Below are 102,050 nucleotides of genomic sequence, written 5' to 3'. Positions count from 1 at the left end.
CCAGTGGTCATTTTTCTCTCTTTCTTTAACTAGACCCCAGTTCCATTGTCAGTCCACATGTGGTTGATACTGTTTTGTAGGAAAATGTGCTGGTTTTCTATTCAAATTGGCTCTCTTTGCATTAGCAACCCATACGTATAAAATATCACCAATAGAAACCTTTGCTTCCAATTGTCCAGTCATAGAATTTCTTAAGAATTTGCTATATAAAGAAAAAAAAAAAAGACTAGCAAGAGGCCTTATGGAAATACTCAAAATTTAGAGAGAGATTATGAGGATCCTTCAAAAACCATTTATAACTTGATTTTATTATATATGACATGACTTTGTAGTTTAGTTTTCAAAGAATACATTATTTAGTCCTAATTTGAAATATGTCTGGAAGAGGGAAAGTTTGTATCCATAAGCCCTCATGGATAAAATTGTACAGGAAATTGCTAGAAATATGCTGTATTAAAATCCTACAAAGGTCCAAAGACCTTGTAAATCATCCTGTGAAATGCTTAGGAGAGAGGAAAATGGACCAAACTTGGGACACCACACTCAGCAATATCACAAGCACAAAACATATAATCTGGATGTAAATAAGGGAAGTTGGTGACTCGTTGTGGGAAAAGAAAAACTAATTCTCTTAAGGCTAAATCAATGTTTGTTTATTTGTTTCTTCTTAAGCTAAAAGTAACATAGGTATTTGGATATTCTGGAAATTTTGGGGAAAAAACAGCCAAAGAGTGAAAGTCAGGGTAAGAAGTTGGTTTATTTCTGTGTGTGTGTGTGCTGTTGCTTTTCGAGTGCTGGGAATCTAACCCAGAGCTTCATGCATGCTAGGCAAATGCTTTAGTACTAAGCTACATTCCATTCTGAGAAGTTATTTCTTAATGGTAAATAGAGCAAAAAATGCACTCCCTTCTGCAGATCTCAGCCTTCACTTACTAACTTATATTAGGTTAATTTGATTATGCAATTAAGAGGTAGAATCAGTATGTGCATTGTCCCTGTTGTCCTCATGCCTATCAAAGAGTAGGCATCAATACACAATGGTTGAATGGCCAAAACATAAATGGAAATTATTTTGATAATGCCACTATTTACATGGCACTTTATAGACTGTAAATATCTTATGGAAATAACTTTTTCTTTCAACAACCCTGAGATATGTATAGGATAGATGAATTCTCATTTTTTTCCTTGACAAAACCATGATCCAAAAGAGTATCGAATGGCATACCTAATCAGAGTGGAACTCAAAGATTTTCTGCTTTACACCCCATTGCTTTTAACACCTAAAAGATATAACTGGAACTACTATTCATTTCAGAATTGCTCTCTTTTAGGTTGACTATTACATTATAAATTAGCAATCTTACAATATTGTGGGGAAGGTAAGATAATAAATATGCCAATAGTCATTCTGGAATGCAGAAAAATTTAAACATCAAACTTCAAAGGATATGGGATAGAATAGCCACTCCAGCTCTTTTCTACCCTATTTGCTCAGTCTCTTTAAAATCAGTACACTGTGACAGTATATACAGTATATTCCTTAATGAAGAGGTAGCATCTGTGGAAGGTTCTGAGAAGATTTCGTAGAAGTATCATCTAATGTGGTCCACGAAGGAATGAGTAGGATTTGGCAGATGGAGGTCCAGGAAAAAAGAAGTTCTAGGTACAAGAATGGAAGCAGGAAAAACAAAAGTGAAACAAAGAAAAGTTCGCATCTGTTTGAGGAAAAGGAAGCAGTCTTGTCTGACTCAGAGTCTAATGTAAGCATAAGGAAGAAGTCCAGGAAGACAGATTAGGATGAGATGTGTCAGAAGCTATTGCTATAACTAACTCATTAAGAACAAATGTCCTGTCCCAGAAAGTCACAAGGCTGACCAGAGCACCTGCTCTTTGCCTTTGTCCTCAGACCACAGACTACCATGCCTCCACCAGTTTCCTTATTTTTCACTTGGTTCTCCACTCTCAGATTGGTTTTCCATCCTCTAGATGTACACTAGCCACAAAGGCCTACCCTTACTGGACTTTTCTTCTGCTCTTAATCACTTCCTCCCTCAATCACACTTGATCTTTCTGTCAGGGCAACTAATCCTTCATCCTCTTCCTTGACCAACATTCTTCCTTCCACTGATGCTTCTTGAAACAGAAATAACTATAACTTCCACCCATTTTCCATATGGCTCTGCCAGTCCCACTCACAGCCTGTGACAACAAAGGGCCTTGAATGCTAGACACAAGAGTCGGACTCGAACAGCATATTAAGTCCCCAAGCAGCACTGCCATTAATTTAGAATGGTATACCATTGAGCACTGAAATAATTTAATGGTTTAAAATAAAATCAAACTGATATTTGAGAACTTTTTTATTGACTATCATGAGATTTTTAATTAGTTTTTTAGTTATACATGACAACAAAATCCATTTTAACATAATTATAAAAGCACGGAATTTATCTGGTTCTAATTCAGTCTCCATTACCACTCCTTCCCCTTCCTTCCTTGCAACTCCATTCCCTTCTCTCAGTTGATCCTTCTGCCATTTACCCATAGTTATTATTCTTAATTAACTTTTGTGGATGTACATGATGTTGAGATTCACTCTGGCATATTCATATATGCACATAAGAAAGTTATGTCAGATTCCTTCCACTGTCTTCCATTTGCCCAAACCCTCTCCCTTTCCTTCATTGCTCTTTGCTTGCTCCACTGAATTTCTATTGTCCTCCCACCCTTATTGTGGGTTAGTTTCCACATAGCAAACACTTGACCTTTGGTTTTGCAGGGATTGGCTTATTTTACTTAGCATCATAGTCTCCATATTCATCCATTAACAGGCAAATGTCATAAAACCATTCTTTATGGCTGAATAATAATCTACGGTACATATATATGATATTTTCTTTATCCATTCATCTATCGGAGTGCACCTAGCTTGGATACTTAGCTTAGCTACTGTGAATTGTGCTGCTATAAACATTGATGTGACTGCATCATGGTTATGATGAGATTTTTAAGTCAATTTTTAGGACTGGAAAAAGTCTTTAATTAAGCCAATTTTTAATCTCAATTGTAGGAATAAAACTCAATTAAAATAATATTTATCTTGTCCTGCCAAGATCATAACCCCCCAAATAAGGAATAAAACAAATCTAAACCCCCACCCAAAAAAAAAAAAAAAAAAGAAAGAAAGAAAAGAACAAAGGACTGTGAGTTGGGCTGGGGATGAAATTATCACTGCTGAAGGAGAAAAAATTTTGTTCTTTCTGTGACCTGGACATTTCAAGGAGACCCACATATGGATCCACTTTCTCCAAACTACTTTTTCTTTGTGGTTTTGGCTTGTCCCAGTCTAAGCAACTGGTTCAGTGCAGAGGAGTTGATGAAAACAAGGCTGTGCTCCAAGACAGAGGAGTATTTTTAGGTCTTATGGAAGTTTTTTTTTTTTTTCCCCTGAAGAAAGGAACGGCAATGTCATCCAAAGTACTATTCCTCTGCAAAACCTGAGACTGGACATGTATTGGAATACGGCCAAAGGTCAAGCTTCAGAAAGTCAAAATCTAGAGACCTAGTCGTTCTTCTGAACCAGCCGTCTTAAAACCTTGACAATAGAAGTTTTCACGGAGTTTTCTAATTCCTTGTCCCTTTTATAAACCTCAGTGAACATAGGCAATTTTGCTTTGTTTTGATTTCTCTGTGGGAGGCTCAAGCTCTATGTTCTTTGAGCAAAAAGAAAATAAACAATCACTGAAACCCCCAAAGGTATAGCATATTCTTGAGGGAAAATTCAATCTTGAAAATTTTTCAAAGCAGAAATTATGTGAAACACTGATGGACTGAAGATCAAATGCCTGGATGTGTACGTGTGGATGCCGTGTGTGTTTATGTACCATATTTTGAATCTGAAATGTTCCCCAAAGATCCATGTGTTAAACACTTGATCCTCAACATGGTGCTATTGGGAGGTGGTGGAAACTTTAAGAGTTGAGGTTAGAGGGAGGTCTTTCAGTCACTGGGCCTTGCCCTGTAGAGGAATAGTGAGGCTTTGCCCCTCCCTCTTTCCCTCTTTCACTACTCTGTCATGAAGTGCATGTGCTTGATGTGCTGCCTCACCACAGGCCCCGAAAGATAGGGACAATCAATCATGGGATTGAAATGTGCAAAACTGAGCCAAAGTGAACCTTTTCTCATAATAAGTTGATTATCTCAGGTGTATGTTACAGTAACAAAAAGCTGAATAACACAGAAGCCCAAGGACTCATGCATGTGCTTAACAGAAAGTGCGCTGTGCAGTTAGAAGGACAGGAATGGTAGAGCTACCTGTCTTTCTTGTATGATTCAGATCCATTATGGAGTAGCTGCATGTTTAGATAGCCCCTCTCCACTAAGGTTGTACGCCAGTAATTCTAAGTTGGCATTTAGAAAAATAAGTTAGATGAAATAAAAGTATTAGATTTCTGGGAACTGTCTTCAGCTGAATCTTGTGATGTTGGTTGAGTTATTCAGGACCTGTGGGCAAAGGTTCACAATCTAAAAGATTCTGTCCATGCATAAAGATTATGAAATCCAGCCACCTCTCTGTCTGAGGTCTTACTGATTCTTTTCCTCTGGAGAACCCTAACTAATATAGTGACAATATCACAGATACTACTAGTACTTGGGTTTGTTGCCCATGCTGTATTACAAAGAAATAAACTCCAGGCTAATTTTTCCTGAATAACTTCCTGTTTTCCCACAATGTGTCTAAAGACTGCTCACTTTCTAAGACTCAGTGGACTTCTGGTCTCCACTGAGACCCCCATATTTCTGAAGCCTTTGTGTCCATACAACACTCAGCAAGGCTCTTCAGTTGCTCATGATAATTTCAACTTTGTGTTTCACCACCACTATCTCAATGCAGCTTCCTTGGAAGCAGGCTCTGGACTCGTGCTTATTTTGAAATTTTCTGCATCACCTGCAACCAGCACAGTAATGGGCACATGGTGCTTCAGTGTCTCTAAGCCCTGGACATGCATCAGAATCACCTGCAAGTGCTTGAGTTCTTTATCCTAGTCCAGCAGTTTTCAAAGGGTGGTCCCCTGACCACCAACATCAGCATCACCTGTGAATTTGTTAGAAATGCAAATCATTGCTGGGGATATAAGTCAGTGGTACAACTCTTGCCTTATATGCATAAGGTCCTTCTTCAACTCAGTACCGCCAAAAAAGAAAGAAAGAGAGCCAAGGAGAGAGGGAGGGAGTGGGAGGGAGGGAAAAGAAAAGAAAAGAAACAAAGGAAAAAAGAGTACAAATTATCCAGCCTCACCTCCAACATACTGAATCGGAAACTCCAGGAATAAGACCCAGAAATCTGTGATCTTGATATGCATTAAAGTTTGGGAATCACTCCCCTTAGAACTATGATTCACATAACACAGGATAAAATTCAGAGGACTGAGAAAAGTACTGTTATTTGGTAAACTCCATGAGGTCAAATGTAGGTCCAATTTAGCTCACTGTTATATCTCCAGTCCTGCCTCAGTCCTGACCCATGGTCTGGACCCCCCCAAAATGTGTACAATAAAAGAAAGAAATGTAATTTTTGAGGCCCACATATTGAGTAATGTGCAATTATATTTTTCAGTGTCTGGTGACTTTTCAAGGAATGAACTGCAACAAGTCCTTTGGAAGATGAATATTCCCTTCAAAGATGCCATTTATTCCAGACATCAATTATTTAACAAATGATGCACTTGTGCTTCATTGAATAATAACTCCAGCTAGAAATTTGCCTGGCGAGAGAATTTTGAAAAACAAGCCAAAAGGTCAGAATTTAAAAACACTAATGTCTTCACCAAATTATATTTTTTTTAAAAAAATGTTTTTCCCCTGTTAGGACAGTTTGCCATGTTGAGCTCATCAGGATTTTGCAAACATTCTGACTATAATGAGAATGATCTGTACTCTTTCACCCTATAGGATAAAATAGGAAAATCTGCATTTCACCTTTAAATAGAGGCAAACTAAACTAAAACTACAAATGGCTGTGATTTCCAAAATACCATGATTTATATTCAAATGAGGAGGGTACTTTGCTCTTTACATAGTGTGTCACTGATGTGTTGATCCTACTAGAAGCAAATCATTTAAGAAAAATCAGGGACTAACAAAAGGTATTCCTACTTTCAAAGAGCTTACAACCCAGAAGAGAAATGAAAATAGGCAAGACAAATAACTATAATCCCTCCTTGCCCTCCTGAGTGCTCAACAGAGCCCTTGTCCAATATATCTTTTATTATTTATCTGCATTCTTGCATGTAAATTTATTGTCTTTCCTTCTTCCTAGAACCAAAGCCCAAGAGATCTGGTTTGCTGCCATATTTGACCAGCATTGAGGGCATTTCCTGGTACATGGGGGACATAATAAATATTTCTTGGAATACTGATGAAGAAAGCACAAAGTTAAACATGTGAATTACTACTTTTCAAAAATTAGATTTCATAATTCAGTGTTCATTTTCATGTTTTCTGAGGAAGATCCATGCCCTGGATTCAAATGGATCTTAAGGATTCTAGTTTTTCTGTTGAAATTTATCATCATGTGGTTTCTACCACACTGCTTAACTTTTGAAAGCCTCTGTCACCTCCTCCACTGTAATAGTGTGACCACTGAAGGACATAATGGAGATAAAACACTTGGCATGGTGCACTAAGGGTTAGCTGTTATGGAATCAGAACATTTTAAGCCTCAAAATCTCTAACTGATCCCTAGCAAGAAATGATCATTGAGGATGGAAATAGAGGCATCCATTGGCAGTTCAAAAGAAATCTTGAAGGAATAAGGGGTTGTTTACTAAGGTGCTTTGAAAAGATATCAAAGATGTCCTCAGGCACTTTTGAGGAGATAAGATGGCCTCAGCTAGCCCTCACATCTTGCTGGAAGAGAAGAAACAGATTAGCACATTTTACATAAAATTTAAGGGATACCAACAATTGCTCTGCATTCTCACCTGATGTTTAATATCTCTATGTTGCTTTGTCAAGATGAGCAAAGAAACTTCCTGCAGTATTATGTTTTAATAGTTCCAAAAACAGTTGACTTATAACCTTGAAGCTATAAATGATTTTATGAAAAAGTATGTATGCTAAATGTGAGCATTTTTAAATATTGTTGTTCTTATTGTTTGCAAAAAAGCTGTGTTAGCCTCCAGTCAGATTGACAATTATAAAGAATACATGTAACATAAATGTTGGTGAGAATGTGGGGAGAAAGGTACTCACATTATTGGTGGAACTGCAAATTGCTGCAGCCTCTATGGAAAGCAATGTGGAGATTTGTTAGAAAATGTGGAATGGAACTATGATTTGGCCCAGTTATCCCACTCCTCATCTATACCCAAAGGATTTAAACAGCATACTCACCCCAATTAGAATGGCGATTATCAAGAACACAAGCAACAATAGGTGCTGGAGAGGATGTGGGGAAAAAGGTCCACTCATACATTGCTGGTGGGGCTGCAAATTAGTGCAGCCACTCTGGAAAGCAGTGTGGAGATTCCTTAGAAAACTTGGAATGGACCTACCATTTGATCCAGCTATCCCACTCCTCGGCCTATACCCAACGGACTTAAAATCAGCATACTTCAGAAATACAGCCACATCAATGTTTATAGCGGCTCAATTCACAATAGCCAGACTATGGAACCAACCTAGATGCCCTTCAATTGATGAATGGATAAAAAAACTGTGGTATATATATACAATGGAATATTACTCAGCTATAAAGAATAATAAAACTATGGCATTTGCAGGCAAATGGATGAAATTGGAGAATATCATATTAAGTGAGATAAGCCAATCTCAAAAATCCCAAAGAGGAATGATCTCAGTGATAAGCGGATGATGACACTTAATGGGGGGTGGGAGTGGGACAAGAATGGAGGAAGGAGGGACTGTATAGAGGGAAAAGAGAGGTGGGAGGGGTGGGGGGGAAGGAAAAAATAATGGAATGAATCAAACATCATTATGTAAATTTATGAACATGCAAATGGTATGCTGTTACTCCATGTACAAACAGAAACAACATGTATCCCATTTGTTTACAAATAAAAATAAATTTAAAAAAATAAAAAATAAAAAAAATTAAATTAAATTAAAAAAAAAAAAAACAGCATACTACAGTGACACAGCCACATCAATGTTTACAGCAGCTCAACTCAATAGCCAAGCTATGGAAACAACCTAAGTGTCCTTCAACAGATGAATGGATAAAGAAAATGTGGTATATATACACAATGGAATATTACTCAGTCATAAAGAAGAATGAAATAATGGCATTTGCCAGTAAATTGATGGAATTGGAGAATATCATGCTAAGTGAAATAAACCATCCCAAAAACCAAAGGCCAAATGTTCTCTCTGATATGTGATGCTAACCCCAAACAAGGGAGGGCAGGGAGAGGAAGAATAGAAATCCATTGGAGTAGACAAAGGGGAATGAAGGCAAGGAAAGGGGGAGGGAATAGAAAGGACGACAGTATTAATCGACATGACTTTCTTGGCCTTGTATTTGAATACATGACCAGGGTAACTCCACATCATGTACAACCACAAGAAGGGGATCCTAAATAGAAAAAGTTATATTCTATGTATGTATAACTTACCAAAATACATTCTACTGTCATGTATAACTAAAAAGAACAAATTTTTTAAAAACTCTGTTAGCTGACCTAAAGTGGTAAACTATGTTTGTCATAAGAAGATAATTTTACCCAGCGACCTGTGATAATTAGCTCACTGTGACTTCCAAATATAAGTCCAATGTGCTCAAGCAATATTAAAGAACTTTTAAAGTTAAAGGAGTACAGCTAAAGGGATTTACTATTAAAATTTAAAACATTGAGAAAACTTGAAGAGCCTGGCAGAATTTGATTTGATTTATCTTGACAATACTGAGTACTGTCATTTATTTTTTCTTTTCTTTTCTTTTTCTTCTTTTTTTTTTTTTTTCTTTTTGGAACAGAGGATTGAACCCAGGGGCACTTAACCACTGAGCCACATCCCCAGGCCTTTTTTACATTTTATTTAGAGACAGGGTCTAAGTGCCTCGCTAATCTGCTGAGGCTGGTTTTGAACTCATGATCCTCTTGCCTCAGTCTCCCAGGTTGCTGGGATTACAGGTGTGTGCCACCAAACCCAGCTTATTGTTTATTCTGTTGAAGTAATTTTTAATTCTTTTTATTTAAGCATCAGAAATTCCAACAAGAGAAATTTATGTGTAGGTATAAATATATGTAGTATTCATATATTCCACTAAATGAATATTTTTATAATCATGCCTTTCTTTCCATTGCTTAGATGAGATGATCCTTCCTATGTATATTTCTAAAGAAGCTGCAAAGTTATCTCTTGTGTTCTGTGAGGAGTCCTTTCTTCAGGTGAAATGCCTAGATAATCCTGAGACCAGGTAAGAGAACTGTAGTCAAATCTTGAAATTCTAAGCTTCTAGTGTTCTATATGTAAGGTCAGGATAATAATACTTGTCCTGATTTAAAAATCAAATGCAAAGTTATATATACGGGATTTTGTAAATACAAACATATTTTCTCTCTTGTCTGTCTATCATCCATCTGTTTTCTGTGTTATTGCTGATTTTCTTTATTGGCTTGTTACTGAGTGATCTCAGTGACCTAGTCATTACCTATTCATTCTCTAAACCTCAGTAACATTGATTCTGACTTCACAAATCATCATGTATAAAATCACATGGAGCATTCTTTTCACACTTTATCAGGACCTTGCTTTCCAATTTTTTTTAACTCTTCTTTTTCTTTATCAAAATGCAAATCAGTAAACACACACTAACCCTGGAGCTTAGTTACAAGAGTTCCCTTATTCCTGGACAACTATTTCTTACTGGGGAACTCAGGCCTTGGATGGCAAAGAGACAGCTCTGGCCGGAAAAAAACCCCTGCTGGCCAAGAAGGATCTGGCACAACCTAGCTCTAATGACCCTTCCCTTAGGAGACTCACAGACTTGGTAGAGCCCTTCCCCCATTGCCCAAGGCTTCTTTTTTAGCTTTCTTTCCTAGTGCTGTTTATATGGTAGTGAAGTTTGTTAGTCTCTTCATAAAAAATAATATATTGCTCTATACACTGATAAACTTAAGTATACAAGTCAATGGAGTTATAAAGTGAAAGTGTTTCCTTTCTCTTCCCTTTATTCCACTGTTAGCAGTTTAAAGCATAGCCTTTCAGATCTAATTGTAAGTAATTTTAATAGGCATATGAAAATTTTATACACATGTTTTTATTAGCTCATTTTAGTTATACATAATATTAGAGTTCATTTTGACATCATTATATAAGGGTGGAATATAATTTACTCTAATTCAGTCTGCAGTAATAAAAATTATTCTGTACATTTTGTTCTACATTTAAAAATATTTTCATGTCACAATATATATTAATGTACCTGTTCATACTATGTTCATACTATGAAGATGTATTATTTAACTTCTGCTGGTCATTCTTTCTTCTGTCTGTCTCTGTCTCTCTCTCTCTCTCTCTTTCTCTCTCTCTCTCTCTCTCATTATCTTTGTTGACACTGGGTATTGAAACTAGGAGGGTTGGGTTATCACTGAGCTACATACCCAGTCCTTTTTATTTTTGAGACAGAGTCTTGTGGAGTTGATGAAGAAGATCTTGATAAGTTGCTGAGGTTGGACTCGAACTTGCAATTCTCCTGCTTCAGCCTCCTGAGTTGCTGAAATTACTGGCATGTTCCATGGCACCTGACTCTCTCTTTACTATTACAAACAATGCTTCTGCAAACATTCTTGTATATACTCATGTACACACACCTTTCTGAAACATACTTTTGTAATCTTGTTTTAAGTAATTTTTAATGCAGTTTATTTTTATATATGTGATAAACAAAATCCAACTTTAAAAACACAGATAAGTTAGTTCCCAGTTGTTTATTGAATGCGATTATGACTTTGTATCTAAGGGGGTATGGATTCAGGACCCTCACTGGATATCAAAATTGGTGGATTCTTAAGTTTCTTATATAAAATGTTGTAGTATTTGCGTGAAACCTTTGAACATCCCACTATATACCTTAAATCATCTCCAGATTACTTATAATACCTAATGTAAATGCTATGTAAATAGCTGTTGTTCTGTATTGTATCCAGAATAATGATGAGGAAAATGTCTGCATCTGTTTGTTACAGATACAGTTCCTTAACAAAAAAAATATTTTCCGTTTGTGATTAATTGAATCCACAGATGCAGAACCACGGATAGGGAGGGCTGACTATAATCCATCTTTTCCCATTTGGTCTAAAATGTTAACTTTATCATAAACAAATCTTGCATATATACGTGCTTCTAATTCTTCCAGTGATTTGTTTGCCTGTCTACAGAGTTATTTGTTTGTACTAAAGCCATGCTCTAGTTAGTATCCTCTTAGAGAATGTTTTTAATTGGTACAACAGGTCTTCAAACACAGAGTCTTTTTAAAAATTTATTGTTTAAATGTTTTTGTTTTTCTTGCACATTTTTTCTTCTGACTGAATGCTAGTATTACCTTGTTAAGTTCCATTTAAAAATTATGGTGAAAACTTTAAACAATTAACATGTAGTAAATTTGATCTTTTTTGGATGGGAATGCACAGTTCTGAGTTTGAGCACATGTATATATTTGTGTAGGTACCACCACAAATTAGGACACAGAACGGTTTCATCATCCCTAATCTAACAAACAAACCAACCCTCTCTTGTACTATCACCTCTTTATTGTCACACCTTTCTCAACCCTAACCTGTCTATTCTGTCACTTTAGTTTTTTCTTCTTGAGAATGATATGAAATGGATTCATACCATATATGATCATTTGAGACTTTTTTCCACTCAACATAATGCCCTTGAGATTCATCCAAGTTTTTGATTTTTATCAGTACTGTGTTCCTTTTTATTGCTGAGTAGTATTCCATTGTGTAGACCTACCACAGCTCATCTCTTCTCCCTTGTTAAAGGGCATTTGGATTGTTTGCAGTTTGGGGCCAGAGCTGTCATAAACATTCATATACAGCTCTTTGTGTGAACATAAGTTTTAATTTTTCTTCAGTAAATACCAAGGAGTGGAAATTTCTAGGTTGAAGGATAAGTGTAGGTTCAGCTTTGTAAGAAACTGCCAGACATTTCCAGAGAGGCTATACCATTTTGAATTCCTACCAACGGCATATGGAAATTTCAGCTCTTCCATCTCCATGCCAGCATTTGTCAGTACTTTTTAACTGAAATTATTCCAATCAGTGTGAAGTAGTATCTTGCTGAGTATCTCTCTAATGGCTAATGATATTTAACATCTTTTCATGAGCTTATTTTCTGTTCTTATATTCTCTTTGGTGAAGTATCTATTGAAATAATTTTCCTGTTTTTAAAAGGCATTACTTGTTTTCCTACCATTGAGTTTTGAGAGTTCTATATAGATTCTGGACACGAGTCCCTTACTGGATATCTTCAAAGTGTGATCTGTGCAGTCACATGGGTCCTTCGCTCAAAACCACCCTATGCTTCTTTTAATTTCAGCTGTTGCAGTCTCAAAATTCTTAATTTTTCAACAAGGGGTCCTGTATTTTCATTTTGTATGGGGCTCCATAAATTGGTAGCTAGTCCTGTTGGCTATATGATTTGCCAGTTTTTTTCCTAATCATAGCTTCTTTTCATTCTCTTAACAGTGCCTTTCTCAGAGCAAAGTTTTAAATTTTGATGAAGTCTAACTTATCAATTTTCTCTTTGGTGGATTGTACTTTTGGTTTCATATCCAGGAACTCTTTGTGAAGAGTTTCTCTTTTGTTATCTTGTAAAAGCGTGGTACTTTTATTTCACATTAAGATATATGATCCAATTTGAGCTAATTTTTATATAGTTTATGAGATTTAGGTTTTTACATAGGAATTTGATTTGCAATATATTTAACTTATAGATTAATTTAAGAAGAACTGACATCTTTGCAATGCAGTATTTTTATATCTGGAAACATGATGATGCTTTTTTTCATTTATTTGAATCTTCTTTCATGTCCTATAAAGTTTCATAGTTTTATTCATATATATCTCACACTTTTATTACTTTATTTGTGGGTATTTCATAGTTTTTATTGCTACTGAATGAGGTATGTTTCCCACTACAGTTACTAATTCATTCTAGTTGAAAAATTAATGTTGGAAAGGAAGAATTGAAGATGAAGAATTGAAATTGAAAAGAAAGCTCCTGTTTTTGTAAGTCTTGATCTTGTATCACAACTACATACTGAGAGCATCAATTGCTTTGAGTGGATTCCCAAAGAGAGGACTTCTTCCTCACCTAAGTGTCATTCCCTTAAGTGAACTAGGGTTTGGGAGTGGGTTGGGGGTTGGGCTTGTGAGTTATGCTGAAATGATACCTGTGGGCAGCACTGAGGGTCAGGAACTGCCTCTAGTTGCTGTAAGATACTTAGTGCTATTGTTCTCAGCTGTGGGTTTTAAGAGCTAATTGCATCAAACAAACACATTTTATCAGTTCACATTTATTCAGCCACAAGTATAAGACTACTTAACTGACATTTGCTTTCCGGAATGCTTTATTTTTCTCACATAACAAGAACATTTGGAGGTGGGCCATTGCTGGTATTGGTCCAGTGTTTAAAAATGTCATCAGAAATCAGGAATCCACTCTTCTTTTTCTTTCAGACTATTTTTCAAAACAAACCCTTTTATTTTAGATTCACAGAAAAGTTGTAAAAACCATACAAAAAGTGTTTGCAAACTCTTCACCCAGTTTCCTCTCACTTTGGTACATTTGTCAAAAGTAAGAAATTTGTACTGGTACATTGTTATTAGCTAAACTACAATTTTTCATGGGAATTTCATCAGTTTTTCCACTAATGCTCTCATTCATTCCAGAATCCAGTCCAGGATACCACATTACCTTCAGTACTCATGTCCCCTTGGGCACCTCTTGGCTTTGACAGTTTTTCTGGTTTTTGTTTTTCATGACTAGCATTTTTTGAAGAGTACTAGTCAGGTATTTTGTGGAAAGGCCCTCATGTGGAATTGGTGTGATGAAGCCTCCTAATTAAATTGATCTTATGTGTTTTTCGGAAGCAGGGATAACGTGGAGGTGGAGTGTCCTTCTCACTGCATCATATCGAGGGGTACGTTATTTCAACGTGGCTTGTCACTAGTGATGGTAACCTTGTGATAGTCAACAGGTAATGTTAAACTTGATCACTGACGCAGGATCTACCATATCTTTTAGTCTTTTTATTATGGAGAATTTGAAACATGCACAAAAGTAGATGGAATAGTATAGCTTACCCTTATCTGTATCTAGGATCAACAACGAGTGGTCTTATTTCATTAATACTGCCTTCTACTTTCCGACCCTTACTGGGCCACTTTGAAGCAAATTGGAGACATCACATTTAATCAATGACTATTTCCGCATGAATCACTAGAAGATGAGGATTCCTAGAAAAAGCCACATGTCATTAACACTCATTAAAAATTTGACCACAGTTTCAAGTCTATTTATATTTTCCTGTTCTGCCCTCCTTTGTAGTGTGGTTTTTTTATATTTGCTGTTCAACAGCTCACCTGTACCAGCAGACTTCTAATACGTTGATTGGCCAGAACTGTGTCCTGTTGCTACTATAGTATTAGGGGAAGCTGGAAAAGCTAACATTTGACTTTCCAACCTCCCAAATTGAGGATAAAGTAGAATAATGTGACTGGGAAAAGAAACAAAGTGAATCAATATAGAATCCCTTTCACACTAATTTGGGGGAAGAGAAAGACTTCACTTGACACTTCTATCCATTCTTTGAAACTCATTGTTAGGACTATGAGAACAGAGTGAGATTGGCAGCAAGAATAATTGAACTGCAGAGTCATGACTAATCTCATGTTTCTCCTGCCTTTGGTTTAGTGAGGCCTTATGGTTGGAACCTGGCTAATCCTGTTAGTGGACTCTGAAGTCCCAGCTATGAGGGCTGTACAAACATTGGGCTGGAGCCAGACAACTATGTTAATTTTTTTCAATGACTCAAAAGTATAGTTGTTAAATAATGTCATTTTGTAGCACATGAAACTAGAGTAGCTGGGTGGTGCATGCCTGTAATTCCAGCAGCTCAGGAGGCTGAGGCAGGAGGAGGATAGCGAATTCAAAGCCAGCCACAGCAACTTAGGGTGGCCCTAAGCAACTCAGTGAGAACCTGTCTCTGAATAAATATACAAAAGGACTGCGAATGTGGCTCAGTGGTTAAGTGCCCCTGGATCCAACCCCCTGTACAAAAAACAAACTAAAGCAAATCTAGATTGCCCAATAGGCCAAGTATGTGCTGCAAGCATAAAGCAGGAACTCAATAAAAAATATTTAGTTTTGATAACTTTAGCAAGGATTTATATATATATGTATATGTATGGCATATATACATATATATGTTCATCAAAAACTAAATATATATATATACTTAGTTGTTGATGAACCTTTATTTTTTTGATTTATATGCAGTGCTGAGAATTAAACCCAGTGGCTCACACATGCTAGGCAAATGTTCTATCACTGAGCTACAGCCCTAGGCCCTTTAGCAAGTATTTTGCAAGATAAAAAAAAAAAATGTTTAGAAAGAAGCTACCAATTTTCAATGAATCTAATGTTCTGTTATTGCACATACTTCACAGAAAAAAAATTCTGCTAATTAAACTACTACACTGATCTTAAGGCGTGTCTTAATGTCAGAAATGTTAAAATGCAGGGAAAATGTGTCTTAATATTGATGAAATATGGTATCTCAATTATGTAAGTTTTGGATTTCATTTAACAATCTTTTTAAAAAATTATTTTTATTGAATTATATTCAGATCAATTAAATTCCACCTATGTATACACCTAGGTAACCACCACCCAGATTAAGATATAAAGCATTTTACCATCTCAGAAAGTTTCCTTGTGTCTCACTAAGTTGCTTACAGTCTTGCTAAATTGCTGAGGCTGGCTTGGAACCTATGATCCACCTGCTTCAGCCTCCTGAGCCACTGGGTTTATAGGCATGTGCCACCACACCCAGCTTCATTCAAATTTTTACGATAATTTTTAAAAATTGTTTTGTGAAAAAAAATCCTGTCACAGTGGCAAGTGACCCTTACCTGGGGAGGAAAGCCTGAATTCAAGAATTCCTATTTATCTACTGTTTATCATACTTTTATTTATTTATTTATTCATTTATGTATGTATGTTTGTATTTGGCAGTGCTAGAGATGAAACCCAGGACCCTAGGCATGTGAGGCAAGTGCTTTACCACTGAACTTCATCCTCAGCCCCAAGATTACTGTTTACAGCCTTTTTCTCACTTGTGGACCTCAGCTCTAAGTATGCATATCTGCTGTATTAAGATTCCCCAGAGACTTCATTCGTGTACAGTGTGGCAAAATGCATTTTACTGCCATGTATAGCTAATTAGAACAAATTAAAAGATATAAAAGAGAAAACAAAAAAAGAAAAAAGAAAAAAAGATTCTCCGGGGGAAGGGGAAAATATATGTACATATATACATATCTCTATATATCACACATATATATGTACTTTAGTTATTATTTCTATGAAACAATATATTGTCATAGTAGCAAAATGGGGCATACACACACACAAATACATACATAAGCCAGGGAATGATTTGTTTTTTTTTTTTTTTTTTTTTTTTAAGGACTGGCTCACACTATTGTGGGAAGCAAATCCCCAAACAGCAGAACAGTGCCAGCAATCTGGAGACTCAGAGAAGCATTATTGATGCTGCAGTCTTGGATCCTAAGGCACTTCTTTGGGGACCTCCATCCTTCTCTTGAGACCTCAAATCATTTGATGAGGCCCATCTATTATGGAAAGCTTTCTGCTTTCTCACAGTCTACTGATTTCATCTAAAAACTCATCTAAAAAATACTGATACATCAGTGTTGAGACTAGTATTTGACCAAAAGCTGGGTACCGTGTTCCATCAAAGTGGACATATAATATTAACCATCCCACCTAGGAACTCTCAGAAGACACTTTTTATTTATAGTTATGTAGATTCATACCATTGGGAGCTATTCCTTTAATATTATCAAAATTATTGATTTGTTGAGTTTATTTACTTGGAGAATTTGTGGATAGTTGCTGACGGACCAGGCTATATTTTTTTAATAGAAAAGTTTTTTTCCTCTGAAGTCTATTATATTTGAATATTCCTCATGTCTTTTTTTGTAGCATGTCACTCAAAAAAATGGGTTTTCCTATAAAGAAAATTTCACAGTGATTTTCCTCTAGTTTATCTTTGGAAATCAAAATAAATAGAACCAAGGACTAGGGAGGCATTGGCTCACCTCATTTTCCTTTGAAATCTTGGGTTTATGTTTAGATAGACACAATGGAGGAATCTGAAGTTTCATATCAGTTTATGAGCATATTCTTTGGCAGAAAAAATCAACAAATAACATGGTGATAAAGATGTAAGATAAAATAGATCAATATCAAGAAAAATGGCATTCTGACTTTTGATCTCAAGCAACAAGCCCTTTCTGTATGTCCCAGGAATGAGAGAAAATGACATATTTCAAATCCAAGTTAATTCTTGAATAGTCCTTTGATCTATCAAGAAAATAGTCCTTTCTTTCCCTGATCTTCTATTTTTAAAAGCAGTGGGACAATTAATTCTTACTACTGATTAATCTGATAATATAAAGTCTTACATGTACAGACCCCAAATTTAGAACTTCTGATAAAGATCAGATATTCAAAGGGAATGTAATTCATCAATGATCCCATTTGGAAAATGATATTTAAAAGCTTAGGCAGTTCTAATTAGGTAAGTAAAAGATCATGGGAGAAATGCTACATTAGAAGAAAGAAGTTTTTTTGTTGTTGTTGTTGTACTGAGGATTGAACCCAGGGTCTCATGTTTGCAAGGCAAGCACTCTACCAACTCAGCTAAATCCCCAGCCCAGAAAGAAGTTTTTGAAAGGGTAGAACAATTTGAGAGGATCTAAGGATGGATTAATGCATGAGAATTGAGTGGCTTATGCTAATGGCCAAAAGAACTTCGAAAGACACATTTCAATGTGTCAATGGTGAACGATGGAGAAGGTATGGGAGAAAGGGGAGCTGGGATCTCTTTTACAAATACAAAGGATTTTCCTTTAATAGAGAATGATCTAAAATGTTGCTCAGGTAAATGGGAACCTGTTGAATTCAATTAGATCTTAAGTCCCAGGAAAACTCTTTGGTCTTGGCTGCATAAACCACAGACATCACTGAAGTCCACAAGGACAGAAGGATGTGAAGAATGCAGAATATTGGAGACGTGAATATGCAGATCTAGTAGACTGAAATGGAAGAGGACAAGTTGGAGATTAGAGACAAGTGAGACTCCCAATTCAGTGCAAGGGCACAGCGGAAGAGAGAAAAAGAATCTGAAATAGTCTGAAAGAGTAAGGGCTCATGAAGAGGAGCATGATAGGCTAGATGCTGTCTTTGAGTTTATTTAGTCCAACCTGTTACCTGATACCATCCTCCTTAATTCAACAAACGCATTTTGAAATGGTTTCTTGTACCGATGTAGCTAAGTGTCCACTGGGTTCTCTCACCATCCTGTTAGAAAAACTGAATTCTCTGAACTATCAGATTTACTATATTGCCTCTTTTTGCGTTTGTCCTCTCCAAAATGTCCCTACAGCATCATGAATCTTTCTGCCAACTTCACCGTGGGCAGCCATCCCCATCTAAACCTTGGAACTACCAACCCCTAATCAGGCCAACATCTCCTCTCTTGAAGCTCTGGAGAAGATGGAATGGAAATAGTTCCTCCTTCATCAATCCTTAGCCACCCACTTCCTCCATCCTCCTCAAAACCAACACACTGAATATGATCTCTGAAAACTGTTTTATTGAACAGTTAGAAAATAAAATTATAATGTTATCAGATGAAAAGCTAATAATAGCTAACCTTCTTTAAGTACGTATTATATGTTTACATGGGTACTATGACACTCAGATACATCAGTACAAGAAAACATCTCAAGCAATCCATAAATGTAAAGGGGGAAACAATGGAAGAAGATGTTTTTTTTTTTTTTAAATAGAGTGCTTGTATTAAAGGGCAGTGGGGAGGGAGCTGAGTTGAATTGCAGTCTAAAAGTCCAGTTGAGACATCCTGGGGGAGAAGGAGAAGGGAAAAGATTTAGACAGATAGACAAACAGTGGGTGTGTGACTCTGCAAGTAGGCTGTGGCAACTGGCTCTGCCATCTCAAATTTGAACTGCCTGACAGATGGACGAGCACAGGTGTTTACCTCAGGGCAGAGTCTCTTGGGGATTGCTATGGCCATGGAGCAAGTTTTTTCTGCAAGGTCTAGCCACGTTCCTACCTGCCAAGCTACTTGAAAGCTAAACCCATCTGTTATGATTACTAAAAGGATTTTGTTGTTGACTGGGCTCAGATATGTAGCAACAACTAAAAATGTACTTCCAGGGTACAAAATGAACTTACCCTTTCTTGGTTTCAAGCAGCAAGCGTTATAGTTTAATCAGATACACTATTATTAAAATATATCTAGAGATGCCTGCATCTGCTGTATCTTTTTTCTGAGTATAGGGTATCAATTTAAAAAAAAAAAACTCTTTAATGAAATACGATATGAACACAAAAAAGCCAACATCACAAGATGATAACCTGATGAATTTTCACCAACTGAATACACACCCAGGTAATCAACATCAAGGTTAAAAATTGGGATATCATCGGTGGCACCCCAGCAGCCCCCTTCGGTATGTTTAAGCTTAATACGATTTACAGATGATGCTATCAATGAAATATAGTCTTCCTTTGAAATAATATGATGGTAATTTTAGAGTAAGCTGTTAACTTGGTTATGCATTTCATTAGTGGCAGTCTTTGATTTCAGAAATACTTTGCTCCTAAAAACCACATCTTCAAGCAAAAATCTGAATTGCCCATCACAATAGTTTTCATCTTTGGTATATCAGCAGAATGTGTTAAATGAGCTGGTAAATTGGTGAGAAGTAGAGGACATGGATCTTTATTAAGCAGCAAATGGGTGAGCAGAAAAGCAAAATATTAGGTACCAAAAAAGCAGGGTCTGAATCTTAGTAATATAATTCAGGAAACTAAATGCATACTCAAAATGATGTTTATGTGTTAATAGATTTTCAAGGTGTTTTACTTTGTAAAGATAATTATCAAGGAAGGGACTTGTCTTCTTTTTGCCTCATTTTATACTAGTAATATTGTCAGTGCTTTTATATTTTTATAGTACATTGATATATTTGTTGTGTTATTCTAATTTTTTCCTCTTATTTGTATATCTCTACAGAGTTACATCTCTATATACATATATATTGGATTTATATACAGGTAGATATAGAATCCGATATAGATTTTGAATCTGCATAGATAAACAAATAAAAAGATATGTATATATACATATACACATATATATGCTTATATAAATGGACTTGAGTTGAGGGTGGGACATGTAAGTATGGAGCTGGTATAAGTTTTTTAAAACACCAGTATAACTGTGGTTTTATAGTTCCCCCACTCCTGGGGTAAGGTAAGAGATTGGAATAGGCAGGCATAGAATAGGGAAGGGGATACTGTAGAGGAAGGATTGAAAATTAAAAGGTCATGGGAGTTTGTTCTGCTGGAGTTGTCTATCAAACCAGGGGACCAGATGGCAAGGTTGAAGTAGGAGGGCCTGCTTCCGGTGTCCCTGGTTCTTTTGCCTGTGCCTGACCTCTGCTAGACTGAAGACTAGGAGAGCGCTTACCATAGGCTTGCCTACTTCTAGGGCAGTGGCAACTAAGCATTTTCCTGTTCCCTTTCCTCCAACTATACATTGATCCTGGGGTTGGGTCATGTGTATTCATAAGTGTATAACCTCAACTCAACACGTATGGACTTGTCAGACATATAGCAAACACTGACATTTGTTTGGCTGAATATCATGAGTAACCAAAGAAATCTGGTAAAGGGTCAACTTTAAAAAAAATTGTTAATTATTGTAAAGACATCCGTTATGGTTTAGATGTGAGGTATCCCCTAAAAGCTCATGTGTGAAAACAATACAAGAAATTTTAGAGATGAAATTATGGGGTTATGAGAACTTTAATCCAATCAATGAACGAATCCCTGATATGGAATATCCGAGTGATAACTGTAGGCAGGTGGGTTGTGGCTCTGGAGGAGGTGGGTCTCTGGGGGTATGCTTTTGGGGTTTATGTTTTGTTGTAGAGAAGAGAGCTCTCTCACTACTTCCTAGTGTCATGTCCCCAGCTGCTTTCATCTGCCACACTTCTGCCATTGTGTCCTGCCTCTGGAGTTAACTGTGGATTAATACCTCTGAAACTGTGAGCCCCAAAACAAACTTTTGCTCCTCTAATTGTTCTTGTCAGGTCTTTTGGTTACAGCAGTGAAAAAGTTGACTAAACAACAATCTAACATGAGATCTACCCTTCAAATGTACAATATAGTATTATACTCTTGGCATGATGTTATAGAATAGATCTCTGGAACTTACTCATTTTGTATAACTGGATCTTTCTATCCATTTAATAGCAACTCCCCATTTCTCCATCCATTCAGTCTCTGGCATCCACATTTCTACTCTCTAATCCTATGAATTTGACTAATTTGGATTCTACACAGAAGTGAGATCATATAGTATTTGTCCTTTTGTGACTGGTTTATTTCATTTAGCATAATGTTCTCAAGGTTCATTCATCTTGTCACATATGATAGAATTACCTTTTTGTAAGACTGAATAACATTCCATTGTATGTGCATACCACATGTTCTTTATCTATTCATTTTCACCTTGTAAATTTGTGAATAATGCCACAGTTAACCCAGGAGTACAAATATCTCTTCATGGTCCTGATTTCAATTCTTTTGGACAAATACTCAGAAAAGGGGTTGCTAGATCAGATGGTAGTTCTGTTTTTAATTTTTTTGAGGAAACTCCATACTGTTTTCCAGGTAGCTACACCATTTGTAAATAAGTAACTATATCATTGCAGTATGGGTCATCATGGATACAATTTCCATTTCCCAAGAAATACCTATTCCAATTGTAGTAACAGCCTAAGCTTTCAACTTTTGATAGGAAAATGATTTGAATGTAAGAAAGAAGTTTGAATACTAGCAGGATCTTGCTTTTATAATTCTATTAAAGATGGTTTAAATCTAACATTTTCCCCCTTCCAAATGTGATTTAATTTTAAGTTTATTACTTTTCTTTTTCTTGCATGCTAGGGATTGAACCCAGAGCCTTGTACATGCTAGGCAAGCACCCAACACTGAGATACACCCCAGCCCAGATTAATTATCTTTTGCCTTAATTTAAATTTTCATTCAGAGTAATTGAAATGTAACAGATAGCCTTTGACCCCTTGCCACTCTGTCAAAAAGGACTATTGGAAATACAGCATCTCAAGGGGAAAATGTCTGTGTCCACAGCAATAGTGAGATTGTTCCAGCAGTCTGTGAAAGAGAAACACAAAGATTTGGAAGCTCCAAATTGTAGGTTACTGACATGTGAAAGTCAAGAAACATTACAATGTGCTTCTGTTAGTGGAAAAGTGTGAGGGTGACTGGTGATTGGAGACCAAGTAAATTATGGAGGGAGGAGTTAAGGCAGCAGGCTAGAGAAATTAGAGGGTGGAGACCAGTGGGCAGAGAGGACAGTGCAGATTTTAGGAAGAACACTAGTGGTAGTCCTGTAAGACCTGAAGAGTGGAAAGGGAAAAGGAGGCGAACAGGAAGGAAGTGGAGAGAGTGAAGCAGATGAGAGATGGTGTCTGGAATATGAGAGAAGAGAGAAGAGACCTTAGGACACTGTGTAGGGATGAAAGGAGAGCTGAGACCAAGGACAGCAGGGAAGATATAGAAGGGGGACGGGAACAGTGAAATTAATTTCCAGTAAACCCAACAGCATTCTACCTGCCTGTAGAATTTTGGCCATCAAATAGCTCCCATGGGAAACTAGCATGTCTAGAAAGGTAACTGAATACAGAGCATCATCTGTCAGTTTACTGAGCCTCGGAAAAGGCAAGAGCTTGATTTCCTGACTTGTGAATAAGCAATTACTCAGCTAAGAAAAATTAAGGTGTTTTGTCTCATCCACTTGAGTCTAAGTCAGAGAACTGAAGGGATGGCCCTGCATCAAACCAAAGTGAGTCCATTTGTTTAATTGGCTTGAAATATTTTCATTTTTCAAGCATCCCCAAAATAACACATGAGAATATTAGTATTGTATATTTTGCTATCAACTAGTAATAATTATATTAGACAACTATTTTGATATAAATAAACATGTGCAGAAATTTCTTCTTTATTAATTAGTTCATCAAAGTATAAGACTTTTAGCCAAGGACTCAAAGATAGCCCTGCTGTGCAATGTTACCTTCCTGAAAGAATGAAATAGGTTCATATGAAGGAGAAATACTTGATTTTAAGAAATGAAAGCTATCTGCTTTAATGAAAGAAAAATACCCTTATTTCTACTGGGGCTTTACTGTGTCCCTTCTCTTTACTGAGGTACGTCCTGAGCACAGAGTGCTAAGTAGAGTGTTGCCCTTGGGAGGCTCAAAATCAGCCTGGTGAAAGATGACTTGTGTTGAAAGACTAACCACCTTCATTTGGGTCTTGTAAATCTGAGCTGAGGACACATTTGTCACATAGCGACCTTGAAGTAAACAGAGTAGCTCCCTGCACCCACCAGAACTAGGATTTTCATTTGCCATTGGAGTTGGATTAGAAGATCTTTCTGGTCTAGTATGGCTCTAGCCCTCTGTGGCCCATGCCTCTGCCTCTGCCTTTTAAAAGTGCCTTTGGAAAGGGAATCTCAGACAGGCCACATTTTTAAGAGGGCAATTTAGGAGTATCTAAAATGCACAACATCACTTAAAATGCACAAATCATTGGGCAAACAGTTCTACTTCTAAAAATTTAACTTGGACACTTAGTTACACAAGTGCACCAACATATACAGTCAGGATTTATTGCAGCAGTGTTTGTAAAAAAAAAAATAACAGAAAAAACAAAACCCTATAATACTCATCATTATGAATATCAATTCAAAGAAATATTAATCAATAGTTTAAAATATGAGATAGATCTGCAGCTGTTCTTATCTGCATGAGGGCATATATTTTTCTTACCCTGACCTTCTGCATTTAAAAAAGTACTTTGGCACATATAGGTGCTAATAACTTTTTTAAATGAATAAAAGGATAACAAACGAGTGTCTCTCAAATGAGTTTGATGATACCTATTATAAATTCTCCAAAAGACACACTGTATTTCCCAAGGCCCTTTTTATAATTGGATCTTTGGTCTTTTCCAGTTGCAATTGAAGGACGTATGAATATTTTATACTACCCTGACCTTGAAGAGTAGATGGTTTTGGTTAGTGGCAATAAGGCTTAATCCCAAATCCTACTGTCACCCCCTGGGGACACAGGGGTGGAGGCAGGGAAAGAGCTACTGAATAGACACCTGCAAACATGATTCACAGTTAAAGCATTCCACAAACTATGCTCAAGGCTACAGGCAGCTTTGACTCTGCTTGAAAAGTGAATATGTGGGAAATTACCAGCTGTTTCATTTAAAAACATTTTACTTGATTTCTTGTTAGTTTTAACATAAACTCTTTAGCTCAGCAAAGTTCACTACTTAAAGAAGATGAAATCATTCCAAAGAATATATGTTTGCAGTGATCATGATGGAATTATACTTTTTCTTATCAGGGAGTTTGAAAATACTTAGTGAAAAGAGCAATTAAAAAATGTTCTTTTCCCAAATTAATAAAGTGAAAGATTTCAAATTCTCACATTAATTAATTGTTATCCTGTATTTTGATAGGTTGGAAAGCACAGTTTCATTTCCCTTTGCTAGTTTATTTCTTTGCCTTTACATATATTTTTATTTTCCATTCTGTACATTTAAATAAAGCACCTGGGGGAAAGGGTTATCCTCTTACAGGATTATGAAATTTATAGCCTCACACAAGTCCTTTATAGAAGAAAGTATAAGGCCTAATAAATATAACCACACCTGTTGGTTAAAGATACACATGCAGAAAATAAAACCGTTGCTCATTTTCCTTTGCATGTTCGCAAGAGCATTTAAGGATTTGTTTCAAAAGAACTGCTGAAAATATGGAAACTTGACATCATCATAAAACTTGCTGAGATGCTGGGTGCTGGATTTCCAAGAACACTCCCTCAGCACCCTAGATAAGCCAAGTCTTGGCAGTTCCTCTTACCAGTGAAATAGGTATGACTCAAGTATGCTCGGACTTAGAAACTTATATGAGTATAGCTTCTGATTGATAGATATAAGGCTGTAGAAATCATGCTACTGAAGGCCCTACAGACTTCTTATTTGGGGGAACAGGTTTGAAGGAGATTATCCATGTCATTGTTTACCATTAGTAAACAATCTCTTGTGATTTTTGTTTGTTTGCTTGCTTATGAGTGAAAGGAATAGGATTTGTTCAAGTGAGAAGAATAGAGACAGAACTCCCACAGAGCAAGAAGGGACTAGATAGGGGTTGACCTCTATGTGTTCTAAACAGACTGAAGGGGGAATATTAAGAAACCTATTGGAGATTTGGACTTTCTCATGTGAATGAAGCCCCAAACTTCTCCTGTCATTTAGGTTATTCTATAGCAATTTTTTTTTTGCTTTCTGCTTTCTAAGGCTTTCAGACCTAACATATTTTGTTTTTAATAGACTATTCTTTCAAAGTTTTAGATTTACAGAGAAACTAGTAATACAGGGAATTCCCATGTCCTGCACCTAATTTTCTCAATTACTAACATATTAGTATAGTCTATTTCTTATAATTAAAAAACTATTTTGGCCCATTATTATTAATAAAAAGTTCATTTTTTATTCAGATTTCCTTAGTTTTTTCCTGATATTCATTTTCTGTTCTGAGGGCCAATCTAGGATATGATATCACATTCGTTGTCACATGATTTTAGGCTTCTCTTGCTTTTGATGACTTCAACGTTTTGAGGAGCATTGTTTTTGTGTTTTATAAGATAAACTCTCATTTCCTGATATTTTTCTCATGCCTAATGTTACAGACTTTGGATACAAAGATCTCAGAGGTGAAGTGCCATTGTCATTACATCAAATACCATCCATATGACTTATGATCGTTCATGTTGACTGGGACCACCTGGCTGAGGTGGGATTTGTCAAGTTGTCCAATATAATGTTACTCTTCTTTCACCCTTTCCATATTGAATTTTTAGAGGGACGTCACATGGACAATGCCTCTTAAAGGAGTGGGAATTTATACTCCCATTCCTTGAGGGCAGAATTCCTACATCTTATTTGTAATTCTTCTACGTGGGAAATTAGCCTCTTCTCCACTGTTTATTCATTTATTCAATTATTTATTTATATGAGTACAAAGTCATGGATTTATTTTTTATTCTTTGAGTTGTAATTCAATTCTACTTTGCTTTTTTGTCAGTCAAAATAAGCATTTGAGCTTTTTCTCAAAATTTTCCAACACCAAGAGCTCTTCCAGTTGACTACACTGCCTCTTTTACATTCTCCCATTATTATACATTAGGGTTGTTTATTTCTTTGATTTAGTCCTTCTTTACTTTCTGGCATTGCAAGATGTTGCAGGCTCATCTTGTATAGTTTCTTTCTCAGTTCTTAATTCAGCTATTTTTCTAAGGAACCCTAGTTTTCTTTATTGAATAATGATTTTAGAAACTAATGTCTGGGCACTAGATGTGCTCATTGCTACTGGGTTGTCACTTCTTTTTAGGTGACTGAGCAAAGAAATATATGTGTGCAGACTAATGTGATTTTTTTGTGAAGTTTCATACATTAAGGTTCACTTTTTGTGCTACAAGCTCTGTGGATTTTGACAAATGCATAATGTCATTTATTTACCATTAGAATATCATACAAAATAGTTTTACTGGGTTAAAAATAACCCTTGTTTCACCAGCTCACCCTACCTTTTCTTAAAAGTCCCTAGCAACCACAGACTTTTTTCACTGTCTCTAATTTTGCCTTTTACATAACGTCATATAATTGGAATTATTCAGTATGTAGCCTTTTCAAACTTTTTTCTCACAATATGCATTTAATTCTCATGGCTTAATATATTATTTATTTTTATTGCTCAATAATATTCCATCTTATGGATGTACCAGTTTGTTTACACATTCAATTATTGAGGGACATCTTAGCTATTTCTGCTTTTGGTAATTTCATAAAACTAAACATCCATGTGTAGGTTTCTGTGTAGACATAAGTTTTCAGATCATTTAGTTAAATCAATTCCTTTTTGATGTGAAACTCTCAGATTATGTGAATGTTTTTAATCTAGTGGTAATGGGGAAGGAGAAATCATTTTCCAGTGGTTTACAGCTCTTTTAGCTTTTACCCAACTTCTTCAAATGGTCATATTATCTACATTTATTCTATTCTTTGTTTTAACACCAAGCAGCTATACTAAAGCATTCAGCAAATGGCTAGGAATAGGAAATTTTCAATAATATCGATTTGAGTATGAGTACCTCAAGCATGACTGCCAAAATAATCCACAAAGTGGTCTTTTTCTAGCTACCTGAGCAAAACCTACCTGCTGCAAGGAGCATCAAATGAGAAATTCCCCAGTGAAATTTCAACCTATTCTAGATTTCCTGTTTAAAGGGTGAAGGTCTAAGTGCTGCCTACATTTTTAGCCCAACTTTTTCAGTGTTTTCCTTGTCCCCAGAGAGTGCTTTCATCATGTCAGCAGTGAATCTTCCTCTAAAAACAGACATTAGGTATGTTTGGGGCAAGAGAATAGAAATCCTTAACATTAGTTGAATTGTGATATCTGCCTAATGCTGTCTATTGGAGAGGTGAGACTGAGGGCCACCAGGTCTATCTGAGGACCTTTTCAATGCTCAGAGGAAAGAGCCACTTGCAACAAAATGCCAAGAATTCAAGAAGAGAGAGTCACCATGTAGGAATCCAAGAATAAGCACTGGGGAGTATCAATTGCTTTTGTAAACTCATTTCCTCTTTTTTTTTTCTCTAATAGTCTCGCTGTTTGTTATAGATCATGGTCATTATGGTGGTAGGGGAGGAGATAATTGGGATTGGCTTGTGTACTAATGAACTAGGTTTTTACCTGTATGAACCTCTGTCAAAGTTCCCTCCTTCAGCGTGTACCTGAAATGCTCATTGCTAGTCCCAGGATGTCAGCAGATGTCATATTGTAAGAAAAGCTCCCCCCAATTTTTTATATCAGACTCATCATAATCATCTGTTAACTTGAGACCCCACAGAAGCCACATCCATTAATGAAAGGCTGAAGATCTTGCAATTCTACTTTGAAAGCCTCCATTCCAAATCTATATCAGAGTATGATTTGTATTCTGCATCTATAAGCATGTAATTTGCTAAATCACTTTCTTTTTAAATACACACACAGTATTCAAAATTCCCTTTGTAAATTTATGCAATGAGGTAAGTGTTTGGCAAATGTCATTATCCTTGTTATATAGGAAATTGCAACTGGATCATTCTAATAATGTTACATTTTGACTGAAATAATTGTTTGATTCATTTTGAAACAAGGGCCTCTGTAAACTGCCAGGCTGGCCTAGAACTTGAAATGCTTCTGCCTCAGGATCCGAAGTGACTGGAATTCACTTGGGAATTCCATACCCAGCCAGAGCTGTGGACCTTCAAAATGGAAAGGAACCTTCTATACTTCATGCCAGGGCCTACAGAACATACCTGACTTTCCTTGATGACTCGGCAGCAGGATTTGTGCCTGCTTCTACTGATGCCTGATCCAGTGAGCTTTTCCTTATTTGGCAATAAAATGTTATTATGCCTTAAAAAGCAAAATTCCTTATTTAAATCCTTTAGTTTCTGATAAAGTAGCCATCAAGAAACTGAAGGACATTTTAAATAATATCATATAGTAGCCAGAAAAGCATTGTATGTATAAAAAGGAAAATTTTAATATTTATTTTTAAAAGGACCATCTTTCAAGTCAAAGTAGACATCTAAGGATGATCTACAATGATTCTCTATTCCTTTTCAGCTGATAAAAATGTTTCTTTTTTCTATCCTTAAAGGGGCAAAGACCCTAGGATTCATTTCTCATTGTATAATGAAGGAATAGAGGTGATTTCTAAATACCGGATATTATGACTCTGTGGCTTTTAAATAGTGACAGATTCTATCAAAGAGCACTTAGAATTCCCTATAGCCTGGTGGGACTCAAAGGTGGTCCACGGGCCAGCAACATGAACATAACCTGGGAGCTTGTTGAAAATGCAGCAGCTTTGACTCTGCCTTAGGCTGCTGAATCAAAATCTGTATTTAACAAGATCCCCCAGTGTTTCCTATGCACAATAAAGCATTTTTTCCTAACTTTTCCCTTTACTCTGAGGTCCTAAGTTCATATTTAGTGCAAAGAAGATTATTTGAAAAATGTGAGACTCTCATAAGAAAATAAGAATAGCAGAAAATGGTTTTATTTCCTGACATACCACTTCATAGACATATAATTAATGCATCCCCTAAAGTGGGCAGCCAGTCTCTTTATGCTTATCTCCCCCCACCCACCCCCACCACACCATCTACTTAAAACTTAAAGCTGTCCTGAGGCAAAAACCTCGGTGTACAGACCAGTCTTACCTCTTTTCTTTTTCAGGCTTAGAAAGGGATCAATAACCTATAAAAGATGGGGATTACATCAAATGAGCTCATGCCACCTTCATTCAGTGTCTTCATTAATGACAGCTTTGAAAACAGTTATAAAATAGGAAAGTATATTGAGTCAGCAGAGCAAGCCTGAAAAATGAAATGCTATTTAGTGTAACAAAAAGTATGAATCTCTAAAATTAATTCCTATGTATGGATTTTTGGTTGTCACTCATATGTCAACATCTGAACTGTAAATCGAGAGTTCCAAGGATAATGACCTGTCAACAGAGTGACTAGAGGAAACAATACATTTCAATATATTTTAAATACACTCTGAACAAGATGCTATAGCAAAGGAAACAAAGTTACTTTGATCTCCCTATTCCGGGAACATCCTGGGCACCCCTGGCAGACTAATTTTTTTGTTGTTCTTTTTAGATATACATGACAATAGAGTATATTTTGACAAATTATGCATACATCAAGTATAACTTCCCTTTCTTGTGGTTGTACATGATGTGGAATTACCTTGGTTGTGTATTCATATATGAACATAGGAAAGTTATGTCTGACTCATTCCACTGCCTTTCCTATTCCCATTAACTCTTGTAACAGTAAACCTGTGTCTTGTGGGATGTTTGATAATGTCCCTGGCCTTTGTCCCTAGTGGCAACCCTCTCCCCTACAATACTGCAATCACAAATATCTCCAGACATTGTCAAATGTCCCATGAGGAGGGGAATTGCTCCTGTTTGAGAATCACTGCCCTATGCCAAGGTAATTAATCACAAAAAAGAAAATGTCTGTTCTTTGGTACCTCTGCTGAGACCATGGTCACATGTACTGTGCATGGGGCTTCTACACAGAGGCTGAGAATAATCAGGAATGTTGAAGTTTGAAGATAACATCACTTCATACATGAATTTGATTTCTGATACATCAGCATTCATGGATGCTTGATGCTGTCTCTGACATGCACTTGTAACTCGTACAGCAATTTCTTGGAGAAGATGGTGGAAACTGTTGTTGCCTTCAAAACTTGGAGCTCCTAGGAGACAGAATCACTGGCATACATGGAGCAACCAGTCCCCAAGAGTGAAATAGAGTAAAATGATAACTCTAGTGCTTTACAAGCACAATGACCCTTGATCAAATCCTCCCTGACCATATCCCTAGGCTTCTTCTGGTCCTTGGAGGGAGATAGTATCAGGCAGCAAATTCCTTATCCCCAGCTAAGTCTTAGCAAGTCCCTCAGTTAGAGGGGTGAACTATAGGAAGAAACAGTGATAGATTAAAATTCGATCATCATCTTAAAATCCTCCCCAACTCTTAAGATCCTACTTCAGATCCAGATGTTCTCTCTTGCAGAAAGCCGTATGATAGTCCCTAAAATGGCCTCTGAGGAGTTCGCCCTCATAAAGCAGGGTCACTAATAATGTCATCTTTTGGCTTTTGAAATAGCTGTTTTATTTCATTTTGAAACAAGGTCTCTGATAAATTACCCAGACTGGCCTTGAACAGGCTGACCCCTGGAATCCATTTATGCACCAATTCAGAGTTTCTTCTGCCATCTTCTCAGTGGTCCATGCTTCATCCCTTTTTTGAGATACAGATACATTTAAACTTTTAAAATTAATTCTTAGACATTAATTGGATCACTTCTTGTCCCTTTGTTCCACCACAGACCCCTTCAATCTTGTGAGTTCAGTTATTTTATTTGCCTGCCATTTCTGCTCTCGACCTGCTGTCTGCTCAAGATCTGTTTGGTTTTAATTTGTCCAACTGCTCATGCCGTGACATCCACTGTTTTCCAAGTTACTTAAGTGGAAGGGCACACCATCTCCACCAATGCCCCTTCCCTCCCTTTCTGATAGTATAGCCAAGGTTTCTGGTGATCCAACTGTGAACACCGATGTCACTGTCCCCCTTTCCAGAACTCTGCGCCTCTTGGGTAGGGTCTTCTTCTATCCACAGCTCTTCATCCTCATTGCATTTATTCTTCATCCATCTTTCTTAATCATGGCCTTAATCATTTTCATGAAAGTGGGAAAATTATAACGTCTAATGTTTGGTGTTTATATCCTCTTTATTTGTGGATTCCATATTTGCAAATTCACCTACTTGCCAAAATTTATATGTAAACCTCAAATCAAAACTCACACACTTCTGTGGTTATCCAAGGACATGGTAGAGAAAACTTTGACTTGGCAAACTCACACATTCTAAGCTGAGGTCAAACAAGGTGATGCTTGTAACGAATCTATAATACATATTAAATAAAGTGTCTATAAATAAAAAGATACATAAAACAAAGTTATGTGTTGGTCAGTTGGTGAAAATGTTGTGACCAGAGGATTACAGAAATGAAATTCTGCATTTCCAGTAAGATCAATGACTATTTGCTAATTCACTATTCACAATGACTTTATAGAACATAACTATAGCAAAAATAAGAAATAACAGTATTTATGTAGGAGAGTCCCTTAAAAGATATATACAAAACTGGTAACACCAGTTGCTCCAAAGAGCAAAACCAGGTGTTCTGCAAGTAGAAATGGAAAGGCACTTTTTACTATAGTGCCTTATGCATTTTTGTGCTGTATATTTTTGTATCCATCAAAAAATCAAATATAAACTTCAAAACCAATGCAAATAATAAAATGAAAAACAATTAATCACATTTCTCTCCAATCTTCAGACAACAAACCAACGCATACCAAAAACCCAATCTATCAAAGGATACCTATATATTCTTGCTGATGTACACTACCCTGCCAGAGCTGTCCTCTTGCTTGTCTTCTGTGTTGCTTCTCACTATGCCCTTGGGAAACATGCCAGGTTATCCATCTGGTCTACTAATTGCTCCTGCAGAGTACTCAGCACTTCAGTTACTTTGTTGTTGCTTACTTCATGTTGTTCTCCAGAACCATCTCTCTTCTGTCTACCTAGCAACATTCTGCTTTTCTTTCAAAATCTTCAAAGATTTTCCTATCTAAGCCACTCAAAGAGATTGTTTTCTTTTACTTGATGGACCTCCTTGAAGTTCTCTATCACCTCCAGTTTTAACCACCTGATTTTATAAGTTGCCTTTAAGTTTGACATCTCTTCTTATCCATTGAAAGTTCTTGAGGGTGAGATCAGGGTCTTTCTTTGAACTCTTCTAGTGACTTGCATGTAATAGACATGCAATAATATTGAGTGTTTATCTTTTATCCTTTGGTACCAAAAAATATTTTTTATTGCAGTCTTTCTAGGCAAATTCCAGTTATGTAGACGTGAAGTAACCTGGGCAATTAAAGTTTAGCAGTAATATGAAAATGTGGTTTAGAGTTATGGGGAAGTCTTGAGTAATCTATAGGACAGGTGAAAGTAGAATTATTTCATCAGTAGGGGGCTGGAGATGGAGGTGTCAATCCAGAAGCTATAATCTCAAATCACAAAGTGAGGAGGGATTTCAGTACAGAGTTGTTGAGTTCCTACCAGGCTGGTCACCATCTATGGCACCTAATACACGTTGGCATTTTACATAAGCCTGTTAGGCAGTAATAATGAGGTCCATTTCATAGATTAACAAGTGGAAGCTTAGTCACTAGCCTATGCAACTGGTAATTGCAGAATTGGGATAAGAACCCAGGTCTGAAGGTCTACAACATTGCACTGCCCCAAAATAGAACACAGAATAAACATTTTGAACAAATGTCAACTTTTCCAGGGGGTATGATATAAACTCACAGAATTGTGCCTCTGAACAAAACACAAGGAAACAAAGCATTGTACAGCTAAGATATGCTGCAAGAGAGAAGGAAATAGAATGAAGGACTTTGTCTCCCTCCAAATCACCTAGTATCAGCCAGCAATGGTTCTCAATTCTGACTGGACATCAGACTCACCAGGGAAACTTAAAATATCCTGATAGAAAGGGCATCCAATGTAATGAATCTGGGGGGGGCGGACTGTGAGGGGGACAAAACCCTACAGAGGAGTCTATTGTTCAACTGGGGTTGGGAACCATAGACATAGGACAATTGAGAGGTACATGGACCAGGCAGTTTCTCCAGCTCAGTGGTTTTAAAATCTGGTTCCTGGGCCAGATGCATCATCATCACCTTGGACATTCTAGAAATGCACATTCACAGGCCCCATCTAGATTCACTGAATCAGAAGATCTGGGGAGGGAACCCATCAATCATGTCTTAAGCCTCATGAATGATTCTGGTGTGCAGCAGGGTGAGAGAACAACTGTCTCTCTTGGGACAGACATTCACTGCAAAGGAAATACAAATAGTCAATAAACACATGAAAAGATTCTGAACCTCACAGCTAATGAAATTCAAATGAAATAACAAAGAAGTACACTTTAGATTAACAAACTCCAAACGATTAGTAATAGTTATTGTGACAAGAGGAGATAGGAAACAAATGGTCTTAGAGACTACAGTAGAGCAAATTTTTGAAGGGAGATCAGCAGTTAAATTAAAAATTTAAAATGCATATCACGAACAGTTCCCCCTTTGGCTTTTCTGTTAGAGTAACACTTGTACTGGTTCATTGAATGACTCATACAAAGATATTAATCATTCCAGTGTTTGTAAAGGGAGAAGAAACAACCTAACTGTTCATCAATAGAGAAATGGCTAAGAACACTGACCACAGTCTTACTGTGGAGTACTATGCAGCAGGTGAAAAAGATGGAGATTCATATGCACACATGTGGAACTATCTCCACACACTGTGTAATGCAAAGGCAAGTTGCAGACATGCATGGAAAATGTGGTACCATTTAGGATCATAGCACACACTCAAATGCTATATATTTTCTATGTGTGTAATTATGAAAATATAAACAAAAACATAAGAATTATTACCTCTGTAGAAAGCAAGAGTGAGGGAAACATCTGGAACAGGGGTATGGGCAAAGAGACTTTAGCCTTTTCACTAATTTTGAAATTTATCTTAAGGTTATGCATTCAAGTATTTCTTAAGCAATAAAACATGATTTTTTGAGAATGAAAAATGTCTGTGGAAGTAATATACCAAAATAACTGCTCTTAATAATTTTTTGGTTGGGGACCTCTAGAATCCAATGGAAGTTTTCCCCAGTACGGTCGTACACATCTGTACTCTCAGCAACTCAGGAGCCCAAGGCAGGAGGACTACAAGTTCAAGGCCAGCCTAGGAAACTTAGAGAGACCCTGTCTCAAAATAAAATTAAGAGAAAAAAATCTACAAAGGCATGAAAAATTTTGTTCAATTTCAGGGAATCTCTGGAAACCCTAGACCCTACTCATAGACCCGCTACAGCTTCTTGACCCCAGTTTTGAGAGTTTCTGAGCTGTGTGATCTTTGAGCATTGTAAACAATTTTACTTCTCTCCCCTGGGCTCCATGGCCTTTCTTCATCATGGTGTCCCAGAGGAGTCATAATGTCTGACAGCTATTTTTATGAGCGTCAGCAACTCTTCTCCCCCAGATTAAATTTCCCCAGAAGGTAGATTTTCGCTGACATCTTAATACTTGGAAAGGAGCAGATGACCCTTGAGGAGTGAGTGAATACAGCATATGGTTTGCTGAGCTGCAAACAGAAGCTGATCTGTGGAAAGGAAGCTTCAAGGGTTACACATTTGCTTTTAGACATCATCAGGTTCTTTTTTAAGTTCTGCAATGTCATTCCCCCTTCACTTGCACACAGAGCATTTGCAGTGTTTTCCACTTGGCTATTTAGGCAGGGTTTTATATATATATATATATATATATATATATATATATATGTATGTATATATGGATATATGTATATATGAAATGTATATATGTATATATGAAATGAACAAGAAAAGTATCTTTCAGCTGCTAAAATTTAATTCAATATTCCTTCCACTATTCCAAAATGACTGCAGAACAAGGTTTTTATTTGCCCCCCTTTAATCTACTTTAAACTGTTTCAAATGGCAAAGCCAGTCCTCATAAAAGTGAAGCTGCTTGGTAACCTACTTTTTATTAAGTCCCAGAGCTACCAATAGATTTATGGTCCTTATGTACTGAATCTGATTAAATGTGATGCCTACCTTTGCTATGAATGCCTTGCATACAGGGAAGCACTGCCAGCCTCATCTCTCTGTGCCCACCCAGTCCCCATTACTTCTCACCCCTTAGCAGGTTTGAGAGAGCCCTGGGCAAGTTACCTATGACTAGATTTATTTCTCCTTTCTTTAACTTCCCTTGCATGCACTTACATTCAAAATAGGAAAATAGAGGCTTAAATGTGAAATAGTGTTGTCTAAGAAATTTTGAAAGTAATTTTTAAAAATGTGATAGATTTTACTCAGTAAGAATGCAACTGGATATTCTTGAGTCCTTTCACCTTTTGGAGAATAATTTCTGCTGCTGGCATTGGAACTTCTCCATGGGCTGATCTAGCCTGTCTTGCAGGCTCATCTCTCACTGCTTGCTCCTAAACTCTTGCTCCCAGCCACACTGGTATATTTGCCCTTTTGAAAATCCTTTCCTGCCTCTGAATCTTTGTTCATGCCCTTCTACCTGCTCTCATATGGCCCCAACCATGTTCATCTTTTTGATTCATTATGATCCAGATCCAAATCTATATCTTTTCAGAGAATTCACTGATCAACCCCATCAGTGGCTCTCAGCCATTTTGAATGTTTGTAAAACCTTATCTCTTCCACTCATAAGGTCTTCTCTGTAGAAGGTTGCATTGGACCTGCCCTCCATAAACATGTCTTGAGCACTTACTACATTCCAGGCACTCTTTAGATTTTGAGAATATGAATAGCATTTTATTCCTATGAGTGTGTATTCAAGTGTGTGAGATGGGAAAAGCAAGTAACAAATACACACAGTAATTTCAAAGATGAAGAAAACAAACAAGGTGATGTGGTAAATGGCTAAGGAGGAGAAAGAAGTAACATTAGATATAAGATGCTCAGTGAAGCACTCTTTGATGGAAAAGCATTTGAGTTGAAATCTGTATGATAGATGGTGCAGGTGCCAGTCATGCAAGCATTGAGGGAAAGAGAATTCCAGGCAGAAGGAACAGTAAGTGTAAAGGCCCTGAGGCAGGAAGGAGCTTGACATGTGGGTGATTATAGGTTTCTTCCAGGGTAAAAGATTAAAATAAAGAAAAGAAAAAACGTCTGTATGTCTCCTGCAGCATCTAGCACATAGCAAGTCAATCAACTGCTAGACTCTGAGTGCTATGACAGGAGATTTCATGCATACTTACCTTTCTGTGACTGGCATAGTGAATGGTACATACTAGGTACTGATATTAATGAATGAGTAAATGGGTTTTCATTGAGTAACTGATTACCATGTCTCTGAACTGACAGCACTTTTGCAGCCAGAATGAACAAGGGAATACATCTCCTGAATGTGAGTCTGTGCTGAGCTAGCTCCTCTCTGGTATCTGTGATTTAGTATCACCATTCATTCAAGGGAGTAAGAACAGGGTACTTCCTTTCTAGAGGAACATTGTACAGAAGAGAGCAATATCGTACAGGAAATGTTTGGAACTTTTAGAAGCTGTTCAATAAACTGGAGCAATTCCTATAGCTTGGCTCAGCAGGTGGGAAGCCAGCTGGAAGTCACCATATTTAAATTTTACCTAAGTAACTGTGGGGGGGAATGCAGTGTGACCAGTCCCTGCTGTCCCCATTGTAGTATTTCCAAAGCTGATACCTCTTTTAAGCTTTAGGAATGTAGATAAAGCATTCCATCATGTTAGCAGGGCACTATTTTACCTCCCCTGCTGCTGGGTTTATTGTTGTACTAATTCCAGGGCTTCCTTCTGGCTCTTCTCTTACATTCTCTCATGGAGAAGGCTATATTAAAATCATTCAAAGTAATCCCTGCTGGGGTGGTGTCTTTAGTGTATGGAAGAGACTATCCATTCATAGAAATAATCCTGTTGTAAATTTTCTTTCTTGTGTTGGGGATCAAACCCCAGGGCCTCATGTATGCTAGGTCAGTGTTCTGCCCCTGAACTATATTCCTGGCCACAAGATAACTTTTTGAGTATATAAAGTTTAATAAAGAATATGATCAAAATGTTTCTTAAAATAATGAACCCCCATAAAACCTCACCCCTCAAAACCACAAAAACAATAATAGTTGAAAATATACGTTTACTTTAATTTTCAGTGGAAATGTAAGAAGCATAAAACTATTTTTATGTGTCTTGAAATGTTTACATATAATTTCTCCTTTTGATGTTATGTTGGGAGATTGGTATATAGAACTACAAAATAGTAGAGATGGGGACCACTTTGTTCAAAGGGAAAAACCATGATTGAAGGGAATGAAGCAATTTCTCCCAATGCAACTACACATCAATTCACCCTACCAAGAGGTCCAGTTGTTTGACCTGTGATACTTTTGGAGTAGATGTTTGAAGAGTTGTATTTTTTTTAAATTCTGTCAGTGCTTATTTATTTCCAATCCCACTCTGCTGCTATTGCCACTTCTCTGACAGTCCAGACCTAAATACATGTGCAGAGAACATTCCTGTGCTAAACACTTGTCATGTGACTCATGAGCCAACTGAAATTCACAGCTATTTGTTTTTGCAAAGCTGAATTTATTAGCTAAAGTTTGTTGCTTTTATCAATCAGCTTGAAATATTTGTTTCAACAATGAGCTGGTGCAATGACTGGAGTGTCCACACTGTCTGGTTCAGCCCCTTCTTGCCACGTCACAATTAATTAATAAGAGAGCAATGCCTGGCATAGAGTTGGAGCTTAGACAGACACGTTACACTGCACCTAATCATTTGATGCAATTTTTTGTCAATGGAATTGACAAGATTGGAGGCTGAATTCCCTGAATTTTAGTTTCACGAATCATACCTTCAAAGCGTTGCCCTAACTAACACCATAGGGTCTCTAACCTCTCAGAACCCATAGACCAGGTGGTTTGTAAGCCAAGCAATCAATGAACCTTAGTATAAACACATTCTGCATCTTCTCTGGTTAGTATAGAATCTGGTTTGGGACAAATGGAAAGGCAGTCTTGGCACCATAAAGGCATATCCATAAGGACTATTATTTACCAAGCAATTAGAATAAAACTTATTTCTAGTTGGTTTCTATTCATTTCCAGAAGCAGTTTTCCCTCTCTTTCAAGTGGTCCCAGGAAAGGATGAGAGTCCTCTTAAATTTTACTGAATCTTCCCATTAGACCCTTATGTATCATCAAATCCAGTTTTTAGGATATACCTCCATCCTAGACCATTTTTCATTTTAAAAAATTCACAATTAGGAGGTTACAATCTAAGGCTGAGGGTTTGCCCAATAAACTGACACTCGTTCTGATTTAGCTATGGCCTTTTCTTCTTTTGTGATTTGGGTAGTGTGACTCTCAGCCAACAATCATGAGCCATAGAGTCTACAGTGCAAACTAAATCCTTCTCTACCATTCATCTTCCAAGTCCTAATTGTATATTTTGATTTAACCTCACTGTGTGCATTCATTCATACAACAAATATTTTCTTCACTCAATAAGTGTTTAGTACAATGGTGCCAGTACTTACTGTGAAGATAAGACAGGGCAAAGGTGAACAATGATTGCCTCTACAGAGTCCAGTGGGAAAGAGAATTGTGGACAACAATAATAAACAGCAATATGGTAGGAGCTAGATTTGAGAGTCTCCCACAGTGTGGTGGGATCATAGGAAAAGTAATTCTTACAAGGCTACGAAAGCCTTCCCTGAGGAGGGGACAGCAATGCAATTTATTTTTCAAAGAGGAATTTGTCCAACAAAAATTTAGGAGGTGCATTTCCAGCAGGTGAAAGCACATGACCTGTACAGAGGTTTGTACAGAGGTCTCTGGAAAAGCTTAGGAAGACTGGAAAAAAGCCAGTGTCCGGGATGGCCATCATGTAGTGTAAGGCCAGGAGAATAAATGCCGAAGAATCTGGAGAGAGTGGTAGAGGTGGAAAAAAGGGGTCTTCAATTAGTCCAGTTGTGGATGCTGTAAATCAAATAGAATCCCTTCTAAAACCCAAAGCACTCTATTCTTCATCCTAATGCAGATAATATACTGAGACACAAGAGCAGGATGAAGAAGGAAAAATGTGGGCTTTGGTGTATGCCGTACTTCAGTGTTTTCCTGAGCTCTCAAAAACTTAACGTATTGGGGTTGTAGCAAATTATTTACCCTTTCTAAACCTCAGGTTTATTATCTGTAAAACAGAGATAAGAATAGAACCTACCTTTTTTTTTTTTTTTTCTTTTGGTATCAGGGATTGAACCCAGGGGTGCTTAAACCCTGAGCCACATCTCTGATCTTTTTATTTTTTATTCTGAGACAGAGTCTCACTACATTGCTCAGGTTCTTGATAAGTTGCTGATGCTGGCTTTGAATTCATGATCTTCCTGCCTCAGCCTCCCCCCAGCCACTGGGATTGCAGGCATGCAGCACCATGCCTGGCTAGAACCTATTTCTTACGTAAGAATAAAAGGGTAGGCGAATAGATATAAAGGACTCAGTACTATGACTGGCACACAGGAAGTACTCAACAAATGTTGAGTTTGTAATAATACATGATGAATAATAATATCTGATGGATAACATGATTGATAGTAATGTTTCCTTGGTCAGGGTCAGAGGAGAAACCCAGGGTCAGGTAGATCAGTTGAGGTTAGGTGACCTATCACTTGGTTTCTGAAAACAGCCCTGGTGAGATTTGCAGCTTTGGTCCCATCTCTCAGCCAAATTTGCAATGTCGGAAGGACAAGCCTGGCAGGCTCATTCTGTCCTCAGATTTCTTATCCCATGGGGATCAAGGAGGAGGAGCCCAAGCCTTGGATTATAAAGACATTCTTGCATCTCCCTGTGTAAAATGATAATGCCAAAGGATCCTGGCACCAGGCAAAGGAATACAGCCCCTATCCAAGGCTCCTTGTCCCCACATGATTACTAGGTGTCTGCTGATATTAGACTCTGGGGACTGTCTTAAAAGTCCTTGCATCTTTCTTGTGATTGTCTTTGCTTAACAGCTGTGTTGTACAAGTGAGTATGGTGTGTAATTCTGCCTCCTGGGAGTGATTGACTTGAAAAAAATGCTTTAATACACTTTGCTTTTTTTAAAACCATTTTAGGTTCACAGCAAAACTGAGTGGCAAGTACAGAGCTATCCATATCCCTCCTCACCCACTCATAGCCTCCCCCATTATCAACCTCCTGCATCAGAGTGGTATATTTGTCATCCTCAACCCACACTGGCACATCCTTATCACCCCAAGTCCATGCTTCACATAGAATTCACACTTTATTATATACATTCCATGAGAGTTGTTGACTTTTTACACCAGCAAATGTCCCCTGAGGAAACACATCCACATGATCTGGGGAAAAGTTAGCAATGCTAATCTATTTCCAAATAAATATGTTTTTTGGAGAAGTGTGTTTAAGATTCGGTAGACATATAAAAGAAAGAAGTTGAGTCATGGAGGGAGGAAAAAAAAGAGAGAGAAGAGAAAGGGCCATCCACTCGCCCAGGCAAGTCCCACCCCTAGTCTCTGAAATCTTTGAGGGTGAAAGTTAGTGAGAGTTACTGCATAAAATGTCCAGACTCCTCTGTTCTCTAAATCTGCTTCTACCAACCTGTACCCATTTCTAGGCCTTCCTCTTCCTGGAGAAATGGGACGCTGCCTTTGAATCTTTTCCTTGTAGCTTTCCCCCTGAATGCATTCTGGGGGATCCCCCTCACCCAAACTGCAATAGAGGAAATTTTTTGTTTTTTTGAAATGGAAATCTCAGGGGAGGACGGGGGCTATTCTGGAAAGACTTTTTTTTTTTTTTTTTTTTTCCTCTCCAGCAACTAAGATACATTATTTTAATTGCTGTTATAAAGTTCTTGTAAGGAATTCTAACCTCCTACTTTGACAGATGAAGCCTTCTGGGAAGTTGGCTGTCCTGGGAGCCCAGGGCAACACTGAAATGCCCTTCCAAACAAGGACCCAAACAGCTGAAGGGCTCCAGTTACCCAGGAGGTGAGTGACATGGACACTTCTTTTGCCAGTTGGAGAAGGGGAAGGAGTGGGGTGAGAGAGGTGGGGAAGGGAAGGACAGAGGAGAAAGGACGGACAGGACAGGAGGGTTGAGGAGCAATGAGCCAGTAGTCTGGTGGAAGGGAGTGGAACCTATCCCTGACCATATCCCTACTGTACTCTGGGGAGCCAGGGTTGCCTCCCTACTTTGAACCTCAGGGTGATTCACCCACCCCAAATTTTGACTACCTTTCCTGACAAGTGACTGTTGTGAATAAAGATAGTCACTTGTGTACTTCAGCTGGTGTTTGATTTGGGATTTAAATATTACTAAGATACTGAATAAAAAAAAAAAAATGCATGCCCATAGTTTTTATTTTATCTTGATTTTGCTCATCTGAACTTTGTGTATTTTTCTAAAATGACTATGGATTGATTTGACAATAGCAAAAAAAAAAAAAAAAAAGTGGACTGGGGATATAGCTCAGTTGGTAGAGTGCTTGCCTTGCAAGCACAAGGCCCTGGGTTCAAACCCCAGCACTGTGAAAAAAAAAAGAAAAAGAAAAAAAATATATATATAATTTTTTAATTTTTTCACAAAAAATGGAATCAGCTTGAAAAAAATTTGCAAAAACGATTTTTAAAATGTTTATAGAGTAAAGGATAGAAGACTGCATACCCAATTGTTAACCTTGGTTAACTTAAAGGGTCGGTGATGGAATTGGAAAGAGAGATGGGAGATTGTCAACTTCTTTAACTGTCTCTTTATTGCTTGACTTATTAAAATGAGTGTATATTATTTTTGTCATTTTTAGAGTAAATTCAAAAAAGAAACAAAAAGTAAAAGAAAAACCTTTTGCATTTTGTTTTTCTAAAGCAAAGCTGTTTTAATGAAGCACTTTTAACTCACTATTTTTTAACTGTATAAATTTTTTAAGTCGAACCATATTTCTTTAACTCTTTAGCAGGTCTTCTCTGCCAATTTTATGTGTGTCACATAGCATGACAGAAGGTGAGTTTTGGATTTGTTCCCCAGGATTGAAAACCACAAACCATTCCATCACAAATGGGTATTTCCACCCAGTAAATTTGTATATACACATCTTATTCAGAACTTCAATAGCTTAAACAATTTGTTTTTAAACTATGAATTCTTAAGTTGACAGAGAAGTTTTGGAAATTTTTTTTTTTTTTTAATTTTGAGACATAGTCTCATTAAGTTGCCTAAACTTATGTGATCCTGTCACCTCAGTGCCCAAGTCACTAGGATTATGGACATGTGCTACCATGCCCCATCTAGAGAATAATTTAATAAATATCCATTACCATCTAAGTTTAACAAATATTCTTTTCATAGTTCCTTCAGCTCTTTAAAAATTATTGCAAATAATTGCCTTCATACTTAGTGGCAACAGTTATCCTGAAGTTGGTGAATATCTTCCTGTTCAGTGTTTTATAGTTTGCTATTTAACTCTTCTTTTTTTGAGACACACATAGCTCTAGTTCCTTTGTTTTCATTGCTGCATAGCATTCCATTATTTAAGACATATCTTCTTTTCTCTATTGTAAAAGTTGCTGCATATTCATGTCTTTTTGAACATCCATATTCATGTCTTTTTGTGCACTTGAAAGAGAATCCATCCAAGGGATTTTCCTGAGAGTGGAATTACTGAGTCCATTGAAAAACCTCTTAAATGTAGAGTGAAAGAGAAAGAAATGGACAAAGTCTTGGGTTTTTCTCCCAGATAGTTAATTTCTGGGATAAGAATTCCATGTCATCTCACTTTACTGGAGGATGGATTCTCTAATTCCTTTCAACCTCCCTTTTTTTAATCCCAAATTTGAAAAATTGGGCACACCACTTCATCAAAACCCTGAATATGAAGAATTTGTTGACCAAAACTAACTCATTCTGAAGCTGAATTGAAGGGGAGACAGGTGAATAAATCTCTTTTTTCCCCTCTCCTTTCAGAATATTGTGCATCAATTTAGAACATATTAAACAAGATAGGAAGATTAATGAGTTTATTCAAAAAAGAAAATAAGTCTTGGTAAGTAGAATGATAAATTAAAAATCCTGAATCTTTATGAACCCAAAAGGCTAAAAGATGGCATCGAATCTAAGCTGCAATCTGTGATATTACTTTAGGAGCATTCTCTCATAATATTTTTTCCACCTTCTAAATCAATTTCAGCATGTTCGCATCAGCAGATTTCAGGTGATGTATAGGTAGCTTCATTTTAATAGTCTGTTGCTACGTGGTGACCTGTGGCCTCTCCAAAAGAGGTAAAATAAATGTTTCCATTGTTACCTTCTCCTATCTCACTCCAACCCCATCATTAACCAATATTCATTTGAATGCCATCAAGGACTGACAGACTCCAGGAGGATCCAGTTGCTGCCCAGTGTCTGTGGTCACTACAGTTTCTTCAGCCCCTTCTGTGAGTAGCTCCTGGTAAAAGTCTACAACCTGCCTAGACCTTCCAAGGCCTCTGTGCTCCCAGTTCTGCAGTCCTCTGTGTCCCAAAATGTGATACATGATGCAACCAAATTAAGATGGGCTAGTGCTAAGTCCATTGCATTTTAATAGTTATTAATTTTAGAGTGTGTTTCGCAGGTCTTACTATCAGGGACACTGTTTAAATACTATTAAGTTGAAAAAAATCATTCTTTTAAAAAATTATTAAGTATGCAGACATGCACATGGCTATGGCAAATATGATAATCAAATGTGATGACTGGATTCAGGAGAAATCGCCTAAAATTGTGGTCTGCCTTAAAGTGCTATAAATCACTGAATTGATGTAAGCGTTACACATAGAAAATGTAATTTGGGTCACATTCTTTCTGCTATCAGTTTGCCTATCTAGAAAATACAATGGTTAAAACAGATCAGGGATTTTCAGCCCTGTTTTTATTTTTTGATCACTTGGACAGATGTAAAAATTAGTGAGTGATACCTGGGATCTTCTTTCGACTAATCACTGAATTTATTCTGTAGGTATAAGATTAATTGATCTTCTGATTTCATGAATAGACTATAAATGCAAAGTAAATACAGATCTTGCGATGATGGAAGAGGCTCCTTCCTCCCTTTAGGAGCAGCTGTAACAACTGTGATATTTGCCTACTCTTCAGGCCTGAGTCAATACTGGCCTGGAAGCTCCCTCTGCTCTGTTTGTGTTTTTCCAGTTCATACCACAGTGCTTGATACACAATAGATGCTCAATGAATGCTGGATGAAATGGTGACAGAGTGAAGTTCTGGAACCTGGATTTGATCAGGGCATCTAGGATTAATCAAGTGGTCAGAAATTGGGCCATACTAGCCCAACCTACAACTGATTTTTAGCATAAGAATTCTGGAGAACTCTTCTAGGTCCAAGAAGTAGAGCTAATCTGTTTCAGAGTATTCTCTCCCTTGTAAACAGGATCAGAAGATCATTTGGTGTATTACTCAGTTTTCTGTTACTGTAATAAATACCTGATAATAATAATAAATACCTCTTATTTATAAAAATAAAAGGTTTATTTTGCCTCACAATTTTGAAACATTTAGTCTGTGATAGGGCAGATCCATTGCTTTTAGGCCTCTGGCAGTAGGGAGGGGCGGGATGTCATGATGGGAGTATATGGCAGAGCAAAACTGGTCACCTTGTGGCCAGGACGGGAAAGAGAGTAGAAGAAGAAGGTATAGGGGTCCCACTGTCCCCTTCAGGGACATACCCCCAATGACCGGAAGACGTCCTCCTAGGCCCCACCAAATAAAGGTTCCACCACCTCCTAAGAGCAGCACAGGCTGGAGAGACTGGGTCTTGATGTTGATTCCAGATCCAAACCATAGCACTTGGTGAGCACAGAACAAATGTTGAATGTTCTTATGTTCTATTTACATCCAATTCTGAAAGCTTAGCCTCCTTTAAGGTCATTTTTATGTAAAGGTTAAGGATCTTTCATCCATAATCTGAGTGCCTGTTGGGTCTTCTGGTGACACATTGATAGATTTTCATCTTCCAACATTCCCTTTCCAAATATTCATGCGACCACCACCTCGTGGTTTACTCTCCTGGTTACCACAACACACTGTTTCCTAAGTGTCAGATTGTTTTGCTGCTTGCTAATGACATACCAGGGAGAAGCACATTAATCTCCTCAGTAAGGTCACTCCAAATCACTCTGCAAGATGGGTTACTTCTGGAAAGCTGTCCCCTAGACAGCTAATCCCATCTTTCTTACAGGCTTGACTTACGGAGATGGCATCTGCTGACCTTATGTTTTTGAGAGCCATCTTATTTTGAGGGCTGCTGCACTCTGCTCACCATCTACAATTACCTTGACTAAAAATACTTTGGAGGGTAGTGAGTCTTCAAGGGGACTTTGAGACCTGGACTGTGTTCCTCCTGTTTTCTGTGTTGAATTGATGTTTCTGCCAGACCAATATTGTACTTCACATTTGATCAGAAGTCATTCTTTATGCTGAACCTTGTGATTAAGTCTCCTTTTTCCCAAAAATGTGCCCAATAGTGATTTTTCTGGTAGCATCATCACCTCTTAGCCACATTCCCTGTGCATCATGCCAAGGCTGCACTTTCCCCATGGAAATGTAAGCCTCCATCCCTGTGTGCTAGGTATGATCTTACTAAATGGCACCTCTGTCTCCCATCCCCAGTAGTATAATTTAAGAGTGTCCACACAAATCTAGAATCAGAGCATGGGAGATTATTATGCTAAGTGAAATAAGACAGGCACAGAAAGACAATTACTGCATGATTGCACTTATATGTAGAATCTAAAAAATGTCGATCTCATAGAAACTGAGAATACAACTGTGTTTACCAGAGGCTGAGGAGAGTAGTGGGTGGGGAGTTATGGGAAGAAGTTGCTCCATGGGTCTAAGTCACAGAGCAAGAAGTTCTGGTGTGCTATTTCATAGTAGGATGATTATAGACAACAATTATGTATTGAATAGATAACAAATACTGTATACTATATATATATATATATATATATATATATAAAACAATTATGTCTCAAAAAGCTAAAACAAAGGATTTTGAATGTTTTTACCATGCAAAAATGATAGATGACTGAGAAGATAAACATGCTTAACTTGATTTAACCATTACACAATGTACACGTATATTGAGACATCACATCACATGGTGTACCGCTAGTATGTATGATTTTTGGTTTTTTAAGTATTTTTAGTTGTAAAGGGACACAATATCTTTTAAAATGTATTTATGTATTATATGTGGTGCTGAGGATTGAACCCAGTGCCTCATAAGCACTCTACCACTGAGCTATAGCCCCAGCCCGGATTTTTGTTTTTATGTAACACTTATTAATTAAATTAAAATAAATAAAAACCTGGGATCAAAGAAACAGAAATGTATTTGCACTATATAGGAGCTGGTGATTGTCTACAGCACAAGAAAGTGTGGGACATGCAGTGGCATGTCCAAATGGGACTGTGTGTACTTATGTGTCTTTTTAGCCATGGACACTATGAGTTGCATGAGTGTCACTTAGAGTCACCCACATGTTCATAGGTGGTCAGCCCTGATTTCAGGTATGAATTTGTCAAGGCTCTATTTCCTAGAATATTTAAATTCAAGGAGGAGTTTCTACCATTTAAAAATCTAGAGTAACTCTCAGGATGTACTCTTATACTAATATTCCTTAAAATTAATTTATAGTTTTTGTTCTACAATTTTAATCTAACTGGACTGTAGGGAAGTGTGTGTGTGTGTGTGTGTGTGTGTGTGCATACCAACATGTGCATGCACATGAATAGAACATTTATGGAAGAAGATATAAGAACCTGGAAAGAGTGGTTACTGTAGGGAGTAAAGCTGATGAACTGGGATATGAAAGAGACTTTATTTTCAGTTCCAAGCCTTTTGTGCTGTTAGACTTACTTCTTCATCCATGAAATAAGAGATCATATCAGAATGGTCACATGATCCTCTGAGTTCCTTCTCTAAGAATCTGTGATTCTACTGAATTGGGGGTATGCTTTATACTGTCTTTCTCCAATCTCTTTACTTTACTGAATTTAACTCTGTTGATTATATAGAAACACCTCATTTTTCCAGTGTGGCCTGAGAAGGAAATTTTCCACACTGAATTCTCTAGGTAAATAAATCTAATCTCTTTATAATGTTGAAATTTGGAGTAATTTCTAATAGAATATTTGGAAATTGTTTTATATATCTTCCTGTCCTCTTTTCTTAGAGCTTTATTGAGCTATATTTTACATGCCATAACATTCATCTATTAAAAATTCAGTAGTTTTTGGTATATTCACAGAAATGTGCAACCATCATTGCCATCTAATTTTGGAACACTTTGACACCCCCAAAGCAAACTCCATACTCATGAAGCAGTTACTCCCCACTATCCCTTTCCCCCATCTTCTGGCACCCACTCATTTTTACTGTTTCTGTAGATTTGCCTACTGTGGGCACTTTGCATAAATGGAGTCACATAACCTGGGTTTGTTTTTGTTGTTGTTTCTATTCTATTATCTTAAACAGTACACAATTTGTAGTATTTAACTTTTCTTGAGGATTTAGGCATATTATTAATAGTATACCATGCTCATGATGATCTCAAGAAGTATTTAGTCACTGTCATTTGTCTCCAGGCGCTATGGCCCAGTGTATGTGATTTTGTCAGGGCTTTATTGCTGGAACCATCAGGTGACTTCTTGAATACATTCTCTTGTGAAACTTAATTCATTTTAGTCATTTCTTTCTGGTCTCCCTATTTTGCATACTTGGTCCATCAGTTCATAAATTAGACTAGGCCTGAGGTCTCATGCCTTTTCTTGACCCAGGCTCATAATGTAACTCCACTGTGAACTTCTTTGGTTTCTCTCTTTTTAAAATTTCCTCATTTTTGTTGATGCACTATAGCTGTACATATTGATGGGATTTCTTGTTACATATTCATACAGGCACACAATATAACAATATAATTTGGACATTGTCACTCCCCAGCATTTCCCCCCTCCCGCCCTACCTCCTACTCCTTGGTCCCTTTCCTCCACCAATCTCCCTTTGGTTTTTAGGAGATCCATTCCCCACCTTTGGTTTTCTTTTTCCTCTCTAGCTTCTATGTATGAGAGAAAACATATGACCCTTAACCTTAACCTTAACCTTCTGAGATTGACTTATTTCTCTTAACATGATGGTCTCTGGTTCCATCCATTTTTCTGCAAATGCCATAATTTTATTTTTATTTATGGCTGAATAAAACTCCGTTGTGTGTATGTACCACATTTTTTATCCATTCATTGGTTGATGGACATTTGGTGTCTCTCTTTACCCTGTAGTGGTTAAATAGGTCAAAATATTCCCTTCTTCTATTGCTGTCTTGAACATCTTGTATCATTCAGTCAGCTAAATTCCATCTTAGTGATAAATCCCCCACAAGGATTTGATGATCTCTCTAGTTTAAAGGTGCTAAAACCTTTGATTCCTTGTATCCTTCCTCTCCCTTTTCTTAAAATAGTCTGTAGCCCTCATGTGAAAGACCCTATCAATTCCTTTTCTGTATAATTGCATAATCATACAAGAACATTTTTCCTTTTTCCCTTGAAGAGCACACATAATCAAAACATTCTTAAGCGAAAACCTCGAGGTAGGGTGGTATGTGAGCAGTCCCTTAGTCAATGGTGCATGTATCTGCCAAGTCCAAGAGCATTTGAATGTTTAACAGGGAGAGAGGATATTTGACATCACTTGACATCCAACCTGTTCTGGAAAGTAAAATCTCTGTAAGTATTTTCTTTACTTCTTGGTAGGAGTGGAGTAAAGGGGGTAGAGTCTAAAGCAATGTCACAGTTCTGAGTTCTGGTTGCAGTTGTGGGGGTTGTTTGAAGTTCGAGTGAGCTTGAACTTCAGGGAGGGTATTGTCACCATTCCAAATTTGGCTCAGGAAGCATAGTAGGGTCCAACCTCGAGTATGCTGTGGGAATTCGAGATCTTGGGGCTTTTCATCTTAAGCTTGTTGTCAGGAGAAGCCCAAAAGTATAGGCACCTTGCTGCATCCCTGAGTAATTCTGAGTCTGGAGAGATCAAGAAAGTTCAGCCTGTAAGGGATATCAACCCTGGTGGGGCCTGTCTTGGGCTTGGGAAGGGATGGCAAGTAGAACAGTGCCTGTTACATAGGTGCTCATAAATAACTGCTGAATACAAAATCTCTGATGTCAAGTCTGAGCAGTTGATAGAGATGCTGAGAAAGACTCTCAGGCAGGCATGGTGGGAAATGTGGTAGTTTATGACTAATGTGCCACTTCTGCAAATGAGCAAGTGGAGAGGAACAGTTAGGTTAGTTACAGGGAGAACCAGTTGTGGGACATCAGAACAGAACCTGAGCTTAATGATGATGAAGTGGACTTAGATTGCAGATGGGCACTGGGAAAGAATTCGGGTGCGTCCACCTCTACATAACCTGACACCTGGGGGTTCTGTTGAACTCAAACCTGGGTAGACTAGCAGGCAGGACACCCCAGGTTACAGCCGGGGTGTTTACAATTGGCAAAACCATGGCATCTCTGCTGAATGGACCTACATTTGACCAATCATGATGTCATCCCCCTCATAAGTGACCCAGCACTGCCCTCCTGTGGCAGTTTCTATCAAATGCAGCTTGGTTTAAAAAGTGGGATTGGAAGCTTCTTAGTGCATATTAGCAGATACCATTAGCAAAGGGCTTCAGGCTGATTTTATTAACCCACATGAACCCAATCCTGCCTTGATGTGAGTATAACAAGCAGGAAAGCCAGTGTACTTCATACTTCCATCTGACTTTAGCAACTGTCTGAGATAATTGAGTTAGACTTTGGGAACTACCATTACTATCAGACAGTAAGTACCACACTAGGCTCTTTATGTCATACAATTAAACCTTTAAGCTAGGTACAGTAATTATTCACATGTTACATATGAGGAAACTGAGGCTCAGAGAGGATGTCTCACTGAAAATATGATATTCAGTTCTGGGTGCCAGCAACCTCAAGGATGGTACCTCCTCCCCACTGCCCTGCCCCAGACAGTAGAAGTAAGAGAATGGACTGGGCATGGGGCATTTCTATTTTATAGCTTATAAATATATTTTATTATGAACATACATCACTTCTATAATTTAAAAAAATTTTTAAAAGTCTCCCTGATGAAAAGATATTGCTAGTCTCACACATCCAGAAGAAGATAACCAGGAAGGAGGGAGCAAGTCAGAGGAATGGAGAATCTTCCACCTTGAGAAGACATGGTTTCTGGTAATATGGTGACTTTCTGATGAACCTTGAAGAACCAAGAGGGTAATTTTATTTCACATGTATCTCCAGTGCCCAGAGTCAGGATCTGGGGAGCCAAATTCTCCAGGTGGATTTCGGTGGCATGGGAAAGCATCTTGTTGACCACTGGTAGATAGAGTGGACCAGTGGAGGTGGGACATCTTGGGAAGGGTTTGAACCGAAGGATCACTGGGAAGTTTATAAAGGAGAATCTGGAATGGGTAAAAGATGAATTCTCAAGCCTAAAGCCTCTGATGTTTGGCTGTCCCTCAGTCTGCCATCCTACCACAGGTGGCAGCACACACACATGCCTATAGGTTCAATAGAGCCCAAGTCTGTTTAGGGTACACTGGTTCCCACTGGTTGGGAATTGTTTTAATCTGAAAGTTTGGAGATGTTACAAACTATTGATGGCCTGGGGACTACACACTAGAGATTCTGACTTAATTGATTTGGGGCGTGGCCTGGGTATTGGCATTTATTTATTTTTTTCTTTTATCTTTGTTGAGACAGGGTAGGGTAGTGTCTTGGTCTGTTGCCCAGGCTGGTCTCAAACTCGTGGGCTCAAGTGATCCTCCTGCCTCAGCCTTCCTAGTAGCTGGGAGGTATGTGCCACAAGGCTGGGCTATGGGCATCACTGAAAATTTTAAAAGTTCCTCAGGTGTTTCTCAGCCTAGGTTGGGAATGAGTGAGTGCTTATGGATTCAGTGGGCAGCTTGTTTTGATTCTTTTTCTTTCACTTTATTTTGCTGAGGGATCCTGGGTTCATATAAAGAAAGTAGGACCAGGAGCTGGGGGTGTAGTTCAGTGGCTGTGTGCTTACCTAGTGTGCATGAGGCCCTGTGTTCAATCTTCAGCACTGCAAACGAAAAAAAGAAAGTAGGACCGTCGGTGTCACATGAAGGCTACAGAGAGCACTAGTTTATTATAGGAGAGAAAGTTAAAAGGTCCCTCTCAAAACAAGAAGAGAAGAAACAGGCTCTCAAACATAGCATGTGAAGGAGTCATAGCCATTCCATCCACTTTGGGAGGTGAATTAAATCCAGCTAGGCAGTGGGCAGGGGAATGCCCTAGAAGGCAGAGTGATATTCTGGGCTGAAGGGATGGAGACCTTTCTCTCCCACTAGCAGGTTCTTCATCATGTGGCCAGGTGGTAGCACTCTGGGACCCAGGACTGTTTGGGGATACGGGCCTGGAGAAGTGGATTCATAAGGAGCAGGAATGGCCTGAGGTGACTCGGGTACCTGCTGGTGAGAGTGAACAGATCCTGCCCAAAACCTCTGTCCCCAGAAATGGTGACTACCCTGAAAGGTGCCCCAGCTCACTCAGTGTCTCCACCTCAAAGAATAAAAGGAGCATTCACAGAATCAAGAACAGCCATCACTGTAATGCTTTAAGATGCCGGGGCACAAATCACACTGCTGTAGCCCATACCCAGATGAGGGGGAGGCGGGTGAGCCCCCCACTGGTGTAAAAACTAAGAGGGGGATCCAAAAACTCAGATGAATCATAATGTATTGCAATTAAAAAAAAAAAACAAATTTAAGCAACTATGAATATAGCTCAGTGGCTTGTCTAGCATGTATGAGATCCTGGGTTCTAGTCCCAGTATCCCCCCAAATGTGTGTGTGTGTGTGTATTTATATATACACATATATTTATGTTTATTTTAACATAACACTTATTTTTATTATACCTATATATGTATCTAATACATAAACATATATAATAAAATAATAAAATAAAACAATGCCAAAAAATCCATGATGAACAAAATTTCAAATTAAAATTGTATTACCAACTTTCCTTTTTCTTTGCCTTCAATATGGCACAGCACCATTCTGAACTTCTCTAACAGATGTAGGCAGAGAACCGAGGGGAGCCTTCTGCTTTTCACCCACACCGCCAGAGTCATGGTCAGCTCTTGCATGAGCATCTTTTAAATTTTTTTAAATTTTTATTCATTTTTAGTTATGCATGACAGTAGAGTTTACTTGACTTATTTTTCAAACACGGAGTACATCTTATTCTAATTAGGATCCCAGTCTTGTGGTTGTGGAGATTCCCTGGGAACTGTGATGCTGGCAGAGCAGCAGTGCCACCTAGTGGGGGACTTCCATGTCAGGGAATGAAAGAGGATGCCAGGCAGAGCAACAGGGACGTCCAGGAGTGATTGAGGAGAGAGGACTGTCCTGGGAGGTACCACTTGGGAACTTGCACTGGGGACAGCTGGGAGACGGCGTAAACAGATGGGGCAGGAAGTAGGAAAGTGAGCACACTGGGTATCTTAGGGCAAGCACTAGCTCTGTTGTAGTCTTAGCACAGACAGACAGATGACCTGAAGTGGTCACTCACCTTCTAAATAACCCTACCCTTCAATTTCCAGTGCTCGAGTATCAGTTCTGGGGATAAGTGTGAGAAAATCAGTTTCTGAGAGTAACAAAACATACTCCTATCGGGAGTTCCATGCAGCTTTCCAAGCAGCAGTGCAAGACGCAGCATCTCCCATCACAGTATATCCAAACGAAGGCAGGGGAAGGAGGAAAGGATTTCTCAGTGTGGGCGACCACATACTACACCCAGTAGTTGCGGCTTCCTTGAAACTTTTACAACAAATTCTGTTGTGTCAAAAACTTGGCATTTAAATAGTTAACCAGGTAATTAGTTCATAGAATCATACACACTTAGGTTGGGTGAATAGAATTTTACAAGTGCCTGAGTAGATTAATACGAGAAAGGGAAAAAAACAAAAAAAGTAGAGAGGTTTCACTCTTGGAAGCAGAATTTTAAGAAACACTTTAGGCATGGTTCTTAACGGGTGGTCCCTGAACCAGCAGCAGCTTGTCATCAAGCCCCGCCACGAACCTAAAAATCAAACTGGAGGGTGGGGAATCAGTAGTGTGGTTTGCCATTAGCAAGCCCTCCAGAGTACTCTGAGGCATGCTAACTTTTGAGAACCACACACAACGGCGCCATGCTTCTCAAATTCTAATGTGCTGCCAAACACCAGAAGCTCTTGCTAGAATTAGATTCTGATTCAGAAGCCCAGGAAGGTGCCTGAGATTTGGCATATCTAACAAATTCCCAGGTGGATGCAATACTTTTGGTCTTTAGGCTTCTTTGTGCAGCACAGGTCTGGCCCTGTGTCCCCCAGATCTACTTTATGATAAAAGTCACCTGAGTTTTTTGTTAACTGTACAAGTTACATGTCTCTGCCTTGGAAATTCCCACTTGATAGATCTGGCTTGGGACCTAGGAATCTGCTTTTTAAAACAACTCCTCTAAGAGTTTATCTTTAACCAAATTGCTAAAATTGCCAGGGAGTCTTTAAATACAGATTCCCAGTGTTTAACCCAGGCTTCTGAGTCAGTCTCAGGATAGAAACTTAAATTTTGTATTTTTAAAAATATCCATTGCTGGGCACGGTGGAGCATGCCTGTAATCCCAGAGGCTTGGGAGGCTGAGGGAGAGGATGACGAGTTCAAAGCCAGCCTCAGCAAAAGCAAGGTGCTAAGCAATTCAGTGAGACCCTGTCTCTAAATAAAATACAAACTAGGACTGAGAATGTGGCTCAGTGATCAAGTTACCCCTGAATTCAATCCCCAGTACCAAAGGAAGAAAAAAGTACCCATGCCCAACTCAGTCTAGGGATCCTTGTGATAGTGCAGACCTCTCCTTTTTTAGGTAAGGAACTCCAAACCTAGAGGGTGCGCTGCTCAGGATTATGAAAGAAAGTGGAGGCAAAGTTAAGACTGGAACCCAGATTTCCTCACTCTTAATCCAGTGTTTTTTCATTATTTAAAATGTGTGTGTGTGTGTGTGTGTGTGTGTGTGTGAGAGAGAGAGAGAGAGAGAGAGAGAGAGAGAGAGAGAGAGAGACAGAGAGACAGAGAGACAGAGAGAGAGATCCACTCCACGGTAGGAACTGATAGGGACAGTAGAGGGAATTTAGAAAGTACATGATGGATGGGGCATGACCACTTGGGGATGGTGAGGACCAAGAGAACCTCAAGTATGTCAAGATTTCAACAAGTAGAAGTGACCTGTGGTGTGTTGGGTTGGGGAGCAAAGGAGAGTCATGTTTGCAGGTACGTGTGGGATTCAAATTGAGGGTCAGTGCAAAGCGAGTGTCCTCAAATGATAGGCTGAGGGGCTACTGATAGTGTCGGGTCAGAGGAGTGATGGGTCAGAATCAAGTTTCAAATAGGCCTAAGGACAATTCATTTGTGTCAAGTAATTTGGACTCAGCTGTGACATCATCCTCCTTGAACACTGTACAGAGGGTACCTGTCTTATGATGATTCCATTTACAGTGGTGGGAAAGCTTATTCAGCAGAAATTGTATTTTGAAGTTTGAGTTTGTATCTTTTTCCAGACTAGTGATTTGCAACACATTCCCTGCTGATGCTGGGCAGCGGCAGCAATCCAGGGCGCCCAGTCAGCCATGTGATCACAAGGAGAAACAACCAACACTCTACAGTGTGCTGTGTGGCTAAATTAGGATGATTGGCAGGTTAGGTGGATTCAATGCGTTTTACACTGATATTTTCAACTTATGATGGTTTCTTGGGACAGGACTGCATTGTAAATCAAGGAGCACCGATGTACTCTTTGGGACCAAATAACTTGTGAACCATGTGCTCCTCACATCACCAGATAGTCATATCACCAGCCTTTAAAATCCAAAAAGGGGTTTCAATGAAGCCATGAAATGCAGTAGGAGATCTGTCAAAATTGCTTCTTCCTTTCTTTTGAATAATGATTAATATTCAAGCTTTTTATCTCAGGAGCTCAAGATGATTTAAACCATAGAACTACTGTTAATATTTTCTTACACAAATGTCAAAAACCACTAAAAACCCCACATTTTAGACAATGAAACAAAGACCATAGATTTCTCAGGATTACAAGACAAAACAGAATTTGAAGGAAGGCAGGGAGGGAATCAGGTTGAGTGAGCATTAGCTCTGCTCAGCCCCAGCTGATCAGACAGGGGAAATGTCTCCGAGCTCCAGGTCAGGAAATTGAATCCCAGTCTGGGGAGCTATTCTGGGAATAGAACAGAAAGAGACCTGTAGAAGTTGGAGTCTCTCATTGCTGAGAGCACCCAGGCTAGGTTTAGGGACAGCCTAGCAGGCACCTAAAGACCTTCTCTCTAAGGTGGGCACAGAGGAAGCTGGGGAAGAAACAGGTGGCCAGGAAGCATGCTATTGAAAGCTCCCTCTGCTTGTAATAGGACCTAATGAGGTCACAAATGAAATGCTGATTGTCCCTAAGGGAGTGACCTTATTCTGTGATATCTATGGAAACTCTCAAAAGATTAGAATGAGTCCCACAAAGCTGTGTACCCTTGTCCATGTCAGGTCAGTGGTGGCCACATCAGATCTAATCACTGTGTATTTATGGACTGCTCATTACATTTAAGACCCAGTTATGATCAGGATTTACTGTGGGACTGAAAGCAAATCATTTAAAAAGGTGAAAATTCATGTCTTTTTAATCTACTTTTCAACAAGGAACGTGGTATTGGAAGACTTACAACATTTGCTGCCCGTGGCATATTGGTAGTTATTATACTAGTTTTAGAAGAGTGTCTAAAACTGCCTGGCAGCTTGCAAGCCAGTTCTCCGTGACTGGATATCCTTGTCACTCCTTTAGGTGCCAGGGATGCTAAACCTTGGGGTGGTGGCAAAGGCAGTCAACCCGTCTGCCCCTCTAACTTTTCTCCTTTGTGGGCTTTTCACATCAGGGTCTGATATTTACTTCTCTCCTTAGGGGTTCAGGAAGAAATGCATGTCCCAAACCTATCCTCTTCCCCAAAACTTGCCAGTGGCCCTGAATACACCTCTGAGATGAGGCAGAGCCAAAAATGATCAGTCCCTAGGAAACAGAAAATTGATATTTCTAGCTGAAGACAATTGAAAGGTTGGCTTTTGCCCCTGGGAATGATGCTGGGATGCCCACAATAAAAACATTCATGTACTAATGACTGTTCATCAGGTCTTAACACCTGTTGCCCTTGGGGCAGAGACCCCAGGCTCAAAATAGGCACAGCTGCTGCGGATGCTCATCTCGCCCAGGGCTGAGACTGGGTATTTGGAAATGTGCATCCCTCCACCCACACCCCTCTTCTCTGAGCCTTGGGGCTTTAAAACATGGGCTCCCTCTTTTCTTGGTCTAGCTTGGGGATTTCTGCTTCTCCTACTCATGATTTTGGGCACACATACAAGGAAGTTGGTAACTAACAGATTCATGAAAACCTGTGTAAAGAGACATGTGCTGAAACTTCCAGTGGCAAAACTTGAAGGACTGGAGGCTCTGACACTGGGCTCAGGGTTGAGGATCTCTTACCTTCACACTGCAGCGCCTTAGCCCCCAGGGCCTCTCTCAGATACTTGATCCTCACTTCAGGCTTATAAGGCCCTATGAATTGCAAATAGCCATGCTTATTCCTGTTCTTTCGGAAAACCAAAAAAATCAAGTTCATGGATAGAACTGTCCCCAAATTTGTAAAACCAAACAATAATAAAAAGCCACTTCTGGACTTCTAGGTTGCTATTCTCTCTTTGTTACTGATGTGTGGAGACAGAGAGTTGATTTGGAGAGAAATTGTTTTCCCCAAGGGTAACAGATCTGTTACAGATCTCCCTCCTTTTACTGTCCCTATTAGGAATTTGATTCAAGCGTACATTGAGCATGCTGTATATACAACTCGGTGGTCATTGCTAAAACCATGGACTGTGGTTTTGGTTTTGACTATAAGACTCTGTCACCCTGTCACCTGTCTCAATTACCTACTACTCTATGGTTTGTATTTTTTCTTATTATTTGGGTATTTATATTCCCTTTACTGTCCTTAAGATCTGAGGTTCTAATTTACTGGTCTCTGTGTCCCTGGGTCACTGTGATGACAATGCTCTATTTTTTTTTTTTTTTTTTTTTTAAATTTAAGTTGCTCTTTCCCTCAATAAGGTGGTGTCAGGGTTTTCCACGAGGATGGTCTAGGCAAACGTCTATCACCTGCTCTCCTAATCTCCTCAGGACTCCTGAAGGAAGGTCTTGTCTCATTCGCTATAGCATGGGGTAAGTCCTCAAGTGCCCAAGAGTTGAAGCTTCTTGTTCCCCACTGTCATGGAAAGCACGCGACATCTTAGATAAAAATAATCAGAGCCATCTTCAGTCCTCCAGAAAGAGAGCCTGGGAGCCTCTGGAATGTCTCGGCATAGCTGAAGGTAACAAGATCACTGAGGCACCTCTCAGCCTCCGCTCATTTTAGCAGTGGGATTATTGGGACGAGTGTAAATAGACCTCTGTATTCTGGGTTGCTTGCTCACCCCCCATTCTGAGGCACACTTGCTTTATTAAAACTCTCAGCTGTCGTGGTGACCCAGGCATGGAGAAATGAAAAGCTGCCCTCACCAACTGGTGGCAGGCTGCAAGCTGCAGCCCATTTTCCCCAATAAGGACATGTTACTCCTATTAGAAACTGTGTCCCTCATGTCCTTAAGAGGGGGACACCTGCCAGTCATAAGTGAAGATCTCATCTGTTCCAAATAAAGAAGTAGCCTACCATCCTACTTGGCAGTCCTTCTATGGTTGACAGATCTTTCTTGAATCCTATTCTTGAGTATGTATTTCTTGTACAATTAAAATATTATAAAAGGTAATACAAATGGAAATCCATTGCTGGGATTTGAGATTGGAGACTCATTATAAGGAATTCAGAGGATTGGGGTTGTGGCTCAGTGGTGGGGTGCTTGCCTCGCACATATAAAGCATTGGATTCTATCCTCAGCACCACATAAAAATAAATTTAAAAAAAGACATTAAAAAAAGAGTTCAGAAAGTCAGAGGTTTTCGGATCATATGAAGATTACAGGAAAAGAATAAATAATACCAGAAAAAAATAATAAAAGAGAAGGATGTGGCTATTTATTTAAGAAAGGGAAAAATAATGGAAATGATTACTAAAATTTGGAAATGGGGGATCCCATACTGTTGGGAGAAATCCTAAGTCTTGGTTAGCAGCTGTGAATGTCTCAAGTGTGTAAGGAAAACCTTCACACATTCATGCCTGTCAGGAATACCTATGGAGAGGTACATTCCGCTCTGGTCACTTAGGAAAGTAAACAACTGTCCCCAAATTTACCTAGTGTTACCAAGGGAACCTGTATAGGAGCGTGGTGGTCTGATCCCCCATGGCACATTGTGATTGGGTTAAAAGTCTAAAAATGTATGGTTTCTCCTGCAATAAATGAGTTTGCAGGTTGCTCACCACAAACCTGCATTTACCCAACTCCTGGGGTCTGGGTTATGACTCCATTGGCTCTTACCTGCGCCTGAGCTAGCCTGGCACAGACCCCCTACACCATACAAAGAAGTACACTAGAAGAAAAAGTCCCTTCACCCTTTTGCCATTCTGTTTTAGGGTTCATGAACAAAAGAGCCAGAAGACATCACAAAGAAGCTAAAGGTCACCCATGTTTCTATTGAATGGTGGAATGGACTGTCTGAGGGTAGACTATCTGAGGATGAGGTGGGCCAATTTGGTAGACAAGAAAAGGGTTGTAGTGGAATTCCCAAAAGATGTTAACAGAAATCATCATCAGAGAGAAAAGAAGTACACTTTGGGTCTTGTTAGCCCAGTTTTGACACGTCTTTGTCCCATGATCTATCTCCTCAAGATGTTTCTTCTATCTGTTTGGTCAGCTGCCCAGGTAAATAGTCAGTGCTTTGTAGGGTGAATCAGTCTTGGAATCTAAAGCTCTCAGCTCTGCCATTTTGACCTTGAACATATTACCTACCCAGTGTTTCAGTTTCTTCTTCATCTGTAATAAGCAGGTGTATTAAGGCAAATTCATCATCATTGAGCCTTTATACAGATGACAAGAGATAGTGTTGCTGAGTGCATACGGTAAGGGTCAGTAAATAGGGACTGATTTCATCTTTCTCCTCACCATCGCCCGATAGGACCTTTCCTCTCTGGCCTATGTTGCACAGCATTTCTTTATTTGGAAGGAGCTTCCTACTTTCATTTTTCTCTCCTCAATAACAGGGCTTATGATTTCATAATCATGGGCATCTTTTACTATATGGAACACTGGTAAAGTTCATCTTAGTAGTAACTCTTAGAAAATGAACTTTTCTCATGTGTATCCTTCACAAAATCAAAGCCTAATAGAGATGGTCATAGGTAACTTCCAGAATCAAACTTCACTTCATCTCCTATGTGTGACATGGCACATTTTGCAATAAGTGAACACTGTCAGGTCCCATATTCTCGAGATTTTCAAGTTTCAGGCCCCATTTTGTATAAAATACATCAGAAGTCTCTTTTATTAATCCTTTAAGTCTTAAATTCTGTAAAATAAGTTGACTTGAAAGATAGTTTGCTCACTTTACCTTTCTTATCTGTAAATATTTTAGCATGTACTTTTAAAAGATAAGGATTGTTTCAGAAAACATGATCACAGTACCACATACCTTAAAAATGAACAAGAATCCCTTATCACCTTCAGATATCCAGCCCATATTCAGATTTAACAAAATAGAGTACACATATGTATATCTATGTTTTTACACTTGTTTATACAAACCAAGTCCTTACAGTGCAATTGGTGGATATGTCCATTACATCTCTTAATCTATTGTTCCTCTTTCATTTTTTCTATTATTTTTTATTTGCAATTAATTTATTGAAAGTACTAGATGATTTGTTTCATCTATTTCCCTATATCCTAGATTTTATTTATTGCATTTATGTCTCCGTCCCCTCTATTGCTTCCAAATTGGTGGTAGTCACATCCCGAGGCTTGATCAGATCCAAGATAAGCTGTTGGGCAGGCATTCTTTGTAGGTAACAGCTTGCACTTCTGTCAGGGGACATATCATATCTAGCTCCCTATTTTCTTATGATACTAGTAGTCATAATTCATTAAGTGTTCCTACTTCTTATCAAAGTGGTGATATTCTAGTTCTTTTGTCTCTAATTTACTTAATAATTGGAATACCTTTGCAATGAGAAACTTTTTTGCTTTCTCTCTCGCCGACTTTCCATGGAAGGCAATCTATAGCAGTCTTCATAAATTCTGAGAGGAATCTGAATGACCATAGCCCTTTGGCCTGGGTGTGGATCAGACTTGTTCACATTGCTGTGATTTTCTCTCATGAAAAGCTATCACCAGAAGAATAAGTCACTTTTGTGTCACAGTGTTGCTGTGAAGTATTGAAAATAAGTCAAAGTGACATGGTCTGAGAAACAAAAAGATTTGAAATCACTGACAGGTCAAATATGACTCGATAGCAACTCCCTATCCTAATGGCAAATTTCAGGAACTGCTAAAATTGGTGTTGAGCACTGAAGAGAACTCCCCTTGGACTGTAATTCTCACCTGAGTCAAACTGGGTCATTTCTCAATCTTCTAGAATCAGATAAAGAAGGGAACTTGGCAGCTCTTTCTGATGAGTTTAATTATGACAAATGATCCCACGTTAGAAGACACTATGTCCAGCAGCAGGTCAGCAAGATAGTTATCCTGACCTCCTGCTGTGTTTTCCTAGATAAAGACAGACCCACCCTGAGTTGAGGGATGAGGTTTTAGGTTGTGCAGCTCTGAAATACTGAAGATCAAGTCAAGATAACAGGACATTAGGGAGATCTAGACTGAGCTCTTAAAGGGACCTGACACTATTTTATTCATCTGTGTAGTCCTACTGGCACAGTGCTTGCAGGGAGCAACTGCCCAAAAAATATGGACTAGATTCCAGATATATTTCCCCAGTAGAATATAGAGGAGGGCAATCTGATCCCTTGTCTTATAACCTTTTGAACTTGAGTCAGAGTTTTTCTGAACCAAACATATATGTTTCCCTTATATCAAATAAGACATGACTTTTTTGAAAAACTCCCTTCTATCCCCTGCCAAAGCAATGGGCTAACCTAATTGTCATTTTTTCTTTTTTATATAACCTCTCAAGTTTAAACCCAAAGCAGTCTCTCCCTCCCATATGCACAGATCAATTACATTTATGAAGTCATGTGCTTACTGAGATTTCAACATTGGGCATAAAAATCAACTAATGAGGAATTATTTACAGGTTGGGAAGAGGAAGACAAATACAATGAAATGCCCCAAACTGAAAACAAGATAAAATTTATTGCATGTGAAAAGGAGTCACATGGAAGTTAAGCGTTGGTCAGGAACCATGAAAATATACATTTTGCATATCTTCTGTCCTGTTTCAGCAGGGCTCATTCACTCTTCACTCTCATGAACTACCATCTAGAAAGAAAGTGGACACTTTTAGTCAAGTAAGGTGGCAGAGACCTATTACCTTCATCCTTCCTCCCAGCAAGCATCAGGGAATTATTTGTATATTTTGGTAGGACACAGGGTACTTTTTGGACCTTGGGCGGATGTACCATTGCCTACATGAAGTCACCCTATCACCTGAGAAACTGGCCATCAAATAGAGCAAGCCCCATACTCTGAGTAATAATTCTCCTACTTGTGAAGTGACTACAGACAAGCTCATTTGGCTCTGTAGGGTATTCCCGCAGCAGTCTGTCTTATGCCAACAGGGGGCGCTTGCTCACTAGGCGCCCCTCATTCCTTTTCTGGATTATGTTTTTTGTATTGTCAACTACTGACCCGAGTAGTATAGTGGGGTTTTAGTGGGGCTCTGCTCAGCTCAGAGATTTGAAGCAAATTCCTTTTCTTCCAGAGTCTGAGATTCCCCAGCCATATAGAAAGGGTTCCCTATGGCTCTTTCCACCTTGAACGTTTCTGCAATCATCATGGGTCCCACCCAGGTCAATAGCTTACCCTGCTAGAAGTGAAGTCTCGGGTCTTGGCCCGAAGCTTATTGACTTGAGATTCTGCGATATCAGCACGTTCCTCAGCCTCCTCCAACTCATGCTGAGCTTTCCGGAATTTGGTGAGATGAACATTGGCTTGTTCATCCTGAAACCAAAGAGCCCAGCAGGTAAGATCCTCTCTCCGAGTTCCCTATAGGAACTGGACCAGGCCACCATTCCAAAGCTACACCCTTCCCTGACTTACAGCCTCCTCAGCCTGCCTCTTGTAAGACTTGACTTTCACTTGAAGTTTATCAACCAGATCCTGCAATCTCAGCACATTCTTTCTGTCCTCTTCACTCTAAAAATGAGAAAACAGGAATGTCACTAGAGAAGAGGGAACAGAGCTACACAAGGCCTGGCTAGTTTTCTGGTTCAGGTGTTTCTTCCTATATGCAGGCGGAGAATCCAAGGTGGCATTTGCACCTTACTGAGGAAATGCCTGTCAGGTCTTCTTTCCACCTACCTGGTACGTGAGCTCTTTGACTCGCCGCTCATACTTCCTTAGGCCCTTCACAGACTCTGTGTTCTTCTTCTGCTCCCCTTCCAGCTCAAACTCCAGCTCTCGAATCTGAGGGAGATGGTCAGGAAATTAGTCCGGGGCTGTAGCATGAATAGGGAGGCTGCTAGGCCCGGCTTGGCCAGGACTCCTTCTGCAAGTACCCGAGTCTCCAGTTTCTGGATCTGCTTCTTGCCACCCTTCAGAGCCAGCTGCTCAGCCTCGTCCAGGCGGTGCTGCAGGTCCTTCACTGTCTGTTCCAGGTTTTTCTTCATCCGCTCCAGGTGGGCGCTGGTGTCCTGCTCCTTCTTCAGCTCCTCGGCCATCATGGCAGCCTGAAAAACAAAGCGTACCCACAAAGATGAAAACAAGGGGTCTTGGAGCTGTTGAAACCTGGGTGTCCCAGAGGACCAGAGGCCAAGCTAAAGTAAAAGGGTAATAGGTAGGACAACTAGTGAGCATGTCTTCCACATTGGCAGGAGTAATACACACACACACACACACACACACACACACACTTGTGTGTTAATAAATAAATAAAAACTGTTTAAGGGGCTGGGATTGTGGCTCCGTGATACAGCACTTGCCTGGCAGGTATAGGCACTGGGTTTGATCCTCAGTACCACATAAAAATAATAAATAAAATAAAGGCATTGTGTCTATTTACAACTAAAAAACTATTTTTTAAAAAGTTAGTTTATGACTCAGTTGGTAGAGTGCTTGCCTCGCAAGCACAAGGCCCTGGGTTTAATCCCCTACACCGCCCCCCAAAAAACAATATTGTTTTAAAAAATAAGGCTATAAGATAACCTAATAAATGAAATCCCCAAGGCCTGGTTGGGAAACAGTATTCTTGAAACTGGAGTTCTTGGGATTTTTTCCCCCTCCAAGAATTCTTTCTTTTGTTAACACCAACATATATTTTCAAAGAATCCTGAGACTTGAAGAAGATTGATTTAATACCCAGTATTACAGATTGGGAAATTAAGGGAAGGCGTCTTGAGAATTAAGGTCCTGCATGAACAAACATACAGGAAAGCAAGTTTTGAGGTAGTAATTCTCCTGTCAGGCAGCAGGTGGCACTATTGGAGCTTCTAGGATTCCCAGGAAGTTTAGATAGTCAGGGAGGGGAGAGAAATGTTAGAACAGTGACAGCAGAGGGTCTCATTCCCATCTCCGCAAGAAGTCAGATATTGAAGGAAAGAAAAACATGCCTTTCCGTGGGCAGAACAAGCATTTTTTTCTATGTCCCACTTTTAAATGTGCAGTAGATTACAGCTGAGTTTGAGGGGAGGTAGGAGTGGTTTGGGAGCAACATGTACACCATATGTGTTCTGGGGAAGACCCCGCCTGTCTCATGGGAATATCTGGAGGTTAGGAGGGAACATAAGGCTTTAATGAAGCATGGTTCTGACAGCCCTGCGGGAACAGGAAGAAAAAGGCTTACATCTGTGATGGCCTTCTTGGCCTTCTCTTCAGCATTCCTTGCATCCCTGCTGGCATCTTCCACCTCACTCTGGAGCTGGGTGAGGTCTGTCTCCAGCTTCTTCTTGGTGTGGATGAGACTGGTGTTCTGCAGCAAGAGGACTGGCATTACACTGCTGTGTCTGAGGCTGAACCTTCCCATCCTGTCCTCCCTGCCCTTACCTGGGTATGCAGCAGCTGCACTCTCTCATTGGAATCCAGGAGCTCCTGTTCAGCCAGTTTCCGGGCCCTCTCGGTCTGCTCCAGTGTGGCCCGCAGCTCCTCCACCTCTGCCTGCAGCAGGTTGGCTCTGCGCTCCACGATTGCCAGCTGCTCCTTCAGGTCCTCCTGGCCCCGGAGAGCATCATCCAGGTGCAGCTGGGTGTCCTAGCCAGAGGGAAAAGGAAAATTCTATTTGAAGTGGCAGTACTAGGACCAGGAGTCTTCTCTACATCTTTGAGTATTTGAGGACAAGAAAGGTCTCTCCCCACCCCGCAAGGGAGCTCTTTCAACCTTTAGCTGCCCCTGGACGCTCCTAAGGTGCTTAAGGGTCTCTGCAGCTTGGCGGTTGGCATGGCTCAGCTGGATCTCAATCTCATTCAAGTCTCCCTCCATCTTCTTCTTGATTCTGATGGCTTCATTTCTGCTCCGCACTTCTGCGTCCAGGGCACTCTGCATCGTCTCCACTGTCCTCTGGTAGTTCCTCTTCAGCTGCTCGATCTCTTCATCCTTCTCAGCAATCTTTCTATCAATTTCTGACTTTACTTGTGTAAGTTCAAGCTGGATTCGGAGGATCTTGGCTTCTTCATGCTCAAGAGCAGCCTTTAAAAAACAAAAACAAAATGAATGGTATCTGTGCCTCTACAAAGTCTGCTACAAGACCTTTGGGGTAACAAAACTTCAATGGAATATTCCTAAATCTAACTCTATACTATTCAAAGTTACTTTTTAAAAAATCTCTAATTTATCTTCAGAACAAAAATAGAATATGTTTCACTGCTATTTGTTTCAATTACACAACCACACAATAATAACACTCATTTTAATTTCATGGTATTGGGGGATTCTACCACTGAGTTACATCCCCAGCCCATTTTATTTGTATTTTGGGACAGAGTTTCTCTGAGTTGTTGAGGTTGGCTTTGAACTTGTGATCATCCTGTCTCAGCCTCCTGAGGAGCTGGGATTACAGCCATGCACCACCATGCTCAACAGTCACATTTAAATCATCATATTTCCCAGGATCAGGAAGCTCTTTACAGATATTTGAAATTCACTTGAGATTTTGTAAAAGCTCATTCTTTAAATGTAATGACTTTGTCCAATAAGTGCAAGATAACTTGCAGGTATTATTTTGTTCAACCTCAGTTATGCTCTTAGATGGGAAAAGGAAAGGCTTTAGGACTGTAATTTGCAAAGGCAAAAGCCAAGACACAGAGTGGAGTCAGCTTGCCTCCCAGGCCCCGCCTCATTGTCTCTGCTGCTGCCTCTCCAGCATTCATGCCTACCTCTGCTTCCTCAAGAGCCAGCTGGATATCAGCCTTTTCCAGCTCCATCTGCTTCCTTGATTTTTCCAGCTCATGGATGGTTTTACCATTTTCGGCAATTTGTTCTGTGAGATCAGCTATCTCTTCTGCAATGAAATAAGTTTCAATTGTACTTGGATGCCTCTGCACGGGTTGCCAGGCATGCAAAGCACCAACGCAATGCTTTTTCACTAGTTTATTGAAATTCTAAGGACTCCTGTTTCCTAGAGATAAGATGTAGCACAGAGAGACTCAAAATAATGCTTGGATGGTGAACACTTTCTGAGGGTGCATCAGTAGACGTGTGTAGGGATCTGAATAACAGAGTCACGCCTATCCAGCACACTAGCTATGGAGTGTGAAGGGAGGTTTCAGACCATCTCATACTGTTTGGAACAGCTTACGCTCTAAGTTCTTATTTTCACGCTTCACAGTTTCAAGTTGATCTAATGCTTCCTCATAGGCATTTTTCAGCTTGAAGAGCTCAGTGCTCAAGGACCGGGACTCCTTTAGAGATGCCTCCAGCTCTGCTTGGCTCTCCTCGCACTTTGTCTTCCACTCGGCTAGCACCTGAAACACCAAGATGGAAGGGATTTCTGTTTAAGAGCTCTCCTCCAAGCTTCTAACTAATTATTACCATAAGGCAAATACTCTGAGTTAGTGCTAAGTTTGTGGTGTCTGGATCCTTCTTGATTGTTGCACTAACCAGGATTTTATTCCATAAATTTACTCAAGGTAATCCATATTGCTATCTCCAAAAAGCAAATGGATCTTTTAGGAATTAGCTCGGCTAAATTGCCCTTTTCCTAACATGAAAATGGCCCTGAACTTCAAAGTACTTTGTTAAAAACATTGGTTCAGATCATCCTTATCTGCCATACTGAAACTTGTTGGGACTAAGTTAGATTACCACGTATCAGCCACCTTGACACATCAGTACAGGGTGGGGGTGCGGTGGAAGGAAAAAGGCTTGGGACTGAATAACATGGTAGGAATTGGTTCATATCCACTGACAATGTTGGAAAGGAATTTTCACCCCATCCCATTTCCATTCTGTTTCACAGATGAGGAAACACATCCTAGTGAAGTTCAGGAATTTTTCTAAGGCCATCCTGCCGAGAAGGGGAAGAGTCAGGTATGGGACCCAGTCGCATCCTTCCATGGCCATTAGAATTTTCCCCACATCGTGGTGTTCAACCAAGATGAAGCTGATCCCACACCTTGTCAAAGTTCCTCTGCTTCTTGTCCAGAGCAGCGGCCAGGGAGTTGGCTCTTTCCACATCAACCATCAGATCCTCCACCTCTCCTTGCAGCCTCTGCTTGGTCTTCTCCAAGGAAGCACACTTAGCATTCACTGCCTCAACCTGTTCCTCAGAATCTTGAAGGCGCTGAGCAAGTTTTTTCCTTAAAGAATATGAAAGAGAAGCAGATGCTATTTAAGTTTCAATCTTCTTGAACATCACTGTTCATCAAGTTGGAATCACTAATCTAAGTGATTCAAACACCCTTGTGCTTTCATAAGCCCAGGAGAATTCCCTGTCTGCTCGAAATCTGTGGTCAATAATCTGTCTTGTCTCTAACTAAGATCAAAGTTGTTTGTCTTAATGAAATTTGCTAACAGTAAGTTCCTCTAATGGCACAGCCCTATATTTAAAGGCACGTGCAACAGGGAAACATCTAGTAACAAAAACAAATTCATCAAATTTATCCCTGAGTAGTTCTAAAGTCCTATGATCACTTAAGGTTTCTAGTTCTTCTAAAGGCAGAGAGCTGCATACTTGGCCTCCTCCAGCTCCTCTGTGCGCTGGATGGCATCCGTCTCATACTTGGTCCTCCACTGGGCAACCTCACTGTTGGCCTTGGACAGCGCCCTCTGCAGTTCGGCTTTGCCTTCCTGCTCCTCCTCATACTGCTCCCGAAGCAGGTCACAGTCATGGCGGGAGGACTGCAGGGCGTGGGCCAGAGCGTTCTTGGCCTGTGGGAGTTAAGAAAGAGCCATCAGTCGACTTAATCCTATGTGCATCATACAATCTAGGTATGCTCCTGCTAACATTACCTATGGAATAAAGTCGCATTTTTGTTTGTTTTGTTTTGCTTTATTTGCAGGTAGTATATGAAAATTAAACCTTCAGAGAAGGTACCTTGCTCTCTTCTTCCAACTGCCTCTTGAGCTCTTCTATTTGTTGAGTAAATGCTTGCTTGCTTCTGGAAAGTTGGGACACTATGCTTTCCTTTTCTTCCAATTGACGACTCAGCTCACCTGTGTCCAGAAGGAAATACTTTCATTTCATTCATTCATTCACCAAGTTTCTACTGTGTATAAGGCACTGTACTAAGATCTGGGGAAAGAATAAATGATAAGATGTGGGCTCTTCTTGAAGAAGAAATGGAAAGCACAACCTGACAAGATATCATTGTAAACTACTGGAGCTAGGAGTGGTTTCTAGTGAGAAAACCTAAAAAGAACAATTATAAATTGAAGCATTACCAGCAGTTCTTAACAACTCCCATCAAACCTCCCCATTGGCTGGTATTTCCAGCTGTTTGCTGGTTATTAAGAGAAATACTTTGGATTTATATCTCTAGTAATGTGAAGTTAAATTTTTGGGTGAATATGGTAAGTTCAGGTTTATGTGCTTATACAGAAGTCAGAGAAAAAAGGGTGGGAATTTATGACTCCAGAGGTGAACCCCCAAGGTTATTACAGAAGTGACAACTAGCTACACTTCTTGTTTTCATTGTCTTGGCTATGGATGCAGCGAAAGATGGATTCATCTGTGATGAGAGACCAGTTCTGGGTGGAGCCACGTTTTCTATGTAAAAGCCTCAAACAATGTTCCTTTATATTTTTATTACACACCAAGACCCTGCACAGATTGGCCCTGCTTCACTCTTTATTCTCTAAAACACTCGAATGTACATGATGTGCATCAAGAAGTAGAAAGGCCATGAGTCAGTTTCTAGTCCTATTTCTGCCAATGAGATTTTATCTGAAGCAAGATGATATATTAATTGTGACAGAGCTTAAACGAGGGGATATTTTGAGTCCCTTCTTACTCTCTCTGTTTTTACTAAACTCATTATTCTCTTCCGTCAGGATACTGTGGACAGTCTCTTTTGTAGGTTATTTTGATTGCTCCTTTCTTGGAAGTGTGCTTTCCTAGACTCTCCCTCAGACACACGCACTGCCCCTCCCAGGCGCTGGTGCGTTTCAGCCCTTTCGGTTTCCTCACATTGCTCACCTGCCTCAGTCTGAAGCCGAGACTTCTGTGTGGTCAGCTCGCTCAAGCTCCTCTGAATCTCTTCATTCTTGCCCCGGGCCTCGCTTAACTGATCCTCCAGAGTTCGACATATCTTTTCCAGATTGGCCTGAAGGATCAGGAAAGGAAGAGAAGTCGGGCAGTGGTCGGGTATGAAGGGTCACTGGTGCAATGGTGTCTCCCTATGGAAAGCTGGGCTCCGCACCGCCCCACCCCATCCAAGCACCTTAGACTTGGACACGCTCTCCACGCTGCTGGAGAGGTCGTCGATCTCGAGCTTGAACTCGCTCTTCTCCTTCTCCAGCTTCTGCTTGACCCGCTGCAGGTTGTCTATCTGCTCGCCTAATTCGGCCGCGCTGTCCGCGTGTTTCTTCCTCAACGTGGCCACCATGGCTTCGTGCTGGAGGGTGGCCTCCTCCAGGTCCCTGCGCAGCTTCAGAAACTCCGCCTCCCGCTTCTTGTTCAGCTCAATCTGGGTGGAGGTGACGCCGCCCGCCTCCTCCAGCCGCTCGCTCAGCTCCTCCAGCTCCCGGGCGTAGTCGCTGCGCTGTTTCTCCGTCTTGGCGCGGGTCGCTCTCTCCGCCTCAATTTCTTCTTCCAGCTCCTCTATGCGAGCCTGTAAAGAGCAGTCATTCACTCCACCGGCAGGCAGTTCCCTCAGGGTGACTCACAATGTCACTATTCACAGCAGCTAAGACACGAAATTAACCTGAGTGCCCATCCACCGATGAATGAATAAAGAGAAGGTAGTACATACACACAACGGAATTTTGTTCAGCCATAAAAAGAATGAAATTCTATCATTTGCAGTAAAAAAGACAGAACTGGAGGACATCATGTTTAGTGAAATAAGCCAGGCACAGAAAAACAAGTATCTTATGTTCTCGTATGTGCATGTTAAAAAAAAAAAAAAAAAATCTACCTGAATGTGGAATAGTGATTACTAGAAGTTGGGAAGGATTGGGAGTAGTATAAAGGCAGGCTGAATTTGATCAGTGCATGCTGTATGCATGTATTAAAATACCACATTGAAACCGTTTCATGTGTACATTTTAATACATGTTAATAATAATAAAAGAACATGTTAGTTCCCATTTCTATCAGACAAACCCATTTATGAATTTTCCCCCAGAGAAATAGGAATATTGCTAAATTTCCTTTCAAATGACTTTTTCCTTTACCAGCATGGTCATTATCCCTGCAGTGACCAACCCAGGATATTTTTTATTCAACTGAGTGTTGGTCCGATTACTTTAACTGAATTTATTGCGAAGTATGGGAATCACTGTTAATCACTGTGGAGTCAGCCTGACAAGAAAAGAATCTGTGAGACAGGCAGCCCCATTGTCCTGCCCATTTGTTCTAAATGGTTTAGAGTAGACAGCCCCTGCACACTGAGTGAGGGACACCACATATGAAAGAGAAATCCAAAGCCTCCCACCTGTAATTCTTTGATTTTCTTCTGGAACTGGAGGCCCAGAGTCTGTTCGTCTTCCACTTTGCTTTGTAGTTGACTATATTCAAAATCTTTCCTGGGGAAGGAAGTGTACACTGCATGAAGACAGAATCCCCAGTAACTTACAAAATTGAAACCAGTGCTTTTAGGACCTACTTCTTGAGCCTTTCATCCAACTGTTGCTTATCATTCTCCAGATCTAATATAGACTCTTGGGCAAGCTTCAAGTCTCCCTCCAGCTTCCTTTTGTTTCTCTCCAGGTCTACTCGAAGCTTCTTTTCTTGCTCTAGGGAACTTTCCAGCTGAAAAAGGCACCATTTCCTTTTAGGAACAAAGGCTTCGCAAGAGGACCCCTGGGTGCTTTCAACCCTGAAAGGTCTACTGATCCTGATTACCATTGTTTACTTACATCATCCACTTGCTGTTCCAGCTTGCTCTTGATTTTGCTCAAAGAATTGACTTTGTCCTCCTCTGCCTGCAGGTCATCCAGAGTCTGCTGGTGGGCCTCTTGGAGGGCCTTCTTCTCTCTGGTTAATTTTGCAATTGTTTCATCCAACCCAGCCAGTTCCTCAGTAAGGTTTTTAACCTAAGAGGAAGCCACAAATAATTATAAGAAGAAATAAAGTGCAGATTGCAATGACGGCATCAAACAAGAAAGACCCACAAGAAGAGTACCTTGTTCTCCGTGGCATGCTTCTCCTTTTCAACCTTGGCCAGTGTCAGCTCTAGGTCGTCAATGTCTTTCTTCAGTTCTGAGCACTCATCCTCCAGTTTCCTCTTCTTGGCGGTCAGCTCAGCATTGATCTCCTCCTCATCCTCAGCTCTCTCAGTCACCTCCTTGATCTTAGCCTCAAGCTGGAATTTGGCTTTGATCAGCTGGTCACATCTTTCCTCAGCATCCAACAAATTTTCACTTTCCTTAAAAAAAAAAAAAAAAGAATCATAAAAATAAAAAATAAACCCAAATTATCTTATTAACAAAAAAAAGAATCGCAATTCCCTTTAATGAGTTAAGATGTGTGATGTTCCAGTGTTTTGTTCCATATGAAATTCTTTATAGACTATCCCAACCAAAAATTGTTAAAAATCCCACAAAGAATCCAGCTTTCCTAAATACATAAACAAATCTAGAAGGAGATTTTTAAAAATGAAAGAAAGAAAAGATTTCTAAAACACATACAGCTTGTACTTGGAGCTGCAGGTCATTCTTCTCTTGTACCAGAGTCACCAGCTTTTCTTCTAGCTCCTTCCTCTTTGCCTCTGACTTGGCAAGTTCATCCTTGGTTTTCTGAAACTCTTCCTTCATGGTGGCCATCTCCTTCTCAGTCTCCGCACTCTTGAGGAGGGGCTTGATCTTGAAGAAGAGTTTCATCCAAGGCCAGTGCTTGACGTTCATGAAGGAGCGAATGTTGTATTGGATGCAGAAGATGGACTCCCTAAAAACACAACATTGTTTATTCCTAAAGGAGACTCCCCTTTTCCCCAAAGAGTGCACATTTGAACAAAGACCCTGCTCTACCTCCTTTGCACCATCTTCTGGAATTCCACACGCATGAGAAACCCTCTGCACACAGCTTGTGTCCTGGTGATCAGTTTGGCCAGGCGGTCATCCCGCATCTCTTCCAGGGTTCCCAGCAAGCCAGCCTTGAAGAACACCTTATAGGGGAGAAGACTGACATGAGTCAGTTGTCTGAAGAAGTTAACAAGACACAAAGGTCAACATCTTTTGGAATTGATGCATTACCTTGGTATGTCCAAATTTGTACTGTGTGTGGTCAATATCAATGGATGCCAAGAGTTTTTCGCAAGCTTTCTTGCTGTCGATGAATTGGCCCTCTGGGATTGCACTGGCATTCAGCACTCGATATCTGCCATTGTAGACACAGAAATAATTATAGGCTGTTGACAAAGATAAAAACCCTGGAGACCAGTCACTTTAGGTCCCTCTTCCTGTGGGCAAGAAGACCAAGTTCCCAAGAGCTGAAAAAACTGGATCATAGTCACACTGCTAACTGATAGTCTGAATCTAGACCCTGGGACTCCTAGGCTTTAGCTTTTTCTGCCATGCTGTGTATTAGATCAGTTCCAGAGAAAAACATGAAAGAAACAAGTACGTTTACCTTGACTGAGTGGGAGGTTATTATTTTATATGAAATCCTACAAATGTTGTTTTGAAATTTTTTTTCATGCCAACATTGCCCTCAAATTCCAGTCTTCGTATATCTCATCAAGAAGCACATAGAACATTTTTATTGCACACCTTTGTTTAAAATCCCCATAGAGAATCCTATTTGGGAATCCTTTCCTGCAGATGCGGATGCCTTCCAGCACACCGTTACACCGCAGCTGGTGGAGGACAAGGCTGTGTTCCATCGCCCCTGAGAGCAGAAGCAAGACACATCAGCTTCACACAGAATTTCCTACAAACTGAGCGCCCTCTAGAAAGCCATCGGGTGCCTCACCTGGGGTCTTGGTTTCATTGGGAATAATACAGCGCACAAAGTGAGGGTGAGTAGTTCTTAAATTTGACATCAGCTTGTTCAGGTTTTCCTAAAAGAGAAAGATTAATTTAACAGCCCACTGAAGGCTTTTACAAAGACACAGATATGTTGCCATGAAAAATAAGTTAGGTGTTTTAAATTTATCATGAATTCCAAAAAATAGTAAAATGAACTCTTTCCTTTTTTGGTCCTATGGCTGGAAGTATAGGCAAATAACTGATTCACAGGTTGAACATTCCTAATCTGAAAGTCTGAAATTTAAAATGCTCCAAACTCTGAAACTTCATGAGTGCTGACATGACACCTGACCTCATGTGATGGGTCACTGGCAAAATGCAGGTGCACTACAAATATTATATAAAGTTATCTTTAGGCTGTGTTCGTAAGGTATCTATGGAACTTGAATGAATTCTATATTGAGACTTGGGTCCCATTCCCAAGAAATCTACTTGTCTGAAATCTGAAACACTTCTGATCCCAAGTATTTCAGATAAGAGAAACTCAACTTGTCAGTCTTTTACCTCCCAGTGAGTCAAAGTATAAAACAGTTTCTGAAATCAACTTTAAGGCTGTGTCATGCTTCTCCCATAGCATGAGCTGCTGAAGGTGAGTTGCCAGAGTTGATGCTGGGAACTCGCCTCCCTAGCCAGCCAACCCAGCCAAATGCAATACAATTGACAATGAAATTCTGGTCCCACAAAAACATAATAAAACTTGTCCTTCAAAAAAAAAAAAAAAAAAAGAGAGAGAGAGAGAGAGAGAGAGAGAGAGAGAGAGAGAGAGAGAGAGAGAGAGAGAGAGAGAAAAGGAATTCTGGTCCCACATTTATTGGCCTTTATTTATATGTTATCATATTGTCACTCAACCTCAGTGATCAGTTTCAGACAACATTACTATTCTCAAATAAATCAGGTTAGAATCTCTCCATTTCTCATTTTTATATGACTTAAATGAACTACAAGCAAATAAATTTGTATTTTTCATACCCTGAAAAGTGCAGAGACAGTTTGGAAGGAAGAACCTTTTTTCTTTGCAACTTTCTTCTTCCCACTATCAGCTGAAAGAAACAAGAGGGCAGGTGCTGTTGGACCTACAAAGTCTATTGGGTACTCTGGGACAAAGGGAAGATCATGTGAGGACAATACCCTCCTTGTATCTGGAGTCTCTTACCATCTGCAGTAGCGAAAGTGGCATAGAGGTGTGCCAGGAGCCTGTTGGAGGACTTCTGGTACAGCCCAACCACGGTCTCATTCAGGGGGTCTTTGTTCTTCTCCAGCCAGCCTGAGACACTGTAGTCCACAGTGCCTGCATAGTGGATCAATGAGAAGTGGGCCTCAGTCTTGCCTTTGACCACCTTGGGCTTCTGGAAGTTGCTGGACTTGCCCAGGTGCTGGTCATACAGCTTGTTCTTGAAGGAGGTGTCTGTTGCCTTGGGGAACATGCACTCCTCTTCCAGGATGGAGAAGATGCCCATAGGCTGGATTGAAAATGAGGTAAAAGGTCATCTGGGTGAATGTGAAAAGCAGAGTACACAGGCAGAAGGGACCGAGTGGACAGAGGAGGATACCTTCTCGATGAGCTCAATGCAGGCAGCCAGGTCCATCCCAAAGTCAATGAAGGTCCACTCGATGCCTTCCTTCTTGTACTCCTCCTGCTCCAGCACGAACATGTGGTGGTTGAAAAACTGTTGCAGTTTCTCGTTGGTGAAGTTGATGCACAGCTGCTCCAGGCTGTTATACTGACACCAAAATATAACATTCACGTGAACAGTCAGACTACTTTCAAAATCAAAGACCCACTGGCATCCCTGCTCACTGCCGTGGACCTTCCCCAATTCATTCACTTTCTGAGCAGTCACATTCTTCCAGGCTCTGGCCATATCTGCTCCATGGAGTCTGACTTCTCCAAACTTAAAACCAGAAGATGTTTCTCCTTCTCCTGAGTTCCCATAGTCTGGACATCTCTTGTGCACTTTGTTTTGTGGTCACTCTTCTGTGCACCTTATTGACTTGTGTTTTTCCTCAGCTATGCCACAAGTTCAGCATACACACGGTGATGACTATCTCTAGGCTTTTATGCGTGGAGTCAGTAGAACAATTATACAAAATATTACATGATTGACTTACTACTATCAAATTGTCTCTTTTTCTTTCTGGTTCTTCTTACGTCACTAATAGCATTTTTTTCTTTTAAGCATTTGGCAATATCCTTTAAAATTCCACTTTACAGAAGTCTTCACTTCTCAGAATAATACAGACCTTCCCAACATGCTCCTTTTACCTGATCTACTTTATCTAGCTTTTCTACAAAATGACCATTTGATAGCGTCCCTTTAGGATTATGAAAAATAAGTTCCCCATACAAAGATATACAAAAGAATGAGTATAAATCATACATACCTCAAAGATTTCAAAGCCTGCGATGTCCAAAACACCAATGAAGTGTTGTCTTGGGAGTTTGGTGTCCAGTTGCTGGTTAATGCGAGTGACCATCCATAAGAACAACTTCTCATAAACGGATTTGGAAAGGGCATTCACAGCATGGTGAACCTATGGGGGAAACATCAGCTGATGAGTAGGAAGACAGTGACCATCAGGGACTTCGATCCCTTCCTGGTCTTGAGCCAGAACCTTACCTGATCCACAGTTTGACCTTTGGTGACATACTCATTCCCAACTTTCACTCTGGGGAAGCACAAGGCTTTCAGGAGATCTGAGGAGTTCAGGCCCATCAAGTAGGCTGTTTTGTCAGCCACTGGTAAGAAAAGAAAGATGCTGTTCATCAAGGCAGGAAAGACTCTGAAAATCATTCAGTGGTTCAAATCTTGACTGAGTTCATCTCGGTGTGCCTTACATTCCATATCATCCAGCTGCTTATGTGGGGAAGTCACTTAGAGAATATGATGGGAATTTTCTGAAAAGGCAGACTTAGGTTTCAGAAAGCCCTGGTTACTTCTCATTGCATCTGAAATAGGACCATTCTAGGGATTCGGCAAGGTGGAAGGTGATGGTGCTTATAGGCACCTGAGGCCCAGAAAAAGGTCTTGTACCCTTCTAGGTAGCAGAAGTAGAAACTGCTTTCAAGAGAAACATCAAATGGTAAACAACCTCCCAGCTCTGACCTATGGCCTGCTGTGGGGTTTTGTACCTTCTGTGCCGTCTGGCTCTGCCTGCTCCTCTCGCTGCTTCTGCTTGAACTTCATATTCCCATAGTGCATCACAGCCCCTGTCAGCTTGTAGAGTCCAGATTTCTCTTCTGGGGTGAAGCCCAGGATGTCAATGGCACTCTGACATGGAAAGAAGAGCCTGTCAATCCATTGCCCCAGTGATGGAGGAGGAATACCCCACATCTTTTCATCCATCCCACTTACGTCTGTAGCCAACAGCTCCTCGGCATCATCTATACTGGCCACCAGGATTTCCCCTTGGCTGATGAATGGGTAGTCATAAGGGTTGGTGGTAATGAGCAGCAGCTCTGAAATGACAATTAGTTTGAGGAGATTCAAGGAAAACATCACCTTGTGGATTAGAGCTCTTGCATCCTGGCCTGGAACTTTAACTGCTGGAGCCAAATTAAATCTAGAGTTAGTACCCTCAAGAAAGCTTCACAATACAAAGGCTATGACTAAAAACAGTCCAGGGGAGACTTTGCAATCTCCCATGCAATGTAGATTAACAACCCTAGGATGCAGCTCAATGGTAGAGCACTTACCTAGCATGCCTGAGGCTTTGGGTTTCCATCCCCAGCATGACAAAAACAAACAAACAACCCCTAGAGAGAATATTTAAATTTTCTTGCTTCAAATATGATCAGTGCATGTCAATGTAGGTTGGGGAAAGCTAATAGGGAAAATTGGTTGAATGTAGGTCAAGACAGGAGCCCATCCTGCCTGCCAGAAGCACAGGTTGTTTGGTATAATCATAGGCTTTTAAAAATCTGTTGAAAAGCTGCTGACCAGAAGGATGAGCAAACAGCCAGAGAGCAGAGAAGACAGTGTGCACGGATGCCTCTGTTAGGTACTGAACCAAAAACAGGGTGACTCTCCACAGGCTGGCTTGTTCATGTGGTGCATGGGCCTCACAGCATTTGATGAGAGGTTGGGTTCTGTGCCAGAACACAAGGGGGCGCTCAAGGGCAATTAAATGCTTTGTTATTCAGAAGGTTTTGATAAGCCAGGGCTGAATTCAATGGTGATTTAATCTTGTTACTGACCACCTGATTATATTTTTCAAATTGGCATGTCATTGCCCAAACAGCCACATCCTGGTCCTAAAATAAATGTCCTCCATTGGATGTAGAGATTCACAACCCCTGGTGCATGAAAGACCAACCTGGCCAGTGACTTCCTCACCTATGAGCTCAGGCTTCTTGTTGGAAAGAATCTGGTAGAAGATATGGTAGCTTCTCTCAGCCTTCAGCTGGAAGGTGACTCTTGATTTTTCCAGCAGATCTGGAACACATACAAAGCTCTGGCTTCCAAATTGCTCCCCAATTGCTGAGACCTTATCTGATCCCAGTAGATCTACTTACAAGTTTCAATATCTGCTGAGGCCAGCTTCCCTGTGGTACCAAAATGGATTCGGATGAACTTTCCCTGCACAGGGGGGAAAGAGAGACCTGCTCTTAGTACAGCTCTAAGGACTCCTCCTGGTTTCTGGGGCAATGTGAATGGGAGCCTTTCCCTCTGTCGTTTGAACTTAAATATATCCTCCCACTTCTCCCTTCTTCTCTTTCCAGTGTGGTGTGCCTCCTTTGCTCCTGTTCCTCGTTGTCTGTGCTTCCCCACCCATTGGATGTGTCCAGACAGCAAAGCAACTAGACTAAGTTTTTCAGCATGTGCATCAAACCACATCACTATTCTGCTTTACAGGATCCTTCAGGAGCTTTCTATTGTACTGGGAATAAAATCCAGATGATTTCTTGTGGCTTGTATCCTCCTCCATGATCAGGTCTCTTCCTCCCTCTTTCCTATCTTAGACAACCTGCCCACGTACCTCACAGATCCTCTTTAGGTCCCTTTAGTACCAAGCCCTTCACCATCTTGGGGATTGTGTGCTTGCTCTTCGCTTTGTCCTTACTCTTCCTGGTGACTTTCAAGCCTGGCTCCTTTTCATCCCTGCAGATCTTGGGTCACGTGTCCAAGAACTGCCCCTCAATGAGGCTTTACCTACCAACCCCATCTAAAGCACACCTGACCCCTAGTTATTCTGTCACATGCCCTGTTTTTGAACTTCATATGAAAGTATCTTATTTGTTTAATTCTCTCATTTTTGCTCTCCACTGGTCTCTAAACTTCCCAGGACAGGCATCTTTCCTGTCTTGTAGTCTGCAAATAAGATTCAATTGCAACCAATTCAGTCTTACAAAGCGGGAGGAGTTGTCATTCCTCACGGTCTTGGCATTCCCAAAGGCCTCCAGCAGCGGGTTGGCACTGATGATTTGATCTTCCAGGGTCCCCTGATGCACGAAACCAAGGGAAGAAGGAAGATTTTCTTTTTAAGCCACAAAATGACAGTAAAAACTGTTCACCAGCTCTGTGTCTCCTGCCTAGCAGCTCTGGTGAGGCCTGTCCCTCCCTTTCTGACTCACCAATTTGAGGACCAACCAAATCAGCAGCATGCCCTTCTCAAAACACTTTTGTCATTCCATCATATTTGACACTAGCTGGGTCTTCTGCTTGGACATTACTAATGCTCGATTCTCCAATTCAGTTAGGTCGTCTGTATTCATTTCATACTATGGCTACACATTTGGGTTCAAAGGCAAGTATGGGCTACTGCTCTTTCCAGTTACTGTCTGATTCTTCCACAAAAGGACAGGCATCCTGAGCTACCCCCAATTTCATCCTTCTTCGTTAAGCCTTAGAGCCTTGTTTCCTAAGAAATCACAGGATCTGGTCCTGTGAGATCTAACACACTGTGTTGTCTAAGATGACCAGCTGGCCTTCAAGATTTTACATCCTAGCCTGCCCTCCTTTCCTTGTGGAAAGAAATGTGATGACACTTGACCTCCTAATTCTGAAGTTAAGACAGAGGTTAGAAGTAGAAACTGAACAAGCCTTTCTCCCCTTCATACTTTCATTTTGGAGTCCTTCTTCTTGGCAAGGTCTCCAGTAGCTGCAATTGTTGCAAAGTACTGGATGACCCTTTTGGTGTTCACAGTCTTTCCTGCCCCGGATTCTCCGCTATTCAGAGCGACCAAAAGACAGAGAAAGAAAAAAAGAAGAGGAAATAAGTCCTGTTAGTATAAATAGATGTCACCCATCTGGACAGCCTGAACCACATCTGATACACACCCATCAAACAAAAGTGAGCGGCCACTTGGAGAGACAGCTCCAGGCAGGAGACTTCATAGTCACTCGCTTAGTTGACTCAAAGATCGATAATTCCCATTTTCTGAGGTCTTATGCATGCTTTCTTGCCCATCCCAAACCTATTTATTCACCATAGACTTTGCTCCAAACACTTTTTAATGAACTGAATAAAGCAAATAACACCTTTGGCCACAACTATGAAACCACTCTGTTCCTTGGATACTTACGTGATCAGAATGGACTGGTTTTCACGATCTGCCAAAGGAAAAATAAAATAGAGTTGATGGCAATATAAAAAAGAGCTCCCTAATTCCATTCTATCAAGCAGTTAAATTGTATACTTTCTTCTCCTTTAGTCCACCCTCCCCCCTCCCTCCAACCCTCCCCCCCTCCCTCCCTCCCTCCCTCCATCCCTCCCTCCCACCCACCCTCCCCCCATCCCTCCCTCCCTCCCTCCCTCCCGTCCTCCCTCCCTCCCTCCCTCCCCCCCTTCCTTCCTTCCTTCCTTCCTTCTCTTTTTCTTTCTTTCTAATCCTAGGGGAGAATTTGAAGAGCATCCTTCTTGAGAAAGAAACTGCTTAAAACCATTGGCTTCTCAGCAGGTTAAACCATAGGAAATTGTCGATCTTTGGTCTTAGCCCACAAAAATGTCAGTTTCATGTGGTTTAAGTTAGGGAGAAGTTGATTTAGGCAATGCCGTCCATCACCTTAGAACAATTGTCACCCCATGGTCACTCTGACCCAGAACAAACATCAGCCTAACCTAAACCCCAGACAATATCCTGTAATGAGAATCGTTGCCTGGAGCAGAAATCTAGAGAAACATCCTGTTTGACATGGAAGAGTGACTAGCACAAAGAATGATGATGACAATGACCACAAGAACCCGTCCATGACAACCCTCCAGTGGTGACCAAACTGCAAAAATTCCCCCACCCCTTCACTCCCCTATAACTTCACTAGGCTGTACGTGGAAGATGGGTTCCAGCCTCTGCCAGGACCTGCCTCCCCAGATTTGTCTGGAATAAACCTGTATCACTGTTGAGTGACTTCTCCTGTCTCTCTCTTTATTTCCTTTGTCTGTTTCTTTCCTTACATTAACCAGTTCTTGCGTTAAAGGCAAACTTGTCCTGGTCCACAAGGCTCTAAATGGTCTGGCCTCTTCGGGCTCCTCCCCTCCCTTCCCTATGCTGGACGCCAGGTGGGGGCAGGTCCGGCACGCAGGGACTGCTGCCCTGAGCCTGGTCACCACTCGTGCTCCTTCCCAGGTGCTCACCAGTCAGCATGAACTGATAGGCGTTGTCGGAGATGGAGAAGATGTGGGGCGGGGCCTCCTGGCGCTTTTTGCCTCGGTAGCCATTCACCACCTCTGGGTTGTACACCGGCAGCCGTTTGTAGGGGTTGACGGTGACACAGAAGAGGCCTGAGTAGGTCTGTGGGGGAACCATGTACTGTATGTACTCATGTGTGTATGTATATCTAAAAAAACTTTTGCCTTTATTATTTGTGTTTCTTTCTGACAAACTCGTTAAGGAGGGAAGGTATGGTTTCTACTTACAGATGAGGCAACTGAGTCTCAGGGAGGAGGGTGGCTGGACCTCCCACATGCATTAAGTGACAATGCCAACCCCACCTTGGCCTCATCTTTCCTGCTCTCCCAGCTCTTCTGTCCTCCTCCCACCTTCCTTCAACAACCCCTCTTCTTCCTACACCCTTCATCTCCTGCTTTCTCATTTTTTTCTCTTCCTCCTTTTTTTTTCTTTTAATTTCCCCTCAACAGCAGGTCAAACACAGATCTTTCAAAACCTCATCACCCATGCAAACGTCTTCACCTCCACCCCCACTCCCCCCCATGTCAGATGTCCCAGGAAAGCCACTGCACCCATCACCACCAACATAGATCATCCAGGATGTGTAGCGGTCCTTGAGGTTGTACAGCACTGCGGGCTCATTCAGGTGCGTGAGCATGGCCATGTCCTCAATCTTGTCAAACTTGGGGGGGTTCATGGCATACACGTCCTCTGGTTTCACCACCAGGGTCTGAAAGGGGAAGAGTCCCGAGGCTTAACTCCTGTTCTCCGTGTGTTGCCACTGTAGGTGTCTATCACCCATTTTATTTATGAAAGCAGGGTGGACATTGGAGAACACCTGGCTGACAGCAAGGGAAGACCAGGTTACCGGGCAGCTTATGATGGTGATGGTAGAATATGCTTTGTTTCTGTTACTTGGGGACTTTGTCCTTTTCCTCTTTGGCAGACCAGAGGGAGGGAACAATGACAGAAATGACAAAAGAGGATCTCTGTGCAGGTGTGGAGAATGGGAGCAGGAGTGGGAGCCATCAGGAACCTTTTCAGCTCTGAAGTGCTGACTACTCAGAAATCTAGCTCCAGCAACTGATAGGGTTTTGCCTACCTACTCAGAGAAAATGGCAGTCCACAGGCAGTCCTGAGGCAGGGACAGAAGAGAAAGAGGGAGGTCGCATTGGATCCCCAAGTCGGTGGCTTCTGAGTTAGCCAAGATTCGGAGTGCTCTGAAGGCAGCTGTCCAGCCCCCAAACCCCACATCTTGCCCCCTTTACCACCCTCCCTGCACATGATCATGGAAGATCCCCCATCTCACCTCTCCTGGCCCTTTCTGCAGACACAGGGTTACAAGCCATGTAAAGTGTACCACAAGGCAGATGCGGTGGTTCCGGGCAGTGCAGTGCCTCTGCACTCCTCTCTTCCCCAAGGCCCTCAGGCTTCAGGGGTGCAGAGCCTCAGACACTCTTGGTGGGAGCTGTCTTCCTCTCCCCATCCTGCCCCCACCTCCTTTCTTTGTGTAACCTCCTCTGAAAATGGCCACTTTTCCTTGTTGTGTCTCCAGATAGTGCAAGTGGAAACCTGCCTGTTCCCTGCCTCCGAGGAGGAATTCATCCACGCCACTCAGGACCATCATCCTCCTTGCACAGGGCTTTTTACATGGTCCTAGATTATCATTCATGAAATCTAGCTCTCATCCTCCATTTTATAAGCCCATTCTTAGCTCCTTTATCTGAATTATGTAGAGAGCCACCTTCTGGGGACTTCAATGGTTGGTAGCACTAGTAGTCAAATTTTAATGCCCTTTTCCTTCATCCCAACTCAATGACATCATTGCCTTTACTTGTCTCTCAGGTTTTATTTTCCTCACAATCTTTTTTTCTCCCTCCATGTCTCTCTCTCTCTCTCTCTCTCTCTCTCTCTCTCTCTCTCTCTCTCTCTCTCTCTCTCTCTCTCTCCTTCCCTCCCTCCCCCACCTTCTTCTAGTTCTGTTTCTTACTCTTTGGCTTTTCTTGGAACATTTGCATATTCTTCTGTTCAAGAATCCAGAAAAGAGAAAGTCCAAATCCAGAATTTCTCCCAGCATTCCCACAATGGCTTGGAAGAGAATGTAGTGAACCACAATGCTCATGATTTCTAATACAGGGAGGCTGCTGTTTTGCATTGAACTTATGATCCACTAGGGTTCCTTATGCATTTTCCTTACTTCCTCTGTTAGATGGCCATTGCAAAATTAGAGAGAAACCTAGACTACCAAAGGAGAATATTCTAAAAACACTCCTCCTAGTGTTGGACTCCCAACTCCACGCCCTAAAGACACATGGAGCTGATTCCCTCTGGAGCAGAGTGCTGTGAACATTGATAAAAGCACCTGAAAGTTAATTTCTTTAATCAACCACAACCAGATTCTTCTCCCACCCTGCAACCTGAGGCCAGTACTCTCTGCTTTCTCTGAGGACACCTACAAAGTCTAAATCCATTTCCTTTGAGGCATATCAGGGCCAAAGCCTCATCTGGAAGTGGCTGGAGGTAGGATGAAGGCATATACAAGGCAACCACAAGAAACAGGGGTCAGGTGCCCACAGAGAGGGTGAAGAGTCTTACCCGGTTATCATCGGTTTCCACAGTGACCTTCCCATCTTGGGTACTCTTAATTTTCCCTTTGGCATATTCTAGCTTTGAATCGACCACAAAGCAGTAGGTTTTGGCATCAAAGGGCTGGTTCTGAGCCTCGATCCTCTCCTTTTCTGACTTCCGGAGAAAAGGAGCGGCTATGCCGAACACTTCCATTTCAGTGTCACTACTCATGGTGTCAGCTGCAAGGCAAACCCACCCATGGCTCAGCTGCCTCCGGGACCAGGCACCGAGCAGCTCCCCACCAGACCCAGCATCCACCCTGCTACCCTTTGACCACAGGAGCCCTCAAATGTGGGGCCCCAGGAACAAGGCTGTCTTTGTGTCTAGTGGAACTCCACTCAAAGGATTTAGTGCTGGGAAAATCAAATTGGCCCATATTTATTGAGTAGCTACTGGGCATAAAGGGCATAGAGCCTATTTAATCCAAACTACTTGGTTCCCTCAATTTGTTGAACAGGCCATAGAGATGAGCACTCTCTAGACCTCATTTTCCTCTTCTGCAACACCCAGGTGTGGCAGAGGGAACATTTAAAAATAAACACCATGAAGAAACAAAGGCATTCTTCAGAGACAGTGTGCGCCTCCTTCGGTGGCTAAGAATAGAAGTGAGCCTCTGCCTACAGCCCCTGTGTGGAAGGCCTCAGAGCTGCCACCAACTCCACACCTCACCTTCCCTGTCTAGCTCCAGAGGGCCAGTGGGAGGACAGAGTGATGGGTAACCTGGAACTACCCGGAAACTTTCAGTAGCCAAGGGACATGGCTGATTCTCACCTGAAAGTCACACCTGCGGGAGAACAGCGGAAGGCAGCAGCAACCGTGGAACTATCGACCTGCAACGGCACACACAGAGGAGCTTAGGGACAGCTGGGACTGTCTGGTATGGTTCTATTTTGAATCTGCTCTTGATGAGAGTTTACTACTAATCATAAAGGGCAAGAAATTTTTTTTAAAAAAAGGCTTAACCCAGAGGCAAGCTGGAGGAGTGGATGGGGATGACCCACAGGGAGACCATCAGTGAAGGAAAGCCCCCAACTCTCCAGCAGTCTGACTCCTCTCAGTCACTCTGGCACCTTCTTCAGTCTGCAGTGTCTTCCATTTAAAATCAGGAAACAGGACAGAGCCCCTGACAAAATGTTTGTAGTACCAGGCTTTCTTATTATCTGCAAACGGGAGAAATCTCTGCAACTGGCTAATTTACACCTGGTGGCTGTAGCCAGTGTGGTCCTCAGGGAAGCGACACCCTTGTGTACAACCCAGATAGGGGAGACACTGAGCCTCACTGGTCCAGTCCATCTATCAGAGAGGCAACAGGAGAATGTCAGCTTGTGGACAGGCTCTCAGGTGTCCAATGGGATCCTGCCAAGAAGGCTCCTGAGGACAGGGAAGGGTGGGAGGAGAACAGAACCCCGACTTCAGTGGGGTGTTGGAGGCAGAGCATGACTGGGCACTCGGGCCCAGGGAGACCTCGCTCCATATCTAAATACTTCTGTGAAAACACCTAGGGAGGAGAAGTGAGGGGCCACCTTACGAAAGCCAGGCTGGGCCACAGCACAGAGCAATGGACCAGGTTAGTATCCTCCAAGGAGCAGGGACTGAGAGGACAAGTGAAAGAGGAGTGTTGGGACTTACCTCCACCCACGCCCAAGGGAGAGGAGCCACAGAGGGGCGGCTGCTCCCCTGGGCTTTTATAGGCCACCGCTAACCCCCTCGGCTCATTCTTTCTCTATATTTGGAAAGAGAATGACCGACGCCACAAGCTGAGAACCAGCTCCTTCCACACGTATTTTTGGTCTTGCCAAGGGAAAGGTATATATAGAAATGAGCAGGATCCATGACCATTTTCCAACTGTAGAAAGTTGGGAGTTTGAGATGCCTTTCTCTAAACTTGGGGTTGATGCTTCCCCGCTGGATGCAATGGAGCAGCCTCTTTGGGGAGGGCCCCCTAGCTCCATTTCTCAGGTGGCACCTCCCTGTGAAGTCAGTGGGAGCCCCCATCTCATGGGAACAGGGGACACACAGCCAGGCAGTTTGCTTAGGAATCTCATCATGTGTAAAAACAAATATAATGGAGGATGAAAAAGTTGAAATCCTCTTGGAGTTTTCATGGAGACTTTTGTCACTATACAGGGTGTGGCAGGGTGTGTGATTGTAAAACTTAGGCCAGGAATAATAATAATAATAATGATAATAATAATAATAATAATAATAATAGATAATAGATAATAATAATAATCCTTCCTCCTCTCCCTCTTCTCTCTCCTCTTCTTTTTCTCTGTGTAACTGCCTGTCTCATTAGTATCATTATTAACTAAATCCTTTCTTAAGCACTAGTAGGACCAACAAGTAAATTAATGACAGGGAACTATGCCACCAGCCAATATTCACAGTGACAGCTGCTTAAGGGCCCGTTGTTACTAAGATATATTACCAAGTAGCAAAGACCAGCTGCCAGCCTAGATGGGGGGTAGTGGGGGAAGTTGGTGGCCTGCAGAGAAGGGGGAGCTGGGAGGTTGTCTAACAATGCGGTCATTTCTAAATCAGGATTGGAAAAATCAAACCTTAAGAGAAGAATAAAGGATATATTTGAAGCTTGTCTCCATCCCCACTCTACTTTTTATTTATTGAACCTTTTGGAGGGTGCTGGGTGAACATCCCATGGTTGTCTGTTCTAAAGAGAAATGTCCCACTTGAGAAAAAAGACTTCCCTACCCAGTTCAGATGTACAGGGTTCTCAAAGAAATGAGTGTGGGGGAGGGTAAGCAGGACATTTATTAAACACCCTCTGTGTTCTGGGGCCCTATCCAGAGCACTTCAAGAAGACACAAAGGAAATGGAAGATCCAAGCTTTCTCCTGAGAAGAGCATATTGTAAATGATGAGTCATATGGACTCCTTTTCAAGATTTAGGCAATTTCAGATCAAAGAAGTGCATGGTTACCAAATGTCTGTTCTGCAAATGCCAGGCAAGGTGAGTGGTCACCAGGGGAGTGATAAGGGCGGGCCTCATCTCACCCACCACTCTTCCTCTGATTTTACCTCAAGTGCCCGTGCCTCTCGTAGCACTGCCACTTCTAAAATGTTCATCCATGTCCTGAAAGGAAGCTGTCTCCTGAGCTCTGCCCTGCCTTTCCAGGGACACATCCACCCTAGTCATCATGCTATTGATTGGCTGCCTTCATGGGAAACCTGGTCAGGACAGCTGTGAGACGAGTAGATGTCACCTAGGAGAGCAGCAGTCTTAAGTCCCATGCAGCCAGTGCAAGGGCCTCTGTCTATATCTTGGGCAGTGACTGAGTCAAGGCAGCTCAGGGGGCCCTCGGGGGTTGGGGGCCTGCAGTTCCTTCTTTAACACCCAGATTTGTTGGGGAGGACTTTTTGGACATGAAATATAGGCTAATTTTGCTTTTTCCTTTGTGTTCACCAGTTTACCTCTCTATTTCACTACATCCATACTCCAGGAGTCTAAGAAATATACTGTACTTCTGAGTTTCTTGTAAGAGAGCACACATGTCTTGTTACTGAACCAAGTACAAACTCTAAATGCTGGTGACTCCACCCCAGCTTTTCCAAAATTACCCATCCTTTCTTCCTTCTCCTTGTCAAACTTCTCTATCCTCGGCAAGCAGATGTAAGTGAAACTAGGAGAAAACATGGCAGAGACATAGAACAGAATGTTCAGCTGAAAGATCTTAGGGGCTCATTTGTGAAACACTTTTGTGTGTGAGAAAATGGAGGGTGGGGAGAGGGAGGAAGCTTCTGGAGGACACAAAGAGAAGCATCAGGAATGGTACTCAGCTGTATGGAAGAAATCCTGAGGAATACAGGAGGGAAGACAACTGCAGTATAAAAAACAATATGAAAACTTGAAGTCAGGAATCAAAGATCTGTTCATTTGGGAAATCATCTGTAGGAACAGGGAGAAAACCATGGCAGCAGTAGCTGCAGTAGCTGTAGGTTGTGGTAGAAAAAATGGAGAACTTAAGAGTCGGCTGGCCCGGTTGTGACTCCCCGCTCCCTGACTGCCAAACCATGAGATGGGGCACTGCCCCCCTCAGTTTCCTCATCTGTGAAATGGGGAGGATATATCTAGTTATGTGTGTTTAGTAGGATATTAAAATTGAGGACCCACCTGAGATTTGGCACATTGATATTTGAAAAATCTAAGTTCCCTTTGCTTCCTGAAGGTATTACATCCCAATATGAGTGACTCTCTTTGTGATAACCCAGAATAGATTATACTGAATATGTTTTTATTGCCATGTGGTGAGGTTAAGAGATAGACATACTTTTTTATTTTAACTTTTTTAAAGATGTCTATCCAAAGAGAAAATCTTGAAGAAGAGAACTTCTTGCTACTTCAAGAAGCAACTTCAGGAGCAAACTGGACACTCTCCTGGTGTGGAATTCTCCCTTTGATAAAAGGGGACAGATGACCTATTGGTATATTATTAGCTGACTTTTAGGAACAGAAGGAGCCCTTGTTCTTTGAGCCATCACATAGCCCGAGCTAATCCCCCAGCCAGAGCAGAGGGCTGCATTTATCCCCATGAGCTGCAAAAAAATGTATTGTGTTTCAAGAATGCAGGCCTGCTCGGGAAGCACCGAATGGCTCCCCCTTTGCAATGCCCGGCAGCTTCCTCCCTATTTGATGTCCAGTTCCACAGCATGGACACTGGGGCTCCCAGCCACGCAGCAGCATTCCCAGGACCGCTCTCTGCCAGGGCATGAAGTCAGCATCAGTGAGCACATACCTTCTGGATCAAATGCTTCTCCGGGTCCCACTGGGAGAGGGATTAGTTGTCACTGGAAATGAGGAACTCACTTATTCTGAGTCAAGATTGTTCCCTGGCACTGAGGTGATAGGTAGGGGTCCTGAGCCAATATTCAGAGCCCCATAAAGAAGTTCCAAGAGGGAGAGGCCATTAGTACTCTGTTTATTCAATTCAACAATAGGCGTTTCTCCCTAAATTTCTACTATAAAAACTCAAATACACAGATAAATACAAAGCATGATAAACATACACTCAAATCTAAATGGAACAACTGTTACCACTTGGCCAATTTACCTTCTACCTCTCTCCCTTTTCTCCTTCTGCCCCTCCATCTCACTCTCCTCTTGCTCTTGCTCTCTTGTTTGTCTTCTCTGGCTATAGCAATTGTGAGTAAGGAGCAGACATTAGGAAACTTCACCCTTAAATACTTCGTTGTGCATCTCCTAGGAATAAGGATAGTCTCTACAATGCCATATTCTTACTTAATCAAATTGAAAATAATTCTGTATCGCTTCTTACATAGCCCATACTCAAATTTCTCAAGTTCTTCCAACAAATGCACAGCTGAGTTCCTTCCTCCCCATTATAATTGAATTTGGTTTTAGGTATTATATTTGGTTTGTCATGACTCTCTAGTTTTTGGTCTAGAACATTCCTTCCATACTGTTTATTTTATTTTTTAATAACATAAGCATTAAACTAAGTACTTCTTATGTGCCAGGTGAAGAACACTGCAAGGAGTTACAGGTGAAGACAGCCGATTCCTGCCTTCAGGCAGGTCTCTGTCTCCAGGGATGAGAGGAGGATAAAACATTTACACAAATTAAGTGTGTAGTACAAGGTCAAAAATGATGAGTGGCACCAAAAGGTGCATATGCTCTAGCATTTGAATAAGGGAGAAGTGATTTCTAGCTGGACAAGGCAGATGGAGGCTTCAGGAGCCTTGGTGAAGAGGCATTAGAACCAGACCTTGAAGAAGTGTTTTGATTTTTATTGTAGTATATTGTTATAGTCACTCTATCTTACTTGTTATTGCTGTGAGTCTCTTCCTGTGCCTCATGTATAAATCAAACTTTATCACAGGTATGTATGTGCAGGGAAACAGTAGCTGGGGTCTGGTCCTCTCCGTGACTTCAGGCATCCACTGGGGTCTTGGAATGCGTCCCACATGGATGAGTGAGGACTACAGCGAAATGAGAAAATGCGGTTGAAAGAAAGCTTTTGGTAAGAGGAGCAGCAGGGCAATGACAGAGGGTGGCTACTTTCAGGGAGTGAGGAAACAAAGGGACTCAGTAAGCTGAAGTCCAGAAAAAGCCAAGTCCACAGGAAACAAGCATTTATTGATCTCTCAAAAGTTTCCTTTCCCTAGGAAGGGAACCAGGTGGCTGAGAGAGCATAGAGGAGAGGAAGAATTCCTTTTGGCTTTTTACTGTTTACTCTTTTTGAAACATTTGAAATATGTACCTGGTCTATGAAGTACCTATTCTAAGAATTTGTTAACTAACAGTTTCAAAAGATAGAGCATGGAAAATGTCAATAAAATTAAAACAAGTTATCATGTCTGCCTTCAAGAGAGTTATGTAGCCTATTGTAAGAACGCCCTAGTAATGCAGGAAAAAAATTGCTAGCATTTAAAAATCTCTGCCAGGCACTGCTCCAAGGATTTGGTGAACATTAGTTCATCCGATGCTTATATAAACTCTGTGAGGGAGGGGAGGGAGGTACTGTGATGAACTGTGTTACAGAAGAGGGAACCAAGGCCAAAGGCAGGAAAAGACACTTGCTCAGGACATGCAGCTAGTAGTATAATGCAGTTCTGTTTGATGTCAAAGCCGTGGTATGAACCATTTCATTAACTATATGAGAAGAGATCATGGGATGGATGGTTTGGGAATTATGATATTAGCTGGGAAGTTTGCAAGGTGAATCAGAGCAAACTTCTTGAAAACATCAACCCTCAACTGGAAAGTGAGGCTGAAGAGTGACCAGGTAAGGACTCAATTTTGCACACCCTGGGGAATGTAAGTAGAGGACTAAGGAGCAGAGTGCCGATCAGGTTTGAGACATTCAACTGGCAAAGAGAGGGTCACTCCCATGCCTAATTACTGGCAGCTATGGTCGCAAGTCCTCATTAGACTCAGATGATTGATGGGCTCATATGGTTGGAAGTATGAAGCAACATGACGGAAGCAGGGAAGAATGCTTTGAGTGGCACAGGAGAAGACAGGGATTCCAAGGGAAAGGAGGTAGCAAAGAGACAGGCATGGCCCGGGGCCTTGCCAGGGGATTTGGAGGTAGGAATTAAAAGTAACGATGAGTCTGAACAATGTCATGGAGAAGGAAGAAGATAACTTAGTTCACTGGCTAAATGTGGGGCATGGAAGAGAAAGATCAGAGATCAAGACGACATTTACCAAAAGGATGGAATGGAGAACAAATGGCACTATGACCATAGTGAACCTGGAAAAAAGGTGGCAAGTTTGAAGGGCCGGGGGTCAATTATCACTTAAACCGTAACCTTTAATTTGAAGGCTGACACTGATTTTTCATTCAAAGCGGTGTTTTCAAACCCAGATACATATTAGAATCACCTGGGGAGCTGTTTAAAAAGAAAAAGATTTGCATAATCAATTGGAAGATCAATTGTCACAGGATAAAATACTTCAGAATAAATTCAACAAGTTATGTGCAAAACCTGAAAGTATTGCTGAGACACAAGAATGAATGTTCCTTGCTCTTGGATAGGGTGATTTCAACAGCTTAACAATGCTAATTATCCCCAAGTTAATATAGAAATTCATGCAATCCCAAGAAAAATAGCAACATTTTTCCCCCTGGAGCTAGAAAGTTGATTTCAAATTCCATGTGTGTTTGGTAAGAAAATTTGAAAAAAAGCAAAGTCAGAGGAAGCACATTCTAGCAGATGCTAAAACACACTCTGTAGTCTGTTTAATGAAGACTATCATGTAGGTGAATGAAGAGCCAGGACTGACCAAAGTAACATGACAGAAAGTCCAGAGAGAGGCTTTGGAAAAGCCTATAGAAATATATATATATATTATATATATATGGAAATCTGATACATGAAAGTAGCATCTTTAGTCAGTGAGGCAAAGAGTTGGTAAGTGCTTGGTGGAGTCACAGGAGTAAGTTGCCGAAGTTCCAAACTTCAGTTCTTGTGTTGGTTGAAAGAAAATATAAATTCAGACACTAAAAGTCATGCAAGAAGACTTTATTGTGAGTGAAAGTAAAGTAAATCTCAAGCAAAGAGCACTGGGGAGAGAGAGAGAGAAAGAGAGAGAGAGAGAGAGAGAGAGAGAGAGAGAGAGAGAGAGAGAGAGAGAGAGAGAGGGAGGGAGAAGGGGGGAGGGAAGGGAGAGGGAGAGAGAAGGGGGAAGAGAAGGGGGAGAGGGAGAGAGAAGGGGGGGAAGGGAAGGGAGAGGGAGAGGTGTCTCTGAGCAGAGAGCAACAAAGGAAACAATGCTGCCTCCAAATTTATTACGCTTGATGTTTGCCTTGAGAACTGGGGACCACCTTCTGCACTCTTTGCCAATCAGATGTTCAGCAGCTCTTCACCCAAAAATGGGTGGTGGCATATTTGACCCCAATTGTTCCTCTCCAGAACTGTCATCATGGTGGCCATCCTATTAGGAAGGTTTCATCTACATGTCAATCCTGTGTTAATGTGGGTACTGGGGTCAGTGACCGTCAGAAGTTACTTTATTACACCTGTGTTACTAGAGAAACCTCCCTTTTGAAATATATGGAGACACTTAATGGCTGCAACTCCTAGCTTTACCCTGACCTCAGTGGACCCTGTTGGGGGTTAGTCCCATTAATCCTTCTTTCTTATTGCATCCCCCCAATTAGCTTCTTTCGTTTCTATTTGCGTACTCTCCAGGTCTGTGTATAGAAGTTTCTCTATACACAGGTTATCTTCTACAAGTTATTTACTCATCTGCCTTGGCAGTAACTTAAAGAAAACTTTAAGAGTAACTCAAAGTAAACTTTTGACCATGCTCTGCATTGCACTGCTCATTACTAACTACTACCTATCAGTGGGACAACCAGATGGCCATTTGGAAAAAGATAAATTGGGATCATACCTCACACTTCCATATGTCAGATTAAATAACAAGTGTTATCAGATCCAAACGTAAAGAAATGAAGCAAGTGCTATGAAAAACTTGGGCATATTCCCATGACTCAACAGTCAGAACAGCAAAATAGAAACATAAATTCTGGGAGGGCTGCTATAGGTGTCTCTGGTCGAGTGGATGGAGGGGACTCCACTTGTCTGTCCCCTATTTGTCAGGGAGAGAAAAGGGGACTCTTGGCATCTCCACCCTGTCACATTCTCCTTGAGACCGGTCCTTCTGTTCCCTGGGATAAACCCACACTACCGCCCCTCTTCCTTCTCTCTACCCTCTATCTCTCTTGGGGTCATCAGGGTCCCAAACTGTTATCATTTAATAGGCAAACTCAGGTTGAGAGCCACCCTTTCTTAGATGTGGATCCCCAAACATCACAGACGACCTCCTCCTGAAGACCTAACGTTCTCTGGTCCTCTGTCTATCCCAGCCATCTCCTGCCTGTCAGTCTCTAGCAGTTAACAAGAGTAGGGTGAGCAAAAGAATAAAAATAAGTGCACATTGTACCTTCAGAGACGGGAGATCTGGGGCTTGACCACTCTTCCCTAGTGCAGTCTGGGGTAGGAAGAGGTGGGGCAGGTGCTTCCCCAGAGGCCAAATTCTTGCAAGAGGTGGGTGGAGGATAGAGCGTTAGGGATCTGTCCCACCATCCCAGTTTTCCCTGAGAGGTGGGGAGAGTTGAGTTTAGCGCTCCCCTAGAGCCAGAGCTTGATGGGTTTGGCCAGAATAGAGGGCCCAGGGACCCTATGACCTCAGGGTCTTTCCTTGCAGGGTGGGTGAGGGCTGAAAAAAAATTAATAAATTCAGCATCATAACAATTAAGAAATATTTATAGTAAAAAATTAGCAGAGTCAAAGGGACAAATGCCAAGATGGAAGAAAATATTTAAAATGTACATTGCAAAAGGACCAAAAACTCCCAATAATCAAAAAACAAAAAAACTTGGAAACAAATGACAGAACAATTTATAGAAAAAGATATAGATACAGATGACCTTTAAACATCAAAAATGCTCACCTTTCAAAAAGAGAAATGCATATTAAAATATATTCTTTACTAATTAGATTGAAGAAAATTCAAATGCTAGACAACATTATGTTGGTAAAAGTACTAATAGTTTTCTGGTGAATAGAAAAATTGTACAATTGGAATGGAGGAGAATTTAGAAAATACTAGTAAAATTATATTTGCAAGTTCCCTTTGACTCAGCAAAACCACTTATAGAAATCTACTCCTAAGATATACTTCCACAAATACTAAAACGTTGCAATCACAGGTTATTTATTGTGGCACTATTTCTAATATTATAAAGAAATAGCCCAGGTGTTTATCAATAGGATGTTGACTGAGTAGTCTGTATCCACATGATGGAATGCTATGCAGCCATAAGGCAGAATTAGAAGGATCTCTATGAACTGATATGGAGTAACTTCCAGAATATTCTGTAAGTGAAAAAAATAAAGCTCCAGAATAATGTTTATGGAATTTATTTGTTCTAATTAGTCATACATGACAGTAGAATGTATTTATACATCTTGATTAATCATACATAAATGGAGGGTGATTTCTCATTTTTCTGATTGTACATATTGTAGGATCACATTGGTCATGCAGTCATACATGGACATGAGGTAATAATGTGTGTTTCACTCTACTATCCTTCATACCCCCATGCCCCTTCCTCTCCCTTCACTCCCCTCTACCTAATTTAAAGTAACTATATTCTTCCCTAGCCCCTCACTCCACCCATTGTGAATTAGCATTTGCATATCAGAGAAAACATTTGGCCTTTGGTTTTGGAGTTTGACTCATTTCTTGCTTAGCATGATATTCTACAACTCCATCCATTTACCAGCAACTGCCATGATTTCATTCTTCTTTAAAGCTGAGTAATATTCCATTGTGTATGCATACCACATTATCCATTCATCTATTGAAGGGCACCTACGTTGGCTTGTTTTTTCTGTTCTGGGGATCAGATCCATGGCCTTGCTCATGTTAGCCACTGAGCTACATCCTTAGCATGACCTTTTGTATAACAAAGGAGACATAAGAATATTTATATTTATTTGCTACTTTTTGCAAAAAGAAACATAGGAAGGAAAAACTAGAAATGAATGAAAATACTTACCTAGAAGGGGTGAATTGAAACTCAGGGCTATACGCCTTCTTATACATTTTGATGTTTGAACTACAAAAATGGTTTATAGATTTGAAAATAAATAAAAAAGAAAAAAGCAAATTCTGAAACTTAATAAAACAGAATATTAACAAACCCAAAATATACCAAATTAATAACATAACCACACTCAGACTTAATTCTTGTCATTTTTGAAATGTGCCTATACACCCTCAGTAAGGTGCATTTAAAGCACAAAAAAGAACTACTAAGAAATTGGGAATTTTTCTCAACAGACTTATTAGCCATAATGCTGGATTATTCCATATGTAATTAGAAACTATTCCACACAAGGTCTTTTCTAACTTGCTTTTGTGGGAACTACATTCATCTCTTCCTAAAGATAATGCCCCAGTGACCTCATCCGTTTTCACTAGGCCCTGCCTCTTAAAGGTTCTACCACCTCCAAATACCACCACTGCAGGGACCAAGCTTCCAGCACGTGAACCTTTGGGAGACACGCTCAAAGCCTACCCTAATCATAGCAGTAGGCCACGGGAAGTGATAACTCTTGGTATTTGATGTTAGGGAGAATGTTAAGTCAGGCCCATAGTGAACTTCAAGGTTATGGACAAATCGATAAATGATGTGGCAAAGGAGGGTCACAGCAGCAGAGAGGTAACAACCTTCAAGGCCCTGTTGCTATTTGCTGCTTGGAGGGCATGACAGTGGCACTTACAGCTCTACCTCAAGCTCTACCTCAGGTTGGGTGTGGGATCAGAGTGCCATGGAATGAAGACGGTGTTATGGGACTGGTTGTGGATTTGATGTGAGTCTGTCTCAGAGTTGGCTCATGGGGGAATGCCACAGAACCCTACCTGGGCCAGAATCTAGCCCGGGATGCACTTATATCCGGACTTCAGATACTGAGAAAGGTACTCCATTTTTTTGCTTTTTTTTTTTTTTTTTTTTTTTTTTGGTATTGGGGAATGAATCCATAGGTGCTTAACTGCTGAGCCATATCCCTGGCCTTTTTTTGTATTTCATTTAGAGACAGGGTCTCACTGAGTTACTTAGGGCCTCAATAAGTTGCTGAGGCTGGCTTTGAACTTGTGATTCTCTTGCCTCAGCCTCCCCAGATGCTGGGACTACAGACAAGTACCACCAGGCCCAGCTGCTGAGAAAGCTACTCTTCATAACCAAGGGGAGGCAATTTCGCTTTCAACACCTGAACAGAGGTCATGACTGGAATTTGGAAGAAGTGGGTGGGTAAGATGGAGACGGTTGAGGTCTGCTCTTCCATTCACCTCCCATCTTTAATAAAATACACACACAAACCACAGATCGCTTAGTGCAGTTGGATTTCTTGTGGAAAACAGTGAAAGACTTCAATTTTGCATTTATGCAGGTAAGTGTGTAAACAAAAGTGGCCCTTTTGTGCCAGGGGGAGGGAGGCTGCATGCCCCATGGCGTTACTCTGAACTGTATTTTCCCTGTGTAGTACAAAGAACAAAGTTAAAGAATTTATCCATTAATTGCACAATTTATACTGAATGTCTGTTACATTTACCACTTGGCTCCCATTGTCTGGGCGTAAGCCTGAGCACATTGCAGGGACCTCTTTTTCAGGTGAGGGCTGACCTACCTGAATCTGGAGGCTACAGAGCCTGGAGCATGGACATCAGCACAGGGTGAGCACATGTGGAGACAAGGCTACTGCTCAGCGGAAACGAGAGACCAGACGACAGGTACACAGGAGATGATTGAAGACCCGAATCATCTCCCATCCCCTAAGATGAAGCATGAGGTGTCCCCCCCATTCCTGAATTTAGAACAGGCTTGGGAGACAGGGAAGAGAAGGGACAAAGCAATATCCTGAATTGACTGTTTATCAAACTACTGAGAAAAATCTGGAAGCAATTCAGTTTCCTTAAAGTGACCAAATTTCCCCTCAACTTTTTATTTAAACATTTCAAACCTATAGAACCTCTATTGACCCTTCCCTCATTGTTTGGCCCGTTTGCTTTGTCTGTATATACACCTTCTGTCCCTCTCTCCCTCGCTCACTCCCTTTCTCCCTATCTCCTCCTTCCTTTTCCTCCTCCTCCTCCTAATCATTTAAGATTGCTATAGAAGTTATTCTCTCTCTCTAAATATTTCAATATGAAATTCCTATAAGCAAGGACAGTCACCTACATAACTACAATGTCATTTCACCCTTGAGAAAATTAACAAAAACTTTATGAGTACTCTCTAATATTTAATGAATGTTCAGATTTCTTCCACTTGTCCTCAAAACGACTTTTTGGGTTTTTCTTTTCCTAATAGTTCCAATTTACAGGGTTTTTCTTACCTTTTTTATTTTGTATTTTTGTCTTTTTCCTCTCAGAGTGGAGCAGGATCCGTGGACCTAATACTTTGGGTGCATATGTATAGCCATATTCATCTCCTGAAAGATTGCATCCATTTCTAATATCCCTGCCTCCCCTTCTACCCTCCTCCCTCAAGCTGTGAAAAAGTTTATTTCCCTACTTCTTTCTAATTCTGGGTATCTCCACTCTAATTTTTGCCAGTTTTATAGGTAAAAGTATAATTTACTGATATTTTAATGTTTTTTTTTTTTTCTATTAAGAGTAAGGAGTGAGGTTGAAGCTCCTATTTGCTGTTCAACTGTGGTTCTTCTATGAATAGTCTTCATATCCTTTGTCTTTTTTCTCTTAAGATTTTAATATTTTTCTATTTTAAGAACTTTAATATGTCAAAGATTTTAGTAATCTCTCCGGTATATTGCCAATATTTTCCCCATTTGTTCCTGATCTCTTCTGAGCCTTGCAACAATCCTAGGGGATAGGCGGAGCAGGTGGAATTATCCTCATTTAATTGATGGGGAAACTGACTCAGTGGAGACAGTTGGCCCAGGTCAGTGGCTCTGGGAAGACCTGGGTTTCCTTGCTCTGAGCATGAAGTCTGCATTGTCCCACTGCTCTAACCGGGACATGGAGCCCGGATGGCGTCTTTTAGGACTACGAGGGGAATCATTAACTGAAAGACCTCTTAAGTCCTCTTCAGCACTACTATCTTCTGATTCTGTAATCTGAGGCACAAGAGCGAAACAGTTGGGCAAAAGCATTGTCCTTATCCTCAAGGCATACACCTGTGTTGAAGGTGGGTGGGGAAGGCAACTGACTTACCTGTCCCTGTTGGGGGCTGCGCCATGTGGGCTGTGCTGGGATGGTGCCTGGCGGCCCGCCGGAGGTTGCTTTGATCACATCAGCAGTGAGGAGGTTAATTAACATAAGCACACTCAGGTGATTTATCATTGGCCGTATTCAATTAAGTCCATGCACACAATGCGTGCACAGGTGTTCCCGAGTGCTCCTGCTCAGGCCTGCTCGTTTTAACCTTTGCCTTGATAGGGCAGCTGGCTCCTTACCTGATCTCAACTGGTGTGGCCCCGCCCTGCGCCTCCTGGAGGGAATATAAGCGGGCAGTGGGCGGAGGGCAAGGAGAAGCAGCAGTAAGCAGAAGCGGCTAGCAGAGAGAAGAAGCAGCAGCTCACAGAAAAAAGAAGCAGCTAGCAGAGGGAAGCAGCAGCTAGCAGAGAGAAGAAGCTAGCAGAGAGAAGAAGCAGCTAGAAGAAGCAGCTAGCCCTCAGATAGATAGCACCTAGTTCAGAGGATGCGGAACCTACCTCTAAGAAGAAACAGCAGAACTCTAAGAAGAAATAGATCTCTGATAAGCATAGAAGCCTGTCTTTCTCTAAAATTTCCTCTAAGCAAAGTTTCTCTTCCTCTAAGCAAAGCCTATCTTCCTCTCAAAGCCTCCCTTTCTCTAAAATCAAGCAAGCTTTTCTTCCTCAATAAGCTAGGGAATAAGCAAACAAGCAAGGAAGCAGCTCAGGAATAGAAGTAGTTTATTTCCAGTCCACCTCCGATAAATACCCGCGCAATTGTTGCCGCGGGCGGTGACATGTCCCCATGTCTGACATTCTCCAGGGTAGATGTCCACAGGAGCATGTCACCAAAGACATTTCCTTCCTATCCTTCCTCAGACTGTGAGTGGGGAGCTTGATTTCCACATGCTGCTTCTGTGCAATCAAAAGCAACCACGGACCGGGGCAACAAGAAACTCCAGCATCTCGGTTTCATGGCTGGAGAGGACTAGATCGAGGTAGCCACAGGTGCTCCTGTCAACCCTGCAGACACAGTGGATCACAGCACACATGACTTGAGCCTGGCTGCAGCTTCATGATCCTGCTTCCCACTGTTTTGTAGAAAGCAACTAACACTTGATTTAAGTCAACACAGGGATAAACTAATTTTCCGTCTAGTGGCTCTTTATTATGAAAGAATGTATGTTTATTTAGGCAGGTTTAGAAAATACTCAAAAATAAGAAAATAACATTCATGAGCATGATGCCATTGTTAACCACTGTTAATGTGGGTTTATACAAAAAAGTGGGATCAAACTTCTGCAGTTTACTTATTCACTGAAAGAGTATACCGAATAGCTTTCCAAATAATTAAATATCAAACCAGCATCTCCTTTTCAGTGGTCTCCTGGTACTCCATTTGTGAATGTACCTGCTTATCCACTGTTGCTGGGCATCTAGTTGTTCTGCATTATATGCTATACCCATTTTCTATATTACAGAAATGTTGCGGCAAACAAGTCTCTGTGTATTTTTATGTCTTATCCCCCCGGATAAATGCATAAAGGTGGTACAGCTCTATATTGATCAATTCCATCTAGAGTGGCAGCCACACTTTACCAGTTCTGTGTGAAGGCCTGTTTCTACTCACCTTCATCCTTAAAGGGTGAATCATTCTTTTTAGGGAACCCGAGACAAAAATTGCACTGCTTGAATTTGCTAATTATTTTTTCATATGGCTATTATCTACCTGATATTTTTCTTTTAACTGCCTATTTATATCCTTTGCTTGGCTTTTTATTAGGGGATTCATCTTTTATTTACATATAGGTCTGTAAATAATCCTATCTTGGGGCCAGGAATTCCTTGTTATATATGATTTTGATCAAGCCTAGCAAAGACTTACTCTCTGCTTTTGATGTCCGGTTTTACAAAAGTTTTCCCTACTATTTCAGTCTGAATTTTATGGTTGAAAGAAACAGAGGCTCATTCAGAACTTCCAGAGAAAGAATGGGGAAGAACAGTATTGTAATAATATAGATCTGATCTAAAACTGGATGCACAAGAGCTGGGCATGGTGGTATACTTCTATCATCCCAGCAACTCAGGAGGCTGAAGCAGGAGAATTGAAAGGTTGAGGCCAGCCTCAGCAACTTAGCAAGATCCTGTCTCAAAAAATTAAAAGGGCCGAGGATGTAGCTCAGTGATAGAGCACCCCTGGGTTCAACCCCCAATGCCAAAGACAAATAAACTGAAATTTTTTATAACATGGATCTGTTTTCATACTGTTATGTCTAATTTGTTCCTCCTGATAAATGCTAAGTTCTATAGTTTAAAAAAAAATAGTAAGGCTCAGTAACATACAATATTGATAAGGCAAGTCCTTTCTTCTTGCCCTTAAGTTTCATTTTGTTTTCTTCCCATATCTTTTTCATAACTTTTTTTAAAGCATTTGTTTTTCCAGATTAATTTCAGAATCTTTTTGTTGAGCTCTTTCAAAATGCCACTGCAGTTCTTTTTTTCCCATTTTTTTATTAAAAATCATAAATTTACATAGGGCAATATTGTTTGATTCATTCTGTTATTTTTTCCCTTCCCCCCACCCCTCCCACCCCTCTTTTCCCTCTATGCAGTCCTTCCTTCCTCCATTCTTACCACCCTCCTTATCCCTAACCCTAAACCTAACCCTAACCCTAACGCTAACCCCTCCTACCCCCCATTATATGTCCTCATCCACTTATCAGCGAGATCATTCGTCCTTTAGTTTTTTGAGGTTGGCTTATCTCACTTAGCATGATATCCTCCAATTTCATCCATTGCCTGCAAATGCCATAATTTTATCATTCTTCATGGCGGAGTAATATTCCATTGTATATATATGCCACAGTTTCTTTATCCATTCATCAACTGAAGGGCATCTAGGTTGGTTCCACAATCTGGCTATAGTGAATTGAGCAGCTATGAACATTGATGTGGCTGTATCTCTGTAGTATGCTGATTTTAAGTCGTTTGGGTATAGGCCAAGGAGTGGGGTAGCTGGGTCAAATGGTGGTTCCATTCCAAGCTTTCTGAGGAATCTCCATACTGCTTTCCAGAGTGGCTGCACTAATTTGCAGCCCCACCAGCAATGTATGAGTGTACCTTTCTCCCCACATCCTCTCCAACGCCTATTGTTGCTTGTGTTCTTGATAATCGCCATTCTAATTGGGGTTAGATGAAATCTTAGGGTACTTTTGATTTGCATTTCTCTTATTACTAGAGATGTTGAACATTTTTTCATATATCTGTTGACTGCTTGTACATCTTCTGTGAAGTGTCTGTTCATTTCCTTAGCCTTCATTTAATGTTAGTTCATTTCCTTGTTGATTGGATTATTTGTATTCTTGGTGTAGAGTTTTTTGAGTTCTTCATAGATTCTGGAAATTAGTGCTCTATCTGAAGTGTGATTGGCAAAGATATTCTCCCACTCTGTAGGCTCTCTCTTCACATTACTGATAGTTTCCTTTGCTGAGAGAAATCTTTTTAGTTTGAATCTATCCCAGTTGTTGATTCTTGTTTTTATTTCTTGGGCTATGGGAGTCCTGTTGAGGAGTCTGCTCCTAAGCCAACAAGTTGAAGGTTTGGACCTACTTTTTCTTCTATAAGATGCAGGGTCTCTGGTCTGATTCCGAGGTCCTTGATCCATTTTGAGTTGAGTTTTGTGCAGGGTGAGAGATAGGGGTTTAATTTCATTCTGTTGCATATGGTTTTCCAGTTTTCCCAGCACCATTTGTTGAAGAGGCTATCTTTTCTCCATTGCATTGCAGTTCATTTTAAAGTAAGGTTTGTTGAGGTATAAAACAATGTTCACCTCCAAAGAATATAGTTGTATGAATTCTATCATATGTGTGCAGTTATATAGTCCCTACAATCAAGACATAGGTCATGTTCACTACCTCCCTAAATTCCCTGGTGTCCCTGGCAACCATTT

The 102,050-nt window shown here is 40.5% G+C and overlaps 1 protein-coding gene and 1 long non-coding RNA gene across 7 annotated transcripts; one reads left to right on the top strand and one right to left on the bottom strand.

The window, feature by feature from the left end:
- The first annotated feature begins 19,740 nt into the window (after positions 1-19,740).
- Positions 19,741-96,182, top strand: LOC306657767. Of its 6 annotated transcripts, none has more exons than XR_013762880.1 (7): positions 19,741-19,823; positions 41,670-41,773; positions 42,736-42,782; positions 43,743-43,821; positions 58,116-58,306; positions 81,731-81,906; positions 96,060-96,176. It is a non-coding gene; the product is annotated as an uncharacterized lncRNA (long non-coding RNA). The 6 variants fall into 6 exon arrangements; XR_013762881.1 differs by lacking the exon at positions 96,060-96,176 and adding an exon at positions 84,399-84,759; XR_013762878.1 differs by lacking the exon at positions 81,731-81,906 and having other exon boundaries at positions 96,060-96,182.
- On the bottom strand, positions 62,212-84,062 carry MYH3 (myosin heavy chain 3). The gene is made up of 39 exons (XM_079134083.1): positions 83,856-84,062; positions 81,847-81,990; positions 81,227-81,383; positions 80,178-80,205; positions 79,713-79,821; positions 79,002-79,094; positions 78,168-78,231; positions 77,989-78,087; positions 77,008-77,111; positions 76,785-76,923; positions 76,273-76,391; positions 76,037-76,186; positions 75,205-75,375; positions 74,808-75,114; positions 74,624-74,694; positions 73,599-73,686; positions 73,397-73,514; positions 72,881-73,004; positions 72,656-72,792; positions 72,317-72,572; positions 71,812-72,054; positions 71,546-71,722; positions 71,293-71,438; positions 71,122-71,212; positions 69,907-70,296; positions 69,663-69,789; positions 68,562-68,680; positions 68,199-68,395; positions 67,641-67,824; positions 66,825-66,990; positions 66,403-66,527; positions 65,408-65,716; positions 65,078-65,281; positions 64,878-65,003; positions 63,595-63,765; positions 63,398-63,502; positions 63,137-63,232; positions 62,900-63,037; positions 62,212-62,356 (listed from the first exon to the last, which is right to left on the bottom strand). The coding sequence occupies exons 1-39, from the start codon at positions 84,057-84,059 to the stop codon at positions 62,330-62,332; spliced, it is 5,823 nt and encodes a 1,940-aa protein (XP_078990209.1). The 5' UTR covers positions 84,060-84,062; the 3' UTR covers positions 62,212-62,329.
- Positions 96,183-102,050: the final 5,868 nt, after the last annotated feature.

This window comes from Sciurus vulgaris (assembly GCF_902686455.1).
Source record: "Sciurus vulgaris genome assembly, chromosome: 3".
Classification (NCBI taxonomy): Eukaryota; Metazoa; Chordata; class Mammalia; order Rodentia; family Sciuridae; genus Sciurus; species Sciurus vulgaris.
The sequence above is the reverse complement of the archived record's forward strand: the minus strand, read 5'-3'. Positions and strand labels throughout refer to the sequence as shown.

Excerpts from the sequence above, each read along its gene's own strand:
- MYH3 (XM_079134083.1), bottom strand. The coding sequence starts at position 84,059 with ATGAGTAGTGACACTGAAATGGAAGTGTTCGGCATAGCCGCTCCTTTT. Across the intron at positions 78,232-79,001 it reads ATGACAACTCCTCCCGCTTT|GGAAAGTTCATCCGAATCCA; the intron begins GTAAGACTGAAT and ends CCCCCTGTGCAG. Across the intron at positions 76,924-77,007 it reads AGGAGCTGTTGGCTACAGAC|AGTGCCATTGACATCCTGGG; the intron begins GTAAGTGGGATG and ends TTTCCATGTCAG.